Consider the following 122,084-nt stretch of genomic DNA (forward strand, 5'->3'; position numbering starts at 1 on the left):
GAGGTGACAAGCCACTGAAGTAGGCAAATTTAAAAAAGTAGAGAGTATAAAATGACTTAAATAACTTCCCCCAGGTAGATAAACCTTTTTGTCTCTAAAGTGCAAAGATATTTAGCTTTGTTATTATAAAAAGTATACCCACTCATTAAAAATTATAAAGAAATAAAATAAAGCCAAACATAAAGCCCCCTAAAAATCTCACTAATTTTATATTCTAGCAGAGCAGGGCCAACTACTTTTACTATCAATTTGTGAACATCCTTCCAGCATGTGTGCATGTGCACAAGCTTACACAAACACACACATACCCAAACACACACATACACACATGCTTCTTCTCAAAAATTGTGGAGGTTTTTTCCATATCAATGAATACAGATAAATGATCATTCATTATGATGATTATGACAAACCCCCTAGGTATTTCTTGTTGACGATTTTTCACAATATAAATGACACTGCAGTAAACAGTTACTCTTTCCCACTTCCAATCCATTATCCACATACCCTTAGAATAAAATCCAAATCCCTTTCCTTGGTTTAAAAGGGCCTGTCGGGTCTAAATGGTACCTGCCTTTCTGCTATCTGTACTACTCCCCCTTACACACCATGTTCAACCATTGTGTTCCTCAAACATGTCGTGTTATATTTTGCCTCGGGCTTTCACACATGTTCTTTTCACTGCTTGGAAAGCTCTTCATCCACAGAATTCTCACATGCCTACTTTTTAATTGTTCGTCTCTCCTTAAATGACACTTCCCTGGAGAGGTCTTTTCTGCCATCTTATCTAATGTACACTGCCCATTCTCTTGTTCTTGTGAATAGTTCCTTACAAGTAACTTGAAACCATTTTTTAAATTTGCTTTCTTGGTTTTTGTCCATATTCTCAACCAGAACTTAAGCTCCACAAGATCAGTGACTCTTTCTTTCACCTACGTCAGTTCATAATCAAGCATATAGTGGGCACAGACAAAGTATCTGTTGCGTGCATGAATAAGTAAACAGAGGAACAAATGAATTGATGAGAACATGTTGATGCATTACATGACAAATTTTCTCTTCAGAATAAGTTTCTAGAAATAGAGTTTCTAGATAAAGGGGGAATTCACATTTTCTCTTTTATATAAATATTGCCAAGTATTATTCACCCATAAACAAGAAAGAAATCCTGACATTTGTGATAATACGTGTGAACCTTGAGGGCATTTTGCTAAACAAAATAAGTCAGACAGAGAAAGACAAATACTGTATGATCTCACTGATATGCACAATCTAAAAAAACAAAACAAAAAACTGAACTCATAGATACAGAGAACAAATTGGTGGTTGCCAGAGGTGGGGGGTGGGGGTTGGGTGACATGGGTAAAGGTGACCAAAAAGGTACAAACTTTCGGTTACAAGATATATATAAGTCCTGAGAATTTAATGTACAGTATGATGCCTGTAGGTAATACTAAGAGTAGATCTTAAAAGTTCTCATTGCAAGAAAGAAAAGTGTAACATGTGTGGTGGTGAATGTTAACTAAGTTTATATGTATATTTCACAAAATATAAGTGTAACATGTGTGGTGGTGAATGTTAACTAAGTTTATATGCATATTTCACAAAATATACATACAGCAAATCGTTATGTTGCACACCTAAAACTAACACAATGTTATATGTCCATTATATCTCAATTTTTTAATTGCAGATATATATATATCCTAACTCTTCTACCAAAAGTATGGAGCACTTGAAATTCCCACCAGTAACATAGTAAGAATGTTTAATTTTCCTCCCCACATTCTTGACAATACTTGATACCAATCTATTAGGAAAAGAAATAACTGATCAAAATTTAAATTTTAGTTGCTGAATGCTAATGAGGCTGAACATCTTTTTATATGTTTGTTGGCTATCTATTATTTTAATTACCAGTTCATTTCTTTGCTTTTTTCTCATTGGAATGCATATCTTGCTTATTGATATATAAAGGCATTTGTATACTAGAAATAATAATCGTATTTCTTGTTAACAATGTTATCAATATTTTATCCAATTTTTCTTTTGTTACTAAGCCTTATTTATGGTGGTATCCTTTTCTTTTATATAGATTTTAATTTTGTATGTGCCAGGGCTTCTATTTTTGGCTTTAATATCATGCAAATACAACCATAATTTTACAAAAATATTCTCCCATAATTTTTCCAGTTCTTTATGATTTCATATTTTATGTTTAGGTTTTTGAACTATCTAAAATTTATTATGGCATAAAGAGTAAAATAGAGAGCTATGAAATGCTAGTTGTCCCATTAAACCTAAAAAATCAACTATTCCCTCACTGATTTCTAATTCCATGCATATTCTTGATTTTTTTTGTTTCTCTCTTCTTTTTTCATTTTAAAGATATATGGATCTTTATAGAAACCCAAGGCATGATTCCAAGCAATGAGGGCCATGTCTTGATCTTTCTCTGGTGATTAGTGCCATTTGTTCCTTTAGCTAACAATGTTGCTGTCGAATGGATCTCCTGCCATCAGAAGGCCCGTTAGTGCTCCGGGAAGTCTAGTCCCAATTAGAGGTTCTGCCACAGAGGCCCTCGTCTCTGCTGTCAGAGATAAAAAACTTCACAGCCTAGTGTCCCAGGCATCCTCCACTCCCTCACCCATCTGTAGAGCTGTAAGAGGAACACACATTTCTGCTCCTTGAGGAAAACCTCAGTCATGGCCTTCTCAGTTTAGGCTAACCCATATTTCTCTCTCTTTTGGTTAGGCCATTTCTACTTCTTGCAACATAGAAATTCCTTTTCTCCTCTTTGGATAACTAGCTTTACCATCTTTCAGTAGTCAAAATGTTAGCACCTTTTCCCCAGAAGTGTAAGATAGAGTGTGTTAGAGTAGGTTCAATGTGTACACTCGCGATGCTGGTCTCTGCTTCCTGAACTAACAATAGGAAAAGTAGCAGCTTTCTTCTTCTTCTCAACAACAAAAACAAGTTGAATTAACTCAATTACACAATGATTACATCTGTCTATTTAAAAATCATCTTAATCACTTCAGGTTTTAATATCTGTTGTACTAACACCTCACCACTTCCTAAGTGTTCCTGCTATTCTTGTATGTTTATACTTCAAGGCAAAATTAGATTATATATATAATATATTCAAAGGCCCAGAATTATTTCCTCACAATGTGTCACAGCAACTCTGGATTTAAGAGTTCCCAAACTGACATTATATTCAATTCCTCCTCATCATTGTACTGATTCAGTCAACAAATCTCTACGAGCACTTAATATTAGCCTTAGACACTTTGCTAACTTCTGAGGCTATAGCCAAAAGCAAGAGAATCCTTCCTTGCCAGGAACTTACACTTGATAGGAAAAAAAAATAATTCAACAAAGACTATTATAACAGAAAAGTTGAAGGTAATATACTGTTGGGTAACCTAACCTAATTCATAGTCAAGAAAACTGTCCTGAAGAAAGTAGTACTGTTTCACGTACTCAAAAAGGGGAAAAGATTATCTGAATGGGAGAGAAGGGTAGAAGAACTTGTTCGAGATAAAGGGAACACTGTTTACGAAAGCCCAGCATTAAAGAGAACATATCAGAGTAGAGCTCATTCCAGGAAATAGACTGGTTGGAAAATAGAGTGCGAGGCAGAGTGGCTAAAGATTATATTAGAGATACAAAGGCAAAAACACAAATGCCTCAGAGCCATGTTTGGACACTTTATCCAAGGACAATAGGAAGCCATTGAAGCTTTTAAGTAGCAGAGTGTATGGCCAGTAATTTTGAGAGATCACTCTGACTTCAGAGTGTAGAATGAACTTGGGGAGGGAGAGTAGGTGTGGGAAAAAATCAGAGGAAGAAAGGAAAGTAGTCTAGGAAAGAAAGTGGCCTCGGTTTGTATAATGGCAATGGGAGTGGATCCAAGGGACATTTACAACACTTGGTTTTCTTTGGATGTAGAAGGTGACAGTCTCCCAATACTTTCCAGGTTACTGTTTTGGAAAATTGAATGGTGGTGCCATGTTTACTGAACTGAGAAGCTCTGGTAGGGACCAGGTCTTGGGGGAAGATAAAGAGATCCATGGAAATGTGGCATGTGATGTCACTATAAGATGTCTAAATGGAGATGTTGAATGGGTCATTGAATACTTGGATCTAAAGTTCAGAAAGGAGGCACAGGTTTTAAAGCCACTTAGACAATATGTGAAGCCAGGACATAAAAGGGAAGAGCCTACAGGGATGGGGTAAAATAAGAAGGGAGGGGCAATTAAGCTGAGGACCTAGCTAAGCATAGCAGCATTTAAGGGATGAGCAAAAAGGAAAATGAGGTGTAAAGAAGACCAAAAAGAGGTACCAGAAGGATAGGAAGAATATAAGGATTCTCTTCACTGGAAACCAAAAGAAGGGAGTGATTCGAGGAGAGAGAGCAAGTAAGAAAGGCCTGAAAAGTTCCCTTTGAAGTGACCTTACCAGTTCAGTGAGGTAGCGGGTGGTCAGTGATTTTGAGTAATAGCAAGCAAAGAAATGGTGATGTGCAAGAAGGATGAGGCCAGGGCGTGAGTTAGGGTTCATGTTAAAGCAAGCAAAAGGTGACCTTAAAAAAAGGTTATAAAAAGTGCAAATTATTTGTTAGCTGAGGGCAGCCTGCCTTTCGGTTTTGGTAAAACAAACTACATCCCCTCAAAAGACCAATGCCCAACTCAAAGTTTCCGTCATGTGGTCCTATTGTTTGTCCTGTTTCTGCTGAGACTTTAGTGGTGGGCCGCCTTCACATGCCACCTGAACCCTGATGTGGAGCGCGGTCCTTCCTCTGGACTTTCTGCGGCACTCTCCCAGAGCATGTGTATGTGCAGAGACTTCTGTCAGGTTTGGGAAGATGAAAGTGGTTAAACTGTAGAAACACAGAGAAAAATCCTAAATATATGTACTCGGTATCTATGTTCTTGTGTATGTTTTTGCCGCCTGGTCTCTGGACTTTTCAATGGCTGTTTTTCTCCTCAGCTTCCAGCCTCCCACTGTCTTGTTAGGTCCCTTGATTCATTCTCTCACCGCCTCCTGTCTCAGCTTTCATCCCTAAATTCTTAACTTCCTACGCCAAATGGAGCTCTTGGTACTTACCTATTTCTTTCAGCATGGAATCTTCAGGGCTCATCTTCATCTAAGAAGATGTTCTAAATAAAACAAGTCTTTCTCTAAGAATTCCGATGACATCTGTTAAAATTATAACTTTTTTGAAAAAAGATTTTTAAGTTTATTTATAAGAGAGAGAGAAAGAAAGAGAGAGAGAGAGAGAGAGAGAGAGAGTGTGTGTGTGTGTGTGTACGAGCAGAGAGAGGGGCAGGGGAGGAGAGTGCTGAGCAGAGAGCCCTATGCAGGGCTCCATAGCAGGCCCCTGGGATCATGACTTGATCTGAAGTCAGCCGTTTAACCGACTGAGCCACTCAGGCACCCCTGCTAAAAAACTCTTAAATTCAATTTGGCTTAGTTGGTAGAGCGGGTGACTCTTGATCTCGGGGTTATGAGTTCAAGCCCCCCTTTGGGTGTAGAGATTACTTAAAATCTTAAGAAAAAAAAAAAAGAACAATTCTTAAATTCAATCCTTGCCCTTGTCAAGCTGCCCTGTATTGCTGTCCCCCCTTTGCTGGTCCCACACAGTTTTTGCTCACAGGTTTTAGAAATGTTAATCCTACATACCTCAGGCCCCACCACACCCCTCCCATCTTTCAGCAAGTGTAACTAGTGTCTCTCTCCCATTGTACTAACAGTACACCGCTTACCCAGCCTGGCTTCTAGGACAGATACTTGTATATCTATACTCTATTCAATTTTGCATCTCAAAGTGTCTTTCACATAATAGGCACTCAATACATGCTGAAGTGAACTTGACAAGCACACAAGGTAAGAACACCGTTTTCAGCTCCTAATCAGATGGCTAACACGACAAGAGCCTCTGAGGGCAGCAGAATCCTCAGGTGTACAAGTAGGGACACATTCATTCAGTGAAACTTTCTCAATTCCTCAGGGATGCACCAATCACCTACGAGTCTGTTCATCTTCCTCCACTCGGCTGTGCATGAGCCCATTTCCTGTGTTGTCCGGGCAGGGTCTGTAAAGACGGTTTTCAATCTTCTCTATTTCCTATCCTATCAATCCTGGTTATTTTGGGGGGGGGAAGAGATGGAAACTGTAAGAACCCCAAATCTCCCTATTTTTAATCAGCCAAGTGGCAGAAAGCCTGGGAGTCCATAAGTTCTGGGGCAGGTAGGGACAGTTGTCCACAGAGTCCCTGTGAATGGACTGGGCACCTACACACATACACACTGTAGTGTAACCATGACTGCTTCCATCAGCTCAGTCTCACGAGCACTAAAGCCAGGGCAGGGGCACAACACACAATGTGCATGGTATTGTTCCTGGCAGGAAGAAGAAACAAAAAGTGGCAGAGCGAAGGCAGTAGTGGAAAGGACACTATTCCAGGGAGGCGGATCACCTAAAATACAATCACTAATGTGGTAAAAAAGATACCAATTAAGATTCTAGACCGAATCAGACAGCTATGCACTTTACATGACTGATATCTCTTGGGAAGTGATGGCAGTGATAACAGTGATCCCTTCTATAGAAATGAAGAAACGGATTTGACCAAGGCTACATAGCTACTATGGGATGGACTGGAATTCAAATCCAAAAAGTAGGACTTCATGGCTATGATCTTAACTCTAGTTTCTAATACCTTATGCATTATGTGGGGTTGAGTTAGGAAGTGGTGCATTTTTAATAATTACAGAAAATATTGACACGGCAAAAGGTTCGCCACCTGGCATCCCCACTGCCGAAAGGCTGGTTAGAAATTCACTTGGATACCTTTCTCGAGTTGGGACATCTCTGCAAAGAACTGGGTGAGTATAGTTACGTGCTCGGCCAAAAGTCTGGCTTTTCTCTGACTCACATCCATAATTTGTGGCCTGTGGTGCATGCTTAGAGACAACACAAACAGTGCCTGGGTTGCGAGCATCATCCCAGACAGCAAAAATGTGGCAGCCAGGGCTGGCAGGAGGGGGTCCATCCCACGAGAGGCAGGTATGACCGTTTGGCTGAATGTTCAGTAAGTGTTACAAGAATCCTGCATTTCGAGCAAACTATCCTGTGCCCCACTCATGCAGATCCTGACTGAGGATCTCCTGCTGTGTTCTCTAGAAGTTACGAGACAGAAAACTTGGAGGCCTTACACGAGCAATCGTCACCAGAGCCGGGAGACACGGCAGGTCCTAGCACAGCAGTGTTTCCAACTGTGGTACGGAAAACATGATCGTTATGTTTCTCTCTTTAGTTTGCTTTGAAATTCTACTTATTTTATTTTATGCATTAAAAGGGGGGGGGTCCAGAAATTTCATCAGGCCGAGAGACAGATCCAAGGCACAGGAAAGCTTAGCCATGCCTGGCAACAGAGAGGACAGCTTTCTAAACAGAGGAGGCAGCTCGAAGCACCAAGTTGTAACCACCACCAAGGACAAACTTTCCTTTTCAGAGAAGTCATAATCCAGGGAATAGTCTAACGTCATTATCATAATACAACTCTCATGAAGAGTTGGCGTTGCTGCGGATGAGAAACTAGGGACTGCGTGGGACACTGATTAACCGATGTTGACCAGCCTAAGACAAAGTTAACACAAAAATCTCCATCTCATGAGCTCAGATCAGTCACAGATTATACCATTATACACGTGAAACAAGTAATAATTCTGAGTTGAAACACTCCTAAAAATTTTTATCTTGTGTGATTGGGTTTCCTGAATGTTTTCAAAGTAATTTCTAATTTTTCCACATAAGAAGTAAAAACAACATAGACCAGACAGTCTGCAAAGTTTCTTTCTAGGAGAGTGAACCTACTAATTCCAATATATGAAAAGAAAAAAGAAAATATGAGCTGGTATGTCCTAATCCTTATCCAAAATGGTACAAGAGAGAACTTCACTAAATTAAATGAAAAATAATCCAAGGATAATTCACATTTTTCTTGGAAATCCATTTTAATACTGTACTAACACTGAATGTGCCTGATATTTTCATATTTAATTTCATATCAGATTTACACACATGGACACGCAAACATACACATTCAAAACCCTATTTATCAGAAGGAATCATGAAGGGTAATGTCTACCTTTCCTCAGTAATTTTGCTTGACTCATGCTTTAAGATCAAAGTAAGCAATAACATACAACATCTGGGTTCCACAATAATAAATTTAGATTGTGAATGAAGTCAGAGACACAAATAACAAAGACAAGCACAGACTGGTCAATTTAGGAGTCTAGTATTTAAAATATGACGTTCTCTGATATTGTCAATTTAAACTGGGTGCAAAATGAGAAAATGCATTTCAATTCATAAGACAAACTATTTTTATAAATTGGAAATAAGTCAGAAATACTCGGGGCTATTCTGAAAGTTTGAAAGGGCTAGTGTGTTTACCTCTCATCCTCCCATGTGGATGGAGGTCCTTTGCGTTTTCCGAGCCCTTGGACACCAGATGGATATTTTATAACATCAAATTCATGTCTAAGTTTCAGTGTTTTAAGAATCAGGTTTGCCCTGGCTGAAAGTAAACTGAGTATTTTTTTACATTCCACCAATATATTTTTCAGTAATAACTGGTTTAGTAGCACTTCATGAATGTTTTCAGATGCTTTGTTGCCAGAAATGTATAACATTTACGTAAAACCAAAGTATGCATTTTTGAAATGTTTTTAACAAATCTTCCTAACTTTCCCACAGTGTTGTTATAGGATCAATTAGAGGAGATGGGCATATTTTGAATGATTTTAATTTGATGTTTTTCTTTTCTTTTCTTAAACAGTGAATAGCCATCCCACAAAAAGTAGGGAAAAAAGAGTCACAGAATCCCAACAAAAACTTCCCAGATGGTTTTAGAGAGGTGATAAAGGAGGTGAGTGTTTTGAGTTTTTAAAACCTTTGGTTTCCATATTGATGTTGCCAAGGTAAGAAACTGAAGGGGTGAGGCAAAGATAATGGCACAAACTAGCCTATTACGAACTTTATAAATTTCGAATCTTTGATCTCACCAATTTTGATCAGGTTCATGATGGATTAGTGAAAGGATCTAAAAAGCTTTCTGAAAGTTACAGCAGGGCGCAAGTGTGAAATATTAAGGTGACAACTGTTATAGATTACAGGCCACAAGAAGGCATGTGCAAATTATATAAAGCCCTTCTATATCTTGATCATTTTCTTCGAAAAGATAGTTCTGGTTAGTCTTTAAAAGAATGAAATAAAATGCGATCAATAATGTGCCACTAATAGGTAGAGTGTAAATATTACAGTATAGTTAATAATTTAAGAACCTAATAAAAGTCATCCTGAAAAAAAATCCAACATATTTCAAAATAATTTTAAGCTGATACTTGAAAATATGATTTGATTTTAAGGTTATAATAAACTCAGAAAATACGTAATTCAAAATACTTTCTAGTTTTATTAACAAGTTGTGGGTAGCTTTTTCAATTGAGAGCTTGAGATTTTATCATTCTTCTTAAGTTACAAAAAAAGTAGTGTAATTGAAATTCAGTCTGCAAATAATTCATCCAGAACCTTCAAGTTTTTTTCATATTTGTGTTTGAGAATTCAAATGCTACTCTAGTAAATGAGGACAGAAAGATGTTTTATGTGCATATTTGACGAAAATACTATAGTTATGTAAAATCACACAAGAACACACCAAATCATTTTTTCTGAGGTTTAATTTTAACTAATGAATTTTAGATGATGAATGTAATGTCAATCCAAATCTTTGCTTATCTGCAATGCACAAGCTATTTTTTGTAACTTCTGGTGAAACAGATTCTTTTCACCATGGCAACGTTTTCTCCCTTGTTTATGGTCTTTTCTTTTTCTTTTCTTCTCTTCTTTTTCTCTCTTTCTTTTTCTTTCTTTTCTTTTTTGTTTCTTTTTTGTTTTTTTTTGTTGTTGTGAGTCCTTTTTCTTCAACAGCTTAACCAGTCACTTCCGGTTTGGCTAAAGAGCAATCCTAGCACAATAATGTTTCAACTTGCACGGAAGAACGCCCTTATTGAGTTGATAGAACTCCACCAGCTGGATTAGATCCGTAAATCTCGTGTGGCCATCATCCAGGGTGTGGAACAATTCACCATCATCTTCCACCTATTGGAGGGAAAACAACAAACTGGTAAGAAGAGCAAAAACCCCAAAAGGACGATCGTACTCTATTGCTTACTGTGTCTTCATACACTAAAATGGACAAGTGGATGAAACTAAAGAGAATGAAAAAAACAAAAAAACCCTTATGATGTGTTTAGTTTTTCCCTGTAACTTCCCTTGTATACAGAAGAAATATCATCTGACCCTAGGACCCACAGGGTGGCTCTACTTTCCAGACCTCAAATTCTCCCAAAGTTCTGTAGTTAGAACAGTATGACTATTGTAAATCAACAAACAGGGAGAAATCTGCACTATTCAGTGTAAAAGTAAACAAAAGATTTTAATACCCCCATAGACAGAAATTAATTTCCGTATCTGAATGTTGTCTAACAGCCTCACTTAGTATATTAGAAACAAATATTCATATAATTTCTAACCGTAAATTGATTCTGAAGCAATCAAACATTTTTTTATTTTTCTTTTATTTATTTATTATTATTTTTTACATATATGAGTACTTTATTCCTTTATATTGAGAAATAATACTCCATTGTATGCATGTACATTTCAACTATCACTTCATCAGTTAACCAAAATTTAAGTTGTTTCTAGTTGGGGCTATTAGAATGCCTTTCTGAGCATTACCACATTCTCACCAACACTTTTTTTTAAATAATTTTTTATTATGTTATATTAGTCACCATACAGTACATCCCTAGTTTTTGATGTAATGTTCCATGATTCATTACTTGCATATAACACCCAGTGCACCATGCAATACGTGCCCTCCTTAATACCCATCACCAGCCTATCCCAATCCCCCATCCCTTGCCCCTCTGAACATTATGTTAAGGGGATGACAGCTTCTTTCTTCCCCACCCCCCCCCCGGCAGTGAGTTCTTGTGGCATTAAACAACTCATACTCACCCAGGGACATTATTTACATACTCAGTGAAGTTGGGAAGATACTTCATACGGACTTTGGGTCATTCCAAACAGAGGCCATTCAAAAGGAAACAGTAGCTAGGTAGCAATCTTATGTAAAACTTCCCTGAACATAGACAGAATCTCTCTCCCACGCTACCTGGTTCCGATATACAGATCACATGCATATACCCAGGCACACACACAGAGCGTCAGCAGAAGCAACAAAAACCCCAAAGCCCAGCTGTGCCACCCAGATGCAGAATTACAGACATTTCTGAAACGTGCTCAGAAGAGTTTAAATGTGCTCTGGTTCTGCAGCACCCGGGTATCTATGCATAAGGATGAAAAACAAAACTACAAAAAAAAAAAAAGTCTGAGATAAGAAAGGAGGAAGGGTTTGAAAATTATGGTTTTTAAAGAACTGCTAGTAGAATTCAGAAAGAACCTTTAGTGGCCTTTTAACAATAGGTGGCATGGGGTCTATACAATATTGGTAAATCATATTTCATGGAAAAAGGGAAATTTAATTTTTACAATTCCTGTATTTCTTATATTAACTCAGGCTCATAAAACCATTTCTGCCAAACTTAAGTCTAGTCAAAGCATAAGCTCCCCAGTTATATTTAATAAAAGATCCAAAGAAAACCAAAGTTTCCAAAAGCTTATACATTACGATCATGTCTAATATACGAATGTGAAATCACAAATTACTTACTGGTATAATTTGAAAATGCTTTATTTTTTGTCCATGACTCATTGACAGTACGAAAGTTTTGGGGTTGCTCTGACTATCCCGTACCAAGAAAACTCTAAAGAGAGAGAAGGAATTTCAATATGTCTCTATATTTACTCATGTATTTCATAAAAATATAGCATGCAACAAATCCAGGAAGTGTATTTATAAATGTAGCCAGAGTTTTCCTTTACTGTGTATTCAATGATAGGATTATCCAACATGGTAAACAATATGGTATAACATAATCTTACACTATAAAACTGTCATCAATGCTAATTTCATTTTAATAGGATAAATATACAGCCCATTTGTCAGATTGTTTGCTCACAATAAGCAATACAATGCTGTGCAGACATCAATAATTATGTTATGTTCTTTTTCCACTGGAGAATTGGGTATTCACATGTAACGTGTTAGTGCAGAGAATGGGGCATATTAGCATATTTACTTTAACTTGTGGGTTATGTTAGTCCCCGGAAAGAGAAAATTACTTAGAATGAAATCATTTTAAACCCCTCTTCAACACGGATCCCCCTTTTTCCTTTTGATTCTGGTTCTTAGGTTACATATAAAACGGAAAGTGAGAAATGAATATATTCTAAAAAATCAATCCTGAAATCATCTATTAAATGTTGGAGTACAATGTTTTAAGTAAAAGAAACACCCAAACAACATATATTTTAATCTTGAAGAATGCAGCAGAAAAGCCTCTATAATGTCAGGCTAGCAAAATATAAGACGTGGCCTAATGGCCTAAGAGAAAAACGCTGCCAGGCCTGGGTTCTTATTTACTGGCAATACAGTGCAAAACCAGCTTTGTGTTAATTGTTGGCAAAGAGTGTGCAAACGATCCCCTCTGGTGACTCCAGGACTAATCTCACTGTGCCTGGGCACCGAATTTGAGCCATCACAGATGTCGGATGAGATTATCCATTTCATTTGTACTGTGTGAGATTCCTACATTACATCACTGGGAGATGGGACAAAAGGGAGGTTCACTCATAAAGCAAGCTGTAATTCTTCGCCCATTCCCGAGCGGATCACCACTGCCACCTAGTGGACCGCCTGGCGTCATCGCATCTTTCCAAAGGATTCTGGGCCCCCCCGCCCAATTTTTTATTAAAAATCTTAAAAAATAAAGATATTATCATTCTTTATGCAATTATTTCATTCAACTTATAAAAACTAGGCTCTGAAAGTAGGGAAATTATAATTCTTCAAAACATTTTAACAATTCTTTATGATTTATTTCTCTTCTTGGTCTCATCAGATTGTAATTCTGCTGATTGTTCAAATTTATATCTAAAAAGACTGTGCTCTGCATTGAGAAGTATATTAAAATCTTCTCTTATTTAGAGTCTCGTGAAATGCTGACTCGCTATTAATAATCTTCCATGTAGAGATGCATTTTTATCCAAATGTCAGTATTAAATCACCTTGAAATCTTGTCATCATCTTAAGCCAACCCTTGAAGATAAAAGACCCCATCACCACTTGTTTAAATTGATGCTGGTTTCATTTCTCATCCAAACCTCCATACAACCTCCTTGATTTGCACTGCATTTGAAAAGGGAATTTAGCCAGTATTACAGGAAGTATTTGAAATACCAAGTCATTTGAGAAAAAGAAAACTCTTCAGATTGTAAATATTTCGTAATACAATTTACATTTCTCTTATATCTCCCATGGCATCCTACTAAAAGGTGACATGAGAAACACTCAAGAAGCACTCTTTTCATGGATTTGCACTACTTTAAGCTTTGAAAATTCAGAGAAAATAGGAATGTAAACAGAGAGAAAAAATAAAACAAACAGTCAAAATATATTTTAAAAAAAGTGTTTTAACTGAATACACTCTGCATCAAACTTAAAACTATATAGAACATGTAAGATTGTGTCATGACACAAACCATACGTTGGAATCATATGTTGTTGACACCTCAAAACAAGTTTGGTTTTACCTGAGTTACTAGTGTTGGCACAGAAGGGGTAATATTGGTAATTATTAGTTAATAGCAGAGTATCCTATTCAGTTATCTGTTCATTTATGCACAAGTACTATACAGACACTGCTAGGATACAATGGTAACGTCTAGAACAAAGTCACTTCTGTTTTATGATAAGCTCAAGTCAAAACTATGTGTATTAACTAAGTAAGTACCGATTCCAAGAGAAATCAAAATCAACACCATTCAAAATCAAGCTTACCCATCCACAGGTCCTTGCTGAATAATCAATCGCTGAGCTTCATCTCTAGAAATTTTGTGGTGAAACCATGGCTGGGACCGGTGGATGGCTAAAGAAATAAAATGGAGGAATACAGAGCTTTGTTTGAAATCTTCACAATTTAATTACATATACTTTCCACCCGAGCTACCCAGTCACCTCACCCAAGTGCCCATCCATCCAGACATTCAGTCCCTGTGAATAGGCACAGACATACCCATGTTTGTGGCAGAGCTCTGGGAAGAGGCAGTTGGGCTACCATGGGTGGCCAGGCGTAAACATCCTTTTTTCTGCACAAAGAAAGGGGAAACAAATTTTGACTTCTGGGGTGAGACAAACTCAAATCATAAATATTTTGAAGAATGTGAAGCTATTTGTACCCTCCAAGCAAGTCCTTCTTCAACAGCGACTGAAAGGGCTTCTGTGGGATTTTCTATAACTCTGCTTTTCTGTCCTGAGAAGTCCATTGCTACGAGAGAATTCTCTGATATACTTCTCTGGAAAAAACAAAAAACAAAACCACAAAAACAAAAAAAACCCCACATGTTTTTACCATGAAAATATCTTTGAATGTTACCTCTCAGTGTTTTGCTGGCAATACATTTCCACTCTAGAATGTGATTCCAAAGGTGGCTGGCAAGAAATTTAAAAAGTAAAAAGTGCATATTTAAGATAAAAAGGGTGCTATGAAATATTTTGGTTAAATAAGTTACGTAGTTATTTGTTAATGTCACTGGATTAAGTGGTTGAGTAAAGAGACTAAAAGCTTTCAGAGTTAGCATGTTTTTCTCTTAAAAAAACCCTATCTCTTCATATTCTCTGGTAAAATGGGAAAACACCAATTTGGAAAGGAGTAACCCTTGCTGTAGCTAAAAGACCCACCATTTCTGAACGAATCTCTATTATGATTTGAGATTCACGCATTATCATTTAAATGTCAACTCTATCTACTGACAAAGCAGCTGTTTTATAAGATTCAAGATAGACAAAAGCTGTAACTTAGATTAGTTTACATCACTTCTTAAGAAAGAAATCGTACTCCTATTTCATAATGGAATAAACTACAATACGTATTTTAAAACTGTATCACATCAATGTTCATCTTACTTAGAAAATAAAATTTAGTGGTGCCTGGGTGGCTCAGTTGGTTAAGCTCTGACTCTTGATTTCAGCTTAGGTCATGATCTCAGGGTCCTGGGATCGAGCCCCATGATAGGCTCGACACTCAGTGGGAGCTGAGGATTCTCTCCCCCTCCCGCAGCTCACACACATGCACACATGCATGCATCCTCTCTCTCCCTCTCTCTCAAATAAATTAATATTTAAAAGAAGATAAGAAAAGAAAATTTAGTGAAATAATGACTCCACTAATTCCATAATACTAAAATTTCTATGATTTACTATATGAATATTTTTTTCATCTGGTGAGGGTGCACGTGGAAAACTGAGAGCTGCAAAAACAAATCTGACCAAAAAAAAAAAAAAAAAAAACTGATAAACTGATATAAGAAGGAAGACATCTCCAAACAAACGTAATTGAAACAAATAATACAGTCTTCCTTTGGCATTACTTTTTGTTTCCCATTCTCTGAAGGTGAATATGTCCAAACCTGGACTTTATTTTTACTTTTTGTTTGTTTAGGGCTCTACTTTGTGACCATCTTTTAAAAAAGACTGCCATTCCCAGTCATGCATCCTAAAAAAACCACAATTATCAAATCTCCAGTCAAAAGTCTCAGTCAGTTTATAAGAAATAACACTCTTCCAAGGAAAAAACATCCAAAGACAGCGTGGACAATGTTTAACACTTACTCCCCACTCATTAACAGAGGAGCGAAACAAAAAATGGAGTTCTAATGGTAAAGGAAGGGCCAGTGTGCCTCTGGAGACTCACGGCTGAAGACCGTTTTATAGCTCTCCACATGGATTCAGCCTTTCCTAGCTTGGTCTAAAAGACTGCAGTCAAATGTATGCTTGAAAGAACACTTGTCCATGCAAAAAATTGGGGGGCCTCACTTATCGCTGCGTCATACATCCTACGTCATTAGCATTTGCTCTCTCCTCTTTAAAGCCTGCTGTAGTGGCCCACAATCTTATTACGGTTCCTCTGGATTTCCAGAGATCCGGCATGCAATCTTTCATTTGTTACACAAGCCTTTGTAACTGACAGCTGCTCTTTCCAGACAGATGCTGTCTCTGTAATCTCTATCTGCTGTCACACCTTAGTTTGCCCTTCTCCTGCCCCCCCGTGATATTCTGTGCGGGGCTGTAGACCAGTCGGATACACTTCTGCTTTGCCAACATTAATGAACAGCCTTCACCTGCCCAAACCACAGAGTAACTAATCTCAATCATAATGATTGCTTTATCCTTATAATATCTCTACTTCATGTGCCAAGATGGGCGCTGTAATCACAAGGTCCTGATAACATAAAAATACTGTTAGGAAAGAAAAATAAACATAATCAGTTGTTTTTGTTTTTGTTTGCCTACGATACAATAGGATAGAATGTAAAACAAGGTCCCATGTTCCATAATTATTTGACATTAGTACAGAGTCTACAAGACAAATAGATATTTTCATTTGCTACATTAACTACACTAGGGAAAACACAAGAATATAGCAAATGTTTCCTACTGAATAGCAGGTGGTGGATGAAAAATTAATAGTTTACCTTTGGCGGACAAAGAAATAGAAGTGAAGCCGAATCGGACTTGAACTCAAAAGGTCATTTTCAGCTCAATTTCTTTCCCATAAGAAAGCGATGTTGATAACATTCAGAATCAGTGTACTTCTCAAATATTGGTCCCTTATTCTAGCTCTTTCTTCTGGTGGAATAAACAGGGCAAGCCCTGGAAAAGGGTCCATGATTTTAATGACATCCCTCTTTTTTCAAGAAAGAAAAGGACTGGGTACACCCTGGATTATCCAGGTCACACTCTGAGATCAGATCCAGTCACTCCTAATGAGCTTTGGACATGAAATGTTTTTCAGGCGGTTTAAGTAGGTGGCAATTAGTGGCCACACAGTCCCTGTCACCCCATTGGAAAGATGTAGGTAAACCTGCAGCACGATCCTTAGCAAGAGGGCACAGGAGTTCCTGATATCGTTCTCTCTGCTCCATACAGAGTCACAGGACATCAGAGATGTAATCGATTCCCAAACTTACGTAACCATCTCCCTTACTTTATACTGCAAGATACCAGTGACTAAACCAAGGTCACAAAGGCAGCTTACGGCAAAAGCACTGACGGACAGACCTCCTCCAGGGTCTTTTATGTACCACAGAGGAGGAGGTACAGGGAAGAAAGTGCAGTTTTCAACGCCTAGCTCAGGGTCAATGTGCGGAATAATAAGGACGTGAGTAGACTAGTTTTCCCCATCGCGGCCCTCCAGTCAGAACCATACTAACAGATGCGCCTTTGTGCTGAAAAGGACCAAATATTTGGCTTCCTGAAATATCTGCTGATGATTCTCATTTCAAAGGCAGATAGGGGTCGCTATGATGTGCTGTATTTAGCCAGGATGTGCCTTATGGTATATGACATTTTTTTTTCTTATTTCCCTTCTCTAAATGTATCCCTAGAGAAGTTAAGAATATTTTTCCTTTAAAAATATGTAACTGAAGTATACTCAGTTTTCTAAGATTCGCACTGAAGACAATGTCTGGAAGAAAACCAGCAGACACAGGCGAGGAGCACTGGCATCCATTATATAGGTCATTGATTCTTCCGTGATAACCTAGAAAGGTGGGGTGCTGTATAGACATCAAAGTAAACATAAATACCTCCCAAAACATCTCAGTTTCCTTCATGTAAGTTAAGAAGTGTGGAGATATAATTCTCAAGTGCTATTCTGTTTGGTCTTGACAAGTGCCATACAGGACAGCCAGGTCGTCCCTACACAGGCTCCCTACAAAATCCCTATTGCCAACCAGATTCACTCAAGAAGTGTCTCTCCCTATACATGGTGCTGAGCAAGCAAAGTCACACTAACCAAACTGCCATGTACCTAGTGATCAACAGTGGGACCACTTTCAGTGGAAAGTGGCAAGAATAACACCCCGCTTACATGCTAACGACAGGGATGAGACTAGACAGTACTTTGTTTATGACAATTTTTTCCTATGATTAAGAGGACACGAGGCAACTGCCTCCAAATGTATGACTGCTATTAACATGCTCATCCTTATAACTTTAGGCTCTAAGAGAAATTGAGAAGGATTTAGAAAAGGATTAAGATAATAAAATCCATTATTCTTTATATACATGTGGATTGAAAGATAAAGGTAAGCTGACAAATTATAAAAATACTCACCTAAAGCCATTGCTTTTAGAAAAATTCATTCCAGTCTTTAGTTTCTTATTTTAGGGCTTAAAAGTAATATGATACAAAGATGAAAAGTTACTCTTCCATAACATAAAGCAACATAACTACAGAATTGGAGTTCTTTTTTTCCTATTAGTCTATCAGACTTTGTAATCAACATTATTTCATGCCTCATTCCTAGAACTGAGCATTTCATCTGCTACATTACATGTGGGGAAATGCACCTTCCTTGGTCACAGCTATGAGATGCATATTTTTAACCTAAGTGGAAATGCAGCGTGTTAGCTGATTTGTAACATAGGCGCATACACCTAAATTCCTAATATACTCAATATTAAGGAGCAAGAGCAAAAATAGCCAAACTTTTAAGTTCAGAAATAAATTTCTTGTGTTAATGTACTATAAGTTAAACTTAGATTCTAAAGTAGGGAAAAGATGTGTCTGTGTGTATCTGCAAATAAATATTCAAGTTGCAGTTAGCATAAATGTGAGAAGTGGTATTAGACTTTAATGGAATGCACAAGCTATATTTTGGCTTGCAGTTTTTGGGTTTCCTGAAGAGCAGTTTGCTTCTCAAGGACCTAGACCTTAAAAAATTTTATTGTTAGAAGCCCAGAATGCAAAAGAGCTCACCTGTGTATAGTGCAGCTTTTAAAATTCCAAACCACTGGCATCTTTCTACTAGGCTATGACAATTCCAAAATCAATATTAAAGTAAAATAAATAAACCCACCACCAAAATCAATAATTAAGGAAACAGCTATAATCCCAAGGAAAATATTCTAAAAATCATATTAAAATTTAATCCTCAAATGTTGTAATGACACAGAATGATTCACATTAACTCTTTGAAATATTTACAAATTTTCTTTAACATATAACATTATCTATTGTAATCGAATACTTCATGATACTGTACTGCTGTGACTTGATCACATAAGCTGCAATCATGTGAAATCCAAGAACAAATAATTCAGTAACAGTATGTTAGGATGGTGTCAAAGAGTTACTTTACTTGACCAGAAGGAAAGAACGTAAATGTACTGCAATGCACATTTATTATACAATATTATTGCAAGTTGATATAAATATAAAACATATAGGTTAATAAATATGGCCCTTACCATGGGTGATATACTCTGAGAACTGCAGCCACTTCTACCTTGATATGGATGCATGTAATTCTGGTACAGCTGCATGCCATACTGCAGAACACATAAATAAAAACACATTCCTATCACTTTTACCACATAGGTAATTTGGGGGAAAAATCAATACTTTAATCAGTCATATATCATAATACAAAATATAAAAATTATAAGCTTTCCTTAAATTAGTAAAGCAACCATAATTTTGAAAGATAAGCTTTTAGTGCCCTACAATGATACATTTAAAAAGACAGTGTTTTTTGGGATGCCTGGGTGGCTCAATTGGTTGAGCATCTGCCTTCGGCTCAGGTCATGATCCCAGGGTCCTGGGATCAAGTTTGCATTGGGCTCCTTGCTCAGTGGAGAGCCTGCTTCTCCCTCTGCCTGCTGCTCTCCCTGCTTGTGTTTTCTCTCTCTCTCTGACAAATAAATAAATAAAATCTGAAATACATAAATAAATAAGAATAAAAAGACAGTGCTTTTTACCTGAACCCACACTTATGGTCTGGCTCACCAGTACATAGATCTGTAACTGACATTCCTACTCATTATTCTTAACACCAAAACCACCTGGAATGGTATATCACCTAGTGAAAAGAGAGCTCACTCGGGAAGGATGCCAGACTTTACGAACAAAGACTGAAAACCTTACACGCACCTTAGGCAAAACAGGGTAACATTCACCATAACTCTTCAATGACTGATTGACGAATTATGACGTCTCTTCGGCAAATCCACAACCTTGTCCCTATGTTAAAGATTCTTGACCCTGCAGCATCCTCTACTAACAATACTCTTACCACGTTGTTTAAATTCGGGGAAATCAAAATGGTAGGGATCGCACCCAAAGGGTCACAAAATACACTGTAAACTGCAGTAGGAAAAAAACACAGCATCTTTACTGTTGGGAAGTAGCACTCAAGACTCAGCTGCCAGACTACGGTTGCAAAGTGGGTCTGGACTGTAAGAGGATTACTAGGCTTGAGAAAATTAAGAATGCTAACTGCCATGACCAAACTTATTTTGGAGGGCTCACCATCTGAAGCTACAAGGTACTCCCCTTAGATTTAGTCCACTTTGTTTAAAAAGCAAAAAAAAAAAAAAAAAAAAAAAAGGAAAAAGAAAAAGAAAACAAAGCAAAACCACAACAGGACAGAGAGGCCTTTACATTTCTTTTCTTTTTTCTGGCTACCCTCAGCAATTCTGTTTCACAGAGCCGCAATGAACTTAGAAGTAAGGTCCTATATAAAAGAGATTGAGGAGACACCACGGAATCCAATCTCACCCTTAGGATGAATTCCTTTAAACATTCCAACTGAGCTGTTTCTCTACTGAAGACTATTTCCTTAAAAGCAATTCCAGCAAAGTGGATCTATTTGGTAATTACACAGAAAAATTAGAGGGCGCCTTGGAGAGTCACTGTTTCCAAGATTTTGCTTTTAACATGAATACAAATCCACATTCATTTAAAATTCTCTATGTTGACTTCTTTATCCAATTATTTCCCAACTTATAAAAATTATTTTTCAATTTACAGTCTGATTGACATTAATGGGATCTAATGAAATTTACTTTAAAACAACTCTAAACCTACCGTAACTATAAAAAGAAGACAGAGGAGCTTAATTCCTAGTCAAGTTCATTTTGGAGACGATACAATAACCTGTAAACAATACTTTCACAAGGTACATGCATGCTGTTTGGTCGCCTTTTATTGATCTGCAATGAAAAGCCAGTTACCTACTAAGACTGTTTCCTTCAAAGACGTACTGTCCCTGGTACCTGTAGTGTTAGGTAGTTGCCTCTGTGCTATTCGTGGTCTTTAGTAGGCATTGAAGTCTGGTGGAGGGGTAGGGCATGAGTCACCTTAACATGTCCCCGTCCTACGGAGGGGCAGACAACGGACCAAACTACGTAAGAAGTTAGCAGAGTTCTAGGTGAAGGGAGGGAAGAAGACAACATGTAACTAGGACACTGTACGTGAGCAATTCTCAGATTTTCCATGAATCTATTTGTAACTGGAATTTCTCCAAAGAGGATAGGAGGACCTTCCTTTGCTACTACATGAACAGTTCACACGTGTGTATGAAAAAGAAAAGGAAATAAAAATAAAACAAGGGGCCAAATTCTTGGAGGAGGCAGGTTCTAGTAAGTAGCGTGTGAAAAAATCCGAGGCCCTTTCCATCTAATCAACATAACAGACTCGTCTGTCCCTGAACCTCCAACTAAGTACGGCGATAAACTGGAAATACAATAGACACCAGAGTTGAAAATCAATCAAAAGATACCTCTAACACCACGTGAGTCCAGGTGCACCAGCCGGGGGATGAGACAGGTGTCCCGTGGACGACAAGCTGCCAGGGGAAACCACCTGGGGAAACGCCCCTATTAGAGTCTTTCAAATGTGTCTGTGCTGGCAAGCCCTGGCTTCCTGTATCTGGGTATTTTAAAGGGCAAAGCAGATCATATCACTTTCCCATTTGAAACTGTTTGGTGGTTTATCATTGCCTCCAGGAAAAAGGTTCTCCCTGATGCCTGCCTCCCTCTCTGCCTCATCTGGAAAAGCTTTACCACAATAAAAAAAAGAAAAAAAGATACAAGGAACATGGATATGGTAGGCAGAATAATGGCCCCCAGAGATGTCCACATCCTAATTCCTGGAGCCTGTGAATATGTTAGGTTACCTGGCATGGAGGAATTAATGTTGCAGATAAAATTAAGGGTGCTAATCAGCTGATGTTGAAATTAAGTGATTACCTTGTATTATCTATGTAGATCCCATATAATCACAAGGCCCCTTAATAAGTGGAAGAGGGAGGCAGAGAAGAGAACCAAGTCACAGCATGAAAAGGTCTTAGCTCGACATTGCTGGTGGTTGAGGGTAGAGAAAGAGACCACGAGCCAAGGAGTTTGGGCAGCCTCTAAAGTCTGAAACGGGCATGAGAAATGGATTCTCCCCCAGAGTCTCTGGAAGGGAATGCAGGTCACCTTACATTTAGGCCAACAAGACCCATTTCAGACTTCCTGAATGACAACAGTGTAGGATAATAAATCTGTGCTGTTTTAGGTCACTAAAGTGGTAGTCATTTGTTACAGCAGCCATAGAAACCAACACAACAGAGCATCCTCGAAGTGGACATTTGTGCCTTGGAAGAGGCTTCAAAAAGAATCAAATGAGAAAAAAAGTGAGAAGGGGACAATCTTATAGGAACAGCATTCTGGATATGCAAGGATCAAAAAGCAAAACAAAACAAAACAAAACACCAGCTTTTAGTATATTTCATCCATTCTTGGACACATGCTTCTTTTCAAATTTCAACACTCATAAATTTGCCTTAACTATAGTATCTTATATTCACTGTGGACCAGGTGACTTGTCACTGCCTGCAATGTTTAGTGAGATCAAGTAATCATTTACATCAAACCTTGCAGAAGGGATGCCACTAGCTAGAAAGACAACTCCAGAGACCACGGCAGAACACCTGAGAAGTTCTGCCTCCTCGAAGCTCTTGACGGCACAGAGCGAGGAAGTCTGTATGAAATAGGGTATCCACAGTTCTGAGATAAAAATGATTCAGGAAAGCCAGACTTAGAATATGTTTTATAGCTACCTCACATAATTTATTTCATATATATGTGTGTGTGTGTACACAAAATTGATAAATGATGAAAATCTACATCTATAGGCCTAAATAAATCTAAAATAACTAAATGAAAATAAAAATCATAAGGGATATGAAAACATCATATCATAATTTTATTGGCATAATTCTTTTCTTTCTACTTATAGAAAAAAATAATGGTGTTCCTAGTAAAATCAGTGACATTAAAGGAAGTGTGCTTACCACCTGCTTTGGAGTTGGGTGTCTGTCACTGAGATCAAACTAGAAGGGAGGAAGGCTTGACTAACAAGGTTAGAAAGCATCTCCTTTACCAGCCTAGCCTGATTTCCAGAGTTCTGATGGAAGAAAAAAGAAAACCAGAGACCTCAAGGTATTTTCTCTACTATTACTGTGATGTGTTAGAGTATTCAGAGTGTCAGCCTCTTCATCTGTAAAAGGAGAGGACTGGATGAGGTAGTTAATTCTGAATCAGGCAAACATCTGGAGTTCACTCACTAAATCGGGATCCCCAAGGATGGGGCTGGGAACACAGAACATCAGAACACTCCTCAGGTGACTCCAATGCACGTCCGGAGTTAACTAGTTATGGCTTCCTTGACTGGTTGGTTCCCTACACTCTCTAAAGCTCGCTTTCTTTCTTTCTTTCTTTCTTTCTTTCTTTCTTTCTTTCTTTCTTTCTTTCTTTCTTTCCCTTTCTTTCTTTCTTTCTTTCTCTCTCTCTCTTTCTTTCTTTCTTCTTTCACATTTTATGACAATGAGAGCAACGTAGAAGCAATTACTTACCATGAGGGTTCAAAGAATCAAGACTTCTAAGCTTTGTTGAAACCAAAATCATGACAGTCATTTAACAGTAGACTATCTGAGAAACAAACCTCTTGTAAAAAGGTAACTACAGTGGCTATCTGCAATAACAGCAAAAGGAAGCAAATTTCATAGCTAATCCAAAAGCTTCCTTTAAGCCATTTAAAAATTTTTCTGCTTATACAACTTCACATCCACTAGGATTATTTTTTTTTTAAAGGAAAATAACAAGTGTTAGTAAGGATATAGAGGAATTGGAATTCTCACACATTGCAGATGGGAACATTAAACAGTTTAGCCACTGTGGAAAACATTTTGGCAATTCTTCAAAAGGTTAAACGGAATTACCATATGACCAGCAATTCTATTCCTAGGTACGTACCCTCCAAATTGAAAACAGTTACCCAAATAAACACATGAACACATATGTTCATAGCAGTACTATAGACAAAAGATGCAAACAACTCAAATGTCCATTAATGGATAAATGAATAAACAATTGTTTATCTAACATATATATCCAATATATATACATAAATACATACACACATACAATGGAGTATTATTCAGCCATAAAAAAAGAATCAAGTACTGATCTACACTATCTGGTGGATGAACCACAAAACTATATGCTAAATAAAAAAAGCCAGACACAAAAGGTCAGATACTGTATGATTCCATTTCTATGAAATGTCCAAATAGGGAAATTCTAGAGAGACACACACAGATATGGATGGTTGCCAGGGGCTGGGAGTAACTGTTTAATGGGTATGCAGTTTCCTTTTGAGGTGATAAAAATGTTTTGGAGCCCAGAGCTACATAGAGGGGGCGGGTGTACAACATTTTGAATGAACTAAATGCCACAGTATTGTTCATATAGTTAAAATGAACACAGTTAATAATACATTCATCATGTTAGCATAGTTGATTAAAATAGTTAATTCGGTTGATTTCATGTTTTGTGAATTTCACCTCAATTAAATAAATTAAAAGGATAAAAAATAAAACTTGTCTTCCCAACCTGGTATGACAACTAATAATTCGGATTCTGATTATTCTGCTCTTCTTCAAAAGGAAATGGTTGATAATTTTTTTAATTATGAAGTTGTGTTAAATTTACTAGCATACAAGTTTTGAAATTAAATGTGTTTTCTGTACATTCTAGAAGAAATCATTCTTTCTTCCCCATGTAACTTTTAGAACACTATTACTCCTTTCAAAATGCTCCCCAGTAAACTATGCTTATTTAAGTTGTAATTTCTACTTAACACAAAGGTTGATGTTTTAATAGTATATTATAGTAAAATTTACACAATAATTTGAAGTAAACTAGAAAGCAATTTATACGACACTTAAATGAAATGTGGAACAGCTGCATTAAACATACCTAGATGGGCACATTTTAAAACACACGTCATGATGGATTGACAGCAATATTTTAAAAATGCAGACTGAGTCATGTATAGAAGTTTTAATCAGTTATATGTAATACTCTTGAAAAAAATAAAATTCAGAGCATTCATAAAAATGGAATACTTACTCCACACGCACAAGATTAATTCGTTAGGCTATTCCACTCTACTAATGTTTATCTTCAGATAAAAAAAAAAAACCACATATTTGGGTACATGGACTTATAGTGAGCCCTCACATTTTGAAATACAGATATTTTCAAACTTTGATGGCACTCACAGCATTAATAGAAATTCACGCCTGCAGTGAGATTACCTTAAGCAATCTAATCGCAGTCACCCAGCACGTCCTACTCTGCTCTTCTTCTGCACAGAGCATTTTCAGGTCTCGGGGCCCTCCTGCTTTGTTAGGCTAGAAGGCCACAGCACATTGTTTATCGTTAATGCATATCTTGAAGGTAACACCTGTTGAAATAAAAGCCACTAAAATTCTCCTATATATAAGAGAAAGCTGTCTCTTTTTTTAAAAGAAATTAAAAGAAACCCAAGCTTACCTAACAGGCTGAGGCTTGCTTTATTCATCTATCAAAATATTAAGCCTGTACCTTAAAGCCGAATCCATAGTTAGTCGGTGCTCCGTGTTTTTTTTTGCCTGCCAGGGACACATAAATATCACTATTGCCAAATTCGCTGAAAAACTGCAAATGCCGTGGTTCCTTTAAAAAGATACAGATGTGAGTGTTGAAATGAATCCATACTTTTGCACACTCTCTTTTGTATTTTTATTATATCACATAACTTATACCTTGGCAAAAAATTATTCCAAATAATGGCACAGAAACAAAAAGGGAAGAAAAATGAAGTTACTAGATCCTTCAAGAACCAGGAGCTTGATACAATATTATTTGAGAAGTGGCGACTTGTTGATCATTTAACTGCCAATATATGCCAAAAAAATTATCTTCCTATTTTAAAATTATTCTCTTTAAGCACTATTTCAGGTATCTCAGGGAGAGAAGGCAGCAAAGAATGGCTTTTGAAAATGTTTTCCTTGTCCAAATTTCAAATAATGGGAGTTCAACAAAGGCAAGAAGGGTGGTTTGAGCTTCTAAAGAAGTGAGAGAAGAAAAAAGGAGAAAGAGACGAGGATCCCTGCTTCGTTTAGAAAAGATCCCCTGTCACATTTGGGTAGTGCCTACCTCACCACGGCAAGCCATGAAACAGGCGGCATCACCGCCTTCTGTAGGAAAAGAAGGAGGCCTGTACCAATGAGTTCTGGGAAATTACCTGGCAGTGGAATGTGTCTGATTTTCAAGGTAAAGTGGGATCATGAACAGCTATTTCTTCTCTGGGAGATCCATGAGATTGAAAGCTGGTCATGGGAAATCACTGGGTCATATTATTCTGTGATAGGTTAATAACTTGGAGAAGTGCTTAATTCTGGGGTCGGATGTGTAATCAAAACTGACCAAAATGCATTTGTTCTTTAAAACCTTGCTTGTAGTGTGGTCCCTGACCAGGAGCATTGGCGCCACCCAGGAGCTTATTAGAAATGCAAAACTCTGTGGCCCCCACCACAGACCTACTGAATCGAAATCTGCATTTTAACAAGATCCCAGGTGATTCATAGGCACTGAAAATTGAGAAGCAGTGCTCTAAAACAAAACAAAATGAAAAAGACAGAAAACCCAGGACATTCAGCAATTTGAGCAACCCATTCAAATCCAAAGCCAAAAAAATTTCATTTACCAGCAGGCTATTCCATCCCTGATGATTGGTAGAGCGAGAGTTTCTGTGTATGTCACTGTCCTCTGTGTGTCACTGTTCTTAGGCATTTTGATCTAATGAATGACTACAGTTCCCATCTCCATGGGAGAATACGGCAGAAAAGAAAACTGTTAAAAGAGACCCAACCTAGGGCCCTTGGAACAAGGGAAGAGGAAGGAGAAAGGTACTCTTACTGTCGTGGCCTTTAAAACTATCTTTTGATAGAAACTGATTTGCTAGTAAAAATCTCTGATTCCTATGAAGAAAAGATAAAACCAGCCCTGTCCACTGTTACTGTAGAAGTCTATGTAGCTGAGTCTTCTGGATGTAAGAAAAAGGGAGCTTGAGAAACTTCTAGAAGGCTACAGAGGCATGATGAGTTTCATCTCTTGGCTGACTTTTGCTCCATTAGTGCAGATATATCAAGGCTCATGATACTGTAAGACCACAAGCCTGGCATTGTCAGCAAAGCCTACACATGCACATGTGTATACAAGGGGAGAGCTGGAGAGACGCAGAGTACTTAGTTGTTTCTCTGTAAATAAAAGTCATAGCCATCTCCAAGGCTTGCAGCTGTGGTTAACTAACTCCCATGCAGCCCACATCTTCAGAAAGTATAATAAATCAAGACCTTCTCACAGAAAAAGGACAGGAAATGGACTCTTTCCCAGGCAGAAATGTCATATTAGACATTAGATAACATGCATAATTTATATCGAGGTCATAATCCTTGAGGTTACTTAATACCTTGTATTTCTTTCTTTTTTTTTTTTGAGGGGAAACTTAAAATCATTTTCATGTATAGACTGTGGAACATAAGCTCATTAGACACAGGCTAGAGAGAAGAATATTATATACTGAAGTACAGCGGAGTCAGACACTATGTTGAAAAGAGCTAAAATATATACTGAGAATAGTGGTTTGATGCTTGTAATTCTGCCTGGCCAAGGGGAAGACCATTGCAAGCGTAAAAACATGGATCCAGTAGAAGGGATAAGGAGCTGTCTTTTGTATAATGGGTGGGCAGGGAAAGGAAGTGAAGGCTGGAGTAAAAATATAATGGGCAGTTGATTTTAATGAGAAACGAGTTGAAGAAATAAGAATTTAGGAATTAAAGAAACATTCACTGGGAAGAGTGCGATCGATATGATTACTGGATTTAGAAGCCAGTTTTCTCTGATGTTAAAAGTATAAAGATATGTATGTATTTGTTTAAAAAACACTTTCATATGTAATTTCATACTTAGGAACACAGGGAAAAGAGCAACCTCACTAAAATTTAGACTAGAGAAAGTCTAAAACCTCACTAAAATTTAGACTAGAGAAAGTCTAAAACCTTAATTACAGAAATAAGTAATTAGGTATTCTAACATTATTCCTGATAGAAAAATTTGAAAGCTAGTTTAAATGTTCAAGAAAAATTAGTTCAATACTAGTAGTCAAATGATATATACTTAAAAACAAAACATTTCTGTAAGAGAATGTGATGCTAAATTAGTAGAGCTCCGTTCCATCACTTACACTTCAAGGGGACACACACACGTGACATGCACACATGTGAACAACAACAAGGAAAACCGTGTATGAGGGAAATCTGAGGAAAGTATGGAGGAGTCAACTATTACTCCTTGTGGCTCCGTGTCACTCGAATATCTCGTCGCTGTCATTAACTGTATTCTGGGCATTTCCATTTGGATTCTTCACCCTTAACACAATATATCTAGAACTAAGATCATTATCTTCCTTCTAAGACAATGTGATAGCAAACCTATTCCTGTTTACTGTATTAAATCATTGACTATTTCTTATTTCTTTCTCCAAGAACATTTAAAAATGCTTCCTCTCCTTTCACATCAAGCAGTCTACAAAACCTGGCCAGTTGCCATTTAATCTTGCATCCATCTCTTTCTTCCCCCTCCACTGCTCATCCTAAATTAGATCCCATCACCTCCACTCTAGATTACCAAATGACCATCTAATTGGCATCTGTGCCTCTAGTCAATCTCTCTCTCTCTCCTCCCACTCCCTGCCTCCTTTGCTCCCTCCCCCTTATTCTCTTTTTTCTCTTCCTCCCTCGATCTACCTGATTTTTTTAAAGCTCCCTAGGACCATAGCAATCTTACAACTTGATCATCTCACTCTCTTGCTCAAAAATTTCCACTGGCTTTCTATAGTGAGTTGAGTGATTGCCCTCCCCCCAAATATGTCCATGCCCCCATCGCAAGAAACTGTGACTACCACCTGATTTGGAAAAAGGGTTTTTGCAAATATAATTAGGTTAAGAATCTCAAGATGAGACCATCTCAAATTATCTGGGTGGGCCCTAAATCCAATGACAAGTGTCCTTATATGAGAAGGAGAAAAAGAAGGCCATGTAAAGACAGGGAGGCTGGAGGGAGGCTGCCATAAGCCAATGGGTGCCAGGAGCCATGACTAGCCAAGACAGAAAAGCCTACAGAAATTTAAAGGATCACATAATGAGAGTGAGAATAAATAATGGATGAACATTTCCAGCATAAAAGAAAAACAGAAATCTGCAGTTTGAATGCATATGTTGAGAATCGAGTAAGATTTATCAGAATACAGTTGAATGCATCTAGAAATATGGTCAGGGAAATTACTGAACAATGATTATCATAATATTTGAAAAACAGCCAGAGAAAAATGACAGATCACCCACAAAGAATTAACAATATTGTTTGACCACAACAGATGCATGAAAACAGAATTAAAATAGCCACCCATGAAAACTCTCAAAAGTAGTTTTACTAGAAAGAGATCAATGCTTTGCATAAAACCTCAGCACTTACAAAACACGGCGTAGTTGACCTTAACTAGACCACACAGACGTACAGACAACCCAGTGCTGAGCATGGGGGGAATAACATGGGTGAGTGGTGGTGTGTGGGGGCATCTGCACAAGTGAGTCTATGTGCCTGTATGCACAGGCATGTGCACACCAGCACACAAGCGAACACATGCATCCACCCCGGTCGTAGTACAACTCCCTTTAAGAACCTAAACTCTAGCTAAGGAGACAGAACTACCACATACACAAAGGAATTAAGGAGCAATTACAGACTCAGCGGACTGTCACTAACTACATCAACAAAAACAAGTTCAGAAGTGGGCAAGATTAGCAGGATGACCTGGGGGGAAAAGAGGAGATGCGAACTGTGCCGGGTCTCACCATCTGCAGCCAAGGGTAAGGAGGAGAGGGTGAATGTGCAGTGGAGAAGAAATGGTCACAGTATGTGGTCCCGAAATAAGAGCGTCTAGATTCCATCACAGGATATATGTTGAAATTAGCGGGGAACGAAGCTGAATAGTCAGTTTTTAAACAGATTATGGCAAACATTTGGGATCTAAAATCAATGTGCCAACTCTTGATATCTAGTAAGAAACTAATAAAAACAAAGGAAAACCCACTTTCACTTATAATTCATAATACATCATGGACATTTCAATTACCTTTGATGTCCCTTTAGTAGAAAAATATAAACCAGATCTTCTTAGAAGGAAGTAAATCTTTTTCCAGGACTTCTTTCCCTGCTCTTTTGCATGTAAGAAGCCATGGATTTCAGGGTATGTGCTTGAACTCAGAAACATCTGCAAGAAAAGTTAGACACCCTCATGCTGTTTCTGAATCGGTAATACTGTAGCCTTATGATAACCTAAGATTTCAAATATAAACATGTAAACTCTAACAGTGTCAATACCACGTAAATGTACCATTACAGGTATGGCAATATAAATACAACAGAAAATAAATCAGTTTTTTGATGACCTGAGGCAAGTTCCAAATGAAAATCCGTTCACAGAATATACATTCTAAGCAGTCAGGACTTAGCCAAACACCAAAATGATAACTTATTTGAATGTCTATTATTCGAACGTCTAAGAGTTAAGTCCTGATACTTTTCATCCTTTTCTATGATTGTCCCTGAGAACCTATCAACTTCATTACAGTGTAAGTAAAAGACCACAATCTTAACTTCAATTATTCAATTGTTTAGAAAGTTGAGCAGAGTTCACCTCTCCTTGATGAGGTAAAGCAAACAATCTTTTCTTTGTCCTCTACGGGGATCAGTGGGGGGTGGCTACAGCACTGTGTTTTTTTCCAAAGAGAACTGCAACACTATCTCCCATCCCACCTGCTCTTCTGCAAAGTGATCTTGGCACCTAACGGTGAAGAGCTGGAGTCTTGTTTCTCTACCCCTCTGAATCTAGGCAAGGCTTATTAAGGCTGCTTTGATCAATGGTATATAGCAGAAGTGACAGCTCATTCTAGTTCTAGTCCGTAACTAGCCCAATGGCCTCCACTAGCTAACTCCTGGAAGCTAGCGGTCACTAAGAAATGTGACTACCCTGAGACAGCTCTGTGGTGAGAAGCCCAATGCACTAGTAAAGCCCTTGAGGATGGGGACCCCAAGTGGAGAGAAGAGAGGCCAAGGGGTAGCAGGGGCACAGAGTGAAAAGCCATCTTAGAAGAGGATCCTCAACCCCCAGAGAGTCAATGTGCCTCAGACATGACCCACCCAGCTAAACCCTCTCAAATTCCTGACCCACAAAATTGTTGGCAAAATGTGAGTGGGTACTTAAGCCATTAAGGTTTGGAATAGTTTGTTACAAAGTACTAATGAACTGAGAGAGTAGGCACGTGTTGGTCAGGAAAATGAGAATGAAAAGGAATAGCTCTGTAGGAGTGGTTGTACTCAGCATCCTTAATAAGACAATGGAACTGCATTAGCATCTCATTGAAAGAAGAAAACAGAAATCCCTGTGAATAAACAAATGCAAAATGGAAAAACTGAAAGTAAGAGAAATTACTACCTAAAATGATGTGACATATTTTAAAAGGCTACTCAGGGAAATGCTGAGAGTAGATATGTATGTTTTTAAGTAAATTATTTAAAAATTTTTTAATTTAATGAGCCACAGTTATTAATTAATTGACATGCAAAACAGGCAAGTAGGTTTTTTAGTTTGAGTGCTTTCCAAGTTATTAAACCAAACCAATTAAATTTTAAAAAGGGAGTCATGGAGGTCATACTAGAAAGAGAAGAAACGTTTTAAAAAGTGGAAACATTGCCTCAGTGGAGAGAAAAGGTCAGGTGCACATGCAGGACTATCTGATTCCAAAGCTATGATTTTTCTTGTTTTTGTAACTTCACATTAAAGTAATATAACTACATTAGAGGAGAACCGGGGAAAGGAGGCAGAATAAAAACTCCAACCCACCGCCCTGTCACAATCCAGTGGTGAAGCACTGAGAGGGCCTGGGAGCTGGGGGTCCTCGGGCACAGCTGCTGCTACCCCTGCATTCAGCCTAGTATTCTGATGGGGTGTCTGTGAAACCCGGTGGCATAGAAGAAGCTTTTAGGAAAATCTTTTGAGACTAATCATAGTTCTAAAATATTATGAAGAGCAAAAATGAAATATAACCTATTAAAAAGCCCATAGCAAACAGATCTGTACCACCCAATATATTTACTGATATATTTAAATACCAATATATTTAAAGTAGTATCTATATTGGAAATATTAAAAGTTGTCTTCTTTAAAGATCAGAGAATACTGAGTGGATCTGAAGATACCCGCGGGCTTAGATCAAACAGTAACCATTATAAAGACATTGTTGAACATTAACCCGTTAACAACTGCAGAGCTTCTGATCTGAAATCTACTGATCTACAAAAAATAAAATAACGAAAATCATTCTTTTGTTGTAATGAAAATATCTTTTGGACCACGTAAAGCCACTGCCAGTCTTGAAGAAATGAGCCCCAAAGATGCAAAACTAAGGAGATTTTTAATTACATCACCAGGATTCTTAATTCAGCTAAGACATTTCAGAATTCTGCTCAAGGATCCAATGTAGCTATGACACATATCAGTGTACAAAATATATATATTTTTATATCCTTGTTTCTCCTTTCACTTAGTTGGTAAATGTTTTATCACAAATAGGATTGGGAGCATTTGCTATAAAAGTTAATACTAAATATCTGTTAGCAAAATGTCTACAATTTACTGGGGATTTTGATTTTTCAAAAAGACTAACATGGTCTTTAAACACATCACAGAGCAAAATTCTGCAAGTTTCCTTTCATGATACACATTTTTTGAACACATTTTTTAAACACTGAAAATCCTTTGACAATTGGCCAAAACTAGAAAGAAAAATGGTGTTAGGAGCCTTTCCTGATTTAGGGAGTTCTTTTTTCAGGTTTTGTTCTTTTCTTTCCTATCCTTTCTTTTCTTTGCAGGTTCACCTCCAGCAAAAATTCATCCATCGAGGTATAACATTTCAAAATCTGGGCATGTAAAAATATGGACCTTAAATTTTCCCTTTATTACACTCTTACTTACATACTTTAATAGAAATATATTTTACCTGCAAAATCTGTGTGGGGGATATTTCACCATTGGTTTCAGTTGCAAAAGATACCATATGCTCTGGAAAAAAATACTGACGAAAAGATACAGGTTACATTACCTCAAAAGCCATGCTAGAAAAGATTCAATTATGACCGATATAGTAAGCTAGAACAAAAGTTCTTTAAATCAGTGTGTTGAAAATTCACCTAAAGTGCTTCTTAAAATGCCAATCCCTGGACTCTACATTCAGGGGTCTTAATGAGAAGGTAGGAGTAGGGCCCAAAGTTAGCAAACACCCTCAGATAATGCGGATGCAGAGAGAGCCACATTCGTCAAGTTCAAAACACTGCCTTCAGGATGACGGCGTGCTGTGTCCCATATCTCTTTCCTGAGTCCTGTGGCCACTCTAGCGGGTACTAAAGGACCATCAACTCCATGTCACAAAGCCAAGGCTCCAAGAAGTAAAGGGTATACCCAAGGTCACAGCCCCATGTAGAAGAGCCAGGACTTGCCGTGGGGCCAGGGAGCTAAAAGTCAGGACCTTTCCAACCTTGTTCAATCATAAAATTCACCCAGGGCAGTTGTTTAAAATAGGAATTCCCAGGACTCATTCCTGGAGTGTCTGATTCAGCAGGTCTGGGTACTTTCTCCTCCCCCAGGGAATTTTTATGATCAGACACATTTGGGGAAATAGAGACTACTCTACTTCCTCCAAGGACAGGGTTTTACAACCATTCTATTATCATTTGGTCTAATACTGTGGTCAGTACTAGTTAATAGCATTCCTGGCCTCTACCCACTAGCAGCCCCCCTCCCCCTCCACCCCCAGAATGACAAGCAAAAACATCTCCAGACATTGTCAAATCACCCCTAGTTGAGAACCACTGCTCTAGGTCTACAAAATGAGTGTACAGCTCTGTTCAAAGAATAAGAACAATAAAAAAATATAACCCAAAACAAGCACTAAAACCATATGTCTTTAACTATACTTTTAAATTCTTTCTTTTAACAAAGATCCACAACTAGAAAATAGTTTCCCTTCAAATTCTAATTCTATTTAATTTTTACTAGGACTCTTATTTTCTTTGTCAAAGATCATCCTATTATGTTTTTATTAATAGGTTCAAATAAAAGAGAACATAAGAGGTCTTTCAGGGTTTGAAAATATTCTATTATAGTGTGTATCATATATTTTTCATAAAGGATCATTTCAATCCAATTATCCAAAACTTCGTGTAAAAATATGCTACAGCTGCAGAGACAAAAACAATTTAAAATAATGAGCCCAGAGGCTATTCTGATTTCTCCAGATCCTTAGTCTTCACTAGAATGTGACACACATTGCTTTTCTTTTAAAGAGAACTATCATGAAAGTAGTATTTATTAGATAATGCTCTGGTCTTTATCTCATTTCTACTTAACTCAGTCATTACTGGACTGAAAAAATATTTTGGAACAGCAAGATTCATGTCAATCTGAAATTTTTGGGTAAGATATAGCACTCCTAACAATCATCAATCTGTCTTTACTTTAGAAATTTTCTTATTTAAATTTCCTAAATTCTGTAAAAAGTGTTAAACTATAGTATTTTGGAGCTGCTTAAAGATATCTAATAATTGATTCCCCAAATTAAATGTACAATAGTTTCCTTTTCTTTAAAAGCAAGAAAAAGAAGAAATAGCTCCCAAAACAGTTCATCTGAACTTGTGTCATAATGCTGACTAATCATTGTCAGAGTATGAAGAAACGTGACTACGATGTTCACGGAACAGAATTTTTACCTACAATTTATTGTACGGGGAATCCTATTGGATTTGTGATGACTCTTTTCTTCACATAAAATAAAATAACATTTAACAAATTCATTTATTTCCCAAAACTATTAATGAGGATTTTACTTACCATTGGGTTTTTAAAGAATTCATATTTGGCATAATTTTTTCTAAAGTATAGTTTATTTTCTTCTTCCATTCCCCAGTTAGATAGCACTTCAATCACCAGCTCATGGTCTTCCATTGTTCTTTCTGTAAGGAATGTTTCCATGAGTATGTCAACAGATGGATGGATGGATGGATGGGTGGATGGATGGATAGATGGATGGACAAACGAACAGACAGAAAGACAGACAAACAGGTAGGGAGAAAGAAATATATATGGATACATGTATCCATACAAATTTATAAATTATATTATGTATGTATCTTTATTAAATATAGCAAATATTACCTCAATTCTAGAATAGCCAGATTGATAATGTTTTAGCAATTTTGAATTAGTAATGTTGATTTTTTATACCCAAGCAGACTGTAACCTGAGGAGAAAAGTGACAAAATATCACAATGCAATTTTTGCTAATTCTCAATTCCTTTTATTGCTATGTAAATTATAATTAAGTTTGATAATAAATCTGCATTAAGAATGCAGGAGCTATTCTTTTTTCTCCAATTCGTCGTGATGCCAAAATTAAAATATTTGCCTCAAGGTTGAACAATTCACCCCATTAAGAGATGAAAAATTTTGACAGGTTCAAAATGCATGTAAGATACATAGTCTGGATAGTTGAAAAAAATTAAAATAAATGCTTTAAAAGGAAAAATCTGAATGCAAGAACATATAATTTTTAAGAAACCTAATTTCTTGTGGCACTTTATCCTTTCAAAGCTAATGTTCAGACAAATATATTTTAGGTAAGGTGGGAAGGCACTTGGAAGGAAAGGTACTTAGATGAAATAAGCAAAAACAACTTTACAGAGGGGAACATAACATGCAAAATTCCTATTTTAAAGAGAAACTTGATGTCCATAGTAATGCTATTCAAAATAGCCTCAAACTGGAAACTACCCAAATGCCAATCAACATGAGAATGAATGAATAGTGTAAACAGTGTAATAAATAGTGGAATATATACTACAACACCACACAACTGTATGAGTGAATTTCACAAACATGATATTAAATGAAAGGAGTCAGACACAAAGAGTACATACTACATGATTACACTTACATAAAGTTCAACACAGGTAAAATAAATCTATAGTGTTAGAAATCAAGATAATGGGGAGAGTGAGTGAAGGAGCAAAGGCATGAAAGGTGTGGGAGATACTGTTTTGTTCTGGGTGTTGGATATCCAAGTTTATGCAACATCTGAGAGTTCACTGAGTTGTCCACATATGGCTTGTTCACTTTCCTTAAGGTATATCATATTTTAATAAAAGGTTAAAGAAAAGTTACTATGAAATTACGAATGAAAACAGGAAGTGAAGAACAGTCAATTAAGGAATATAGAAACCCTCTGCTTTTTTTTTTTTTAGGTGCTTCTAGGACCTTTTTGAAAAGTATCTGTGTCTCAAACATTCAACACTCAGTAGTGATCTGTGACCTACAACACCTGAACCCTTGAAAGTAATATCATACTTAAATAGAAGCTTATTCATCTGAAAGGAAGTTCTTGTAAGAGTTCTCAATGAATATGAATGACTTTGAGCTAAGTGTGCATCAGCACTCTGGGTTCTGTTCCTAACTCCAATTGTTCTTTTTCTGTCTCACTGACGAGTTCCCATAGCTCTTCCTCCCTCCTAAGATGCAATCCTTGGCTAAAATCTTTTCTTTCCCTTTCTTAAGCTAACTCACTCTCCCTTTCAGCCATCCCGTCTTCTGAGTTCCTTGAGATGAAATCTCTGGCTACAGTTGCTTTTACTCATGTTCTAGTCCTGACCTTCCACCACCTCAAACACTATTTGTCTAAATCCAAAGTCAGTATGGTGGTTCCCCCAAAATATTAAACAATTCCAGTAATGCCAAACCTGAGCATATAGCAAAAGAAATGAAAGCAGGGACTAGAACAGATGTTTGTACACCAACGTTCATATAGTATCATTCACAATAGGTAGAAACACCCCAATGTCCACCAACAGATGAAGGTACAAACAACATGTAGGACACACATACAATGGAATTTTAGCCTTAAAAAGGAATGAAATTCTGACACATGCTACAACATGGTTGGACCTTAAATATATCATATGTAAAATAAGAAGATGTAAGAAGAGATATATGATTCTATTATATGTGATACCTGGAATAGACAAACTCATAGAGACAGAAAGTAGAATGTGGTTACAGGGACTGGGGAGCAAGAAGTTATTGTTTAATGGGCTCAGAGTTTCACTATGAGAAGATAAAAATGTTCTGGAGATGGGTAGTGGTGATGGCTGTACAATAGTATGAATGTACATAATGCCAATGAATTATACCTTTAAAATGGTAAATTTTATGTACATTTTATCAAAATAAAAATAAACTTGAAAACAAAGTTGTTTTGCTTTTTCTCTCTCAAACTGCTTTTTCCTAAATTTTCCTATCTTTACTGCATCTTTATATCCTTTATATGCTCCACTTCCGCTATCCCCAGATACCAGGGATTTTCCCTCCAAATGTCTCTCAACAACCCCTTACTCATTCCCATTGTTACAATCCCAATTTAGACCTTCGCTTTTTCTTAACTAATCTCCAAACTTCTAGTTTCTCATTCTTCCAATCCAACCCGGACACTGATACCACAGCAAACCTCATAGAACACATGTGTCAGTGTGATCCTTGCTCAAAATTTTGTCTACTCCCTACTTACTTCCTACATCTGGCAGAGTCTGGCAGTTATCCTATTCATTCATCCATTTGACAAATATTTATTGATGGCCAACCGTGTGTCAGACATTCGTCCTGGGGCTTGGGATTTTGTAGTGCATAAGATAGTCAGAAATCACATTCCTCATGGAGCTTTCATTCTAATGGGAAGACACGGACTATAAATAAAATGTAAATCTTAATAGTGATAAACACTACAGAGAAAAAATAGAACAGGGCTTAGGGAGAGAGGAGACCACAGGGGAAAAGAATTCCTTTTCAACAGCTTGCCAGGATAGGTCTCGTTGAGAAGGTAATGTTTGAACAAAGACCCAAAGGAGAAGAGGGCATGCGCCAAGCAGACCCCTACAGGAAGAACAAGAACAAAGCCTCTGAGGCAAGAGTGAGGCTCTATGTGTGAAGTATTCCAAGGAGGTTAATGTGGCTGAAGCTGACCGAGCAAAGCGGCAAGTACTAGGAAAAGAGGTTAGAGAAGCAATGGTGATGAGCTGGGAGGACTGGAGAAAGCCCTGCAGTTTATAGTGAGGTTCTGGCTTTTCCTTGGAGTCGATGAGAAGTCATTTTGAACAGAGAAATAACATGAACTGACTTATATTTTCATTGGATCACACTGGCTGTGGAGAAGAACTGATTTTAAAAGGTGTAAAGGTGGAAGCAGGAAGACCATTTGGTAGAATACCGCAATTAATGAGAGGAGAGAGGATATGGCTTGGCTTAGAGCAGTAGCAGTGGAAATGTAGGAAGCAGGCAGAATCTGGATATAATCTGAAGGTAGAGCCAACAGGATTTGTGGACCAATCGGACATGAAGTGGGAGAGAGAGGGTTCTTAGGAGAGACACCAAGCTCTCCAACAAGGCTGTTGGAAGGATTGTGTTGCTATTAATGAGTTTGAAAAACTGTAAGAGAAGTGGATTGGGGAGAGTCAACGGTAACTGAGATATCCAGTGACAAGTCGCATCCCTAACAATCTCTCTATTCTTACTTTCGTCTATTTCTCACACAAACCCGCTGGCATTTTCAGGCTTATTAAACATAGGTTCACATTAAACATACTATATGCCAAGCATAATGTCCATATTTTTTGCAACTGCAGAGGAAGAAAATTTCAAGGTAGTGAGCAAGATGTTTGCTGGTTGTTTTACCAACCTGTGTTTCTTTGTACCCATTATCTCTCTCCTCCACTGAAGAATCCTATGTTCTGCCCTCAAGATACACTATGCAGAGAGGGGAAAAAAATTACAGAAATGCATTTTATTTACTTTTGAGCTTCACAGTAGACCTTATCAATTTTCGACCAATATAAGTGTTTGGGAAGAATCATACCTAGCCAATCTTTGCCTCATACAGGGACCCACCTTCTGTCTTCTGAGAAAGGAACTGCAGTTAAGAGGTTGGTGCAGAAGATGGAGTACAGACTGAGCTAGATAAAAGTGGACAGTGTAGGTCCCAAGTGACCCTGTATCCTGTCCCCTTCCAGAAGGAGAACACTTTCCGGGTGATGAGTTGATGGTGATAAAACACCAGATGAGGTTAATGATGCTATGTGGCTCAAGCCAGAGGGTAGCCTTAGGAGACGTCTAGCTTCCAATAGAAACTCTACATCTAGCACGGTGGAGAAGCCACAGCTGAGGGCAACATTGAGGCAGATGAGTCCGTAGCATCCCATTATGGAAAAAGAGCCTGGCAACAGTACCACATCCCCCATCAGGAACATGGAAAAGCTAAGAGAAGGGTATGAACTCAAGTGGCTTTATGGTACAGTCAATAAACTTGAGAGGAACAAGAGTTTCCAGAACATGAAGAGCTGGACAAGGGTTAGGCAAATACCCGTGCTGGGACTTAATGCCTCACCAGCATGTTGCAGAAGTGGAAATAGGTCTAAACCTTCAACTGAGAATATTTAAGCCTATATGTAACTCATTTATAAAACCCAATAAGACGGAGAACAATCCATAAAAAAACAAATAACAGAAGATTAAGCTGCTGTTAAGGAGACTGAGAATCAAAAATTATTCCAGTTATTGAAATAAAAGAAGTTACGTCTCTTCAAGTCTCCATCTGAGACATTTTTCATTGATATATTTAATTCTCATAATATTTTTTAAAGGTTTTATTTATTTGTTTGAGAGAGAGAGCAGAGCAAAAGAGAGAGCACAAGCAGGGGAAGGTGCAGAAGAGAAGCAGGAACCCGCTGAGCAGGGAGCCCGATGCGGGGCTCCATCCCAGGACCCTGGGATCATGACCTGACCGGAGGCAGACGCTTAACCAACAAAGCCACCCAGATGCCCCTTTAATTCTTATAATATTTTCAGTAGGCTGAATAATGGCCCCAAAGACATCTGGAACCTATAAATGTTGCCTTATATGGCAAAGTCTTTGCAGATGTCATTAACTTAAAGATACTGAGAGGAAGAGATTATCCTGAATTATCCAGGTAGGCTTTAAGTTCAATTACAAGGACCTTTATAAGACAGAGACAGAAAGAGATGTGACCCAAACAGAAGAGGAAAAGGCAATGTGACCACAGAAGCAGACTCAAGTGACACAGACACAAGCTGAGGAATGATGGCAGCCACCAGAAGCTGGAAGAGGCAAGGAATGGAGTCTCTCGAAAGCCCCAGAAAGAGCCTGCCATCATCTTGAGTTCAGCCCAGTGACCTTAATATTGGACTTCTCACCTCCAGAACAGCTACAGATTACACTTCTGTTCCTTGAAGCCACCAAGTCTGTGGTAAAGCAATAACACTGTCTAATGAGCAAGTTCTAGTTCCAGCTTACAGAAAAGGAACCTGAAGTTCAGAGCAGCGAACATCTCAGGATTTGAACGGCAGCCGCATGTCTGATCCCAAGTCAATGCTCTTCCTCTGCAAGCACTCCGTCTGCCTCTGCCTACAGCTCCCACTGGAGGGGCGTCCCCTGCTGCCTCTGCTGAGCCTAGTTACAGCTGTTCATTCTTTCCACATCCACTAACATCTTCTCTCGTGTCCCTGTGGCTCTCAGGTTTCAACTGCCTCCAATTCTTTTATTTTGAAATGTATTCAATAAATATTTGCTAATTAAGTGAAAATAACCACATTTTGAGTGTAAGGGGAACGAAAATAATGGGCAGTATTTCAAATTCTATCAATCTTAATCTCAAATGAAAGTAACATAAATCACTTGAATTGGGACTGCACCAAAAAAAGAAATAAAACAAAAAGGGCAGAAAAGCCAAGCTGTATTTGAACAGTTATGACAAATGTGTAATGAAAAGTACTTTGGGTAATATCTGGGATCACCAACCAAGCGGCAATCTACATGCAAACAAAGCCCAGCATACCAATCTAGAAAGGAAAAATAACATTCAATATTCACGGAAACTTTCACAGAACTATAATACTGAACGTCTAAATAACACATAACTAACACGGGGAAAATATCCTGGTAATCTTAAGGAGAAAAATTTCTTCAAAGAAAGCCAGGCTAACTAGAGTATGTGAGAAAGCAGAAGACATATTTTTCTTTCTTTTTTTTCTTTTTAAGATTTTGTTTATTTATTTGACAGAGAGACAGCCAGCAAGAGAGGGAACACAAGCAGGGGGAGTGGGAGAGGAAGAAGCAGGCTCCCAGCAGAGCAGGGAGCCCGATGCAGGGTTCGATCCCAGGACCCTGGGATCACGCCCTGAGCCGAGGCAGACGCTTAACAACTGAGCCACCCAGGCACCCCCAGAAGACATAGTTTTCATTCCTTCAAAGATGATTTCTGGATATTCTATTGAAAATTCAGATAACGTATAAAAAAGCAAATACACAAAGTCCAGAGAATCAGATGCGGCTTCAGGTTCTCACCTCATACACTCCTCTGGAAATAATAACTTCCTTATCACAGAATCTGGCTTTTCAAAATTATATTATATTAATAATCTTTGTAAATTTATACATTCCTAGCCCAATTTGGATGCACCATCATATGCCATCCCCCAAGCAAGTCTCATTATGTTAAAGGATTAATGTTACAATAATCCAAATAACCCTAAAAGAGATGATTGATTATCAGTTAATCACGTCTTGCAGACAATTCATGGTTTCTTTTTTTAAAGGCAGATACCTAACTAAATACAGACCTTAATAGGGAGGAGTTCAACATGAAGATGCAAGATGCCTAGACAGACAACTTGGAGAGGAAAAGAAGAATGCATAAAGGGAGGTGAAATGTTGCTGAAGGCCAGCTTTGTTTTGCTTACACTAGGCCTGGGACATCATCACTGAGATCTGAGAATGGGGGAAAAAACAAAACATACTAGTCCAGATGGCTTCTAATTAACTTTCTATTGACTCTTCTCTTTAGTGACATTCTAAAACCAAGTGGATTTTAACCAACTGACTGATCCTACTAAGTAACTTATAGTTACTTAGTTTTAAATACCAAAAAGAAACAAATTAATTCTGTAACTGGGGGCTCTCTGCTGCAAAACTCAAAAACAAGGATACTTAGCGTCACCCAGAATGAACTCAGATACTTTTTGGGTTACCAAGTGATAAATGACCCTAGTAACTTTCTCATAAATTCATCATGATTCTTTTAAAGACCTTATTTTTAAAACTTAATAAATCCATCTAAAATACTATTTTTTTTTTAAAGATTTTATTTATTTATTTGACAGAGATAGAGACAGCTAGCGAGAGAGGGAACACAAGCAAGGAGAGTGGGAGAGGAAGAAGCAGGCTCATAGAGGGAGAGCCTGATGTGGGGCTCGATCCCATAACGCCGGGATCACGCCCTGAGCCGAAGGCAGACGCTCAACCGCTGTGCCACCCAGGCGCCCCCTAAAATACTATATTAAGTATACTATCAAAACTTTATAGATACAAGTCTACTTAGAAAACATTCTGCAGTATTTGTCAGGCACTGGAAAGTGAATGACGATGACTGAATACCACTTCTCTGTAGGTAGAAAAAGAGGCGAGAAGCCCTCCTAAATCACTTCGGAACAGTATCCAAAAAGGAAAAGAAAAGGGGGAGAAGCCTCTGAAGGAGTAAAGAAAAGCTTTCTTAAAACTAAAACAAAAGCTTCATGTCACTTTAAGTTTTATCTTTGTTTCTGACAGACCAGTGTGAAGTGTCATAGCAATACAATGAAATATGACCAAATAATAACTACATGCAATTCTGTTTTCTATTTAATTTCCAGAAACTCTTTCTTTAAAAAAAAAAAAAAAGAGAAGAGAAGAAGAGAGGAAAGAAGTTTCTTCTGAAACTGTTGATTTCACTTCAAAGTCTTTTAAAAACCCTCAATCCTCCCAGAATGGAAAGTGTTCACCTGTGACCTTCTGCCTGGATTTCTTCCCTGAATCTACTGAAAGTACAGCGTGGGGCTCAAATAGAAACCTGAGTCCCTACTCCTCTCATCACTTGATAAGAGAAGAAACAAAAGTGGCTTTTACCTCTAATTCACCCAGAAAACAATTCTTTGTGTACCTTTGTTACAGGAAACTCCAGGAGACAAACGGTCCTTGTACTTCTCTGGGCGAGGCAGAAACTACATACATTTTGTCAATCTTATTTTCAGATAAAAATGAACAGCCTCTGCCCAAGCAAAACAAAAACTGGAGAAGCAAAGAATAAAAATGGGGCTCAATTCTGAAAGATTCCTTAACCCAAGAAAACTACCTAATACCAGTGAGCTCGCCTGGAAAAATTGCTAGCACCATATTCAGCTCCCCAAGAGCAATTAATAGGAAAATCTTGACACTTAAGCTTGATGGGTATAAAGGCCTTGCAGATCAATCTTCAACAAACTGAAGTAGTCTTCATATTAACTACATACTCGCCGATCACAACTTGTATTCACAGAAATCCTTACTACACATCACCTCAAGCTGATTGATAAATACCCAAAGGGTTTAGCAACCACTTCCATAAATTCTAAGTTACCTAATGCATCCTTTAAAGACTGAGAGCGAATTTGCATCTGGGCACGGCATGTCACTCCTTCGGCTTCTTTTCCCAGTCTGTTCCTTCTATGTACCTTGTTATCCATCTTTGAACTGCTTGATAAAAGTACCTTACAGTTTAGTACAGTGTAATTCAAAATCCATTTATTTGTCCTAGACCCTGGGTTACAAAGAATTATACAAAGAGTTCCAGCTCTCGTGGAATTACTGTCTAGTTTTAATAATATGATCACTATTAAGATAGTTGCAAAAAATGTTAACAACAGCTCAGAAGATGGGTATTTGGCCCAACGTGGAGCTTCAGGAAGATGTCTAAATCTTTAAATATCTCTTAAGTTTTTAAAATTGTGCTTGCTTCCTTTTTTCTGATTTCTAAAATAATATGTTTCTGTTATTGGAAATTTGAAAACCATGGACAGCAGACAATCACAATCCATCTTTAAACCTATCAATAATGAATTAGCACTTAACATGTCAGTATATTCTTATTTTTTCTCTGGGTCTAGATGAATGTATTTGTATATATTTTTCACAAAATTTAGGAAACACTGTATATATGTTTATATATATATATATATATATATATATATATGTTCAATCAATCAATCATCTTTAAAATCTTATTTCTGTCCACATCAGTCTTCGAAGGAAGAACTCCAAAAACATGACCAAAAGCTGCATAACTTTTATCCTATGGATGTGCTGTAATTTATTACAGTATAGGCTTTATTTTTTCTGATTAATATTATAAATAATCCTGTTTGAACAGCCTTATATCTATTACTTGGCCAAATCTGCTTGTTTTCCACGCCCCAGTGTAGCATGTACTTGTGGAAACATCCCCTTCCCAGGACACAACTCATCACTCACTCCCGGGGCTTCTGGTATTTTCAGGATTTGCAATTTCCTAAAGAATGTATGAAAAACGGTGGTGCCAGCAAGTATCCTAATTGTCTTGAGGAACAGCTGCTTGGAACATAGAAGAGACAGATCTGTCTCCCTACCTGCTCTCCATTGGAAGGAGCGACTCCACAAGGTTGAATGTGGGGTGCCTCCAGTTGCTTTTCTCTCTCTCCTCTAAGACTGTGGCACAAGGTTAGCTGGCTGTCAGCTTCAACAGTTGAGGGTTTTCACCTTGCTTTGTTCCGTAATATTTTTAGGAAATGGCGAGCAGTTATACTTTGCTACCGTTTTTGACTAAAATTCCAAGGAAGCCTTGGAAAAGGCAGAGCCAGGTAAAGATGGATGAGGAAGAACTCGCTGAGAATCCTAATGGCAGTAGCAAGGAAACCAAGGCGTAGAAATTGTAGCGTATGAGGGCAACCACAGGCACTTCTTTAATGTATAAACTTAGAGGAGGGAGAGAGGAGACACAAGGCTGGAGATAGGAGGGGTAGGCAGGTCACAGGTGCTACAAGCCCTGCAAAAGACCTCAGACCTTAACACACGAAGAACCAGGTCTGTATTCCCATGGATAACCTTGGTGTTACCGGAGGCAAGGGGACCAGTTACAAGGCTAAAATAATCCCTGAGGAGAGAGATGATAAAACCCGAACTTCGGCTATGAGATGCTGAGAAGGAAAAATCAGTTGCAGCAGGAAGCAGATTTAGTTACAAGCACTGTTCACTGGTTCATATTTCTGTCTCCAGCCTTAGTGTGCCACCAGAACACCGTGCCTCCTCGAAGCTCAGGTCAGTGTAAGTAGAGAAGGAAGCCCAAAGCCACATATCCTACGGGCTTCATGGTTATTTGTGCTGGTGATAAGGGCCGTCGCAACTCTGATGGCTGGCAGGTTACAAACAGCGCTGAAAGTACAACTACATATCAGCTCCAGACAACAGGAAAAACACTTGTGCCTCTGTTGTAAAAAAAAAAAAAAAGAAAAGAAAAGAAAGAAAAGAAAAGAAAAGAAAAAAAAGAAAAGAAAGAAAGAAAGAAAAGAAAAAGAAAAAAAGTGAAGAGGCAGCTTCAAAGCAGGCAGCTGTGAAGCGTTTCCTCGCCACCGCTTCTGTCTTCAACAGATCACGTGGGTAGAGCTGCACACATAAAAATGGTTTCATTAAAAGCCTCCAGTCATTCATTTTGCTTATTAAAGCCACTCCACAATGATATTCACAATGGAACTCTCAGCTGTCCCTAGCAATGACGCTAAAATACAATTAATTCCTCTTCCCGAGGAGTCTACAGGTACGCGCTTGAGGTATTGTGTTAATTGCCACTGCTTCATACCATGGCTTCAATTAGGACTCAAAATGGGAGCAAGACAAACATGGATCCCGTTAAGTTCCAGAGGACTTAAGACTGAAGTTTCTGCCCCCACCGACTCCCCCCTCAATCCTCATGCTGATTAAAAAAACGCTGAAGGTTCCATCTGGGGAACGACAGTGACATCCAGTGGCCACGAACTAGAACACACCAGTTACAGAACGTCATTCTATGAGAGAAGGGCAAATATTTGTTGATGTACTGATGTTTTGAATTCAATGTCCATAAAACTGTGTGCAACTGGAACCTCATCATAACATGATCCCAAATTAGGCTAATCCGAGACTCATAACAAAATCAGGATGTTTCACTGCCTCTGATGATGAACTCTGCCTATTAAAATTCCCAGCAGCATATTACTAATAATTATTTGCCAGAAGAGATGAAATACTGATATTATATTCAGAGTTCCAAATGTCATATGACCATTTATGTTGCATACATATTCAAGGATAAGTCATTTCCAATGTGATCCTCTTGCTCAGCCAAAAGAAATAGCTGGCTCTGATTCGGAGGTTAAGAGCGGAGGAGTAGGGGACCCCTTTTTCAGCCGGTCCCCTGAGTTGAGCTGGATAGGTACCAGACCAGCAGGAATATCCACGGAATCAGCCTGAGACGCAGGAAGATACATCTGGATCTCTACAAATGAACATCTCCAGCGCTGAGTATCGAGGTACGAAGCGGGGAGCCGTGAAACCGCGCACAGATATCGGAAGCTAAACAGAAGGGGGAGGGAGCCGCCGTGTCAGGGCGCCGGGAAGCGGTAGCCACCTGCAAGGGGGAGCGGACAGACCGCGGACCCGCACGCTTGAGACAGCAGGCTGAGAAGGGAGCTCCGGGAGCGCACGCGGGACGGCTGGCGGTTGGCGGGCCACCTGCACGGGGGAGCAGGCGGACTCGCGGACGGCACCCGCGAGACAACAGACTTAGAACGCGAGCTCCAGGAGCGCGCGCGCAGGGCGGCTGGCGGGCCACCTGCACCGGGGAGCGGGCGGACCGCGGACCCGCACTCTGGAAACGGCAGACTGAGTCCGTGAGCCGGGAGCGTGCACCACCAAGCATCTCACGGAGCTCCGGAGCTCCGGTGTGCTCACTGGATCGAGGCTGAGACCGGGAGCTCCGGGAGCGTCCGCGGGGCGGCTGGCGGCTGGAGGGCCACCTGCACGGGGGAGCAGGCGGACTCGCGGTCAGCACCCGTGAGACACCAGACTGAGACGGGGAGCTCCGGGAGCCCGCGCGGGGCGGCTGGCGGCTGGCGGGGTTGGAAACACAAAGGACAGAGACGTGCCGGCCCTGGAAGTGAGGGCTGGGACGCCGGGTGTGGGGCGCACAGCCCGGGATGCTGCAGGGTTGAGCAGCACCAACAGAAACAGAGTTAAAGTGGCCAGAACATCAGTGGAGAACGATCCGCGATCCCTCTGTTCTGAGACAGAGGCTGAATTTCAGCCGCTGCTGCTCTCTCAGAAGAGGCATAGCAAACCGCCAGGGAAAGCCGCCAGAGAACAAAAGCCCGGAAATACCGGCTCACAGGGTGCCCATCCCCATCCCCCCTCGCAAGGGACACAGAGACTCTACCCAAACAGGGTTTTCTGAGTACCGGCAGGCAGGCCCCTCCCCCAGAAGGCAGGCTGAAAAATCAAGAAGCCCACAACCCGGAGCGCCTGAGTGGCGCAGTCACCAAGCACCTGTCTTCGGATTAGGGTGTGATCACAACGCTCCGTAAGGAGTCCTTCATCGGGCTTCTCCACCGGGAACCTGCTTCTTCCTCTCCCACTCCTCTGCTTGGGTTCCCTTTCTTGCTGACTGTCTCTCTCTCTCTCAAATAAATAAATAAACTCTTTAAGGAAGAAGCCCACATCCCTAAGATCTCTATAAAACAAGGGCGCACGGCCTGGGTCCCAGTCAACACTTGGGCTCTGGACAACCCTGCAATCTCTCTTCATCAGAATGACGAGAAGGAGAAGTCCCCCCCAGCAAAGAAAAGATAATGAGTCTGTGGCCTCTGCCACAGAATTGGCCTCGGCCACAGAATTAATACATATGGATGTATCCCAATTATCAGAAATGGAATTCAGAGCAACAATGGTCAAGATGATGAGTAAACTTGAAAAAAGCATCAGAGAAAGCGTTGCTGAGAATATAGAATCCCTAAGGGCAGAAATGAGAGCGAATCTGACAGAAATTAAAAACTCAGTGGGCCAAATACAGTCAAAACTAGAGGCTCTGACGGCCAGGGTCACCGAGGCAGAGGAACGCGTTAGCGAATTGGAGGATGGGTTAGTAGAAGAAAAAACGAAAATAGAAGCTGGTCTTAAAAAAATCCACGCCCACGAATGTAGATTACGGGAGATTACTGACTCTATGAAACGATCCAATGTCAGAATCATCGGCATCCCTGAAGGGGTGGAGAAAAACAGAGGTCTAGAAGAGATATTTGAACAAATTGTAGCTGAAAACTTCCCTAATCTAGCAAGGGAAACAAGCATTCGTGTCCAAGAGGCAGAGAGGACCCCATCCAAGCTCAACCAGGACAAACCTACGCCACGGCATGTCATAGTGCAATTCGCAAATATTAGATCCAAGGATACAGTATTGAAAGCGGCCAGGGCAAAGAAATTTCTCACGTACCAAGGCAAAGGTATCAGGATTACGTCAGACCTGTCTACAGAGACCTGGAATGAGAGAAAGGCTTGGGGGGGCATTTTTAAAGCTCTTTCAGAGAAAAACATGCAGCCAAGGATCCTTTATCCAGCAAAGCTGTCATTCAGAATTGATGGAGAAATAAAGACGTTCCAAAATCGCCAATCATTAACCAATTTCGTAACCACGAAACCAGCCCTACAGGAGATATTAAGGGGGGCTCTATAAAGGTAAAAAGGCCCCAAGAGTGATACAGAGCAGCAAGTCACAACCGATACAAAGACTTTAAAGAGAAATGGCATCATTAAAATCATATCTGTCAATAATCTCTATCAATCTAAATGGCTTAAACTCTCCCATAAAACGCCACAGGGTTGCAGATTGGATAAAAAGACATGACCCATCCATTTGCTGTCTACAAGAGACTCATTTTGAACCCAAAGATGCATTCAGACTTAGAGTAAGGGGATGGAGTACCATCTTCCACGCAAATGGACCTCAAAAGAAAGCTGGAGTAGCAATTCTCATATCAGATAGACTGGATTTTAAACTAGAGGCCATAGAGAGAGATACAGAAGGGCACTATATTATTCTTAAAGGAAGTATTCAACAAGTGGATATGACAATTATTAATATATATGCCCCCAACAGGGGAGCAGCAAGATACACAAGCCAACTCTTAACCAAAATAAAGAGACATATAGATAAGAACACAGTAATAGTAGGGGACCTCAACACCCCACTATCAGAAATAGACAGAACACCCTGGCAAAAACTAAGCAAAGAATCAAAGGCTTTGAATGCCATACTCGACGAGTTGGACCTCATAGATATATATAGAACACTACACCCCAGAACCAAAGAATACTCATTCTATTCAAATGCCCATGGAACATTCTCAAGAATAGATCATGCTCTGGGACACAAAACAGGTCTCAGCCAATACCAAAAGATTGAAATTATCCCCTGCATATTCTCAGACCACAACGCTCTGAAATTGGAACTCAACCACAAGGAAAAACCTGGAAGAAACTCAAACACTTGGAGGCTAAGAACCATCCTGCTCAAGAATGACTCGATAAACCAGGAAATCAAAAAACAAATTAAACAATTTATGGAGACCAACGAGAATGAATACACAACGGTCCAAAACCTATGGGATACTGCAAAGGCAGTCCTAAGGGGGAAATACATAGCCATCCAAGCCTCACTCAAAAGAATAGAAAAATCTAAAATGCAGTTTCTATATTCTCACCTCAAGAAACTGGAACAGCAACAGAGGGACAGGCCTAACCCACTGACAAGGAAGGAGTTGACCAAGATTAGAGCAGAAATCAATGAATTAGAGACCAGAACCACAGTAGAGCAGATCAACAGGACTAGAAGCTGGTTCTTTGAGAGAATCCATAAAATTGATAGACCACTGGCAAAACTTGTCCAAAAACAAAGAGAAAGGACTGAGATTATTAAAATTATGACTGAAAAGGGAGAGGTCACGACCAGCACCATTGAAATTGCAAGGATTATTAGAAACTTTTATCAACAGCTATATGCCAAAAAACTAAACAATCTGGAAGAGATGGAGGCCTTCCTGGAAACCTATAAACTACCAAGACTGAAACAGGAAGAAATAGATTTCTTAAATAGGCCAATTAACTATGAAGAAATTGAGTCAGTGATAAACAACCTTCCAAATAATAAAACTCCAGGCCCAGACGGTTTTCCTGGGGAATTCTACCAAACATTCAAAGAAGAAATAATACCTATTCTCCTAAAGCTATTTCAAAAAATAGAAACAGAAGGAAAGCTACCAAACTCATTCTATGAGGCTAATATTACCTTGATCCCCAAACCAGGCAAAGACCCCCTCAAAAAGGAGAATTACAGACCGATTTCTCTAATGAATATGGATGCCAAAATCCTCAACAAGATCCTTGCTAATAGAATCCAACAGTACATTAAAAGGATTATCCATCATGACCAAGTGGGATTCATACCTGGGATGCAAGCATGGTTCAACACTCGCAAATCAATCAATGTGATACATCATATCAACAAGAAAAGACTCAAGAACCATATGATCCTCTCAATTGATGCAGAAAAAGCATTTGACAAAATACAGCATCCTTTCCTGATTAAAACCCTTCAGAGTGTAGGAATAGAGGGTACATTTCTCAATCTCATAAAAGCCATCTATGAAAAGCCTACTGCAAGCATTATTCTCAATGGGGAAAAGCTGGAAGCCTTTCCCTTAAGATCAGGAACACGACAAGGATGCCCACTCTCGCCACTATTATTCAACATAGTACTAGAAGTCCTTGCAACAGCAATCAGAAGACAAAAAGGGATCAAAGGTATCCAAATCGGCAAAGAAGAAGTCAAACTGTCTCTCTTTGCAGATGACATGATACTCTATATGGAAAACCCAAAGGAATCCACTCCCAAACTATTAGAAGTTATAGAACAATTCAGTAAGGTGGCAGGATACAAAATCAATGCCCAGAAATCAGTTGCATTTCTATACACGAATAACGAGACTGAAGAAAGAGAAATTAGGGAATCCATCCCATTTACAATAACACCAAAAACCATGCGTTACCTTGGAATTAACTTAACCAGAGACGTAAAGGACCTATATGCTAGAAACTATAGATCACTTTTGAAAGATATTGAGGAAGACATAAAAAGATGGAAAAATATTCCATGCTCATGGATTGGAAGAATTAACATAGTTAAAATGTCCATACTACCCAGAGCAATCTACACTTTCAATGCTATCCCGATCAAAATACCGAGGACATTTTTCAAAGAACTGGAACAAATAGTCCTTAAATTTGTATGGAACCAGAAAAGGCCCCGAATCTCCAAGGAACTGTTGAAAAGGAAAAACAAAGCTGGGGGCATCACAATGCCGGATTTCGAGCTGTACTACAAAGCTGTGATCACAAAGACAGCATGGTACTGGCACAAAAACAGACACATCGACCAATGGAACAGAATAGAGAACCCAGAAATGGACCCTCGGCTCTTTGGGCAACTAATCTTTGATAAAGCAGGAAAAAACATCCGGTGGAAAAAAGACAGTCTCTTCAATAAATGGTGCTGGGAAAATTGGACAGCTACATGCAAAAGAATGAAACTTGACCACTCTCTCACACCATACACAAAAATAAACTCCAAATGGATGAAAGACCTCAATGTGAGACAGGAATCCATCAAAATTCTAGAGGAGAACATAGGCAACAACTTCTATGACATCGGCCAGAGCAACCTTTTTCACGACACATCTCCAAAGGCAAGAGAAATAAAAGATAAAATGAACTTATGGGACTTTATCAGGATAAAGAGCTTCTGCACAGCCAAGGAAACAGTCAAAAAAACTAAGAGACAGCCCACGGAATGGGAGAATATATTTGCAAAGGACACCACAGATAAAGGACTGGTATCCAAGATCTACAAAGAACTTCTCAAACTCAATACACGAGAAACAAATAAACAAATCATAAAATGGGCAGAAGATATGAACAGACACTTTTCCAATGAAGACATACAAATGGCTAACAGACACATGAAAAAATGTTCAAAATCATTAGCCATCAGGGAAATTCAAATCAAAACCACACTGAGATACCACCTTACGCCAGTTAGAATGGCAAAGATAGACAAGGCAAGAAACAACAATTGTTGGAGAGGATGTGGAGAAAGGGGATCCCTCCTACATTGTTGGTGGGAATGCAAGTTGGTACAGCCACTCTGGAAAACAGTGTGGAGGTCCCTTAAAAAGTTAAAAATTGAACTACCCTATGACCCAGCCATTGCACTACTGGGTGTTTACCCCAAAGATACAGACGTAGTAAAGAGAAGGGCCATATGCACCCCAATGTTCATAGCTGCATTGTCCACAATAGCCAAATCATGGAAGGAGCCGAGATGCCCTTCAACAGATGACTGGATTAAGAAGCTGTGGTCCATATATACAATGGAATATTACTCAGCTATCAGAAAGAACGAATTCTCAACATTTGCTGCAACATGGACGGCACTGGAGGAGATAATGCTAAGTGAAATAAGTCAAGCAGAGAAAGACAATTATCATATGATTTCTCTCATCTATGGAACATAAGAACTAGGATGATCGGTAGGGGAAGAAAGGGATAAAGAAAAGGGGGGTAATCAGAAGGGGGAATGAAACATGAGAGACTATGGACTATGAGAAACAAACTGAAGACTTCAGAGGGGGGGGGGTGGGGGAATGGGATAGACTGGTGATGGGTAGTAAGGAGGGCACGTATTGCATGGTGCACTGGGTGTTATACGCAACTAATGAAGCATCAAACTTTACATCGGAATCTGGGGATGTACTGTATGGTGATTAACATAATATAATAAAATAAAAAAAAAAAAAAGAAATAGCTGGCTCTGTCAAAGTGAACCGGGTTAGATCAGTTGGACCCGGCAATTTCAATACTACCTTAGGTAAGAAACATTTATCTGAAAATGTTTTCGAGGGTTCCAGATTTTAACCTGTACTAATACCATGGATAAGAGACAAAGACAGAGAGTAAGAAAGGGACAAACCAACCACGAGATCCCAGGAACATGAGGGGAAACAAACTCACTTCCGTGGAAAATGCAGAGACTTTAGAATCTGAAAGGACCTACATTTGAGCAATGCTTGACTCTGGGCAAGGACTTTCATCACTGAGTCTTTGTATTCCTATACGTCAAAGGGAGATTAGAAGACACATCTTGCAGGGTTGCTATGAGGCTAAGTGATGAGAGCGTCTATCAAGATGAATGTTAAACCTCTCGCTCCGTGCCCTGCACATATAAGATGCACGTGAACAGTAGCTATCACACATATGGATTCATATTAAAACTACTAATAAGACTGAAGTTGCGTTTGCCACAGAAAATGTCACTCTGAAAACAGACTTTCGATTCCATAAACCTACCGTATTTTGAATGTCAAGTGCTCCTCCATCTGACTTTAGCAATTTGTGATGTGTTTTAACAGATCAAAAGCAACAATGGCAGCATATTTATTAACAAAATAAAACATCTCTGACACTTTCCTAAGCTTATGTTGGTCATTAAAGTGACCTCAAGTACAGGAAATGCTTAACTTCCATCTATCCGAGTCACAACGTTCTCACCTAGAATCTGGTTCTCACAAATACCACACCTCTTACCAGTGTCAACTACCCTGTGCAGACGGTCCAACAGGGCATGTGCAACTAGCAGAAATGACAGATGGGCCAGGATTGATCCTGGAAGCCACCGGTAACTGGATGTAGAAGCAAAACAAAGTTGCTCAGCCTCGGAGAGGTTCGATTCTGGCCTTCTGAGTAGTATACAGTTGACTCCTGAACAATGTGAAACATAAGGGTGCAGACCTTCTCTTGCAGTCAAAAATCTGTATGAAATTTTTGACTCCCCCAAACTTAAATATTAATAAAGAGCCTACTGTTGACTGGAAAGCTCACTGATGACATACCCAGCCGATTAATGCATATTGTGACGTTATATGTACTATATACTGTATTCTTACAAAAGTAAGCTAGAGAAAAGAAATGTTATCAAGAAAATCATAAAGAAGAGAAAATAAATGGACAGTACTGGACTGAATTTATAAAAACAACAACAACAAAAACCCACATATTGTAAGTGGACCCACAGAGTTCAAACCCATGTTATTCAAGGATCAACGGTACTTTCAAAACTAAATCAGGATCATATTGCTGTCTGACTCCAAGACCTCCAGTCACTTTCTCTCTCACTCAATGTAAAAGTCAAGCCCCTCCGTGGCCTATGAGACCCTACACAAGCTGGCTGGCGGTAGCCCTACGGAAGTCTACTCCATCACCCCCCCCCACCTTACCCGGAAGGGCTGGCCTCTGGCTGCCACAAATATTCTCCCAACATCACGCTTCGGGGACAGCTCCCCGACCCCTCTAAAGAGCATCTCGCACTCACTCTCAGCGTGCTCCTTCCTTCTGCCCCGCCTTCCTTTTCTCCGCAGAACAGGCAACTCCAGCTTTTCCAAAGCTCACATGACACCACTTTGCTTTCACAAAAGACCTACATTAGTATCTGTTTTTGCTAACCAACAGAAATCCAAAGAGGACTTTTGAGGTGTAAAGTGAAAACACCATTCAGCAATTGCTTTGCAGGGAGCCCTTATAAAGGCCACATGCACTACGGATCCGCAGCAAGAGTGGTCCCGCGAAGCTCCTTCCAGGGAACCACACACAGCGTCTCAGCATCAAGCCCCATAGCTCTGAACTTCCTAAGTATCTGCGCTTTATCTTGATTTATTTTGTGCATCTGTTGGCGAGATGTGTCCTAAGATACCACAGACTGCTAAGAGACTTTATTTCTGGGGTCTGGGAATGCTCAAATATTTTCCCATAGCAATTAATGGTAAACGTTTCTCTGCTTTATACCATTTCAGCTTCCAAAGTTTTCATAGGCGTGCTCTACTTTCAGATAACAGGAGAAACCCGCACTTATCACCTGAGGGATTACAAATTTTAGTCATGTGTCTCGTATCTTTCTCTTCCCAGGAGATACAAACTCGCAAGGGCAGTGTTTTTTGCCTATTATGTTCATATTGTATCCCCAAGATCCACACACAAAATAGGCTTGGTATAAAACAGTCAATAAATATCTGCTAAACTGTGTGAGGAAGTCAACAGGAAAAGGCAGGGAGAGCTCCTAGTGTTTGTGGAATCTATAAAGTGAAAAGAAAAAAAAAACACTCAAGATGTATTTTTGGGTGCACACACACACAAAAAAAGAAGATAGTCTACAAAAGTAAACACAGATTATGTTAAAACACAGAAATTAAATTAAAAATAAATAAGAAAATAGAGATATTCATTAGCTATCATCATCTAATGTTTAGTGTATCTTTATTGAAATAAAGCAGCTAATAAATAAATAAGCAAATAAAATATAAGTTGGTAAATCTAATATGAATTAGTATCTGGATAGCATTATGTCAGCAATTTTTCTACTGTTTAAAGATATCATCTGTGGGGCACCTAGGTGGCTCAGTCAGTTAAGTGGCCCTGAGACTGAGCCCCATGTTAGGCTCCATGCTCAGTGCAGAGTTTGCTTGTCCCTCTCCCTTCCCCCCCAGCTCCTCCCCCATCATGTGTACACAGGACATGCTCTCTCTCTCTCTCTCTCAAATAAATAAATAAAATCTCTTTTAAAAAAGATATAATCTGAGTGAAAACAAAAGGAAAGAAAAAGAACACAAGAAAGCTGTGGAACTCAATTTCTGTCTCATAATCTTTGGTCCAATGCATGGTTGATGAAGCCAGGAGACAATATTCTCGCATCTTTGATTTTATTCCAGCATGTCCAGAAAATACAGTAATGGAGAAATATATTTCTATTTGATGCCTAAAAGTTTAAATTTAGTATGTAACTCAAATTAATTCTCAATGTTCCATTTTAAGCCCCCACATTAAAAGAACCTGTGCATTTTATTCCTTAATATAACTTTCCGTGGTCTCAGTGAAAACTGGTGTTTAATTTACAGAGCAGATTTTTATTATCAAACTTCAAGCTATCTGTTAGGGGTAAACTGTAGTGACAATAACTTAAAAAATGTAAAGTTGCTCCAAAAGAAAAAATTAAGGGTATGAAATACTGTAATTACATATTATGCTAATTAAGAGCTATATTCTCACAAGCATAAGTAAAACTAGTTTAGAATATGGTGGATATTTATTGAGAGTTAACACTATACTTATAGGAGATGAATGGTCATGAATAGAAACTAAATTAGTCACAAACAGCAATGCAGAAAATATTATGTTGAACTTTTTCTGCCCTGGGAAGGCGAGAAGGCACAGGGCACTGGCCAGTATGGCATACCTTCAGAATTCAGGTTTTCTGTGAACATTACTTGATATGAAGGGGGAAAAGAAAAGGATTTTGCAGGTATGATTAAGGGATCTTGAAATGGAGAGATTTTTTTGGATTATCCAGGTAATCTCCAACCAGTACCATTTTTACATGAGAGAGGCAGAGGGTGACTTGACACAGACAGAAGAGGGAAATCCATTTTGACCACAGAGGTAGAGAAGGAAGTGATGCAGACAGAGGCCAGCATTAGCTGGAAGCAAGAAGGAACAGACTCTCTCCTCGAGCCTCTGGAGGAAGTGCGTCCCTGGCAATACCTTGATTTCAAGCTAGTGGCACTGATTTTCAGACTTCTGACCTCCAGAACTGTGAGAGCACCAATCTGGGTTGTTGTAAGCCACCAGGTTCATGGTCATTTGTTACAGCAGCCACAGGGAATTCATATGGCATCCAAAGGATCAAATGGCATGACCGTAACAAACTCCTTTCTTTCTCACTACTTATTATGGGAACATGTTTTTTAACACTAATATCTGTAATCATAAGAAAAGGTGAAATAAAATTGTTGCCAAATTCCCACTCTAGTAGAAGAATGAAAATATTTTATACCTTATTAAAAATATATTTTTAAAGATTACACTTTATGTATATGACTTTAAAATGTAAAGGAGTTACTTAATTCTTCAAGAAAAATTTAGGGTACACACACCCATAAAGAGAACCACCAGTGTGGACCCTTTCCATGTCTGCATGACAACAAATTTAAAAAGTAGTTCAAATAACAGCTTATTTTATTAACCTCTCAAAAAATGTTCATTGTGCTACCAAAGATTATTATGGGATTTATCTATCAATTTGGACTCTATGTTTTGGCTCCCAAATTCTCATAGATCATTATTTAAATAAAGAAGTGTGAGAAATGTGCAATACTTCTACCCTTACTTTCATTTTGTTACATTCTTTGTCTCCCAACCACCAACACCAAAGTTAAAGAAAAGGACTATTCATAATTGTCTTCTATTTTTCTATGTGTGAAAAAAATCTTTGCCATATGATTGAAACTATAACAAACAGAAAAGCAATGATGTGGGCTATGGTTCTGTATCCTTACCTAGACCTATGTGAGGCAGATGCTCAAAAAGGGTCCAGCTGTGGTCATCAATGTAATGATTCTTCAGGATCAACAGCTGGCAAACATCTCGGGCAGTTATGTCACTGGGTACCTCTAAAGCCCTGCTGGTTTCATCTTCACTGTATACTTTAATTACCTGCATAGGTAGAAATAAGAAAATGAGCTAATATATCCTATTAAAAATATCATTCTAATAAGTCATCAAACTTATTGATTGAGCTGATTACAAAGTCCTCATACGGATTTTTGTACATGTAATTTTCTAAAACACCGAATAAATGTTGCTTCTCCAAGACTTGTTTGTCACCTGTCAAAATTGCTTTGTCCGATAACTTCCACCTTCTTCTCTTCAGTGTCTAAACGAGAGGACATTCAATGACCATCCAATGTCATTTCTCTACCATTCCAGTCCATTAAAAAGCTACATATCTCTTAACAATATATAAATTGTTCAATTCCATATTTATATCCTGTAAATTATCCAAGTAACATGGTCAATTTATTCCCAGATATATACAGGTAGTAAAAGCAGTAAGTAAAATGAGCCTTTATGAAAAGATGTCTCTATTTCAGGTTCTAGAAACTTTAGCAAAGACTGGCTGGATATATACCCGATCCTTTTTTTTTTTCCTCTGCAATTAGTTGTGTCCATGGGATTGAGTTTTAGTTGACGAAATGTAAGCACATTTAATGTTGCACTTTCAGGGCTAGTCCATAAACACCTCTCTCGTATTGTTGCCCATTCTCTTATGCTACCCTCCCACTGAGTGGAAATGACAAGGACTGAGAGGGAAAAAAGCCGTGGGACAGAAGGAGTCTTCATCCCTTAATGATCACATGAAAGCAGCCCAACTAAGAACACCTATATAGAACTTTGACCTGAGCAAGAAATAAGCTTTTATTGTGTTCAGTTACTGTGAATTTGTATTTATCTCTTACAGCAGCTAATGTTACCCTAAATTACATAGAATTAGGGAGAATTTCATACACAACACTTCCCTCAACATTTACCAAGTTGTGCTATGTGCTAGAATTTCCACTATTATATAATCATTCCACTAATTATATCAATTAATTATAAGAAGATATATGCCACAGAGCAACATATACATATAACACACGTGGGAAATGGTAAGAAAATTCACTATAAGAAATACACTTGTTACAAAAATATAGACATTTCAACATTTTTAGTAATTCAAACAAATGTAAATTAAAATGATGTATTAATTCTGTCCTACCAATTTTTTAAATTACACTTAATTACAGTGCGATGAAATACCTGCTCTCTTACAGTGATGGGAGTGATATAAATTGGTAAAACTATTTTGTACACCTGTTGGAAAGTATTCAAAAACATTAAAGGTCCATTCCTTTGACTTAGTAATTTCACGTAAGTAAACTATCTCAGTAACTCTGTCCTAAATGTGGAAAATGGCTTCATGCATAGACCGATCCAGCAAAGCATTACATATCATTCTATCCATCTAAATATTCAACAATGAAAGAATGGTAAATGACAGTATTTTCCTAGAATGGAATATTATATAGTGCTTACAAATGTTATTCAAGGAAATGATACAGGAACTTTTAAAAATTCATAGGCAAAATAAAATCATGACACCAAAGTATATTTTGCATGGTACAGGGCAAGTTTCCTTGTGGGACCGGGCACCTACCAGGCACACTACCCGTCTTGTTCTAACAATATTCTGATTGCCTTTTAGAGCACACTCCCTCCCTCGCCGCAAGTCTTAGTGATTGTGGTAGCCCCACCATCGGCTCAGCCATGGAGAGCCGCAGCTGTGGGGACTGACTGGTAAGAGCCAGTTGTTAAACATTCAAGAACTGCAAGCCAGGCATCCATCCTGTAACCAGCCACAGTAGGAGCATGTATACCAAAGAAATTGGCGATATATATATTTTAGGGCCAGTTTACCAGTGCACCACTGCCTCAGATCTGATAGTTATCCAGACTGATCAACCAGCACCCAGAACCCCTCCGGCAACAGTAGTTATTTCAGAGAAGGGCTTATGACCCAATCAGAGCCAGTTCGACACCAATCTAGGTATCTGTTCACAACACCATACAGTGGACCCTCTTTTGTACTAGTCTGATGTAGGACGAAGCTGTTATTGTTCACAAAGAAAAAGACTGTGGGAAAATGAGGCCCACTTGGAGTAAGCCAAGCTGAGAGACAGAAAGAGTCCGGAGAATATCTCTGAGCTCCTGGATCAACTGAATTTGATTTCTTTGTGTTTTCATCATACATGTGCTGTGAGGCTGTAAGTGTCTAGGTTAACACCCACCTCCTTATCTTGCTTGCTCTAGCCATGGACCCCCTCCAATTCAGTCTCCATACTGCTAGCAGAATAAATTTGCTAATTGCCTATTCAGTCAGCTGGATTAGTGCCTGCTACTAAAGTTCTTCAATGGCTCCTCACTGCCCTAACTCAAGCAGCTCATCATATTTACTAATACCCCTTACAAGGCGCATATCCTTTGCTAAGTGTTTTAATACAACGCTGTCACGGAGACTGTTGTTTCCTTCAGACAGCTTAAAGTCTAGCAGGGAAAGCAGTACTTAAAAAAAAATAATTATAAACGAGGGCATAAAAATGCAGCATATTACTAATCATAAAATGGGGTTAGAAGAGACCTGGAAGATATCCGTGAAAAAGTGATATTTAACCAAGGCCTGAAGGAAGAGTGGGCAATAGCTAGGCAAAGAGAAGGTGAAAGCACTTCAGGCTAAGGGAAGAGAAGTCCCTGGGTGCACTGGTAAAGAAGGAATTTGGCAGGTTCTAAGGCCTGGGAGGAGTCAGGGATGGCAGTTGCAGCAAACAGGGAGCCTGGTCCTAAGGAAACTGAAGTGGTAGGCAGGATGGTGGTAACAGGGATACACAGTTCTAAGTTCAGAATTGATTTAAGAACCATTGAGCTCTTAAGTAGTAAACGAACACATAGACATGGATATATCTGGCGAGGGAGAAAAGAAAAAACAAAGGAAAAAGAGAATCTAGGACTGAACCCTGAGAAATACCAATATTTAATGGTGACTTAGAGGCAAGAAAGTCTGAAAGATCAAGCGAGGTAGAAAGAGAACCGGGAAAATGGCAACCCATGGCATAAAGCCCAAACTAGCACACACACAGCACGTAGACCCTCCAGGAAACCAGCCTACAGAACGGGGCATTCTGTGATCCTAGCCAGATATGACAGGTGCTTGCAACCTGTTCTTTCTTAGGTGCATGTGAGTTATGCTCTACTTGGAATCAACACTTCAATCTCCAACAACACGCTTTATTTGGCAAATTCCTACTTATCATTTGGCCCCAGTTTCCATGGCTCTGCCTTCAGAAAGGCTTCCCTGACTGCCCAAGGCTTTGTAATTTACAGTGCCCTTTTTCCATGCTCTTATTTTGTAATCTTCTATTTGCATGTCTTTCTCCTCAACGGTACTAATAAATTCCTTCAAGCAAAATCTCTGCTTATTTATCATTTGACATCATATTTCAGGTACCTAGCCCAAGGCAGTGTATGACTTACTAAAGATCTTTGAAACAAATGAACTTTGTACCCCTATAGTGGCAATCAAAGTGTTTTTGACATAGGAGGGACTCAATACATGTTTATAAACTTTACTTTAAAAATATTGTGTCACAAAGTATGTGATTAAATTGTTGTGCTTGGTAAATTAAAATCCTCATTCTACAAAGGGGGCCTTGGATCATTTTATTACTGTTTTTTTCTCCTTAAAATCAATGGAAAGAGGAAAGATCACCTAAGCCTTCACTTTCTAGTAGAGTTGAATACGCCTCTTGCCAAGAGTATTACTACACAAAACTGTCTTATTTACGAAAAGAAATCAAGTCATCTGAAAACCTCCATAACTAGTATGATTTAGACTAAATTAAAAATGTGATCAGGTAAGAAAACAAACAGCAGGGCTGTTCTTAAGAATCATTAGAGCAAAATAGTGGTATCCTGTCTCCTCTACCTACTGAGTGGTAAAAAAGAGATTTTAAAATCATATAATTATGCTACTTAATAGAGGGATATTATAACTTCCAGTTCAGTGGTCCCAATTCCCAGCTTGCTTTAATAAGTGAAAAATAGGGGCAGGAAAATATTATTCATATCAACTGATCATTTGAAATTATATGCCAGTAGGAAGAAATCCTGCCTGACACTAAAGAAGAATAGGAACTTTCTTTGTTTCATCAATGAATAAATACTTGACCAGCAAGAAAGACATGTACTGATAAGGTCTGTCCATAACATCCCCACAGCATAAACAGAGAGAGTGCCCAAGGACGGCCGACAGTGTACACACAGGCTGTGTTGAGGCAACCCTTCCATGTCACTGTCATCCTGACAGTCGGGCAACCTTGGCCTTTGGAGCGGTTTACAGCTTCAAAAACTGCGCTGGGAACACACGGTATCTAGCAGTGCAAATGTACTACACAGACACGGTCACCCCTGCAGGGGGTGTGCTCGAATGTGGGGGGGGGGCAACTTTGGCTGACATCTTTATCAAGGTAGTTTATATACTTTACACTTCAATTCCCCTCGACTGCCCTCCATAAGAGTGGAGGCAAGAGATTAAAAACCCATTTTCAAAGCAGTAGACACAACAACGTTCAAATACATAGAGGTGACAAGAAATGGTTAACTTTTTAGAAGAAAGCTTGAGGTCCCTAAATCCTTGAGACTAAAAGTGATAAAATATTTAAGATATAAGACAATGGCTATTTCTGAAAAATAAAGAGATCAAATTTGAAAGTCAATTCAGGACATATCACCTTGGCCCCCAAAGCATGCATCATATTCATCTGCTACAATCACCAGAAATTCTGATTCTCAGAACAGATTATTCAAAAAGCCTTGAGAAAGCACTGGGCAGGGGCCAAACCGTCAGCCTTCCTCCTGCTCTCTGCAGCCCTCAGGAAGGAGATGGCATGGGACAGCTAGTTTCTTCCCAAGCTGGATTCATCCTGGAATATGCGAGACAAACTCAGGGTTGTCATCTGGTCATGGGGCAATGTCACAGAGCAGAAGGGGGCAGTGGACTCCTTGGTAAGTAATTAGTTACAGGGTAGCTTCCCCCTACTTACCCTTTGTTTTTTCAGAGATGGGAGGAAGGAGGAGGAAAAATCATTCAGCAGATAAAAAGTGAGCATGGATTAATAAGCATATATGACCAAGAATCCACAGAATGAAGTGAGAAAAATTAAAAGAAAAGAAGAAGGAGGAGGAGGAGGGAAAGAAAGAAAGAGGAAAAGAGAAGAAAAAAGATCATTGGGACATGGTTATCATTTGTGTCAAAGTTTCTACTTTGGGAAAATTTAAATTTAATTTTTAAATTAACTACATTTAAATACTACACTTAATATTTAATTAAACATTGATTCTTTTTCATTATTATTTACTTTAAAATAATTTAAACAGCACATTTAAATACCAAGACCTTACCATGATGAAAAGTATATAACTTCTAAAAAGAAACATTAATTTATTTATTGCATCTATTAATTACATATGTTGTTTACATATGGTTAATAAAAAGTAAGAAATAAGGCTCATAGAGGTGTGATGTCACCTAGGTCCCGAAGTAAAGCTTATTTCTACAGCTCTTTAAAAGTTTGCCATCCAAGTACAGTAGGATTATAAAGCAATCTTTTAAGGTTTCCAGGGGTTTTTTTCCTCTCTATTATTTTCAACAGACAGGCAATGTACCTAGATCATGAGAAATATTTTTATATCAAGGTCAGAGTAGCCCTGGGATTTTACATTCTTCTAAATAAGGAATGCAGTGTCCTAAGATAAAAGAAGACATTCTTAGATATTTTGAATTAAGCAACTCAGTGTGTTCCCTTGAAGGAAAAGGAAAATAATATATTCAGTATTACTTATTCCAAATCTCTAACAAAATGATATATTTTAAAAACAAAACCTGTTGCAAAAGACCCAAACAGCTCAAGGAAAGCTACTGCTTTATTGCCACCTTGTGTTATTTTTCTAGCTGTCAAATATTTATTAAAAGCAAAATAGTACATAGTTTAGAGAAATCAGGTTGTAGAGTATCTTAAATTCTCTCCACTAAAAAATATTTCAAAAACACATTTTGCTTGAGCATGAAGAGTACACATTCAGTTAGTTATAAGATATTAACTCAAAATAGATATTGTCACCAATTTCAGAACTACAGAAAATGACCAGCACAAACAAGTCCATTCCATATCCCGTGGCTCCTTTTAAATTTATGCCCTGTAATCCTCTCCTTATTCTCTAACTCCAAACATACAATTTTTCTCAGTTTCTTGAAACAGCCATGCTCCTTCCTGACACAGGGCCTTTGCATACACTACTAGAGCTGCTTTGTACACTGTCTCCCACCTTCTACTTTTCATCCCTCAGATGAACCATTATTTCTGTGGAGAAATTTCAAAGACCCTTCCAGTTCAGTTCAGTCCCTTTGTTCCACGTATATGTGTCCACACCATGTAATTACTATCCATCAGCCTCCAGTGCTCAGAATACTGCACGACAGCAGAAATGATGTCAATGTTTGCTTTCCATTGTGTCCCCAGCAGTTGCTACAGTGCCTGGCACACAGCTGAAAACCAAAACTATTCTTTTAGTGATGAATGAACCCATCATGCACAGGCCTGTAGAAGACAACATTAGGGATTCCAAAACAGTAGCTTTGAAACCTCATAGGGTTTGGAAAACCCCCAGGGGAGGAAAAAATACATTGAGACCAAAGAGAAAGCATAGGGAAGTTTTCATGAAATCTGTGAACTGAACAAAGGTGGATAAGGTGATTTCTCCAGCCCATTTCAATCCTGGTATTGTATGAGAATTCAAAAAAAAAAAAAAAGGTCAGAGGACATCTGGGCAGGACAGATATTTATGAGCAAAGACACCAAGGACTGGAGAAGCAAAAAAGTATGCATGCACCAATAGACAGGCCACTCTGCCAAGAGCAGAGGGACTAAGTTATGAGGAGCAGGTGAGGACGTGCAGGGGTCAGGAGGCCTGCAGAAGGAGGGTCCTCCCCCAGCACTGCTGGGCACTGGTTTCTATCAGTGCAAACCAGTGAGGAGGCCACCACAGATGGGATCATTTTTTTATTTTTTATTTATTTTTTTAAGATTTTATTTATTATTCAACAGAGATAGAGACAGCCAGTGAGAGAGGGAACACAAGCAGGGGGAGTGGGAGAGGAAGAAGCAGGCTCATAGCAGAGGAGCCTGATGTGGGGCTTGATCCCAGGACTCCAGGATCACGCCCTGAGCCAAAGGCAGACGCTTAACCGCTGTGCCACCCAGGCGCCCCTCACAGATGGGATCATTTTTTAGATACACAAATGACAGAATGACTTTTCTCCATGGTTGGAAATAGAGAATTAAGTTTTAAATGATGATTTTAGAAGACTATGATTACAAAGTGGTAAAGGAATAATGATAAATAACCACATGATGACCTAACCATTTAGAAGCAGGTTCCATAAGTAACAGACAAGCCTACCCTACAATGGCCTATTGACCAAACTGAGGTTAATTTTTCTTTCACATTAAAAATCAGAGGCAGACAGCTCTGAGTTCACTGAGGCAGGTCCATCACATCACCACTGACTGAGCCAGGCTCTTTCCATTAGTTTGCAGTCCTCAGGGTCACAAGCTGGGTCATCCCCACAGCATCTCTGTAAAAACTCTGAACATGTCTACATTTGCATGTCATTTCATCTCAATAGGAAAACCACAGGGCATGCCTGGATACACAGATAAACGAATCCAGAGTTGAAGGACCTCCAGAAGTTCTCATCAATTCAAAATGTAAGGATAGAGATTTAGGATGTCTTAATTTGTTTCCCATCCAGCATCGAGCCGAAGGGGCCCCATGTGGAAATGGTCCACGGCTGGCGTGGTGGGGGACTGAGCACTGCCACACCTGACAGTATGGAAGAGCGACACTGCCAAATTGTGACCTCGCCAGGCTTCCAACCAAGAGAAGAAAGCCAGTCTGCCGGCCAAGGGGGATGCAGAAAGTCTCCTTGATGCCCCTCTATTTTATCTGAGCCTCCAACTCTGTTCCTGACCGTTGCTGCTCTCCTTCTCAGGCCAAGAACCCCATAGGCTGCTCCTTCCTTGGGCTTCCTTTCTTCCTCCAGGGTAGCAAAGAAAGACTCAAGTGGGAGTTCAGTTTTGCAAAGAAGAAGTTGGAAGCCCTTTCAGTGTGCTCTGTTATGTGGTGTGTGTGTTGGGGCGGGGGGAGAAACAGCTCCAATTTCAACATAAAAGAAGGCAAACATTAAAAACAAAGTCTAAAGATATCCTAAACCACACATACACACATCTACATATGTATATAGACATGTTATTTTAGGACCTAAATCCAATATGAATAAAGAGGGTCAAATCCCAAATCCTACACTCATGTTTCCAATGACTTCATCAAAGGAGTGTTCTCTGAAGCCTCAGTGTTTTTAAAACTCATGTAATTCCTGTGAAGATGCCAGTGCTGACTAATTCATCTTTGAAGTAAAAAAAAAAAAAAAAACCTTCACAAGTGCTAATGCTTATTGATATTTAAAGCAGAAAACCACTGGTCATGCTTATGTTGGACACGTTATTCCAGTATCTCATTTCAGGCTTTAAGCAATCGTTTATTCCCAGAATACCCATAAGACATGTCTAAGCTAAAAAGTTAAAAACGGTGTCACACAGTGAGAAGGACAAGTTGGGGAGGGGTGGCAGAAGGGTTAAGAAGGGAGAGGGACAAACAGGAAGAGAGGAAAGAGAATATTTATTAGTGCCTGGGATACACTGGACTTTTTACTGTAATTCTTGGGCTGCCTGGCATTAACTGAAGCACTTTTAGGAACTACCTTATTTTACTAATATTTAAAAGCATGCTTCCTCACATTTAACGTCTCTGAAACTTGGATGTAACTTACCATCAGTGGTATGTCAGATTTAATTGGAAACATATAAAATAATGACACTTCTTGTAATTTAAAGTGCCATAGGATCAATGAAATATGCTGTGTTCAGCTTTCAGGGACATATGGAAGGTATTATAATAGTATATATAGTATAAACTTTTACTAGCATACAAAATATCACTTTCTAGACCTAACATTCCCATGCTGTGACAGCACTAGGAGCAAGTGATTTATAGCCATTTTTGTCATTTTACTTTTCTTTCATTTTTCTAAATATTTATTTTATATCAGTGCAAAACATATATAGAACACATTCCTGTAAAAGAAATGTAATCAATACTGTTCGAAACACAAAATAGTAAAGGTCAAAAGGACGCTTGGAGAACATGCACTGAAATCCTCTCATTTTACAAAGAAGCTGCTACTGAAGAGGGTCTGACTTGCCTAGGGATGCCCAGCTATTCACTGGCAGAGCCAGCCGGGGAATCTGTCTCTGGGCTCCTATCGCACCCTGTTCTTGCCACTCTGCCCCTCCAACCTTCATGCTGCTTGAAGCCGCTGCGTCTATATGGCATCTCAGATAAAAGTATTAGATAACTAAAAACCACAACATGAAGATGCAAATATGTCCCCAAGCACCCAGCTTTTTGAACATCAAGACATGTCGTTCTTTGGGTTTCACTTTTTGCAGCATTAACTTGCCAGAAAAATGGCATGTTCTGAAACAGCCAGCAGAGGGAGTCTTTACTTCTCAGTGAGCACAAATAGAGAAAACAGGATGTTTTGAAAATTACAACTTTAACATTGTTAACCCTACGGAGGTCCTATTATAATTACAAGCTTTTAAAAAGTTTAAAGCCATTTTAAAATATTCTTAACAATTTGAATGTTTCAGATAAACCATGTGTACATCTTCAATAAGGATTTCTTTTGGCTCATATATATACACTATACACTCACTATATATAAAATCAACTCAGTAACAATCTTTCCTAGAACTCAAGCTGGAAGTTGTCCTTGGCATTTTAGAGAGGTGATGTCAAAATATTTCTTTGAATCTTGATAGAACTACCCAAACGAATCTGACTTCTGAAACTATAAAATAAAATTCCTAATATTTTCACAAATATAACTGAATGTATATGTCCAAATATGCATGGCCGATCAGGAAGCGTTTATATTCACTTTCTGACAATGGCATTTGTGCCTAAAATGATTTTCAAATTCCTCTTCAGGAACTGTCTGAAGAGCAAGTATGTTTAATAACCTCCAGGGGTAGAAAATCTTTACCTTACCCTCTCAGAGGGTTCAACATCTGAAATTACCAAAACTCTTGCTTCTTTCTTCTGTCAAAAAGAGATTATTATTTTCTATATTTGACTTGGGGTGCTGCGGCACAGCCAGGAGAGCCAGCCCTGAGACTGCCCCCAAGGGAGAGTCTGAGACAGTTATCAGCCCGATGATTTTTAATCTGCCTTCATTGCCAAGTGCAGACCAGGCATTGTGGTTTACAAAACAACATGAGTTGGGATGCCTGGGTGGCTCAGTCGGGTAAGCGTCTGCCTTCTGCTCAGGTCATGATCCCAGGATCCTGGGATCAAGCCCCGCATCCAGCTCCTTGCTCAGTGGGGACCCTGCATCTCCCTATGCCCACCTCTCTCTCTCTTTCTCTCTGACAAATAAATAAAGAAAATCTTTTTTAATAAAAACCAAAACAAGAGTTATGGCCCCATTCACATGCAGGTTCTGCCCAGGTGTTCATGGCGATGGTGTACTTTGGAGTCTGCTCTGTGATCAGATCCTAAACCACCAGGCCACCAGTGATGAGTCCTAGATTCCTCATTCCATAGAATGGGCAAATAGCTGGCAAAGTGATAGAACTCAATTAATATAAGTGATTTTTACTAGAAATTTTTGAAAGCAAAAAAGGAATTTAGTAAGTCTCAAGAGACTCCTACAGTCCTACTGAGCTCTATGGAACTCCGACATACGGTTTAGTCACTACATCTTTGAGGCAAGACTGAGTGCATAACAAGAGAAAAGGACAAGAGGGAAAAAGAGGTGCAGAAAGGTGGGACTGTTGCAAAGAGAAGACTGCAGGAGGGGGCAGAGCGCGCTGGGAGAGGTGGCCTCCTGCAGGCACGGCGCTGACCCGGAGCTCAGTCCTGCCTGGTCACTGAGCAGACATGCACTTTGGGCAGGACACTTAACCACCCCCCACCCCAAGCCTCACATTCTTCATCCCAAACTGGATTTGGGTTCTTATGAGGACTAAAGAGAATGCGTCGTCAGAGGTGTGTGTCCAGGGCAGTGAGTATACCAAGTTGTCCACAGCAGCAAGCTGGAGCTGGATAAAAGGTCATGAAGAGGCAGGGGTGGACCAGCTGCAGTGGGCCCTGAGAGCACGGCTTTTTACCACAGGTGTGAAACCAGGGAAGAATGAAGCGAATGCAACAGGGAGACAAATGTATCAACTAATAGTAATTACATATCAACTTTGTACCTTTCCTATGCTGGGCACTTGAGTCCAGAGATGATCAAGTGACACAGCCCCTGCCGTCACATAGTTAACATTCCAATAATGTCACCTTTGTCTACTGAAACAATGTCTTCATATTAGGCACAATTTTACCTCTTTCAAATACATAACCCTGCCTGATTCTTCCCAGGACAGTGAAAGGAAAAACAAGATAACCTATCTTATTATAGTTAAATCCATGTTCCCAGATTTTAAAAAAAATTCACCAGCATTTAGTAGTCGGATTAATTTTTTTTAATTCAATTAGAGCCCCCCTGCCAAAGTTACAGAAAAGGAGCTGAGGGAACCGGCACATGAAAGGCACACTGTCTTTCTCTCCCTGGCTACATTATTTCAAGGACAACTACTTTTTGTTTGATTCATTTGTTACAAGGGAATTTTTAGATAACTACCTTAATAGGATGGGGCACAAAAAAATTTAAATTCATAGTAATAGGGAGACTTTAAACTGTTTATGAAACTAATAAAACATGCCATTTCATGGATGGTGGGGGGGAGAAAATAGAGTTTGCTGAGCTTCTACTAGGTGTCAAGTTACTACTTCTAAATACTCATCCTATTTAACCCTCACAACTGTTCTGTGAGGAGGCATCACTACCCTCAGCACAGAGAAGCTGTTTTTCAGAAAAGTTTAAAAGAAGGCACCCAAAGTCACACCACTGGTCAGTGAGAGAGCCGAGCTCAAACTCAGAACTTCCTGGCTCTAAAACACACAGTCTCTACGATATCACACTTCCTAAAAACTCACTTCTCAGGAAAAGAAACATTTTGTGAAAACACAAAATCCATTTGTCTGTGTGGTACCTTTCCTGGATGGATATGCAGCAAAGTTACCCTGTAAACAATGAAAAGGGCAGAAGAAAGATCAAGGTTTAGCAAGAATGAGAACTCCGGGTAAACAGCAACAGTCATACTCATTACCACATCACAACCACCTTCCAAGCCAGCCAGCCATCTGCGGGTTTCCTTTACCCTCCCCTCCTCAGGAAATCTACTCTCTCACCATATACTACACCTTCTCCCGTCCCATACAAGTAACAGAATACACTTGTTTAAAAAGCATAACGATATTGTGTATCTAGAAACACAATAATAAAAATCCAAGGGACAAATATTTACTGAACACCTGATATGTTGGAGGCACTTGTAGTGGGATGGCGAGCTGCCCACCCAGAGCCCCTGTTCCCCTCTTCCTTCCCGGTGAGTCCTGACTCTGATGAGAAGGGCAGTGTGTGGAGCTCAAGGCCGACATTTCCTGGCTTCCCCTGTCACCAGGGTTGACCACATGACAGAATCCCAGCTCATAAAATGTAAGTAAAATCTCCTGGTTACCTCAGGGTGCCATGTTAACATCAGACAGAGCGGGCCGCCATGCCCTTGGAGCTTCCCAGTTTGTATGCCAGGAATGTGAACAGGATGACTAGAGATTTGCATTTATCTTCCCATAAAAGGAAAAGAGACCCACACTAAGGAAGACACAACAGAAAGCAATTGAAGGAGCTTGGTTGCCTCAGGACGTTGTCGTGCAGCTACATCAGCTTTAGACGGAGTCTTCTTGTAAAGTGAAAGAAAAATAAATCTCCCTGTTTAATGTGCTGTCATTTCAGTTTTCTGGGTACATGAAATAAAAATCCAGCTCGTAACTGACAAAGCACTTTATTTAAGGAGTCTCTTAAATTTTTAAAATCTGGATGTAAGACCAAAAAAGACACATTTTGCATTTTGAAAACCAAATAGTACAAGATTTATAAAAAACAAAAACAGAAACAAAACAAAACAAAACCAGACACACAGAAAGCCTGCCTAAAAGTCAAATCTGAGTCGTCAGAAAGCGTAAGTATGATCCACAACTATGGAAGGCGAGTAAGACTTCAGTATCAGAAAAGGTAATCCTAAAACTGATGTCACATGGCAGTACGTACTGAATTAGGAAATCGGGAGCAAAGCCACGTCCACGGATACTGAATCAAGACACCACTAAGATGTGCTGAGAAAGTCCTGAAAAGCTTCAGAATTGTACCACAGCTTGAGCTGGGACACAGACAATAGCCTCTGGGAAAGCAGACCGAAACCTGGAGTTGTCTCCAGGCCATGGAGCATAAAACTGGGGGCAGATGTACAGAGGGACAAACATCAAACAGTGTTTCCAGCACAAGGAAGAAAGGCACATACTGAGCAAAGGCTTCATACAAGGCTGGCAAAGCCACCGTGCACCCAGGCCCCAAAGCACAGGCAATACGTCCATGTGGACTGATTTTATATAAACTTAAAAATTTCTGGGCAAAATAGTGATATGAAAATCTGTATTCTTTCATTCTTTACAAAATTATTTTTAGAAAGTCATAGCAATGATTCTAACTGTATGAGGAAGGAAATGAATATAACATAAACTTTTCCCTTGTATAGACAGAGAATTGAATCTTCTGATAAATGGCATTGCTCCATATTATACTCATGAATTTCAGATTTTCAAAAGGATTTGAATCTTAAGGAAAATGTATTCAAAAAATTATCCCTTTTTCTCTCAGAGATTTCAGAAGATGCTTCAGGATCCTGTGTGCTTATGAATATCTCTCATAATTGTAGTATGGATAAAAAATGCAGAAATGTTGTAAACATAATTTGCAAAACAATGTAAATCTGATCGAGGCATGAAGCATGCCTACTCACAGAATCAGAATACAGATATCTGGCCTTCTGATCTTGAAGGCTTTCTATAAAAAGAATATGAATTTTATATTACACTTAATGTATACTTCACAATCCTTGAACCTTTTGTTAATTCTCTGGGACCTTAAAATAGTTTCTTGATGTAATGTACCAATCTAGACCACTGGGTATAAATTCTCTCTCTCTCTCTCTCTCTCTCTCTACACACACACACACACACACACACACACACTTTGCTGCTTACAATTGCTTTCTGAATAAAATGTTTTCTACACTAGAACATATGGGAGTTGGTGGAGGTGCAGAGGGAGATGAAAGGATTTGCCTAAGCTAATTCCAGACTAGAAGTTGAATGGCAATTATACACCCCATAAGGCAATTTCATTAACATATTAATTTCAGGAGGTAACACATAGCTAGGAGAAACACACTGGAAGTCACAAGACCTAGATTCTATTTCTAGCTTTGCCAATGACCTTCTGGGTGACCTCGCATAAGTCACTCAACACCCAAGAGACTCAGACTTCTCTCATTAAAAAAAAAAAAAAAAGATATAACCTAGTAGTTATCTGAGGAAAATGCTATGAGGTAAAAGATTCATTCAGAGTATTTGGTGAGGATGTGTGAGAGATATGATGAAATCTTCGCTAGAACCATCATTAACCAGAATCAAGGAAATAGGACTCTAACAGAATTGGAGGAAACAAAAACTTGTTTCCTAAAAATTCACTTGATAGAAAATCTACCAAAATTCTCTGTTCCTCAAAGATCAAAGTATATTTGATCTTCTACGAAAAAGACCCATACTGTGTTAAGAGGCCACGTTTAAAGTTCAAGTTCCTAGCCACTCTCAGGAGAATCTCATGGCCATCTAGAGCAGATACACAGGCTGATAAGAAAATTACTCCCTAGTGCTATTAGCATTTTCAGAAATGCTCTCAGCCTTTTATATGATTAGGATTCCAGCTGGCAAATTATTTTTCAAGAGCCACTCATTCAGGATGAGCAAAGTTTATGCCAAACTTACAGAAAAAGCACCTGCTGCCTTCTCAGGAAGATGAGAAGCTGCCCCCGAAATACTCCAAGAAATGCGTGTACTAATCTGTCAGATCATCTTAAATTATGGTGCATATAGAAAATGACAAGTTAATTACAAGCATGGAATAATTTTCTATCTTGGAAAAAAAAAGTCATGGTGTGACCAGAGCAGATGGATGTTTTTTAGTCAGAAACATGCCCAGTTCCTAAAATAAGAGATATTAAGATTTTCACAGAATAGTCTTCTAGAGAAGGGGTCCTTTGGGGGTTAAAACGCCAGGAGAAAGAAATAGCGTAAGTACTTCAGCAAATGGTGATATCCTAAATTATATGGAAATTTAATATGTGTACTCACTGGAAAGCAATAGCATGGATCTGGGCGCAGGGAATTTTGACGTATGTAATTATTATAATAAAACCCTGACAAGCAGCTTATTATAAAAGACCAAGAGATATCACAATGACGTGACCATAGGCAGCTCGAACTTAACATCAATTATAATCACAGCTTTCCAGAGTAGTCTCATTCTGCTATTTAACCAGTCAGGGCTGGATTTTCTAGCCGAGTTTTATTCACACCAACTGCTCCTAGACTAAGTGCTCAAAGTTCTTGAAAATGATAGCATCTCTTTCTAATGTTTTACACTCTAATAAGAAATGGTTTAACTATTTTAACTACGAAAATACAAAATATATTATCTGAGTCACAGAATTACAGACACCAGTAAGACTGCAGAAAGCATTTAATGAAAATCTCTCAGCTCTTTATGTTACAGGTGAGGAAGTAATGACCACGAGTTTAAGTGACTTGCCCAAGGTCACACAGCTAGTAAACAGAGAGTCCAGGTGCTATGCCTCCTACCACACCAACATGTCATCCGAAAGGACATGATGAAAGCTTCTTGGTTATTCTAAACTGCAATATTAACTGTATAAAGAAGAACTCAGACACACATTTGATATATATTAGTATACCTTTCACATTCCAGTGAGTCAGGGAATCTCCTCAGTCATTATTAATGCTTAGTCTAAATCAAAATAAAGATTCAAGCTCAAAACAACATATTTTTAGTTAAATTTGCTTAAGATGAGAGAAAGGCATCAAGAAAGATAAAGAACAAATGTTGGCAAAATTACCATATATGATTCCAATGCCAAGTAAAAATGTCCCTAGTGAATAAATGGTCGACTGGATAAAAGAATAACCTGAAAACCTAAAAATTAAAAGCAATAAAAAAGAAATACTTCTTTCTTTAAAAAACACCCTAATTGTTACATTTGTCATTTTCAAACAAATTAAACCATGACCTTTGACTTACGGAATACACTAATAGTTAACTAACAGTTAACTATTAAAAGTCAGATACAGAAATAAACATTCCAGTTTCTAGTGTCACCAAAACCATTCAGAAAGCATATTGCCAAAGATGTGCTTTGGTGCCTTCTTTTTCTATACTAGAGATGTGATTATTTAAGGATCTCAAGACATTGTTCTTATTTGGTCTATTTACAAGAAAAGTTTAGTATATTCAGTTTTACTTAAATGCTACATTGCATGGTGTATTTATTAGTATCTTATAAAATATAATGCTGCAAGTAAGACATGGAAATAAACTTTACAAAAAACTAATAGACATAGATATAATATTTTCACACACAGGATTGATTGCATTAATAATTAACAGAAAGCTCTTTCACAAGAGAATATAATGGAAAGTTTTTCTTAAGCAAATAGGCAGCAACTCAATAGAAGTTGGTAGAAACCAGAGGATAATTAACTGGTGACATATGTTTAAACAGAAAAACAATTAGATAGTCCATTCAACAATGAAGATGGATGTATTATGAATTACAGTGAAACAAAGAAACTGCTTCTCAGTAAACAAATATAAAACATAATAGCTAGCAGATTTCCTATTGAACTAAAGGCAAAGAGGCCTAAAGTTACAGAAAGAAAAAAAAAAGCAAAAGCTTCAATATACTCTCTAAATCACAATGCCCTGAAATAGAGACCAAACTGCTTTTACACGGAGCTTTTTTCACCACAGATCTATTCTAGCATGGCATTTTCCCCCTTTGTCTAATTTCACTAATATACCCTTTAATTACCTCTAGCCTCAATGAATGACAGACTCTCTCAGGATATGTAACTAAAGTTCCCAACATATTAATAAACACACAGTAACAGAAAGAAAGAAAAACAGCAAGGAAAAGGAAAGAAAAAGGCAAAAGAAGTCACATACCCTTTTCTGTAGGACTATTGGCGTTATCGTAGGCAGAGTGACTCTTCTTGCACTCAGACTCATGCCTGCTCTTTGTAGAAGGATTCCCTCTCATAGATCATGGACGAAATGAAAGAAATCTTTAACAGTTACTCCTTGGGAATCTCAGGGCTCAGTGCAAAGAAACTAGGGAAGTAATAAATGTCACTCCGCTTATGTGATTCCAATCTACCCAAAGCCAATTAAGGATGGCTGTGGGACAGGACAAGGCAGCGACCAATCAAAGCCGGGAAAACTCCGCCTTTGTCCTTGGAAACACATTCTGATACTTTTGTTTATGATATTTAAAGAACTAGATTAACAGGCATCTAGATCGCTTAACTTTTTTTTTCCAAAACAGTGCAATTTAATGCCATCTTTGTTGACTAAGCAGCTATGCCTTTAGTTTACTAAAACATTTCAACATATGGCAGATAAGAAACTGTTTACATGAGTCTATTTAAAGTACATAAATATGCAGATGAGCTAAATTTACTTATGCAACTCATAAATTTGATAAATGGGTCGATTAGAACATATTATATAAGGTGCAAAAAATAATCCTGAGGTTAGAACTGGTCTCAAAGTGTTAATTTATGTGTTACAATAAGAGGTTTTTAATATTCATTGATGCATTTCCTTTCTTAAACGGCTAAAATTTTTGTATTATGGACGTTTCAGCTACCCTTAAAGTTATACCCTAAGTATTTCTGTTAAATATTACCTTAACAATCACCCTAAAAATGATAACATTAAATATAAAGGGGCATTAAACCACAATATATGAACTTCAAATGCTTATCAGTTTTTTAAAAAGCACAGATCTCTGACTCAGCATCTTTCACTCAAATAAAAGCATTTAGACAATAATAATTGCTCAATGCAAACACAAAATTTTAACAACCATTGTGCCTTTATTTTTACAATAACTGAACACTGTATTCTAATATTTGGGGGGGTTGGAGGAGGGTCACAACTAAAATCATTGGTGGCTAATAAGACAATTTTCAAAATGTCAGTGTGACTAAATAGAGAGTAAAAGAAACACTCAACATCAAAAAGTATCATAATAGTAAAACTACTCTGAGTTATCATGATGATAAGATCCCTGCTGGACTGATGACTTCCCAAGCATCCACCCTGTGCTCCTCAACCACAGCAATGGAATGACCCACTGCAATCAGTATGGGGAAACTCCTTGTAATTTCTAGCTTACAAGGTGGTTGTTGTAGTAACAAGGCAAAATGGAAGATTCTAGGCAACTCAGACACAAATTTTCCATTTCATTATCTAGACGGCTACTAAGCGGGGTTTGCTTAACTGCTTTACACTTACGCTTTTGGGCGTGTGCTTATGCATGATGATCTCATATTCCTCAAAAGGAAAAGAGACAGTACAAACTCTATAGAGTTCCCTACTTGGAATTTCAAAAGCTACATAGATCCCTCACAACAGTAGCTGGGTGGGGGCGGGGGGGAATTCACTTGATATAGAAAGCCACAGACGGATCTAGTTTGGGGGCATTCATTTGATCCTTATCCAATTAGGTTTATTGTGGCCTTTTGAAATAAAAGTATCAATAAAAACCTACTAGTACTGGGATGGGAGTTACCATTTGTAAAGTGGAAGATTCTGGCTTAACCTTAAGTCACTCTTTTGGCAGACAGACAATAACAAAGCCCACAGTAACTACATCATTTCGAGATCATTATCTGCAATATTTGGCTTTTTCTTTCTTCTTTTCTCAATTTAGTCTTTGAACATTACAAAGAAGTTTTATCTGTGGCCTCAAAAAGGGGGTTCCACGGGGCGCCTGGGTGGCACAGCGGTTAAGCGTCTGCCTTCGGCTCAGGGCATGATTCCGGCATTATGGGATCGAGCCCCACATCAGGCTCTTCCTCTATGAGCCTGCTTCTTCCTCTCCCAGTCCCCCTGCTTGTGTTCCCTCTCTCGCTGGCTGTCTCTATCTCTGTCGAATAAAGAAATTAAAAAATCTTTAAAAAAAAAAGGGGGGGTTCCACCACAATTAAAGCAATTCATTTCACTAAATAATGAGGCAAAGTCCCCACTTATGTGTGAGGTGGTATGTTTGGTGGTAGGAACACACTGTTGAATAAGATATGGTCACTGATTCAAAGTGGAATAGAGAGAATTCATTTCTAAATTTAAAAAAATTGCACTCAATACTGGGCTAAGTGAGTCTAATAGTGATTAAACTTCAAGTACCAGGGATGCACCAAGGTCGAAGAAACTACACATCATAGGTGAAATCACCACTTCAAGGAGGAAATGACATTTTCTTTGACAAGTGATAGGAGAAAAGACTATGCAGCACTTGATGCCTGATGGGGAGATAAAGTGAGGTTCCCAAAGCTGATTCCACATTTTGAGGTCTAGGCAAGTGGGAAGTCAAAGACGCTGTTTTACTTCACACTATAGAGCGTTTTACACACTAAAATGAATCCTTCAAGTCAAAATGATGTCCAGGCTCTATATTTATTACAGTGCAATATACCTGCCCTATAAGGGCTTTAAAAAAACACTTGACAGACAACAAGCGTGATACGTCATCTCTTTAGAACACTTGAAAATTGAAGTTTATAAATTTTCAGTGAAAACCATGAAGAGCAAAATGTGGCATTTTGTGACTCTTTGTTGCCAAAAAGGTCATTGTCTTTGAAAAATGAGACTTGCATACACTTTTCCTAGTCAATAGGCTGAAAGACTAATGAGATGACATTCACGCTTATGACAGGCAGAGTCTCATTTTTCAGTGATCTTTCCAAGTGTTCATATTGACTATGCTTTATCTTACCTCCCACTTATTGTAGACACTGATTCAAAATTCAACTTTAGCCTATGCTTTTTTTTTTACCATTATTATAAATGACTTTCACACTCACTAACCTTGTCACCTGATCCTTAATTTCTTCAGCTTCTGCAAAATGAGGATAAAAAGCCATGGCCAACAATTTTCGAACTGCTATGAGGGTCAAGGAAATCAAGTTTGTAGAGGGCCTGGAAAGGACCAAGCAGGGGCTGAAAAACCCTGCTGCTGCAGAGAATGGCGCCTATGATACGTTCTCCTTAGACTGTGTCACAGGTTGTTGTTTTTAAAACCGAAATTTGATAAAACGAGGTTTTGAGCTCAATACAGCAGGATGAACAATGAAATATGTAGAATAGCATTGTACATTATTTCGGTTCTTGCTCAATACTTTGATCAAGAGAGTGCATTTTGCCACTCAAAACATGCATATCGAGGTGTCGGTGTGAATTAAAAATAACAAAAAATAACCATTGTTATGATTATTAATAATAGTCACCCAATATGAGCCAGGCACTAAGCTAGTTTTCACTGAATCCTTACAACAACAGTATGAGGGAGGCACTGGCTCTTCAGTAGATGAGGAAACGAAGGCCAGAAGAACAGGCAGCTAAGAAATGGTCCCAGGTATCAGTACGTATTGCAGAAGAATCTGCCCAGGCTCACAAAGTGCATGAGTCAATGAGACATGGTGAAAACTAGATTCGGCCCTCTGCACGACACCCCACTATTCTACTCTACAATATTCTCTCCCACATTGCGCTGTATCATTTGATATACTATCAGCATATAATGTCATCATACGGTGCTGTATATACCTTAACATTTGTTAGTTCTCCTAATTCAATAAATATGTATTGAGGGCCCTACTACGTGTGAAGTCCTATGCTCTTTGCTGTGGGGAATTCAAAGTTGATAGCTCCTGATTCCTATCTGCCAAAGGAGCAGACTCAGGAAGACGTGCAAACAATTAGTCGAAGTAGTATACGAGGTGGGATCCGGGCAGAAGACAACTCTACATAGGCACCAACCAACCTCTAGGTTCCAAGCCTGCCCTTCAAACCTCTTTCCCCAGTCAATGTCAGTAAAAGCTTCCTAGAGTTCCCAAAGGCACATTCCATATGGCCACCTCTTTGTTCTTAATGTTCACTCACTAAACCCCACCAATCTTTCAAGGCCCAAGACAAGGCACACCTCTTCTGAAAGTGTCATTCATCACGCTTCCTTCAAACTTCTCTCATTTGGCGGGGGGGGGAGGGGGGGCACAAGTCTACCTTAGAATTGACAGGTGGAAAAGAAGGAAGAGACAATACACATACATAAGTTTCCTATCAAGGGTTACACAATTTACATATGTTATTTCATCTTATTCTGATAACCCTGTAAAGCAAGTATTATTTAGTCCTGTTTTACAGATTCCAAACATATCCATCTTCTTTGTGCTGTCTCTCTATCCTCTGTCATATACTAATTTGGTCAAGCTACTGCTGTGTGCACTTTCTGTCACTTCAAATGCAGGCTCTTTAAAGGTAAGGATATGTCTAATTTCTTTTAACCATCACGCTGTCTTACTCAGTGGCTTTGTACCCAAAAAACAAATGCTATAAGGTAGAAGAATGGTTCTTGATTAAGAAGTTCTACAAATAACTCTTTGGCTAACCAATAGACCAATCTCCTGCCTTACACAAAACGCAACTTGTTCTGCCGCAGCCTCCCTCTTCCCCTGTGTATTGTGCTTTTCTGCTACCCACTCTGGGGCAGCTCATTGCCCATCCAGGTTCATCAACTCCCTCAAAAACACATCAATAGTCACCCCTCCAAGTCATTCCTCCACCTAGATTATACCATTCTTTATTTTGCACATTTTAAAAATTTAAACTTTTCTATTGCTCATGTCTTGCTCTGTACATACTAATACATGGTTTTGATAACTAATAAATCCTTCCCTAGGCCCTAGTTTTCCGCCTAACGAAAATACAGTCCTTAAGGGTGGGACCCAGTCTCTCATTTCCTCTGCTACTCCCAGAATACCCAGCAGAGTGCTTTCTGTACACAGTAGGATTATGTTCACTCACAGTCATCGTGGAAAGACTAGCCACTCCAGTTGCATAGCGGACAAGCCTCCTTTCTCATCTTAACAATTGTTCACCTTATGATTGATTCTGAACAAAAAGCACACAGTCTTCTTCACAGGAGCATTTGAATGTTCTTTTGCCAGCTGACATAGTTCTACTAGTGGTCGGTAATGTAAACACTAAATTTAACTGTTGTCCTAAGGACACTGATTTCAGAAAAATCTTAAAATATTTTATTATAGCAACTAACAGTCTAGATCTTTAGACATAAAATCAGTACCTCCAGCTCTAGCAGCTCACACTAAAGTGCGTGGCTCCCCTATGTGTGTGACATTTCATCAGGCTTCTCACTTGATGAGCCTGAACTGATCTACCTCTATCCTATTCCCCCCTCCACTCTAACAGCTATTTCCTTCTATCAGGAATGGCTAGGTTTTTTTCAGCGATTCAAAGTCTAATAGAAAATTTCTTCTTTCGAAGAAATTACTGAATGGCTAATAAGCATTAGTGATGATAAATATTACCAATCCACAGTTCATTCAAGTATTTGAAAGTGTCTATGTATTCTATACCTAACATAGTTTTCTAGGAGCATTATGCCTGCCTACCAAGGAACTACTATCCGCAGGACGGCAGATGGACACTTAAAAACAATTACGACAAAGTGTTAAGTTCTATACATAAGCACAGAGCGCAGGAACGACAAAAGAAAAAGAGCTAACTTCACCATGAGAGAGCAAACAAGTTCCTGAAGTGAAAAAAAGATTCAAAAATGAAGATAATTCTGGGGACCCCTAGGTGGCTCAGTTTGTTATGCATCCGACTCTTGATTTCAGCTTAAAGGGTCATGACGGTCATGAGATCGAGCCCCATATTAGGCTCAGCACTCCCCCAGGGAATCTGCTTGAGATTCTCTCTCTCTACCCCTCTCCCCTGCTGCGCACATGCTCTCTCTCTCTTGCTCTCAATCTCTCTCTCTCTAAAATAAATAAATAAATCTTAAAAAAAAAAAAGAATGAAGGTATTTCCAGGTAAAGAAAACATATACAAATATGAATTTGGGAAAACATGGCAGGAAGAGCCAGGCAAGAATGGTCATTCTATGTCACACTGAGCAGTCTGACTCTCATTCTTGAAGGGAGCAATATTTGATAAGATGTGAATTTTATCTCAGGGTGGAAGATGAAGTGTGTTGTTTCTGAAAATGGCAACTAGAAGGAAGGAAACCAGTTAGAAAGACCTAAATGAGTCCAAGAGAGAAATGGAAAGCACCAGATTAGAAAGAAGTCAAGATTTCAAAGATAACAGGACATAGAAACAGCAGGATCAAGTAGCCAAATACATACAAAAGTCATTGTTTCCTATATATGGCTTACAACATAAGTTACACAAGTATAGCCTATAAAAAGATAAACACCTTGCCTACACTCTTCATATTTCATATACTTTAAGGTTTTCTTAAGAAAAATAGTCTGAAATTTTGGAGAGATAAGATAAAGAGAACAGACAGAAAACAAGCACCTATGTTTCTTCATGTTCCCAAAACCTTAAACTGACAACAAGAAGAAGAAAGAGTAGCTTGAAAAAAAGAAACCATTTCCTTGGTAAAAAAGAAGAAGTCCTTTCTCTTTTTTTTTTAACTGTGCTGGGATACAAGAAAGGTATTTCAGCTGACCATACACTAAAATAGAATGCTGTGTAACAAGAGCAATCAAAGAACCACAGACCATTCCTGAATAGTATAAATAGTATGGAAATATAATATATTATTATAATAAAACTAAAAGCTAATAAGTGGTATGGATGATAAAGATGAGAGAGGGTCTCCCATAATGGAAAGGTCAAAGAAATGAAGAAAAAAGAAAGAAAGAAAACCATGGAGGAACAATTCAGAAAGATCAATACATAAAATATGAGTCACAGAAAGAGTATGAAAAGGAAGTAAAAGAAATAGAAAAGGCAGAAGAGAAGATCCCTGAGCAAATGAAAGTTACAAACCATTAAACTAAAAAGGCCCACAGATGGCTAAATAATTTGAATGAAAAAGGAATCATGCTAGACAAATAGTGGCAAATGGGACAACTTCAAAGAGAAAAGATAAAATTCCTAACACTTCAAAATCTAACCCCATTTATCATTAATATCCTCCATGAACATAAGCACAAAAATCCTCAAAAAAATAATAAAAGCAGGGGCACCTGACTGGCTCAGTTGGTAGAGTGTGCAACTCTTGATCTCAGGGTCATGATTTCGAGCCCCACATTGGGCATAGAGATCACTTAAAAAACAAATAAAGACTTTTTTTAAATAGAGAAAAAATAATAAAAACCAAAGGAAGTCAGAAATCCATCTTTGCAGGGAACATCATACCCCAGTAGCAGTAGGAAGTCATTATATTAAGAAAACTTCACACTTTCTCATTTCCATTAACACAGAAGAATCAAAGACTGAAAGAAAAAGAAATTCAAACACAAAAATGAAAAGGCTTCTTAATTTAGTACTTGGACCTTGACTCTCTTCCTTGTGAAACCCTCACAAATACATTCCGAGAACCTTCCCCCCTTGAAGATGAATAATAAAATGGAACTATCACTGAATCCATATAAACATACTAACAATGGGGGAGAAAGGAGTAAAGGTACAGAAGAAACTAATGGCGGAAGAGGACAGCTTGGAAGAAAAGTTCTGCCAAGTCTGGATAAAATGTAAGACCATACATTAAACCAAGAATAAAAAATAACTAATGAAGCAAAATCATGTATGTTCACCCAGAAAATTAAAGGCAATACAGAAGAAACAACAAGACAGTAAGAGGAGGTGAAACATCTGCTGGTGGAGCTCAAGAGATTTAATTGCTCTATCGAAACCACTTGAAACCAGAGTTAAGGTAAACAAATGAGAGATACAAGAAAAGCAGCCGAAGAGAGAAGAAAAACCGTTTTAACTAAGAAGCATTAGAAACAGAGGCAAAGTTAAGGAGATCTCTACACCTGTAACTGGAATCTTCAGAGAAGAAAACCAAAATAATGAAAAAGAATACATGTATTAAGATAAAATATAAGAAAAATTGGGGGGGGGCACCTGGGTGGTTCAGTCAGTTAAGGGTCTGCCTTCAGCTTGGGTCATAATCCCAGGGTCCTGACATTGAGTCCCACATCTGGCTCCCTGCTCAGCGGGGAGTCTGCTTCTCCCTCTGCCCCACCCCCGCTGGTGCCCTCGCACTTCGTGCATAAGCACGCGCAAAAATAATAAAATCTTCATTAAAAAAAAGGAAAGAAAATTTTTTCAATAAAATACTTATCAAAAGGGCATACTTCCTCAGAGAAACTCATTTTAAGAATCAACAGTAAGTTACCTCAGTAAATTTACTGGACTTCAAATTTAAAGAATTCTTAGGCATCAAGACAAAAGAGCTCTAGTAGCTTTAAGGGGTGAATCTATCAGTTGTGGCATTTCTCCACAACACAACCCAACCACAGGCTTCAGGCTTTGGTGGACCTCACTGCCTCTGGTTACACCACTGGATGGAGGAAGGCCCATGAAATCCTTGAGGAAAGAAATATAAATGAGATTTTAAAATCTAGCCAAACTCATTAATTATAAAGGCAACAGCCAAAGTTCAAAAGTTTTGAACATATGCAAACACATAAAATCTTGTCCCCATGGGATCTTCTCGAGGAATTTACTAGAAGATAAACTGTAGTCATCTAAGAGATGGTTAAAAAAATCAGAGTAAAAGGACTATAATAAATAACGACACTACTTATGGGACTAGCTCACTATGTCATCATGTTGCTATAATAAAATATAAGTATTATAAGCCTTAACAGTGCAGAAATGATAAAACAAACAAAGAAAGATGAAAGTTGAAGGAGGAAAAACATGGAACGTTACTCAGATCAAAAGATATCATTTAAAATTGATAAATCACAAAAGAATTTAAGCAAATTATTTTATAATGCTAAAATCAGCTAGAAGAAAGGGAGAATCAAGAAGAAAAATATTAATTTTATTATTGCTCCTTAGAGGAGATTAATAAATAATCTTTAAATAAATAAGAGGATTAAGGTTTTTTGTATTTTTGCAGTCATGACAACAGAAACATAAACCTTCCTAATTAAAAGAACACAATGCTAAAAAGGCAGAACACATTGTGAATTCTTTTCCAAAACCTGTAAGAAATATATTGTAAAATAAAAGAACAGTATTCATACCAAACTTTTATGTTATCTCAGTATTTAAGAGAGCCGAGCCTACTTATTGAAAAGAAAAAAAATCTCCACATTTGAATTATAAATTATATTCTGTGGGAAAGAGAGCGCTATAACTAAGTGAGAAAGTTTGAAAAGAAAAGAATGGGTGGTGAGAAAGGGGAAAATAAAGGAGGGAAGGAGGGGTGGAGAAAGACAAGAGAAACAGACAGGAGGGAAGGAAGGAAAGAATGCGGCGGTCACACCATGCAAAACTGAAGTCAAGGCAGAAGAGCACTACAACAAGCAATGAAGAAAATTTATAATGCTGAATGATGTGAATCACAATAAAAGTATGTTGACTATGAATATCTAGGTGTCATATAATACACATTTGTAAAGCATACATTATAGGAGATATAAGGAAAATCAGATAGAAACATTATTAACCGACCCTCTCAAACCATGAAGAATAAGAAGATTTTTTTTTTTTTAAAGTAGGCTTCATGCCCAACATGGGGCTTGAACTCATGACCCCAAGACCAAGAATCACAGCCTCGGCCAACTGAGCCAGCCAGGCATCCCGAAGAAGCCGACTTAAAAGTACCTATAGATATAAAAAAATATAAGTAGGCTAATATAATTATTAAAAGATTTAACTGTTACATACTGAATTCTCAAGTTAAATCAGAGATTATAACTTCTCTTAAAGAAAGTGATTTAAACAATAAAAATTCGGTCACATTTCAGGTCACAGATAAAACCCTCCAAAATTCTAATACTGGAAGGAGTACAAACAACAGTTTCTGATCACAATACAACGAAATGAAAATTATTACTAAATCTGGGGTTAGGAAGCATCTAAAAATTTTAAGACTCTTCACATAACTCTTCCATCAAAGAAAAAACAAGCGTTGAAATTACAGAATATCTATGTAATAATAATAATGAAATAATGAAAATACTATAAATCACATCCTATACTGCTAAAAGAGTTCTCATACTATAATTCACAGCCCTTAAACAACATATCTATTAATAAATAAGAATGGAAACAAACTCATTAGCATCCAAAAATCAGAAAATATCATTAAATTAAACCTGAGCAAAGCAGAAGGAATAAACTAACAAAGGCAGAAGTAGAAACTAAAACTTGGAAAAAAACAAAATGGTAGAAAGACTAAATAAGATCTATTCTCTGGGGACAACAACAACAACCAAAAATATTTCGGGAAATAAAGTATCAACATACAAAAGAAAAAATAATACCAAAGAAATGAAGAAATAATTAAAAGAATATTAATAAACTACTTCCTCCAATTTTATGCAAATTAAAACATGGACAAAATGATTAATTCTCTAGGACAATATAATTTATATATAGTGAATCCAAAAAAAAAAAAAAAAACCCAGAAAATTCAGAGACATCAATTACCATAGAAGAAAGCTGTCAAGGAGCTCGGCCCAAAAAGCTGAGCCAATTCCAGATAGCTTGTTTCACAGATAAATTCTGTGTAACCTTTCATGAACAGATCATTTCCGTGCTATTCAAACTGTTTCAGAGTAAAGAAAACATGCAATTGCAGCCAAGAAAGTGAGAAGAACAAGATCAGTGAGGAGTGTCTTTCCATACCTGATATACCTAACACAAGATAAAGCCACAGTCACATATTTTTGTAAAAAGTACTGACACATCCATGTGTGTATGCAACAGTTGGTACTGAAAAACAACAGAAAAGAATGAGATAATCAAAATACATTAACTGTCCCCATCTGAGTAAACTAAGAATACAGATTCTTTACCTAACATGATATACTAAAGTGGGCTCCAAAATAAGAACACTAAAGAGAAATGTCTAAAAATTAACTAATTTTATAAACATTTTGGAAGAAATGACCAAAAAATGGTTCAACAATCTTGTGGTGGGAAAAGCCTTACTAAGTAAGCCCTACAAGCCATAAACAAGTCAACATATTTAACTCATAAAGATTTGTAATGTTTATAGTATAAAAGACTCCATTCATAAAACCAAAGTGCAAGGTACAGATTGAGAGTAAGTATGTGCAACACACTTGAGAGGACTAATACCCAGAATATATAAAGAGTTCCCAAAAATTAACAGAAAAAAAAACCCCTTCCCCAAAATGGACAAAGGGCAGAAATGAGCATAAATTCATAAAAGCATAAACATTTTATACCATGGAATATAAAAACTTGAAAAGATATTCCTAGTAATAAGTGAGACATGCATTAAAATAAGGCATTTTCAGAATTAGACAAAAATTTAAGAAGGATAATGTCAAATGCTGGCACTGGTGTTCGGAAAAGAGTGATACTCTCAAGCTCTGATGAACGTAGAACACAAGGCAACAAACTTTAAGGATGGAAATTCAGCAGCATCTATAAAAACCCTGAGAAGTCAGAGGTGCCCAGGTGGCTCAGCCAGTTAGGTGTCCATCTTCCACTCAGGGCATGATCCTGCTCAGCGGGGAGTCTGCTTCTCCCTCTCCCTCTGCCCCTCCGACTGTTCATGCTCTCTCGTTTCCACGCTCTCTCTCTCAAATAAACAAAATCTTAAAAAAAAAAAAAAGTTCCTAAGAAGCCATACCCTTTGTTTCAACTACTCCTTTCCTTGTTCTCTACCAACAAAGTAGCATAAATATTAAAAAGGCATCTGGAGGATCGTTCATTGCATAATTGTTTACCAGGAAAAAAAATTAGAAACAACTGACATATTGAAAATGGTTGCATATTAATAAAATATATTGCATTCAAACTATGGAATACTAAGTAGCAATTAATACTACTAAGGTATGGATTAACAAAAAAGATTGCAAAACCATACTGTTGAAATTTTTAAATTACAGAACAATAATTTAGTATCACCTCATTTGTGTAAAAACAAAGAAAATACCTATACTTATATATATACATATTAAGTGTAGGTAAGCACATAGAAGAAGACCTAGAAAAATTCATACCAAATTTTTAACAATCTGATCTCAAGAGAGGAAAGTGAAATTTAGGAGAAATATGATCATGAAGTGGTTATTTTCAATGTGTTTATTTTTATAATTTTATATTAGTTACTATTCTGTAAAATTAAAATATAAAAAGCTATAAGACTACTCAAGTTAAAGGTCAAGTACTTAATAAAATTAGTGTGCCATGAGCTCTGACTGCTCAAATATTGACAATGGCTCCTTCAGAATCTTTAGTGTTTTCTTTACATTTGAGCAATTATCTCTGGTATTGACATTTAATACATTTTATGATATATTACCCATTTCTTTAAAATATATTGTATTTAAGATGTATGCATTACTTATACAACAACAGATATTAGAACTGTCTATAAGATCATCTCATATAATGTAGTACCCAGGAACCCTTTCTAAACTCCTCTGGCCAAATGATCGTTCAGCACACCTTGGAATACAGAAAAATAATAACTACTGTGTGTTGGTATCTTTGTATCTCTGTGCCCATTGGGTTCCCAACAGGTTATTAACTATTAGCTAAATGGAGGAGTGCTCTAGTTTTTAGGGTGGTACTTTCTTCTGATACAGATCTCTTCAGGCAGAGATCTCCTGTCTGTGCCCTCTGCCCTCAAGCAAGTGAAACAAGCTTGATTTTAAAGAGGGAAAAGTGAATAGCAGCCATAAAATTTATTTCCACTACCAGACATACATACCACCTCTCTCTTGCACATGTTCTACCTTCTTTCTAATTAAATTGGAAACTGTTCCCTTCTATCTTCTAAAGACCATCCTTTTGTCTCCTGCAGCAAGTTGAGTAATGCCCCTTACCACCACCAAAAAAGTCCACAGTCTAATCCCTGGAAGCCGTGTATATGTTATCTTATGTGGTAAAAAAGAATTTTGCAGATGTGATTAAGTTAAAGATCTTGATAAGGGAAGATTATCCTGAGTTATCCAGGTGGTCCCAGAGTATTCATGGGGTCCTTATAAGATGGGGTCAGGAGGGTCAGAGTCAGGGAAGGCTTTGTGCCTGTGGAAGCTGAGAGAAAGTGAAAAAGATATAAATGCTGAAGCAGGGGTCAGAATTATGTGGAACCAAGAGCCAAGGAGCACAGGTGGCCTCCAGACACTAGAAAAGGCAAGGAATGGAGCCACCAGAAAGAATAAGGCCCTGCTGACACCTTGGCTTCCGATTTCTAAAGTTGAAAGAGAATAAATGCGTGCTGTTTGAAGCTATTAAATTTGTTGTAATTCGTTACAACAACAATAGGAAGGTAATATATCCCTCTTTCCCTCTCAGCTTCTTAGGAGCCTTTATTTATATTCTCCTTTCTCTTCCAGTATTTAAGCTTTTCGCAACCAAATTCCTCAAGTTGGCTTTTAAACATACTGAAGCCCCTAGATCTGAAAACCAAGGATGCTAAAGTTTCCCTCAACCTAAAACATCTATCTTTTCTTTCTTTCACCAACAAACTTCTCCAAATCTAGTCTAAGGGCTCTACTCTGAAGGTCTTAATCCACCCTGTCACCAATGATCTCTTTGAAGCTAAGGAAAATGGACATTTTTCATCTTGCTTTCTATTTACCCTTCAGTATCATGTGGACAGTCTTGGCTAGCCTCTCCCTGTTGACTCTACTTTGGCTACCTTATTCAAACCAGATTGCAATTACTGCATTATAGGCAGATACTAACTTACATCTCTTGCTCAGATATCTCTGTGAAACAGTGTATCCCTACATTTAATTGGCTGTGTGATATCCCCATTTGAATGACTCAAATGCACCTTGAACTCAAAAAACTCCAAGTCAAACTCATAATGTCACTGTCTACCACCCAAACCTGGTGCTCTTCCAGTGTTTCTGGCTCAGTGAATGGCATCACCATCCATCCAGTTGCATAAGCCAGAAATTTCATAGTAATTCTGACATGCCCCACTTTTCACATCCTATATCCATTTTTTTCACCAAGTCCTGCTAATTTTACTTCCTAAATATCTTCAAAATCAATCTATTTATTTTTATCTCTTATAAAACACTCTAGGAATGAAGTGGAAGCTTCTGAACTCCACAACCACTCACCTCCCCTTCCCCATGGTCATTGGAATAGCTATTAGGAGAACACAGAATTTTGAATGCCTATAGAAAGATTCTCCCTTCTTACAGTTTTCGCCATGAGTATCTGTCTGAGTACCTCAAAACTAATCTCTTTATGCCCTTTTCCCTATTCATGTCAATCACTTCAGGCCCAGAACACCTACATCACCCATTCTTGGGCCCCACACTCTCTGCTTAGGATATGTACATCACCTCCTCTCACCTCATCACCCAACTACTGAAATCCTTTACTATGCCTCTGGATCTCCCAGCCAATGATGAACAAAATCTCACAAAATTTAACCACTTCTCTCAACTTCTCCTTCATTCTAACTGAACCCTGACTATCCATGAAGATCACCGTTCCATACTTAATGGCCTTGGACCCAGAGGTGGGCAGAAGTCTTCTTGTTCCTCATTGCTCTTTTTTAGACAGATCTCCCTTCTTCTTTTCTAAATTTGCCTACCATTAAATCTTTTATCATTAAACTATACCGCCCGCTATTCCTTCTCATGGCTGTTGTCTTTGGTCATCTGAGCTACCCTCATGAATGGATTAAGGTTATCCATCAGATCAGAGAATAGAGTGAATATCTCCCAGGAAAATGTGACTTCATCTAGAATTGCTTCAATTTTTCATACACGAGGTCCAACATTTGGTAAGAAATCCACTGGCATCCAAAGTAACAGAGGCGGGGGGGGAAGGAGGGAAACAGACCATGGAAAAAGATCTAGATATTGAAGTTACCAGATATAGACTTCAAAGTAATTGCAACTACTGTGCTCAAGAACATAGAAGACAAAACATAATTCATAAAAAACTCAAATCTGTAAAAATGAATGAAATAGATATTTTAAAACATTTTAAACATTTATTTTAACATGGATATTTTTAAAATATTATTGAAAAGGACAAAAACAGAATTAAAAACTCAAAATGGCCTTAATAGGTTGGATATAGCCAAAAAGATGAGTGAACTGGAATATCTCAGTAAAAACATTCAGACTGATATAGGAGCAGAGTAGAAGGGAAAAAAGAACATATGTATATGAAAGGTATGTATGTGGCAAGAAAAAAAGGTCATAATGGCAGCTGAGAAAGAACTAGAAGAACAATATTTAAAAGAACTTTCTTCATTTGGTCAAGACACTCCAAAACTGAGGAAAGCCATTAAGTCAAAGAATTAAGAAGCACTATGCATGTTAAGCAGATAAATATATAAAAACAATAATTATGCTCAAGGAAAGATAAGGGAAAATCTTAAAAGCAGTCTAGGGAGTGGGTAGGGGGTGGGGGGTGCAATCTTTGAAAATCCAATGACAAGACTGACAGCTAATTTCTTAGCAAAAATGATAGGAGTCAGAAGACAATGAAAAGACATCTATGAAATGCTAATAGGAAATAATGCCAGAAGTTTACATGCAGTAAAAATATCCTTCAAAATAAAGACATTTCCGGGCAAAGAAAATCAGGGATAATTTGTTACTAGCAGAATAGCATTAAAATAAATATTAAAGGGAATTCTTCAGGCAAAAAGAAATTTATTCCAGATTTTTTTAAATTGCAGAATATAAGGGAGAGCAATGGAAAAGGTAACTCAAAATATTGGTAACTCAAAATGAATTTTGAATGAACATATCATGAACATATCAACATCTTATGAAATTTAAAATATGTGNTAAGGGAATTCTTCAGGCAAAAAAATTTATTCCAGATTTTTTTAAATTGCAGAATATAAGGGAGAGCAATGGAAAAGGTAACTCAAAATACTGGTAACTCAAAATGAATTTTGAATGAACATATCATGAACATATCAACATCTTATGAAATTTAAAATATGTGTATAATCAAAATATATGACAGCATTCACACAAAAGATGAAAGGACAATAATAGACCTAAGTGATCTGAGTTGTGGTGACAGGACCCCTCGGGTAAAGTCAAAGATGCATGTTATAAAGTCAAGGACAGTCACAAAGGAATTGCAAAATACTGTAAAACTATAAGATACTAGAGTGAAATAGTTAAATAATTTAAAAATACTTGATTAGAAAAGGAAAAATAAGTAACATAAAATGGGTGGGAAAATAGTGAAAGGGTATACCATAAACCATTTGTGGTTGTAAAACATTGTACTCGATTTTACATTAAAATTGAAATAATTTCTTCATAGATTTACTAATCGTAAAAACATTCTAGGGGCACCTGGGTGGCTCAGACGGTTAAGTGTCTGCCTTTGGCTCAGGTCATGATCTCAGGGTCCTGGGATCAAGCCCCGGATCAGGTTCCCTGCTCAGCGGGGAGCCTGCTTCTCCCTCTCCCTCTACTGTTCCCCCTGTTCCCTCTGCTTGTGTTCTCTTGCTTTCTCTGTCAAATAAATAAATAAATAATCTTTAAAAAAACCCATTCTAGGTAAGTTTAATGAAGTAGAGTTTTTCTTACCTGAAGGTGTCTCCTTTACTGGTGCTGAAAATCATACTTGTTTTGTCTTCCTGTGAAACTAACAAAATTAGTTGACCTCATTTGCACTTTGGCATTAAATCAAATTCTGTGTTAACATCCAGAGTTTAGAATGGATTACATTTAACTCAATTTATAAACTACAAAATGTTTAACCCAATTTCAATTTCCATTATCTTTTTATTTTAAATAGGAAATTTTTATTTGGCCCAATAATAAAAGAGTTTTATTCTATTTTTATGATTCTGACATAGATGTGCTCTGCGATGAAATGAAATAACATTTAGGAGACCAGCACTAATGCTGATGTTGTGCTGTCAGGTTTAAAATAATTCCTGTTTTCTTAGAGAATTTGTATCTACTCAAAAGCTTTGCTGAAAGAGTGAAACCACCTCTACTTACTAGATGTGATGCTGTCTGATTCATGAATTATTTAATAAAGCCAATTAGATCTTCAATCAATTAATCAATAATGAAAGGTGAAACCACAGATTACTCCATCTTTGGGTTATATTGAGGTAACCTGTATTTGAACGCTCTTAATGATGGTGTGACTCAGGTAAGGTACTTAACTTCCCATGCTCAGTCTCCTTACAGTAATAGTACATGGAAATAATATGCACGATACATATTAGCTGCTAATATAATTATATATGTTGTTAATATTGTTGGTATTATGTTAGAAGACTTGAGTTTTCATCCTTTGTCCTCTACCAACTCTCAGAGCATCTATCCCTATCTGCAAAATACATTTTTACAAAATGGACTGTAAGTATTTTTCCATTTATAAGGGGGAAAACATCAATACAAATTTGAAAACACTCACTTCCTGAAAGAAACTAAAATATTTGTCTATTTGTCAGTCAGATGACAAGGATTAAATCCCTACAATTTAAAAGTCCTTTTCAGGAGACTTAAGCATTTTTCTCCTATCATTACTACTGTGAAAGTACAAAGGAACACATTGACTTGCCACAGATCAATGTCACCCTGATGACTGAAGACACACAATTGAAGCTGCTCTTCTAGCAAATATAAATCACACGTAACAAACTGCCATATAACGTCATGCCTATTCCTCTTCCTCATATCCATCAAGAAGCTGCTAATATGTTTATAAAAGTTACACACTTCCTTATAGGGAAAGCTACAACTTAAAGAATAAGGTATTTCACTATCTTCGATTTCATTGGTGGAAAGAAGCAGAAGAGAGAATGCATTTTGAAAGAGACCTTCACTCTCAACGGATTTATTACCACCGACCCCAAGTAACAAGTCAGTTTCTTCTCAAACCATTCCCCCAGGCAAAATCAGTTAGATGGTATAAGAAATATCATTAAAATGCACAATATTTTCAGTCACAGATGTATGATATTTGATTTTAATTTGTCTTCATATAAACGCTTGAAAGTATAGGACTAAAAGCTAAGTAGGTATGTCTCAAATATCTGACAGTATTCCTGTTTCATTAGCAAAGTGCTTATAACTATCGATAAAAAGCAGAAAGTGGGCATACAGATAATATAAAATCTTCTAATCAAAATAGTCAGCAAAGCACAATCTGGTCATTAGTCAGCTCCACCAAAATAAACAAACCACTCCAAATGTACTCTGCTCCGTGTAAAACATTACAGTGCACCACGACCACAACGCCTCTGTTCACTTACTCATTCAACCATACTGACTGAGCCAAATTACAAGTGAAGCACTGTTGAGTCGACCTTAGCAGAGCACAGATGAGTACGCCATAGCACCTACCTAAATCACTTCCATGCCACGTGTTAGATGCCACACGGGATACACGAATCATGTGTGTTGGGCCAGGCAGAGAAACAGGACATGGAGTTACAGAGATTAGAAGAAGATTCGTAAAGGAAGAGGCTGTGGAGCTAGACTTAAAGAGAGAAGGACTTCACTGGAATAAACAGGTGGGAGGGAGACTCACACTCAACAGGACAGCATGGACTAGATCTGGGAAGCAGAGTACTGTATTTTTATTAGACTGAAGGAATGTATAGAGAATAGCAGGATATACGATTGGAAAATTTCCCTGGAGCCAATCTTTTAGACAACTTAAATATCAAGTGTAAGAGTCTGATGTTAATTTTATAGACAACAGAATCCAATGAAGGTTTTTAAGGAGTGTGACATGACCAGAGCTGCTCTTTTGGGAAGACTAATCTGGCAGCCATCCCTCAGATGAACTCATATGGAAATACTGTAGGTCCCCTGTTTGCTTTTACAGACTTCTACCTTTTAACAGACTCTAAGTGTCGCCTTGTTTTTAACATTCTAGCTCACATTTCATATATACTTTGACTCTTTTCTTTGTGCTGACCTCTGTATTTGCCATACAACATGTGCTATAGTATTCAAAGAAACTTTCAGAAATGAGCCAGTGCTACCTTGAGGAAGACCAGAGTCATGTTCAATAACCTTCATGCTAAAAACAGCCCAGACATCACTTCAAGAGCCAGAAGTCTATATTTAGATTCAAGCGCCTTGATCAAAACGATAAGCTTAGGGGAGCAAGCCATCTGAAGGAGAAAGAATAATTACCATATTGGGTATGGGCCTCCTGGGGATTATAATTCCACTTTATAATGATGCAATTGATGATCAAAGATGTTAGAGGTTAACTCGCTCAAAACCACAAGGCTGACATAATGCTTGGCAAAATTTGGACGCAGAAAGGGAAAACAGAAGAGAGAAAATAATGAAACACATAATGTTCTCTTAGCTGAATAAAAGACTGTAGGCTTGAGATTAAATGAGCCTACCAAGTACAGAGCAAAACAGTGTGTTTTTTAAGGCAATTTTTAACATATTTTAATGAAATATCATAATCCCAACAGTAAGAGAAAAACTGCAAAACTTCCAGAGAGAAAATTAAAAAAAAAAATCAAAACAAAAAGTCTTACTTACAAATAAATAGGAATCAGATCGGCAACAAGCTTTTTATCTTCAAAACTAGGTGCTGAGTGACAGTGGATTAATATCTTCCAAGTTCTGAGAGCAAAATTATTTTGAACCTAAAGTGCTATAACTAACCAAATTATTAAAAAAGATTGAGGGCTAAGGGACAACATCCTTAAAAATGGAGCCCATTTCTCTAGTAATTATAGCTGAACACCCTTTCTGTTTCAGGCATGGTGCTGGGTATTCATTCTCTCAGGTGCATTACTTTGTTCAAGACATTTTTTCTCCATAAAAAAAAAAAAGTTGTCTTTTAGTGTTAAAAAAAAAGAAATCAGTTTACTGGAACACTGCATTCCCCGGACATGCTAACTCCAATATTTTTACAGATGCGCTATTTTTAATACTGGAATTGACACAATAATGTAATATTGTTTATATTACCAACTCTCATACCACAGACGAACAAAAAACTTTACTGACAGTAAAAGAAAGGAAGGAAGGAGGCAGTCAGTCAGTCAATGAGTTGAAACTTTAATAAATACCTCGAGGCAAAGATCTTGACTCATTTTTATTTTCCCTAATTCAAAGTCTGCTAAACTTACCGATCAGAAACTAAATTTAGAATGTTCTTCCAAAGCAAATTTTCATTCTAGATATCAGAACCATTATAAGGAAAACTGCCCCTAACATAAAATGTCCTCACAGAAGTAAAAGCTCCACATCAGTAGGGAGTGACGTGGAATGACCGCAGACAGCACCAGAAGGAGGTGAGCACTCCAAGGGTCTTCCGAAATGCTGTGTTTGTCACAGCTACTTCTGATGGAAACAGCCAGTTCCAAAGACAGTCCCAGCATTTGTGCAGGGCTTCACTCCTACTCCTTCCGATCCTTCCACCTTAGAACCGCGGTGGTTACCAAACTATTTAAGCCAAATAAGATGGTCAGCTTCTCATCAATTGTTAGATAAATCTGTTTCCAAGCTTCACAAGTTCTCTATGAAGAGTTAAACCTCAAGCCACTTTAAAAAAAATATTATCCCACGTGGAAAAAGTGCTTTTATTATTTAAATGATCCATTTAATGGTTTTATAAAGACAAGAAAACTACTGACAATGCCCAGCCAAGGGTAGGCAAGAAATGCAAAAATGTTGCCAGCGTACCTCATCTTAACAGCAGCGTCCTTATGTTCTCTCATTAGACTCTCCTGAGCAGACTGAGTACAGCTACTGAATTAAATAAAGGCCAAAGAATTTTTCTACTCAAATCAACAGACCATCTGGTCTGCTATGCTGTTTCTGCCAGTGGTCACAGCAGAAACTTCAAGAAAGCAAATGTGGACATCATTATAGAGCTGTATGTAGGTGGAGAGAGAGAAAAATATTCTTAACTGTAATTGTGGGAGAATATGCGTTTTCTGACCACAAGTTCAAATATTTACGAGGAGTGACTATGTGATAATGATACAGATTTAACAAATAGACCAGAAGATATATATGCAGCCTGAGGGTGAGATCCTTCAAAAGTGACGGTCTCAGAAGTTAGGTAAATCTCATCATGTGGAACTTCGTTCCAAATTGTTTCGAATAAACCTGCATTTTTATTTTCAGCCACGTTTATCCATTTGACAGTTTATTAACAAATGAGAGACCATTATTTTCTGGCATAAATGGGAGGAGTTGCAAGCTATTTTAAGTAAAATGGTTCTAAAGTCAAAGCAGGAGTTTTGAATATTCAGCTTGCTGCAGGGAAAGCTATTTTGAGAAAAAGATGGTTTCTGTTTAAACCTCTCAGACACCTTTATTAAAATTCCCAATTCAGACAAATCATTTCAAAAATTTCTTTTGGATAGCATTCATTTAAAGGTACATATCAGTTGCATGACAAAATTGATGAAGTAAAAGTACACTCTGTGTATGTTGAATGAACACATCACAGTACATAGAAGTCTTTCCTGGAATCAATGCATACATTTACAGACATTTTACAGGAGCTAAAATAGAAGACTGCACTCAAGTGCTATTTATAATGATTTGTGGTTATTGTCGTTTTTGCTTTCACAAAACTATCCTACTAGGATGTATTTAGTTCAAATTACAGCTATAATAATACCTTGCCCTTGGAAAAAAATACTATCCCAGTTAAAATATTCCACTTTGCAGTTCCACAGAAAATGTCACAGAAAAAGTTTTTCACGTTCCTGTCCACGAGCGATTTTTCTATTCTTCCTAGGAAATACCAAAGTGCTCAAGTCCAGCAAGAAACTCAGAGCCTCATTAACTTCAGAGATTTCCTAGTGTGGGTGCTCATGTCACTCTCTAGAATTGGCTTGAAACAACTTTTCACTCTTTCTCAAAATCAGATAGTCACAAGGAATTAAGATCAGTCACCAATGGGAAGGCTTAAAGATGCTTATCGATTTCCCAAGAACAAGTTAGTTGTTCCAAAACTACTGAGCAGTAACACCGCCACTAGAAACAATGTTGCCTCCCAGAGAACTGGATGAGACTGCACTCTTTCAGATGTATCGATTCTGGAATAAAATAAATAAATGGCATAACCTTAAACCACGCCCAAAAGATGCTAAATCCAACAGTTTGCGGGGGGAGGGGAAGCAACGAAACTATTATTGAGATCATAAACTGGTGCAAATTGACGTTTAATTTATGCTCTACACATAGCACATAGCACCTTGATGATGGTCCACATAGCAGGGGATGAAGACATAATGTGTCTTTTACAGCAGTTTCATCTGAGCATATGGCTGCAACTACTTTGATTAGGCTTTGTAGAAGTAATTTCACTTTTTAAAAAGTTCACAAACAAGACATAATCACATTCTTCACTACATGAAAAGAAAATATTAACTCCATTATTTGCTATTAAGAGTGCTCTAAATTCACAGCTGCACTTGTTCTATTCTAATCCACATTTGCAGAACTGCTCCTTGATTTCTTTTGTGAACAGCTCCATCGTATATGCAATAATATGGCAATATTTGGCTGTAATCCTATATCAATTATGCAGTTTGTTAACCTAGTAAAATTATTTGGCCTAATGAATTTCTATCAGCCCTAAGAAATTGCTTTCAGCTCTAATATTAAGCTGATTAGAGATAATACATAGGAATTTCTGTGTATTTAATTGAGAGTTCCTCTCAAACCCAGTGGTTAATGAGATAAATTGGCACTTAAAAATACTCTTCCACACCAGTCTTCTGTGTAGAATGTAGACTTCCTAAGACTAGGGATGGAAAAAGAGTGCACAGGGAGATTATCCCAGCATTTGCATCTCAATGAGGTGCCTTCCACCCCAGCAAGCAAAGGGTTTTGACCGGAAGTATTACCTTGAGAGTATCTGCAGAGTGACGAAAGTCTTGGAATGTTTCAGGACTAAAGCAAACAAACTAATTAATTAATTAAAAATAAATAAATACATAGGGGCACCTGGGTAGCCCAGACGGTTGAGCATCTGACTCCTGATTTCAGTGCAGGTCATGATCTCAGAGTTGTGAGATCGGCTCCATGCTGGGCTGCTGGGCATGAAGCCTGCTGAAGATTCTCTCTTCCTCTACCTCTGCCCTCTTCCCCCCACCAAAATAAATATTAGAAAAAATAGAATAAATAGAATAATTATTGCTCCCCCCCAACCCCAACATCAATAGTAACCACAAGCAGTGCTTTGGGTCCAGGGTATCTTAACAGTACTTACAGTTTTCGACAAAGGAAAGAAAAAGAAAAAGCTATCCCGCTCAGGTCCAACGGGGTCCTGTAACACCCATCCTGCGATTTTGTTGATTTTCAGAGAATTTGGATGTATGAAGACCTAGTATCCTCCAATCCTCCGTGTTATAGGTCTGAAGGCCAAAGGTTTCCAGAGACCTCAGGGCATTTTAATTCCCTATCATTCCTCACTAATCCTCAGAAACTACTTCCTGATCCCACTGCCCTCTCCAAAGCAGTATCTAGTATTCTGGGCCACTGGGCGGACATGCTTGATGGGCTTGGCCCAGAGCCCCTGCTTCATAGGCTACTGATCTCAGCGAGGCCTTCAGGACCCAATGCTGAACAAGCCAGCTCTCACTTGGAGGTCCTGCCTCTTGGGCACCGCTAACCCGGGATCCAAGCAGGTGGCTGGCACAAGCCACTAGGCACACTGTGTTCATGCAGCCTTCGTCTTCACAGTCTGGCACTCATGTACATAGCAACCTGCTAACAGTCTGAGAAATTAAAGAGTGGGACCTGCATGCAGTGACATTATAAAAAGATTAGAAAATGTGAGTTCTATTCTTGCCTCTTTTCCACTTGATAAAGGATTATGGCCAAGTACTAGCAGGTAATTTAATTCACTTGGGTCTTGGTCTCTACATTTGTAAAGCAAGAAAACAATTAATAGGAACCCTTACTGCTAAAAGTTTACGATTTTAGATCAATGTACAGTATTTAATCAAAAATTTTAAAATTATGTTCAGATGCATTAAAAAGTTAGAAAAAGATGAAGTACCCAAGATGTTAGCAAGAGTTATTTCTGAGCAATGGGACTGGCTTTTAGTTTTTGTTCAGTGGTTTAGGTCTATCTTTTGTTTGTACATAATTTCTAGTTTTCCATAATATTTATTTTTTAAAGAATATTTTTTTAAGATTTTATTTATTTATTTGAGAGAGAGAGATAGTGATCATGAGCAGTGGGAGGGGCAGAGAGAGAGGGAGAAGCAGGCTCCCTGCTGAGCAGGGAGCCCACTGGCCCTGAGTGGAGGGCAGACGCTTAACCGACTGAGCCACCCAGGAACCATATAGTTTTCCATAGTATTTAATAGTTTATTTAAACATTATTAAAATGTAAACATTTATTTAAAATTTAAAAATATAAAATAAAATTGTATTATTTTCCAACTAAAGATTGAGGTGTAAGATCACTCAGGTAGGATTCTTCTTCTTTTTTTTTTTTTTTAAAGATTTTATTTATTTATTCGACAGAGATAGAGACAGCCAGCGAGACAGGGAACACAAGCAGGGGGAGTGGGAGAGAAAGAAGCAGGCTCATAGCGGAGGAGCCTGATGTGGGGCTCGATCCCATAACGCCAGGATCACGCCCTGAGCCGAAGGCTGCATTCTATATTTGATACCCACACATAAACTTCCAACTTGCAGTATACTGTAGGTACTCCATTCCATCCATGATTACAAATACATTTTCCCAAACATGAGTGATTAAACTGTAACAGAAGGACACAATAACACTCGTAATAAAATCTGTAACATTAATAAGGTTTAGTAAAGCAAATAGCATTGCTTCATCTTTTGAAACACTGGGTTTCGAATGAATTTGTGCCCCAACAGAAGTCTGAAGAATCCTGAACCCCAACATAAAGAAGATAATTAATACTTCTCAAATGATTAAATGCCAGTTTTCCTTAAGGAAAAAAAAAAAGAAAGAAAGAAAGAAAGAAAGAAAGAAAGAAAGAAAGAAAGAAAGAAAGAACAGAATTAACCAAAATCCTTAATAAAAAGTTTCCTTGCACATTATTCTAAGTTTCTCTTAAAATTACTATTTGGAATTCTCCCCTTGCATACTGTCCTTCTTGATTACTGAGAAATTATTTAAAGTACATTTGGTCTAAGAAGATAAAAATAGCAAATAGTTTAGAATGGCTAGAGCAAAAAACTGATAAATACACAAAGATAACATTTGGTGGAATAATATGTTCTTCAAGTTGGGACTTTTTGGCATCTTATTTTTACACTTCAAATCAGGCTCAAGGAAACATAAAATACAAAAATTACCTTGAACTTTTCAGCACAATTTTTGTCTTATCCTGAGGAAAGCTGGAACTGTCACAGTGCAAATTACTCTGCTTGAGTAAAGAACTAGAGTTCACTCGTCATCCAAAACACTGCTGAAAATACTGTTTCCTAGATCTAGACTTTAATCCTCGAAATATACTCCAAACTTTCGCTTACTTAATCTTACTCTAAGGAACAGAAGTAATGTCAGATATTCCCCTTATTATTAGTGAATTAAGTACACCACATCTATGGGTTTGGACAGCTCCACTCTTTGATGGTATCATAACAAGAAAGCCAAACACTATTGCCAGAACACCAGTGAAAGTGAAAAATACAGGTAAAAAAGAAAACCAAAGGCAAAATTTGGCTCTAAAATATCACATATACTTGCATTAAACACATAGGCTAGAAATGTGGACAACATGCATACAGTCACAGGTTTTTAAAAAAATCTTCATCAGTGCATTTCACCCTCTTTCTTAGCTCAGATACATAATCACCGAGAAAGGTCATAACTGTGATCCTTAATTTTTATTCATTTACACATAAATATTGCTAAGTATTTCAAATTATGTGAAAAGGGATTAGAGAAAAATTAGCTGTAGTCCCTCTTACCAAGGGCTTACAATCTAGAAGTACCTATAACTTGTCTTAGTTATATAACCAGTAAAGGTGCAACTCACTTTCCCTGAATTTAAAAATAAACTGAAGGATTTAATTAACTATACAAACTAACAACTCCCAAGGCCTAAAAGAAATTAGGTTGATTTTAAGAGAAATAAGACAATGGGTGGAGAGGAAGGATGGAAGGGTGGGTAAGTAGATGGACAGAAAAAAGAAAGGACAGAAGGAGGGAAGAACTAAGGAAGAAAGGGAGGAAGGGAGGGGAGAGAAGGAAAGAGAGACAACAAGAGAAGAAAAAGGAAAAGAAAAGAAAATGAAATAAAAGAAAATTAAAGAGGGGCACCTGGGTGGCCCAGTCAGTTGAGCATCTGACTCTTGGTTTTGGCTTGGGTCATAGTCTCAGGGTGGTGGGATCGGGTCCCATGTGGGGCTCTGCTCTGGGTGTGGAGCCTGTTTGGGATTCTCTCTCTCCCTCTCCCTCTCTACCCCCACCCCCCCCCACCTCGTATGCATGTGCGCTCTCTCTAAAAAAAAAAAAAAAAAAAAAATTGATACCTTGAAAGGAGGGAGCTGTTGGGAAGGATGAAAATGAAAGCAATCTCCAGGACACTTGGAAGAAAGAAGGGAGGGAAAACTGCAGGAGCTGACCTGAACTAAGAAATTTAACCAACAATAAGTCCTGAACCACACTCTCTTTTTTCTCCTTACACCAAGTAGAGCACACTCTCCAACTGCATGGAGGCCCCAGAACCTTCTCTCCTTCATCCTTAGTCATAAGGAGACATCTGCCATCAGCAGGTGCTAAGAGCAAGGTAAGTAAGTGCTCACTCCCACTGCTCATAGAAAGAATAGAACCCAGGTCTTCTGCCAAAGACTAATAAAGGGGGAGGTTGGACTGATGGGTTCATAGATACTAAGCTGGGATTTGGAAAGCATTTTCCCACAGAAAACTGATAAATAAGGTGATGATTTAAACATTAGGCACATTATATATTAAAGTAAAATTTTAAAATCATTGATCCTATGGAAAAATGCATCCAAAGTTTCCAAAGTTACCAAAGAATTTTTGAAATACAAATTGCGTACATGTTGAGATTGCCTGTATAGGAAGTGAGCATTCATTATTTGTGTGCAGGGTTATTTTTCTAGTATTATTTACTATATTTGAATATTAAGTAAAACATACATTTATTTATACTAGAATGTAACTTTTTGTCATAGCAGTTAAGTAATAAAAAATAGCTGGACTAAGTATTTCTGGAATAAATACTGTTTGGGGGTCAGGTCCTTTTTGAGGTTGCAAAAATTCTTTCTGTCACTGTAGTAGTTCTTTAGATGATCTCAGGGCTGTATCTATAGGTCTTTACTTACCAGTTCTGAAGTGTAAAATCAATGATCTTATAGGGTCCTCCAGAGGCAAGAGCAACAAAGACAGATTAGAATACTGACTGTGATATGCAGTTTTTCCCTACAAAGGGGAATAGTTAAATAAGATATTCTCCCAGGTTCCTTCCAGTTTCCACCATCTATTCTCTTAGGTTCTCTTTGTTCTGGTTATCCTATTTCTGCATAACAAATTGCCCCAAAACATGGTGACTTAAAACAACTCTTTTATTGTATCTCATGCTTTTGTGGATAGGAGGGCAGACTTAACTAAGTAATTCTTCAATTCCACATGGTGTCAAGGTATGCAGCTGGTGGATGGGCTAGTCTGGAGGATCCAAGACTGCCTCACTCTCATGTCCAGCATCGTGGCAGGGATGGCTAAATAGACGGGCTTAACTGAGACTACTGATCAGAGAGACTCCCCATGGCCTCTCCGGTGGTCTCAATACAGTCATACAAGGCTCACATTAGAAAGATAACGTTTCCCAAAGACGGTGTTCCAGGAAACAGGAAATGGAAGCTGCCAGTCCCTTAAAGCTTTAGACCAGAAACTGTCACAGTGTCACTTCCACTATATTATAAGTCAAAGAATCAGACCCCTCCAAGATTCTGAAGGACAATACAGGAATGTGAGGCATAGCAAAGAATCTATAGCCATCTTTAATCCATCACAGCTTGTATCTAGGAATTGACGCCAGTGGTGACACTCCTTATTCTGTCCAATGTTTCACAGTAGAAACTGAAGAGATAAAAAAGGACAGTCTCTGCCTTCAAAAAAGGTCACAATTTGACAAAAATAATGGCAAAAGAGGCACTCCATTTCTGCTTAACCTAATCCAAGTTGATTTATTCTATTGTTACTAATAGAGCATTAATTGACAAAAGCAAGCATGGAAAAATGCCATATAAAAAAGAACACCAAATTATAAACAAAAGTATCTATATATGCACAGAGTCTGAAAGGAAAGAGAAAAAAGTTCTGGGATGTGGGACTCACTTCCGATTTTTAATGATAGAATATGGACTGAATGACATATATCTTCAATTCTTAGGCAAAATATTACAGAACTTTATTCAACAAACAATCTGTAGGAGACATCTGTCAATTCTAGTTCTACCATCATCTAACTCTTTAGCATATCAGACTCTTAATTCTTACAACTAAAAATAAAAACCCAACCTATAAGAAATACTAGCTAGAACCACTGTTCAGATCATAATATGAAAATGGGGGAAAAAACCAGAATTATTTAAATACATAATTAAAATATTTTTCTTCAAATAATTAACTTACAAAAACTTCCAATCACATGGTCCCTTCTAAAACAGATCATTTGTTTCAACAAATGATACTTCTCTAATAGTCTAAATGAAATGAATTAACGATGCAATCTAGAATACTTCATGTTAAAACAATCAGGGTAGCAGGTTCTTTGGGTCAGCTAAAGCATGCCCCCTCTGCTGTCTGTATTTGGAACTAACCACAGACAAAAACATTTCAAGAGCGCCCCCGAGTGTGGTCTATTTCAACAGCCACTTTTGCAGTCATATAGCCCTGACAATTCCCATTGCCATGGAGGGTTTTTATTAAACAACAAATAGGCCTTTTAAAAACAATTTTTTTTTTTTAGTAGAGTGGACTTACAATTTTGCATTAGTTTCAGGTGTATAACATAGTGACTCAATATCTTTATACATTAGGCTCTGCTTGCCACACTCTTTCCCTCCAGCAGTCATTCATTTGTTCTGTGTTTATAAGTCTGATTCTGCTTTTTGTTTGTTTATTCATTTGTTTTGTTTTTTCAGATTCTACATATGAGTAAAATTATATGGTATTTGTCTTTTGTAGTCTGACCTACTTCACTTAGCATAATAACCTCTAGGTCTATCCATGTTGTCACTAATAGCAAGTGCTCATCCTCTTTTCATGGCTGTATAATATTCCACTATATATATAAACCACATCTTCTTTATCTATTCATCTACTGATGGACATTTAGGTTACTTCCCTATCTTGGCTATTATAAATAATGCTACAATAAACATAAGGGTGCTTATATCTTTTTGAATTAGAAATATTCTATTTTTAAAGTGACTCAAACAAAAATTCAATCAAAAGCTAAATCCAGACCCATTCCAGACCTACAGAAACAGACTCCCCAGGGATAAGGCTCAGGAACCTGCATTTATATCAAATACTCTAGGTATGTGTCATCCCTGAGGAAGTTTGCGAATTGCTACCCTAAAGCATTATATATATTAAAAAAAAACTTTTCTAAGGTTAAAGGTTAATCATATTGTTAAGTGAAGGACTGCTAACTTCTTTTTATTAAATGGAATTTAATTCAATCTCTAAATACTTGAATCATTTTTTAATCCCATGTGTTATAAACCAGTAATCTCTGCACTGATATTTATAGCCTTGCATTCATTCTAATGACGTGTGTCTGACTTGCTAATGCGGGACAGGTCTGCATCCTGATCTCTGCAGGTGACCTGGGTTCTGCCCAAGGGGGAAAAAAAAGACTGAGAAAATACTTTCCTCTCTACTTCATCTACTTTGTCCAATTGCTCTCTAGGCCACAAGGCTGGGTTTTTACTAACTTAAATCTCAATTAAATCCTAGGCAAGTGTCTGTCAATGAAAATTAATTTAACACCCCAGAGTACAGCTGAACTCTTTCAGTCAGAATGCATCCTGATTTGAGAATGATCCAGTTTCCCTGGTAGTTTCAAAAAAATCATTCAAAATCCTACAAATTAAAAAATAATAATAAGGGATTTCTGACATTTCCTGAAACAATAATAAAAAGGACTTCTGTTATTTCCCAAAAGCAATATACCAATACCACAAGAAAAACACTAGAGGTAAAGGAAGATCAGGATATATTAAAGTTGGGTTTCACATGCAGTTTAAAAGACAACTCTTTCCTACTATCACAGACCATGTTTCACTGCATAACATCTGTAATCATTGAAAACACAAAGTGGGTATTTTATATGCAGTTTTTAAACAGAATGCTACCTATCAATTTTGTGTTAGGTACTCAGGGCTAGAACTGAAATCTGAAAATCTGGGTTCAAGTCCCGGCTCTGTCATACAATACAGTATGATTTAACTCTTGATCTTTGATCCTATCTCTTTCCATCTATAAAACTGAATAAAACTAACTCATATACTGACAACAGCCCTATGTTGAAAGGATAAAAGTTATAACATGTTTGGAAGTGCCTTGCAAATTATATCATCACTAATATAAAGGAAGGATATATGTGCCTCGGAAACCAGTGTAAGAGAAAAGAAGTCAGACTGTTGTACAACTGCACGGACCTCCACAATCCATGATACGGTCTGCCTAGTTTAGATGAATCATTTTTCGCAAAGAAGGAAAAAGCATTTTAAAAAGCATTTTTTTATTTGATTTGTGTGATTACTATAATTTTATATATCTAGAAATAAGTTAATCAAATCCAAGTTAATGTTGAGTGAAAAGAACCTTTGGAATAATCTAAAACTGGTTCTGTTCCCTTAGGCACATTGGTTATGCCACATAAGAGTGACGTCTCAGCGATGTCCACCTCTAGAACTGTACCCTTTAATGCTACTCATAGTATAGGCCTGGTCTATTAAAAATATTCCTTTTTTGTTTTCAAATATTTTTGAAAGTTAAAAAAAAGAAAAAAGAAGGAGGAGGAGGGAAGGAAGAAAGGGTTAATAGGAGTCTGTAAATCTTACTGATATAGGACAGTCTGAGTTTAGATCTGGCTTCTGTCACTTCCCTGCTGTGCAATTTTGATCAAATTATAGAATATTTCTTAAACTTAAATGTCCTCCACTTTAAGATGGATATAATGATAGTGTCTACCTCACTGATGTATTGGGAAAAGGGGATGTTATAAAACTTATTATCTTCTTAGCACAGCACCTGGTGCATTGTAAGAACTGAATAAACATTACTGATAATAATCCCTAAGTTATTACCATTTAAGTAAGCCTCTATATCAATAGGTCAAAGGAGTATCTAGATCTGAAGATATCTTGATGTCTAAAGAATAACTGAGAAATGCCTCATAATGCTGCTGATAGACAAGATAGAGTAAGACAAGTATGACAACATAATTATATGGCTGACCCTTGAGCGATGCAGGGGTTAGGGACACCAACCCCCCAAAGAGTCGAAAATCCACATATAACTTTTGACTCCCCAAAAACTTAATTACTAGTAACCTGCTGTTTACCAGAAGATTTACCTGTAACGTTAATAGTCGATAAACACATATTTTAGGTGTTATATGTATTATGTACTATATTATCACAATAAAGTAAGCTAGAGAAAAGAAAAACTATTAAGAAAATCATAAGTCAGAGAAAGCATGCTTACAGTATTATCAAAAAAAAACCCTGGATAAGTGGACCCACATAGTTCAAATCCATGTTGTTCAAGGGACAAATGTAAACACAATGACTAGTACAAAGAAGACAATAAATATTGTTTGAATGGATTAGCAACATGTTGAGGAAACTTAGTGTTGACTAATCCACCAGCATCACCCTTGAGGGCAGGCTAACAGGGCAAGCTTTTCTTTCCTTCTTGAATAAAGATATTAATGTCATCTATTCCCATGTGCATATGAAGCAAAGCTGAGTGGGACAATTACTGTAATAAAAGAATAAAATTCAATAACATTCTGACATACTGGGAAAGTGGATCAAAATTAAGATTTAAATAGGGAAAGGTAAAATCCTACCAAAAAACTAAGCAATTAAATTTTATTCTAACAAATTAGACACAGCCTTGGTTTTCATGCAGTTCATAAGAAGGCATTTATATAGGGGTTTTATTGATCACAAGCAAAATAAACTCATTATCATTGAAAATGCTCAAGGAGACCATATGGATGGTCATCTATCAGATATTTTAGAAATGAATCCTACTTTGGGTAAAAGTGCTATCTGAACCTTCTGTTCATTCAGCAAGTATTTACAGAGGACCTACGATGTGCCAGGCACAATGCTAAGATCTGGAAATGCATTGATGTCCAAGGCAGACTTGGCTCTTGCTGCCTCTAGAGAGCTTCCTGGAGAGCAGAACACTGATAAGTAAACAGACTGATAATGCAACAGAACTGACCTGGTAGTTTATCTCAAAGCAGGACACCTAATGCAGAATGGATAAAGTCAAGAGTTGTTTTTCCAAGAGGACTTTGTAACCAATCAGATGAAGAGAGAGAGGAATAGTGAAGAGATTAAGAAGACCTAAGATTTTTTATTTCTAGTATGGGTAGAGTATGCCACTCCCAAGGGAGACATAGAAGGAACAAGTTGAAGAGGAAAAGGGATTAATTCTGTTTGGAATATGAAGAGCCTGAGATGTCAATGGATTGTATAAGTGAAGATATCTAGCAGGCAGCCCAGGATAACTGGTCTAGACGTCTATGTATATTGTTGTTGAGGCTATGGGAGTAGGTGAGATCACCCGAGCAATAAAAGGAAACTATGACGAACACAAAAAGTTCTAGGGCAAAACCCTAAGGAAACCAACACTGAGATCCTACACAGAGGTCCATAAGAGACAGAAGTCAAGAAAGTGTTTCAAGAAGGGAAGAATAGTTAAAAATGCCCCAAACTGCTGAGACATCAAAATAAGCACAGAAATAGGTCTTCAGAATAAGGTGGCCTTCAGAGACTTTGGTGAGAGCCACTTCCTGCTTCCTGCTTCCTGCTGCAGGAAAGCAGAGTGGAAAAAAAACCTCAAATGGTTAACAACCCAAAAGCCTCAATACTAAATGATATAGGTATCAATAAAATCAGAGAAGCTTTAGAGAGAAAGAATTTTAGTTAGAGAAAAGCTGGGAAGGAAAAGAGAGTTGATAACCAATCCTCCAAGGATTACAAAAAGCCACTTCCCACAACACTGAAAACAACACTAGTGTTTCTTAAATTTTTCCACCAGAACTAATGAAAATGCAAAAGAAAGTAAATTACACAGCCCTCACCATCTCTGGGTAGGTAACGACACTAAGGTATTAAATTTGTTCTTAAAAATCCATGTAAATTGTGCATTCTGCTCATAAAAACAAGAGTGTTTATTTTAATATAAAAATATTTCCCCCTATTTTCAATTAAAATGATTGTTCCAGAAAGGTGTTCCATGTTTATCATGCGACTTCCCATATGGCCCTCCCACAATCCTCGCACACCCCATATGTATACGCGCATCATATACTCCCACTTTGAGAAATATGGAGGTGGTGCTTCATTCCACAAAAGTGACATCCTTTGGCAATCTCTGTAGAAAGCATCTGCCAGAACCCAAGTCCCATGAACTGCTACATGACCTGTAAACACTTCTTCATCTTTCTTAAAAATACCCCCTTGAACCATCAAAGTATGTTTCAGACATCATGGAATCTGATGGCTACAACGATGTTCAAGGGACTTGAATTATACACCCTCTTCATCTTCCTTAACTAACAAGTCATCACTTATCAAGTACTCTGTACGTGGAGGTTGACCCAATGCCTTCAAATACTTAGTCACTTTTCTCTAAAACTTTCCCATATATTTCCCAAGGTGCAGACATGGTTTTGTAAAGAGGCTCTTATAAGCCTTTGGGACAAAGACAGGTTTAGCCTAAATGAGGTCATTAAAACAAAACATCAAGTTCCCAGTGCCCTGAGATTCCAAGCCAATGACCTACAGAGTGTTCCAGCTGATCTTAATTTCCCTGGCACAGCACAGTAAGAGTACTGTAATATAATGCAAAATGTCTCTAAAGAGAAACTAGATACTGGCTCAAGTCTTGCCAATACACAGTTAAATAATACCAAAGTACTCCTTTCATCTGAATACTGGGCTTCACACGCATATGTCACCCTTCCCAAGAATGAAAGTAATCTTCCACTATGAATGTGGGTTGATTGAAAAGCTTTTATTGGACTCAGCCCCATAAAGTATACGTGCTTTTTAACTGGCACACACAGGCTGGTAAGACTGAAAACGCCCACAAGGGGACCAAAGAGACAAAGAACAGAACTTATTCTGAGTAAGGGTAATCCAAATTTAGAATGTGCTAATAGTGGTAAATCAATACTCAAACGTTTATCCTGACTTGGATCTCTAACATCTAACAATATCAGACCCCTCCCAGTAACTAAACTAAAGTTCACTTTTCTAAGTTTTCTTGCTAACTCTTTATCTTTTATATTAAATTATCAGTACATTCCCAAATATTCCCTCATTCTTTCACTTAATAATAATAACTTCTTCTGCTCCTCCCTCACTCATTAATTTATTAATTTATTTTTTGATTCAGCAAAATTTATTGAGGGCCTATTAAATGTCAGGCATTGCTCAATCAGCTGGAGATTGAGTAGTTTATAAAACAAATTTCCCGCTCTTACAGGGCTTATGTTTCAGTGGGAAAAGACAGAGAATAAACACATATATGTGTGAGCATATAATATGCCAGATGATATGTACCAGAGATAAAAATTAAGCTGGGTAAGGGAGAAAAAAAAGAGAGTGCAGAGTTGGTAGAAAGCAATGTCGATCATTAAATTCCATCTGAGCTAAAATTCATTTTTCATGGTCCATCATCCAATAAATCAATTAGGGCCTCTAATAACATAACCGAAAACCATGAATTGGAAACCATCTGAGTTGAAAAAGATTTGTTACCGATCAGATTCATTCACTTTCTCAATTTCTGGATAGTTTATCAATGAGGATTTACCATTAATGATATGTTACTCTCTCACTTAAAGGCAGTTTGTTCAAACTAATACACACAGAAAAATTGGGGGGTAAAGCATTAATTTTATCACACCTTGGCCAAACCAACATACAAGTGACGTTTTTGCATGACTTATTCCCAATTTTTTAAATAAAATGCCATTGTCTTATAATGAGCTTTAAATACATTTTCATCAAAAGTTTAGAGCTATAAATTTAGTTTATTCAATCTAAGGAATATGTCAACCATATAATTAGAAAAGTTAGTCCTCACTCTCGAATCAGTCAGCCAAATTGGACTTATATTCTATCAAATAAGGTCCAAGTTTACTTTTCAATTCAAATAAAGGTATGCATTCTGAGAAAAAATATATTTAAAAACACTGAAAATTAATTACAGATTATATCTTATAAGAGAAATAGGTGAAAACAGTCAAAATTAAAATAATACAGAACTAAGAGCTCTGAGGTGTATCATGAAGTGGTAGGAAGGACATGGAATTCCTTTGGTAATTGTGTAAGCTTACATTCCTACCTTGATTTTCCGCCTTTGGATGTAATTAAATAAAAACCAAGTATAAAATTAAAAATGGCACTATTCGTCAAGATAAAAATTTCTGATGTTTTTAATGAAAGCAAATGATGTATATACCCTAAAGAAATTAGTCTAATAGCCAGTATATTTGTTATTAAAAGAAAGTGGAAAATATTAAAGTATTTTTATGATAAAATGGGATGGGAATTGATTGGCCTATTAAAATATATTCTTCATGTGATTTGATATGATTTTACAACGTCAGTTTTAAACACAATATTGAAAAACACACAAAAAATCTAAAAAAAATCACGTACAAAATATTTCCTTGAGTTTATCCAATTATCTTCAAAAATCTTGTAGCTTCAGAAAGGATTTCTGTGGCATTTAGAAGAATCAGAATTACTAACTATTAGATGCTGTGGCACCCTGTCCAGGCCTGCCCACTTCAGGGCTGAAGCACTCAGCCTCCCATCTGCAAGCACCAGCCAGCAAGCCCTCTGAGCTAAGTCCTCCCTTCCTGCCATTGCACTCAGCTGAAGAGAGCTGCCATGGTCAGGCCCTTCCTGGGGAGCCCAGTCGCTTTGCCCCAATTTTGAACAAATCTGTAAGGCCCACCCAGCTCCAGAGCTCCTGTGGGATCTACTGAGGCCTCTGCTGTGGCTGCCCTGCAGCCCAGCTTCTCCCTCTGTCCGTTCCCACAGGCAGTTTTCAAGACCTCTCTCCAGTAAACTCCTTGCAGGCAAACTTGTGCTCCAAGTCGGCTTCCCAGGGAACCTCACCTGCAGCACGAACCCACAGCACCTCAGGTGTTCACAGGCACATTTTCTTTCACCTATTGGTTTATCCCAAGTATCGAAAATAGCAGAAAATACATTTAAATACCTGACAAAATACTATTTCAGTATTTCATGCTGATGCGCTATTTACTTTGCTCTTAGGAAACTTTCCCTCAAAGGTTACATAGGCTCTGACAAGAATCAGGAGAAAGAGAAATTAAAGTCAATTATTAAAAACTGAAAAATAAAAAGTGAAAGCTGTTGTCAGTCCCCTCACACAATCATATATCTGAATTCAGAACATTTCAACACTAACCAAAATTCTCATTCCTCATCATGTCTCTGCTTAACAGAAATTCATTTACCGCATAAAAAGACAGGAACTCCTTCTGATTTGTGGTGCTTTGATTAATCATTAAAGGAAGCTCTCCCTGTGTGTGATGCCCTGGAGGTTTGCATGCCCCAGGGGAATGCACCAGCTGAGAATGTTATTAGGAACGCAGGTGGGTTCTCAGAAAGGTAAGTTTTAGGAAAAAGTACATGTGGAACGTGAGGATCTGAAAACTATTCTCTTAAACCTGTGAGTTTGCACATCCCTTGGAAAGTTTTATATATTCAAGGGGTATATGTCTGCATTTCTACATCATAAGCACTGGCCCAAGTCATTCCGCAATGATATTAATAGTTAATAATTAAAACATTTGCTAACACCTACCACTCCTTGCTCTGAGAGATTTGTATTATGAACCCAACTGATATTTCCACTTAATTTTTTCTAATGTGGGGTTTTTAAAATACACATGGTAAGCTGGAAGGGAGTATAGCGGTTCACCAAACACCTTTTATTTATAATCTCATTAAATAAGTATAATGTACAAAATCAGAAATACACCCATTAATTTTGTTACACATGAACAAAATGTCTATGTGTGTAATAAAAGCAAAAGATATATACTGTTAAAAATCTTATTGGCCCAGGCTCTTAGCATGTGATTTTATTTTTTTTAATAAATACTGTTAATAGAATTAGAAATACTTTTTTAATTTGATGAAGAAGATAACTAATCATGATTAGAATAAATATGTCAAACACAATTTATTAACATTTATTTGAACTATTTATATTCAATAATCCACTTATTCATTCTTTTCATGAAAGAACCCAAGAACAAGGAACACAAGATACTCCACTTGGAAGGAAAAACAATAAATAATTAGACCAAATAGATAAATGCAACAATTCATATTATGTTAAGTACAGCCAAGGAAATGTACTGGAAAAGGTGATGGATTGGGGGAAAATAAAATTAAAAAAAACAAGTGTGGAGGGGTGAGGGATACTGTAGGTAGTCTAGTCAAAAGGCTCTGAGGTAGAATAAAAGATGCCAAGTTCACAAACAGGTAGGACTGTCCCTCCTCTGTGGCTGGAATATAATCAACAAAAAGTAGAATGCAGAAGAGGTTTGTGAGGTAGACAGAAAGCCAAATCATGTAGAATCCTAGTGGGCCAAGGTACAAAGTTGAACTTCATGCTAATTGATCAAAAAGTTTTCAACCAGGCAGTGACATGATGTGATCTACATTTCGAAGAGTTCATTTCTAACAAGTGTATGGAGAATGGACCAAAATAGACTGACACAGACAAAGGCCATTTTATGCCTCTAGAATGTGAGAAGGTAGTGGCTAAAGTTGGGATGGTAGAAGTGAAGACAGAAAGACATTTATGGATTCCAGAATATTGCCATGAAAGGTGTGGCAGTACTTGACAAAAGACCAGAAAGAGGTCTCCTTGGATTTTGTCTTGAGCAACCAATAGATTACTAGAGGGTAGAGCAAGAGGAATTTGGAGAAGGACTTAGAGGTTATGACCACCTCAACCCTTTAAGCCAAGCAGAACCAAATGCACTGGACCTATGCCAGCCTCAAATGTTTCACATCTAATGTCACATCCTTATTTCCAAGATTAAATAGAATTTCACCACCTAACCTGGCCCGTCTCAGATGTGACACCTTTTCTGACTCTCTACTATTTGGACCTTGACTTTGACCTCCTGCCCCTATCATCACCATAAAGGTGGCTACTGTGCTCCTTGACCTATGACACCCAAATGTGCCCTTTATCACAGGAGGGGTGGTGACCACGTAGGAAGATCTGAACAAAGGTTAAGAGGAAAATTCTGAGGCCAGTGGGACCAAACAAGCCTCCTAAAAGTTCTGTACCTACTAGATGGAGTCATTAGTACTTCAAAACCCACCAGAATCACTCACTCTACGAATAGAATAAAATTGTAGCACTCTCAGGGCCTAGAAAGTGTGGGCAAAAGGCTCATATCACATCACTCAGCAGCAGCAAGATGATATTAAAAACTAGGTTTGCAGATTTCCAGTCCAGTGTTTTGAATCGCATCATACTGACTCCTATCTTTCCATAGAAACAATATTATACGTGGTGCCCAGGATGTTGTAAATGTACCATTCTTTGGAACTATTATAGATTTAAAAACTTTTACTGGCTCCCTAACAACCCAACCACCACATGTAACATTTCATCTATGGACGAAGGTATGTGAATAAACAGTCCTCTTATAAATGATCTTTTGGAATTGAGAAACTAGTTAAGAATATAAATCCTCCTGGGGCACCTGGCTGGCTCAGTTGGTAGAGCATGAGACTCTTGATCTTGGGGTTGTGAGTTTGAGCCCCATAATAGGTGTAGAGATTACTTAAAAATAAAACCTTAAAAAAAAAGAATATTAATCCTCCTGTGTTTATTTTCTCTGTAGCTTTGAAAAATGCTAAATAAGTGGATCCAAAGGGAAGGATAAGAAGTAAAGAATGCTCTCCCTATATCAGCTTTCCCATTTCTCTCCTAAATTGATTTTGAAAGGCTCTCTTCTGCTCCCGTGCCTTGGCAAAGACTTATGGCCATTTCCTAGGTTCTCCATTGAGCTATCCCTTATCTAGAGTGCCAAAAGGACAATGCCCAAGTCTGCCTATCCCCGCTCAAGTACACATCGTGTATCCTTACACAATGGAATTTCTTACTATTCTATATAAGCTAATATGTTTAAAAGCAACATCCACAAGACTGCAAAGCTTTTTTATATTAATTAAGATCCACATTTATATTGAACCATGAATGGCTCCAATTTTCCTTCTGTTGACAGGACATAATATATGCCCCTAGGGAAAAACAAACCAGAAGCTGAGCTTTTAGGAGCAGTGAAAAATAAAACCCATATTGCAGATAAAGTTTGGATTGCAAATGTACCCTGCCAATTAACCAAGAATTAGAGGCAACCTTCAAACTGGAAATAAAACCTTGACAAGCAGATCTGCTGGGAGATTTAAGTTTTAAAATAGGAAGAGACAGCTGTCTTCTGTTACAAATGAAAGTAACCAGCATGAAGTAGGGAGAATCCTGAGTTGGTAGCTCCTGTCAGCAGAGGCTAAGGGATATCACTAAGATGCAAGTTCAAGACAATGGCCAAGAAAGAGAACCATCACTGAAGGGTGGCATGAACTGAAGCCACTGTCAGGTAAATATGCTTCAATTGAATTAAGTGAATTCAAGCAAAGAAAGTAGACACTATGAACTGTCTAGGCCAGTCAGCCAAACTAACTGGTAGATCACCATATATCATAGGTATACAAAAAGGCTTTGATTTTGTGTCCACTGTTGTTTGTTTGAGATCTTTTTTTCCTGGAGCACTAGTCATCCATTCTATCTTCCCCACCTTCATACACCATATCTGTTGAAGCTGAACTTCCTGCTCACAGAATGTGTTCTCACAAACTTGGCTAAGCAGTGGTCCAGGCCCTTGAGCCCCTTTGGTTACAGCTGACTCAATAAGAGCTGGACAGACCCAGCCAAAAGGTCTCTCCAGATGTAGACTCCAGTCACTTACCAAGTGCTGAACCATGAACAGGAGGAAAGATTTACTCCAATGGGGTGACCATCAGGGGCCAGGTGCACTGACATGCAATCAGGACAAGCAGGACTGAAGACAAATGTGAGAATAAATTGGACATAGAAGAAGCAGAGATTACGTGCTGTGCTTGTGGAAGAATGGAGAAAGTGGCTGCCTTGATCTTGGCTAACTTTCTACTCCCCGATTCCAATCTCTCATGAGATCAGTGAACTTTTGGCCTTCGGAGACTATAACATAACCTTTCAGACTAGTTCATGTGAGGCTCTGTTTCTTCCAAACAATCAATACCTGGATAAAATACCAACTAAAGTCCATTCGTAATATTCCTACCTTTTCTCAACTAAATGATATTGTGCACAATTTTGAAAGGTCAGACTGCCCCAGAGTCTAAAAGTGACAGGGAATAGGAATACCCCTGATTTTCCACAGAAGTCAAAGAGAAAAAAAATTAGTCGAATTCCTATACCCTTCACCAGGACACTGTGGTTCAGTGGGCTTTACAAGAGGTCTGAGTATCAACATTTTTAACAAGCATTCCTGCTGATTCTGAGAAAGGTGGTCCAGTGACTACCCTTTACGAGTCCTCCTCTAACGCCCGCTTCAATACTGCTACAAAGATCTGCGTACTTTCAAATTCCTCCTAAGAAAAATGATATTCATCAAGTGCCAACATTCAGAAGTAGCAAATTGCTGTTGGAAAGACATATTTGTCTGAAACCCTAATAGGAGCAAGTATTGTTTCTATTTATTTTTTTCTGCATATATAAGATATTTGCATTTCATTTCACATTAAATGGGAGTTTGTAAAATGGCCTGGGGGAAACTAAATGCAACTTATGATGCTGTTTCCATCTGAAAATGAATTTAAATTTCCAAAGAGCTAATTTAAGGACTTTTGAAATATAACCAGTTTATAAACTGAGGATTTCATGTATCATTCCAATTGAGACAATTTGATTGTGATACCAAGGAATTATTGTTATTTTTGTTATAGACAATATCGGCATTTTGGTTATAGGAGACAACATATTTTTCAGAGATGCATACAAAACTAGTACGGATGCAATGAGAGGATGTTTAGGATTCATTTTAAAATACTTCAACAAAGACAATAAAAATTTCAAAAAGGAATAGATGAAGCAAATGAAGCAAAATCTTGCTAATTGCTGAATCTGGAAAATGGGAATACAAGACTATAATTTATTGCTTTCTACCTTTGTGAATATTGGAGAAATGAGTATAGGACAGCTTGGTTAATGTAGCAGCCATGCAAGAGTCCTACAGGACTATGCAAATTGGGTTAATTACTAGCATCACAAAGGAATGACATCAGAGGCCCATTAATTTGGGGAGAGATGAACTTGTCTTTTGATAGTTTCTGATATGTGAAAGAAAAAAGAAATCAAAGGCAGAGCATATGGAAAACTAATTTCCTAATTATTTGAAAGATATTTTGTTTTTCTGAGATGTACAAAAAGGCTGAATTCAATACAGAATAGATCAGAAACAGTGTGGTAAGGGGCAAAGCACAGTCAGACATGATAGTCTTTTGATCTCCCTTTATTTAAATTGTAAGAGTACAGGCAAATCATTTCTGGTTTTTGCACTTTTCAAAAAAATCATAAAATGTGGATAACAGACAACTTCTTGGCATTCTAACTATGTACTGTAAACTACACACAACATCTGGTTATTAGTAATACTAGTAAATCCTATTTGGTGATAAGTCAATTATTTGATAAATTTTTCATACCAATTTTAGGGAGAAGGTGGAGAAGAAAGCTAGAAGATAATAACACAAAGAGATAGTTACAGTTGAAGAAGAAGGAAAAAAAAAAAAGAATCTAGGTCCTTAAATGAGTATTAACTAACGGTACCGTTACCCCTGCTCTGGTATTATGAGCAGTTATAACTAACAGCACTGGCATGTTTATTCCTTGTGCTACTCTTACAGTTTTCGACTTCTGTGGAAATTGGACCTTCCTTAAAAAGACTCTTCAAAGCCTCAAGAAATGCAGATTCCAGGTCCTCACTGTGCCACCATCAGCCACACAGCATTTCTTAGCCTCAGTTTACTAATCTGTAAAACAGCATTCAACTAGATGACCTCAAAGTTCTTTTCCAGCTCGAACACTCCACAACACAGTTTTTCATGGGTATCTTTTTATCTTTAAAATCTTCAGATACTTTATTTTGAATAAGTTGCACTACAAAGTCCTGGGAAGCAATTAACCAGACCTACAGCACAAGCTGAGTCCTAGCACAGAAATTACCTGAGGGTAGACAAACACAAGACAAACGCTGATTCTTCTGCAAGGGCTAAGGATCTCTTATTCTTTCCCTTTCTTCAAATAGTAAGTGCTAAGGGATGACTTCCTGGTAAATTTCAATCAGAAATAGAAAAAAAGAAAAAAAAAGAAAGAGAGAGAGATCTAAATTCATAAGTTTAGTAACTTTTAACATAAAGTCTAAATTGCAAGTAATTTTTCTGGACCATATATTTAAAGGAATCTGCTTTAAATCTGCTTTATTGATAAACACAAGGAAATATGCCTAGGAAATATATCTGGGCAGGATTATAACAAGAAGGAGAGAGAAGGCAGAATCCATATTCTATCTTATTCTAGCTCTTATTTTAAAATAAAAATACTGAAAGCATACAGTAAGTATTATACACTTTGAGACATTTTATTTTCAGAGATAAAGCATATCCTATTTGTGGCTTCAGTGCACTTTACCACTCATGCATTATGTAGGTGTCTCAAGTTGTAAAAAAAAAAAAAAATTATGGCCTGTAAAATGATTTTTGACTGTGGTTTTGAAAGGCCACATGAAATTTAACATGTCTAGTCTGGATTCTTTCAAACTTTCTGGTCAATTATTCGTAAATAACAAGCGCAATTCTTCACTTTTTCTACAGGGAGAAAAGAATTGCTAAAATGACTGGAATGGTTAAACAAAACAAATGGAAGAGAGAATATAAAGAAAAGAGACATCAGCTCCTGTAATGTGTCAACCATAAATAATAGTCAATAGAAACCTATCACATCCAGTCATTTACATCATCTCAACTGAAGGTCAGAGATAATCAGGCCAGAAATATCATCTTGAAAAAGGGTCATCTGTGTCACAATGATACTGAGCTTGGGAAATTACTGACATAGAGTCAGCTGTTCCCGAAGCATCACTCAGTCCAAAGAACTGAGCAATATATAAAGGAATAAAAACAAAGGATCTGTTCTAAATGCAAAGTGTAGGTGGGAAACATAAAAGAATGTAAAAAGGAACCTTCTTCTTTCCCAACTTTGGGACATCCTTCTCCTCATAGAGATCCAAACCCTTAGGCAAAGGAAGAGATCAGCGCCAAGGGCCCTTCCCGGGTGGGATCACCCCTCTGGGACTGGTCTCCAGGAGAAGGGCCAGAACTCTGCTCATGAAACAGCACCGCTGTCTGTGTGGGTGTACTGCTCTCTGAGAAGGTCACTGTGGAAATAGGACACAAGGCCAGAGCAGGAAACCAGCTGGAGTCAAGAGTAACATATCACCCTTTTCCCATTTTGCCAATTTGCTAAACCTGATCCGAAGAAATGCTATCATTCCCCAAGACAAGATGTCTTACTTTAGGATGATGACTACACACCCTTAGGGCACACCCTGACTAGACCCTGGCACCCAGAGCCACCCTCTCTTTGATTCTCCCTCTATTAACATATTTGCTCTCTATTCAGAACAAACCTTGTCTCACTGACATCTCTCACACACAGGCATTCTCCCAGTGTTCATTCTAGAAATCAAAGTGAGAATAAGCCTGAACCTCTCCTCCTCTACTCCTATTCTTCTGTTCAACTCTTAAGTCATAACCCAACTCCAAATCAAAGCCCCAGCATGGTAAGCACCCTTTGTATTGGATTTTTGCTTAGCTCAGTGCCCCAGAACCTAGGATAGTGCAAGGAACACAGCAGGCCGTCGATAAATAGGGAAATAATCTATTAAACTGCCCAGGTGACTATTATGTCATCATCAGACATTTCCTTTTCCCATTCTGGATCCCACAGGCAATCATCAATTTTTCCACCATCATGACACACAATCAAATCTATCACCCATACTCCCATCTTATATCCTGACCCAAAAGCCAAGCTCTTAAAGGCCCAGACGTTTCAGCAGGGCTGTTCTTCGCTTGGGTTCTGACTTTAAAACTCATTCTGATAATAAAGCTCTCAAGAATCTCCTCCTTGTTCATCTCCTCATCCAAAGTCACAGTCCCGCCCACTTAAGGACTTGCCTCCCCCATCAGAGTCTCTAATTGAGAACATACCTCTGCTCCGGGAATATTTACTCCCACTTTCTCGAGTCCTTTTCCAAAAAGCACATGCACCAATTAAACTTCAAACCGCCCCCCTCAAATATATATATATATATATATATATATATATATGCCTTGTTATACCAGACTTCTATCAAAACCCAACAGTCCATGGAATGCTTCCCTCCTGTCTTTATTATCGCTTTATGTCATCAAGAATCTATTTAATCCTTAGGGTATTTCCTTCATTCCTAAAACCATAAACATACATTATTGAACACATCATAGGTGGTAAAAGTGCAGAAAAAAGGAAAGAGAACAACAGATGTGGGGAAATGATCAACTGTCTTCTCTCCACTCATCCCTCTCCTCACTGCAAGTATCTGACTGTTTAAATTTATTGCTTCTATCCTTCAAGAACAAGGTACATTTCACCTAGTGAAGCCTCTTTTTGTTTTGCTGATTCAAAATTGGGAGAGAATATATTAAGAAGAGATGGGATTATTCTAGGATACACTAATTTTTCTTTTCAAAATGTATAATCATGATGGATCTCCCCATAGTTGCTGGGTCCTTGAAATCTAATTTGCCTAAGTCAGTCTCAAACTAGAAACTGAGAAAGAAAGCAAAATCATAAAAGTAAAGTCCATCTTCTCATCATCACTAAGAAGTCACCTGTCTTCCGTAGCCAGAAGCCTCCAAACGGAGGAATTCACTGGTAAGGAATTCATGTTGCGTTCTCAATTCCAATTACCTTTTGCCACAGAATCACTATACTATTTTCCTTTAGTAAATGAGGTTGGCTTGGGTTGAAAATGTGGAAAATTAAAGAAGGTATTAAAGCAACCAGCTAATCCCTTTCACACCCCAATACCCTCCTCCAATTTCTGACTAATCTATTACCACATATAACTCTCCCACCTACCCTGTAAATAATAATAGCTCCCAGACTCTGTACTTTACATCTATTCTCTCATTTAACCCATCCCAAAAGCCTGGTAGGTAAGTTTTAACATTCCCATTTTACAGCTGTGAAAACTGAGGCCTCAAAGGAAAATAATGCCAAAAACTTTGTCAGCCAATAGTCATTTAAAATAGGCCATACCGCTCCTTTGTTAATATTATAAATTACTGAATATCTTAAAAAATTGTATGGATTTAGAACTCCTAAGATTTTTGAATTAGAAAATTTTAAAATGCATACCTGCTTTTTCCTTGAATTTGCTTTGGGAAACAGGCCTGCTGACAACACAGATGTAAATGGAGAACAGCATAGCTCAGGAAAAGGGTTTGGAATAGATGGCATTTCCAGAACATCAAGATCTTTCTTTTTTCTCCTACACCAAGAGAACATAGGAGGTAATTTACATAAAGCGGAATGTAAAATTTAATTGCTGACAGGATTAAGAAGTTAAGGCCAACATGTACCACTCTGTGACAACACTAATATATGAAGTATACAGCAAAAGTCTGTGATGTACTTTCTGTGGGTCAAAATAAAATTTGTTAATTGATACTATAGTATTCCTATCCTTTTTTCGGGGGGGACCTTTAAAAAATCGCTAGGTATAGAAACCCCATTACCAGCATTTTTGATAATTTTCCAAGCTGAAATACAGACTATATAATTATTGATGCAAAAACCATCCTGAGAAGTTAGACATTTTTATGGATCCATTAAATTGACAAAGTCTACAAACATTTAATGCATTCATCCCTATGCTATTTTACTAATCACTTTTGGAAGTTATGGTTTATTAATTATAGCTGTGGTTCATCTCACTTCAAATTTCATTCACAATGTTGCCCACACACAGTCTGTTGATTTTTCAAGTGCTTATAGATACTAAACCGCAAGGCAGTGTTTTTGAAGAGGTAAGTGAATAGAACTTGCTAGTATGAATGTACTCTAGTCCACTGCAGAGTAATTTTAACTTCAGTGAAGTTGAAGCACTTTGAAAATCGGGGGGGGGGGGGAAGAA

The 122,084-nt window shown here is 38.1% G+C and overlaps 1 protein-coding gene across 3 annotated transcripts; it reads right to left on the bottom strand.

Annotated features, from left to right (window-relative positions):
- Positions 1–9,737: 9,737 nt before the first annotated feature.
- On the bottom strand, positions 9,738–121,435 carry GRB14 (growth factor receptor bound protein 14). Of its 3 annotated transcripts, none has more exons than XM_034654658.1 (13): positions 121,307–121,435; positions 57,999–58,155; positions 35,427–35,548; positions 33,541–33,615; positions 30,615–30,752; positions 25,982–26,092; positions 25,693–25,788; positions 19,517–19,597; positions 14,443–14,559; positions 14,280–14,352; positions 14,045–14,132; positions 11,816–11,909; positions 9,738–10,176 (listed from the first exon to the last, which is right to left on the bottom strand). In XM_034654658.1, the coding sequence occupies exons 1-13, from the start codon at positions 121,406–121,408 to the stop codon at positions 10,030–10,032; spliced, it is 1,401 nt and encodes a 466-aa protein (XP_034510549.1). In that variant the 5' UTR covers positions 121,409–121,435; the 3' UTR covers positions 9,738–10,029. The 3 variants fall into 3 exon arrangements, with proteins under 3 accessions (XP_034510549.1, XP_034510550.1, XP_034510551.1); XM_034654659.1 differs by lacking the exon at positions 121,307–121,435 and adding an exon at positions 75,461–75,697; XM_034654660.1 differs by lacking the exons at positions 57,999–58,155; positions 121,307–121,435 and adding an exon at positions 35,751–35,790.
- Between the last annotated feature and the right edge of the window lie 649 nt (positions 121,436–122,084).

This window comes from Ailuropoda melanoleuca, chromosome 2 (genome assembly GCF_002007445.2).
Source record: "Ailuropoda melanoleuca isolate Jingjing chromosome 2, ASM200744v2, whole genome shotgun sequence".
NCBI classification, from domain to species: domain Eukaryota; kingdom Metazoa; phylum Chordata; class Mammalia; order Carnivora; family Ursidae; genus Ailuropoda; species Ailuropoda melanoleuca.

What these genes read in the sequence shown, in the direction of transcription:
- GRB14 (XM_034654658.1), bottom strand. Translation starts at nt 121,408, where the DNA reads ATGCCATCTATTCCAAACCCTTTTCCTGAGCTATGCTGTTCTCCATTT. An exon ending in AAGAAGGACTTGCTTGGAGG is followed by an intron (nt 14,353 to 14,442) that starts GTACAAATAGCT and finishes TTCTTTGTGCAG; the next exon opens with AAAAAAGGATGTTTACGCCT. An exon ending in GAGCTCTGCCACAAACATGG is followed by an intron (nt 14,133 to 14,279) that starts GTATGTCTGTGC and finishes TTATTTCTTTAG; the next exon opens with CCATCCACCGGTCCCAGCCA.